Source organism: Lepisosteus platostomus, chromosome 4, assembly GCF_059453375.1.
Source record: "Lepisosteus platostomus isolate fLepPlt1 chromosome 4, fLepPlt1.hap1, whole genome shotgun sequence".
Taxonomy (NCBI): domain Eukaryota; kingdom Metazoa; phylum Chordata; class Actinopteri; order Semionotiformes; family Lepisosteidae; genus Lepisosteus; species Lepisosteus platostomus.
In genome coordinates, this window is record NC_142614.1 from 73,368,431 (window position 1) to 73,490,326 (window position 121,896).

At 38.7% G+C, this 121,896-nt stretch overlaps 1 protein-coding gene and 1 long non-coding RNA gene across 4 annotated transcripts; one reads left to right on the top strand and one right to left on the bottom strand.

The window, feature by feature from the left end:
• Positions 1-63,461: 63,461 nt before the first annotated feature.
• On the bottom strand, positions 63,462-67,243 carry LOC148673801 (uncharacterized). The gene is made up of 2 exons (XR_015936113.1): positions 66,074-67,243; positions 63,462-65,602 (listed from the first exon to the last, which is right to left on the bottom strand). It is a non-coding gene; the product is annotated as an uncharacterized LOC148673801 (long non-coding RNA).
• Positions 67,244-67,519: 276 nt separating this feature from the next.
• tmem161b (transmembrane protein 161B) lies at positions 67,520-120,638 on the top strand. Of its 3 annotated transcripts, XR_015936114.1 has the most exons (13): positions 77,441-77,460; positions 84,809-84,912; positions 87,767-87,850; positions 92,758-92,855; positions 94,715-94,871; positions 101,969-102,120; positions 104,217-104,277; positions 104,378-104,518; positions 107,686-107,799; positions 108,862-109,036; positions 109,790-109,886; positions 112,435-113,749; positions 115,927-120,638. XR_015936114.1 is itself a non-coding variant. In XM_088630650.1 (12 exons), exons 1-12 carry the CDS (start codon positions 67,761-67,763, stop codon positions 112,710-112,712), a joined length of 1,464 nt encoding a protein of 487 aa, XP_088486776.1. In that variant the 5' UTR covers positions 67,520-67,760; the 3' UTR covers positions 112,713-120,638. The 3 variants fall into 3 exon arrangements, 2 of the variants coding, with proteins under 2 accessions (XP_088486776.1, XP_088486775.1); XM_088630650.1 differs by lacking the exon at positions 77,441-77,460 and adding an exon at positions 67,520-67,763 and having other exon boundaries at positions 112,435-120,638; XM_088630649.1 differs by having other exon boundaries at positions 112,435-120,638.
• Positions 120,639-121,896: the final 1,258 nt, after the last annotated feature.

The window sequence follows — 121,896 nt, forward strand, 5'->3', positions numbered from 1 at the left end:
TCCGGAAGAATTTTTTGTAGGAATGGAGCATGTGAGATGTATTCAGGAGACCTAGGCCTTTGCATTCGTGTATAAATCATGTGTTCTTAAAGGAAACACATTCTTCTAATACACCAGTTCTGGGTTAAAAAAATGTAGATTTTTATCACAGTTTTCTAGGTTGAAACCAACCTTTGACCCCTACACACAAAAACAGAATGCTCCCACAGGGGTGTTCAAGTACAGTTGAGTTCAGAAAACTCCTTAGATATGATACTGTGCATTAAATCATTTGTACGGGACTGACCTTTCTGCATTCTGTGTGTTTTCTTTGGGTTTTTTCCAGACGTAATTTGTTGTTTTGAAGGTGAGAAGGGATTTTCTATTTTTGTCTTGTTTTGCCAAAGCCTAAGAATCAGAGGCTTGCATTCCAGGGAAGAGCATGCACACAAAAAATGCTTTCCTCGTACTACTTCTGCGTAAAAGTGAGAGTAAAAAGAAAATGTTCCGTACAAGAAAATGATCAGCAGAATGATCTGTACTAAATTCAACATTTTCAAAATTAAATCAAGGTAAAAGGCTTGTCCTGCTGGCAGTGTCTCAAGGAGACTACCGAAATGTGGCTCAATAACATTATTTGGCACATGGCAGGTATTGTTCAGTCTGGTGAAGCCACATTGATACAACATTGAGCCACACATACAGTATACACACTGGAACAGAAGTAGAACAAAATAAGCTTTTACATCAATTTACTCATTTAAGTTACTGTAAATATTTATACTGAGAGGTATTGAAAACACAACATGCCTTTTTATCGAAATACTTATTTGTTACATCTTTAAGGCTAAATTCATACTACTTAAACTTGATATTAGCCTATATTACATGTATTACAATTTAAATTAATATCTATATTACCTATATTAATGTCCTTTAAGCTATAGTACATTACTGAATGTTCTGATGCGTTTGTGTATAAAAGAAAAGACATGAAAGAAAAGAAATACCACATTTTGTAAAAGCAGAAGTAAACAGTAGTTCTGTTTAAACATTGACAGAGTTAACCTTGACATGGTCCTTGTGTGCACAGTGGGCCAGAAAAAATGGAGCATAATTATCACTATTTAAAACATAATAAAATTAATGCATTAAAAACAGAACGGGTATATTTTCAAAGGATTTCAATGACTGGTGCTGCAACATTGTTCTCTGTGTTCCTTTGTATTCTCTGTGTGTTGCAACATTGTCCTGTTTTCTTTCGATTTCATTTTTAATCTGATATGATGCATTGAAAACTAAAAGAGTATTCAATAAATACTTTTGATAAATATACATATTGTGGAATTAAACATTTCTGTGGAGTACCTCTAGTCTGAATGCAGTGCAGATTTTTTTTATCTGAAGTTTTATCATGTTCACAAAATTTATGTCACTGGTTTAATCTGATGATAGCGACTATTCCTGCAAAGTAAATTTAACAATTTATGAAAATAATCAATCAAAATGTTTTGTTTCAATTAAGCATGTACCACTACGACACTCAAGATGTGAAAGAACTAAATTCTTTCTGTTTTTTTGTACATCATTTTTTTTCCAAATGATTATTCATCCTCTTTTTTAATAACCAGTTAATTTATATTCCTTCAATGGAATGGCTTCAAAATCAAGAATGAACATGATTGTTCTGAGTTGAACAGCAATAATTGCCTCCCTTTTTGACAAAAATCTTTTAAAAAATCAACACATTGAGAACTCCAGGGCAGAGCTCTAATTAGCTGTATTTTATTTTAATGACATATTCAGTCCATGATGGAAGTGCTAATATCATGTGGTTTATAGAACAAAACTAACCCTCACGTGTCACACAACAGTTGTTTGCAAAGTGCAGGTAATCGGGGTTATTATAGACAATGAAGAAGACATTGTCTCCCCAATGTAGAAAAAGTTAGACATTTTGTTTTTTAAATAACACTTTTAAAAAACAAATACCCGAGTACAAGTTTGTTACCTGTATGTGCCAGATCAGATGATAAGTCAGATAATTTAGATATTTTAAAATATTTTTGTACATATATAAATAAACTAAAGACAAAATCTAATTCGAGCAATCCTGAAATTGTCACATAACAATTTGTCAAAATTTCATAAAATATGTAATACATTTAGAAATATCCATGTATGTATTCTTAGAATAATTCAAGTTGCTGAAGCATAATTCTGATATTCGGCTTTATTTCAACACACCTGAGAAGGAATAAGTCCTCTTTTAAAGATAATTCATTTTTTAATCTTCTTGTTCACGACTTCTTGTGCAAGTCCTGATACAGTATGTAGAATACATCACTGAATAAACTTACATTTATTTTAAGATATGTTAAATATAATTATTTTTTGCAGATACTTTAGTGACAAATTTAAAATTTAATTGCAAATTATCTCATACTGAAGAAAACCTACCTTTTTTTAAGCATTTGAAGATAATTTAAAGGTATCTAACTTCATGTCCGTTTAGCAATATCTAAAACCAGCATTTGAAATATTTTTTTAGATAATTTTAGTCAGATTTCACAGAAAGATAATTTAGACTAGAAAGTAATTTTCACACATCCCAATAGATGACACTTATTCTGAGAACCTAAAATGAATTTGAGATGTTTTAAAATGGAAATAAAATCACATTTACTTCAACTAATACACATAACTTCACATTAAATCTTCCATACAGTCACACCCACTTTTAAACATTATTCCTGACATAAGACATGATATCATGAGGACTGTGGTATAGTGGTGATATAGTTGGAAGTCTGTTATTTTATTTATTATTTATATAATCAAGGTATAGTTATATAAAATATAAAATTTTAAAATGTTCAGTTTCTTTATTTAAAAGTCAAACATTTTATATTAAAACCATTAAGGTTTTAATTTATTATACTTATAATTTAAAACTTTTACAAAATAATTATTTTCTTTCTATGGCCAACAGCCATGTCACCCTGCAACTCAGCAGGTGTGAGACTGGTCAGTACCTGGATGGGAGACCTCCTGGGAAAAACTAAGGTTGCTGCTGGAAGAGGTGTTAGTGGGGCCAGCAGGGGGTGCTCACCCTGCGCTCTGTGTGGGTTCTAATGCCCCAGTATAGTGACGGGGACACTATACTGTAAAAAGATGCCGTCCTTCGGATGAGACGTAAAACCGAGGTCCTGACTCTCTGTGGCCATTAAAAATCCCAGGGTGTTTCTCGAAAAGAGTAGGGGTGTAACCCTGGTCCTGGTCAAATTTGCCCATTGGCCCTTACCAATCATGGCCTCCTAATAATCCCCATTGATGAATTGGCTTCATTACTCTGCTCTCCTCCCCACTGATAGCTGATGTGTGGTGAGCGTTCTGGCGCACTATGGCTGCCATCGCACCATCCAGATGGGGCTGCACACTGGTGGTGGTGGAGGGGATTCCCATTACCTGTAAAACACTTTGTTTCTGGAGTGGAGTGTCCAGAAAAGCGCTATATAAGTGCAAGCAATTATTATTATAATTATTTTCTTTCTCTTATGTTACATATTTGGAAGTAAATTCACATGATTTATGTGACAAAAAAAAGTCAAATTTCCTTCATGCCACTGTATGCTTCCTTAGTGATTTCTGTCACTGATTTCAGAGTTTGAACTAGGGTGGATCACCAATCTTGACTCCTAACTACATCCTAGTCAGAATAAATCAACACAGAACAACAGGGACACAACACACCACTTGAGTAGCCTTCTAGCAATACATTTTCATTAGCGGAAGATCTGGATGTTTTTCTTATTATGCCACTACTTCATGTGTGTTTTAGGATTATCATTAAACATTATGGAATAATCTAATCTTAGTTCCTAATGAATAATAAATTACTACCCAAGAATTAAATGTATTTTAAATTGTTTATTGAGTGCTTAGGTATAGTGAGATTTGACTTAACCAATTTGACTAAGGCCATTAGACAGGAGGGCTGAGACTCCCATACAGACTGAAGAGTTAATTTAGGGGGAGCTGCAAAGATGGAGAAGAAAAGAGAGGTTCACTTGCAGCTTTTGAAAAATGATGTCAGAAATGATTATGACTTGAGCAGCTGGGGTAAAAGTGGCTTGGCTGCCGTCATTTCTTCCGGACTTCAGTTAAGAGATTCCATTAGTCCTATTTTTGTCTGTAGCTTAGACACATTGATTGAATTACTGCTATAGTTGTTCAAGTACCTTCAACCTAACCAGACTCTAAATAAAAGCTCCAATTGGCAAAACCATTAAGAACTTCCTTTTAATCACGTGTACAAACAAATAACGGTTTCTCCTGTCCAATGTTCTCCTGCCCACTTTTCTGTAACTCGGCTTTTTTCTGTTTATGACATGGAAAGAACTTAATCATCTCCACCCTGTGGCTGACATCTCAGTCCACTGGTCCATTTGAGCTGGTAAAGTTTTAGTTTCAATGATGTTTCACTCACTGCTGCAAAATGGTTTTGGATAAGTTCATGCTGTGGCTGCTGTAGTTAACTTTGATGCGTCTGAGAATAATAAAAATATGTCAACATTTTTTTGCAATTTAGTGAGCAAAGTTTCAAAATGGCATGGCCTAGTTTTCAAAAAGCAAAACAAAATCCCTTTTCACACCAAATTTAATGACTGGATAATGTAATGAACTGGAAGTTCTTATCATTAATCTTAAAGTATTATATAATTCTCTATATTATAATTTAAATATTAGAGTATTTCTATACCACTTTTAATACCAAAGGATCCCAAATCTCTGTAGATATACAGTACAATATTTCAGGTCCTTATACAGCTTTCACATTTTGTTCCTTTAAGGCCTGTAGTCAAGACATTTCAAAGAAGCACATACAATTTTTCAAATACTGTACATCACCTACGCCACAAAACTAATAAAAAATTAAAAGACGTAAATAATTAAATATTAAAAGGAAACATTATATTAAATACATAAGAAATATGTATTAAGCCTCTTTGCTCTGACAAACCTATATTAATGTAGGCGCAGAAAATAACCTTCATAAGCCACATAATTAGCTGAGCAGCCTCTGTGAACAATAATAGCAGTTCTCATGACTTCAGAATAAAGCACCCTTCTCTGTAATGACCCTTGTCTCCACCTAGGTCATACTGTGTCCAGTATGAGGACTAAAGAGTTTTAAAGTAAAAAATAACATAATTGAAAAGCTCAGATCAAGAGAAGGGTACAAATGATCTCAAAGTTTCTGAATGTCCCTGTGAGCACAGTCCACTCAATGATCAGGAAATGGAAGGCGATTTGTACCACCCAGGCACTCTCAGATCACTCCATCCTTCCAAGCTGAGCAGACAGGCAAGGCGGAAACTGGTGAGGGAGACCACTGTGAAGCCAATGAGCTACAGAGTTCAGTGACTGAGATGGGAGACAATGTGCATCAGCCAACAATATCCCAATCACTTTGCAAAAATGAGCAGTGTGGCAGAGCAAAAAAAGCCAACTCCTATCTAGCAAGAAGTTTGCACCAAAGTACCTCAGTGATCCTGCATAACTGTGTCACAAGGTGTTAAAAGGTCTTAGTGCCAAGTGTTTGCACCTTTGGTGCAGACCCAATATGGCACATCTCCCAGTCAAAACCATCAAATGTCCACTGAAACCTTCAAAACCTAAACGCTCAAACTGATGACTTCTAAGTGTAGTATAAATTAGAGTAAATGTAAAAAAAAATAAGGAGGAAAACAACTAAAATATGTTGACTGCACAAGTATTCAGACTCATGAACAGTATTTGCTGGCAACATGTTTGGTGGTAATTCTGTACACCTGTTTGATGCACCCATTCTTCCTGGTAGATTTGCTGAAGCTCTCTCAGGTTGCTTGGGGATTGCTTATGGACAGCAGTCTTCAAGTCCTTCCCTAGATTTCCAATAGAATTCTCAACAGGAATTTGACTTTAGCCAGTCAGGCACATTATCTTTCTTCTTTTTAAGCACTCCAGTGTAGTTTCTGGTGTTTGGATTATTGTCCTGCTGAAAGGGGAATTTTCACCCCGGTTGTAAATCTTAATAAAACACTTACTGTACAGTATGTATGTTTGTCAATGAAAACTGCTGTATAAATGGAAGTAATACTTAGGCATTCTTAGCGCTGCCTGTCCCTTAAAACCATATATTGATGTTTGTCCTTGATGAAAAAGCTCTATCTGAAAATCTTTGAAAAATAATGAAAAATGAATTGAGGTATAACTGCGAATATAATTTCATCATAATGAATATAATGAACAATTTTTTGGAATATATTTGTTCTTGGAAAACTATAAATATGTCAGTTGCACTTTGACAAACACATTTGCATACGTGCTATTGTATACCTGAAATACAGTATTTATATAGGAATGGCTAGTTTTCAATTAATTTTATTTTTTACACATTTATTCTAATGCTTTTGTAATGCAGGTTTTGAATTGGAGACACTGTAATGAAATATGAATGCCATCTTAAGATTGTAACACTGCAGTAAGACCTAATTTTGAAAAATTGTGGTCCCCACATTAGATACCGTTGCTCTGGAATCAGTCCTGAAAAGAGTAACCATATATATATATATTCAGAAGAATGTCCTAGACTTACAGGCTGAAGGATCTGGACAGAAAAGACTATGATGGTTCAAGCACAGCATTCAAAATCCTCCAAGGCACTGACACAGTCAGCCCAGTGGACTTCATCAGAATCAAGAGCTAAGCACGAACCAAAGGACATAAACAGAAACGAAGGGAATTCAAAGACGACAGGAAACATGTTTTTACACAAAGGGCTGAGGGAGTGTTGAACAAGCTACCCAGCCATGTTATTGAAACCGATTCCCTGGCTTCCTTCAAGAAGCAGCTTGATATGAACCTTGGATTCATGAGCTAGTAACTACAAAATGGGCTAGAGTGCCTGAATTTCCTCGTTGTAGTGTTCCTTACATTCTTAAAAGGTGTTTTGTCATGCCGTTTTCTTCTGTATGATAGCATTCCAACCCGAAATGCTTAAAAAAAGGAGCTCTGTGTTGTACAAGATGCCGGTCCATTCACACAAACACCGGGGGCGATTTAGAGACACCAGGTAAAATCATATTTCCATATCTAGCTCCATATCTTTATAAGGTGGGAAGAAACTGGGATGCTCAGTGAAAACCCATACAGACATGGGGAGAACCTGCACATTTTCAGTTTGTACAGGAACCAAAATTATTGATTGCACTGGCTTCTGTCTTGGTTTGGCGCTTGCACGTTACAACATGACAGCATCAGCCTGTGGAACAGACAGCACACTGTATCTTCACACCAACAAATGAAACTCATTTCCAGTGACTGGCAAATTAGTGGAGCAACATTGAAGGCTTGTAACATGTATCTTTTCAGTGGTATATAATTAAAGCAGGTCAATATACCACCATGCATACGATTATGAGTACATCACGACAGCTAATTTAAACTAATTTTGAAAAAATATATGTATATTAACAGAACTGTAGTATGTCTATGGTCCACTTAAAATGCATGAAGCTTGTTTCTAGCGCTTATTCACAATAAGATACCTCTGCTCCAGCTGCTATTTTTACATGGAAAGCAGCTGTGCTGAAGGGCCGATGATGAGCCAGTCTCTCATCTGTGACAGGACCCGAGGCTGACGGGGTCTCCTGCCCCCCGCCGAGGACCGCCAGAGGTGGGAACGGCAGGGCACTGATAGCAGCTTTTGCTTTTCATCTGTGTCAGCGCTACCTGACATCTCCCGCGGAAAGCGCGGAGGCAGCGGCGCGCCGCCCGTGTCTCGCGCCGCGCTCGTCTTGTCAGCGGGAGTCCAGGCCGGGTCAGGGTGTGCCGCGGGGATGCTGCGATGTCAACAGGGCCACGCACAAATAACAAACTTTGCATCACCAGAAAACACCTGCAGCCGGCGGTCCTATTTTCAGGGGGGGGGTCTTTTGTGTTATGTTATGTGAGGAGACGGAGCGTCATCCTACTGATTTCTCTGTGTGTTTTTAAAACTAGTTTTATTTGAAGAAACACACTGTTGCTCAAACTCATCACTGTTGATTGCTCTGCAGTGGCTCCATAGGCTCCAAACATTCAGTCTTCTTTTTTTGCAAGAAAATATAAATAAGGAACCTAAGGGGGTCTTGTCGTCTTTCTTGGTGATATAGAAGTGTAATTTTATTTATATTCTCATACAGTTATCTTAATGTCTTCCTGTAGTCCTTAACTACAATTCAGCGCACGAAATGCGTTCCAGCCGCTTGAGCATATTTTACACTTGTACACGTGTACTTGCACCCATGTACACGTATATTACACTTCACATGGCAGATGAACCTTTTTTTTCGATATAAATTAATTTTCATTGAAGTCAAAGGCTAACAAATAAATTCCCTCAAGAGTCCTTGGAGGGATCGTTTCAGACGGCTAGTTTGAACAGATGTGTCAGATATTTTCTAAATAAAAAGTAACATTTTTGCATTCCGTTCCTAACATTACTTCCAGATCACAATCACACTATTTATTAATCACATCCCTTTCAATAACCGCTTAAACAATTCAGGGTCACAGTGGCCCAGAGTCTATCTCAGAAAGCATTGGACGCAATTGGGAAGCATCCTTGATTGGATGCCAGTCCTGTGAAGGGTACTCACACACACAAACACACACACACGCTCCAGTCTGTTTTGGACTGTGGGCAGAAACCCATCTGAACACAGAGTGAACATGCAAACTCCATGCAGATAGCATCCCAGGAGCTGAACGCAAAGCCCTACCACTGCGTGGCAGTAATGCTAACCACTGTGCCATTATGCCACCCATACTATTTATATTCCAATCAAATAACAAGCAAGAATGAAGTATTAATCTTCATTTTTTGCCATCTCCAAGCTTTTTTTTTTCTTTTTAGCGTCCGATCACATTTCAAACTCTCACCAACTGCCAATGTCACAGAAGAATATATTCATTGAAAATGAAAGGAATGCAGTTGCTATTTAATCACAAAGTATCACTGTTCATTTTAATGTGCTTGCACCTTGTTTGCAGAGTCAATGTACAGGATCTATACATATCCAAAGTGTCAGCAATCCTAAATCTCAAACTAACTGGGCATTGTAAGACAAACTGACAGGCAAGTAAAAACCCCAGGATCTTTCACATTTCTCTCTTCCTCCCTCACACGCTCACTGAATGGGTAGAGTTTTCATACATTTAACTTCAGTCTGTGTTACTGTAGCGTGGTCAAATCGTAATTAAGGCAGAGAAGACGTGTGATTCAAATCACAAGCTTTATTATGGTAACTGACCTGGCTGAGGAAAGCCACAGCCCACCTGTGAGGACAGGGCTGTCAGAAACAACAACACTCCTTTACTTGAGGAATGAGCCAGGGAGCTGCTGCAGGGGAGAAGATGGGGCTGGAGGGAGGAATGCGAAAATGAAACACAAGCGAATAAGCAAGAGTGGGACATCATTACTTAGGCAGCCAGACGTTGGCAAGATTTGGGTTTGACCTTCTGCAAATATTTTGATGCGAACCCCATTTAATAAAAACTAATTATAGGTAATAGTTAAAAATTCATCTGTTGCCCAGTGGCTTGGACATTATCGGTTCCAATAATTTTTGGATTTAATTTTTGCTATGTGTATACTATTCCTCACTTTCTGATCATGCACGGAGGCATGGACGTCAGTGATAAATAAGCCCGTTACTGTCCATCAGCAACTCCAGTATATGGGTGCTTTCAAGATTGGGTGGGGTCAGTGAGCTTGCTATCTATACCCAGATTATCATTTGGCATTCCTCCATTTCTTTTTCTGTATCATAATGAAGTGTATGACAAAGACTTGCACACGTCTTCTGAGTTTTGCCTTAGAAGCTATGGCAGTACACTGAAACATGCTGTATTGTGAGTCAAGTGAAATGCTGTTTTTGAAAACTGAAAGTTATCAATACGACTTCTTATGGATCGTTCAAAACCTGATTTTCTCAAGTTCAAAACTTTTTGGTGGGCCTGCTCTTTTATTGTCAACGAATGGTCTTCAAGAATAATTTATTTTCCTGTGTTACAGGAAACAAACAGTATCAAAGGTTGATAACTCCTTCAGAAAAAACTGGAAGGAGAGCAAAGAAAATGCCAGACAACAAAGGGGACTGGTGTTTGCAATATGCCAACATCTGTGACATGGAGACTTATTATAATTCATCAGTGTCAGGAGGACACAGGGACATTACAGAGACCCCCAAGGCCAAGACTCAGGAAGTGACAGGTAGATCTGGATGTCTTCTGCATAGCAGCACAAACAAGAGCATACTGTCAGATAATTGACCCTACTGACAGCATAAAGACACCACTGGGGAAAGAGGCTGAAAAGCACTTGCCCTGCTCTGCTGAGATGCCTTCAAAGTGATGCGAACTTTTCCTCTGTTAAACACAGGAATAGAAGAGGCTAGCTTTGCTCTTTGTTATGGCTTTATTCCAAAAGTTGTTTTGATGAGCAGCTCAGGTTATAGCAGGCTTTTAAAATATATGCTACGTGGAGAACATCGCTGTTAGACACTGCTCTAAATTAAAAGCATTATTGGCTTTAAAGAGGACTAACCTTATTGAATAATGCAATTTCCTCCCCTCTGGCTGTAACAGAACATTTTCAAATGAAGTGGCTTCAAGTCAGGTTCCTCTCTCCATCAATTGTTAACTGTTTCAGAACCAGCTACATTATGCCAACAGTTTATCATTATTCTGCTGTTAAAATGTACTTATTGGTCATGTCAAACGTACTAAAGGTCAATTATGGGATTTTTATTGCCGAATATTAGCATTTGACTTGCTTTAGTTAGGAAGATGTTGTATAATTTGAGTACAAAATGTAACTGAAAGAGAAAACCCAGATCTAACCTAACATTGCATCCAATAATAAAAGAAATAAAACACTAGAAATTATAAACAATCAGCTGAGGCTCAAAGAGGAATTGTGCGCGTTCTTGCTTCTTACACACTATCCCATTTATTGTGCAGTGTTTGATTCAGGGATTCAGGTTATTTTTCTGCGCTTTTCATTCTGCCACAGCATTGATAATCTTTATTTTCCACTGCACCTTTCAAAGCAATCGTCTCAAAGCACATCATGCAGTAAAATAAAATTAAGGAAGTTTACAAAGCCGAGCAAAGAAAGCAAATACGGAAGAGAATACAAAAAAGCTAACAAAGTAAGTTTTAGGCCCAACTTCGAAACAGACAATGTGTTTAAGTCCCTGATACGTTGTTCGTGACGCAGCTCTGGGTCACAGAATGTGGGCACACATAATAAATCAGAGTCCCATGCGATTGTATGATTGTTAGTAAACACGCAACATACTATCAAAATACTGTGGAAACAAGCAGTGTGGAGCCCTGAAAGGAGGCAGGGTGTTACAAGTCCTCTCAAAACCTGAGAGGAAGCCAGTACTCGACTCCAAGACAGTAGTGATGACTGTGTGTGATCTAGTCAAGATGTACTAATAAGTAAGAGGTTAATTCCATGCTGAAAGGAGGAGAAAGAGAACACAATGTTTCTGTTGTGGAGCCTTCTTTTGGTGTTGTTTTTTTTTACCTTTACCCTCCAGAAGATGTACTAATAGTCAACGCATGAACAGATTGTACCTTGTGAAGTCTAAGTTTATTAACAAATACATTCAATTGTTGTTTCCACTGAAGATACAGACAGCATGGGATGCTGTCTGGCAATATTTCTTAATATTCTGCACACGAGGTCCAAAAGTCCATCTAAAATGAAGGCTCGCTCCAAATTCTTTCATTTGAACTGATTCTCAAGCAATCAAAAATGCAAAATCTTTCCGATTTTGGATTTTCAGAAATCTTTCAGAAATTTACTGTTAAAAATAGAGAGACACAAACAGCTACCTTTCAGATCAGATTCAGTTTTACATTTGGCTATTATCTGAATTGAAATGGCACTTCAAACTACACAGTCATGGTATGTGACCAAGAGTAAACATACAAATTTGAAATAGCAGTACTGAGCCCGTGAAACACAGATGTAAACTTAGCTGCACCTCTACTAAATGTAAATGAACAGCAAATTAAAATTTAAACCATTTAAGGGCAGTACCAAAGATGCCTAAACGTACTCTCCAACCAAGAAGTAATAATGCCATGATTTACAGCATCAAATTACAATAAGATAAAAATGCTGAGTTATTAATTAAAGGAGGTTTGTACAGCTCGGTCTGCTGCCATGAGATTCTCCAAATGCAAGGATTGGACTTGTAAAGACAATATATGAAACTCACTGGTGGAAAAACGCAAGGCTAGAAAATGTCTGTTGTACACTCCCCCGAAACCATCTGGGACATTGTCATACTTATTCGCTGCTTTATGTTTTTACAAAGCAATTTCTGCAGGAGTACAGTGTAGCATGGTAACAAGCAGTCAGAAACAACACCAAGGTATAAATTGAAACAGAATAATAAACTAAAAAGATATGGTGTTGAATAACCAAAAACTGATTAATTAATTAGGACCACAAAAGTCACAAAATGATTGTTTGTCCCCTCATGGAACTATAACTTAAGTTATAGTAGAAATTCAGGAGGAATGTTAGATCCTAATCATGCACACATTTGGTTGCCAACACATATAAGTCTTTTTATACTTTAGACATAATTGCCTAGTATTGCATTCATTAGGATCTAACCAAATTACTGAAACACTTTTTGGCATCTTTTATGTGAGAGTTACATGCTGTGTTGGGGAGAGGTCACAAATAATGAATGACCACTCCTGGTTCTAAGTGTCCAGTGGTGCACCGTCAGTATGGATTCTCGGGTTCAGCTCCAATCATACCGGGTTGCTAATCTTGTCTTACGGACCATCAGAGAGCTCTGCTTTGGCCTTTGTGCTTCCACTGTTTGGAAGGGGATTATCAGATGGGATTGAAACACTCATAACAGCAGGGTAATAATCCACTGACCAGACACCCAGCTGGGCCAGGTAAGGACCAGCAAAGCTGGACACCAGCAGCTTGGATGTATTAGCTGGGCTTTCCATCCACAGACGGGCGTGTTGATGGGTCGAGTGAGATCACCGATCACCCACTGCCTCTGAAGCTTTTGAGATTGAACTGTCTTAAATCTTAAAAAACGCTTTCTTCATTTTAATAATAGTTAACAGAGCCACTTCTCTTAGATGGGATTTTACTTATTTCCCATATACTGTACGTACTTACTGTATATTTGGTTTTTGGAACTATGTGTTGGATTTTGCCACTGCTCCGTTTTCTTCTCCTTGTGTGACAGGCTGCAGATATCTGTATATGATCTGTATATACATGCATACACTGAGCATTGTCCTGAGTGTGCTTTTGTGGCCTTAATACAAAATTGTTTGTTTGTTGTTTTGTGCTTTTGCAAATAACATAGTTTAATAAAATGTTATGTCCCAGGTGAGTGTACTATTTATGACTATTATAAGCAGTAGTAACATTTCCAATTGATTTTGCAAAGTTATTTATTGACTGTGTAATTGATTTATTGATTCTGCCACCACGTAGTATTGCTAATGAGAGGCAGATCACAGCCTTCTTAAAAAAACATCTTAGCAGCACTAACGAGTTACTAATTCAAGACTTTATTTAAAACCAGTCTTGTATGTTGTTCGCAAGGAGCCAGATGCGTCTTCAGCAGGATCAAAAAGGCCACTTCTTGTCGCTGCCTCAAGAAAAGCACTTCATTTCTGTTCCAAAGCTTCAGGTGTGTGCTGGTGATTTTCCATCCCTAACTGATAGATAAGTGAAAGGGTGAGGAAACATGCTCAGATTGCGGAGCACTAGACAGGCTGTCAATCAGCGTCTCAGTTGGGATAGTGTGATGGAGCGATCCCAAGTAACAGTTTCAGCTAATCCGGCAGCTAATAAGTTCATAGCAGCGCCATATGGTTCTGCGCCGTTCAGCAGGGGCAGTGGCACTGGCCTGCTGCTTTCTCAGGTACACCCCCACCGACAATGGCCTTTGTTCTGGGGGATCAACCGAACTCCACATGGAGAATGAGTGAATTGATTAGCCCAGAACGAATAATTGTTCACAAATCCTGTAGAATCATTTCCCACCCATTTGGAAAGGACAAAGCCTTTGGGTTGGGCCCTTGTGCCTCCATTCCCCACCTCAGAAAAATCCCCTCTAGCCTCTCTCCTGCTGCCAGGCTGGACCGAGATGAAAGGTGCCAGCAGGTGGATGTGGTATAATCCTGTGGACTCTAGAAGACAGTACCATGTTGATATCAACAAAACATCAGTCTGGAGGCTGGATACTGCAAAGCCAAAGTCAAAGAGGAGCTCTGATCTTATTGGATGGAGGAGTCCTATTAGTACAAGGTCTCTTAAGATCCTCACAATAAGTTGGAGCCTGGGTTGCGTCTAGAATACATTTGTAGTCACCGTTGATGATAAAAGCAAAAGAGCACAGTCCGATTTGTTGGAGGTGTATTATTTGAGCATTCCATTTTCTTCTGCAAAATTCAGTAACTTTTTAAATTGTTGTCAGATTTATAATAAGTCTTTAGCTTCGAACACGGGAAGGTTGAAGGACCTCTTCTTTGTATTTGAAAACAAAAAAAACTTCCTCTTGCTTGTGGTCAGTGAAAGGAGAACTGAATAATAATATTCCACTAGTGTTTTGTTTTGGTTTTGAATGTCTTGTCTATGATATGGTTTGGTCACTGTCTTAGTAAATAAAAGCAAGAAAAATCCATGTCCAAAAAACAGGTTTTCACTTTACCAAGCACTGTGTTAATGGTTGAACAGTAAGTACATTCAGACCAGGAGCTCAAACTGCCATCTCAGCTGAAGCTACTAATGCCTGAAAGATGAAACGTTCTAAACAAACATCTCATCTCTCACCCCCAAAACACTGGGCCGATGCCACGGGGGACAGCAGAAAATAGGTTTACTGTGAAATATAGAACAGTATAGAAAAATAGCACATACTGAATAAAATTCATCACATTGCCTCATAATGAAATTAAAGACAAAACAGGCATAACAGTCATGCTGTGTGTTTTTAATAAAATATAAGAAAACATGTAACATGAGTTTTACCTTGACTTCTTGAAAATGCAGACCCTAAGCAGCAGTCATTGTATGTCATTTCTAATCTTTCATGCTGCAAAGGAAAACTGTTTTTGTCTCTTAATTTATTACCATTTCCTATAAAAATGAAAGAGGTGCCAATTTTATTACAAATGAATAATTTCCTAAATACCCTTTGTTTTAAAATACAAAAGTGGACGATTTTCATTTGAATCGAATGCATTTCATGCATGTCAGAGACTTCAGGGAGCTTAACATTCCATGTAAGTATTTAACGCTGTAATTTGTTTTGAAAGATGTGCAGACCGCAGTCAAATTTCAATTATGGCTAAAGACCCTTTTGACACCAGCCATTTAACCCCTGACCCCTTTAACCCCTGGGGCGGCCAGGCAGCTGCCTGGCTGGAGGAGTGCAACACCCACATTATAATCCAGCAGGTCTGAGTGGAACAACACAACCGGGTGGTGGACCAGCCGATAGATGATCAGCCACCTCTGTACTCCACCTCGTGAGAGTGAAAGCTCACAAGACTAAATTCTGCCTTCCTTCCTGTTGTGCTTTGTCTTTGTTCCTTACTGCGTATGGGCTCAAATGAGGACATTTGTTTTGCTTCACTTTTCAGTACATCGTCATTTATATGTGGAAAAACTTGCAATTTCTGCAAGGGAAATTTTCCAACACAATGATTAAAACAACCAGCGGATCATATGCATGAACATGTATAGGTATATACTGCATCTTTTTGTCTTTTGTACATGAATCTTCTGTAAGCCAATGCATATTTTTACATACCCTATAAAAATAACAACAACAAAAGATGGTAGAGGTTTGTTATTTCACATTTTGAAAAGGCAGAAGCGAGAGCTCGCAGTGCCCTGTAAGAAGTGTACTTCGTCAAGGCCAGTGTCACTATTACACTGCTGTGACACAGAGACGTGCAGGGAGTGCAATTCACTCAGGAGGGTGAAAACAAGCCCCACACTCAGGAAACACAGACACACAATCCCCCAACACCAGCTGACACATGTGTGTCACTCTGCATCACATAGATGAGGTACAAAACAATTACATTTCCCTATATCTATTTATCCAACATTGGCCACTCTGGCAGGGCACCAGCAGAGCGGTCGCACTTACTCTGTGTCCTAGATTACACCCACGTCTAGAAAAGCAGTTGCCTTTTCTCACATTTAGAATGTGGGATGATGTAGAGAATTAGAATTCCGAAGCTGAGGAGAATGAAAATGGATTTTGAAAATGTGAATAATCATAAGAAGAATCTAGTTAGATGTACCCCTACACAACTAAGCGCAGGTATACGAATAGGCGATGCACACGATGTATTTGCAGGAGAGATGAGGGATTTATATAAAGTGCTTGTTTTGTTTTATTTCTGTGATACAGAGTTAGCTTTGGGATTTTTCCAAATAGGTGAAAAGTCTTACAATAGTCTTCTAGATCTGGTCCTTACAGTGCACATACACCTTTAATAAAGTGCATCTAAAGTACTTGATAATGTGACGTTTCCATGCATATTGATTATTTTTTCAATCAATAATAAATTATAAATAACATTATCATAATAAGAACTTTTATTTTAAGTATTTAATTTAATTAAGATATGGAATGCTGTTCTCTCGCAAATGTAGTGATAATAATGGTGAAACCCAACCAATCTTGTTACAATCACCCCTGATGAAGTAAAATACGACATGACAGAAATAATTAATTTTATTCCATGACAACTTTATGAATCTTCTCTGACATTAAAAAAGACAGTGCTGTGGAGCACTGAAGAGAACCCACCCATGTAACACATTGTTGTTGAGGAGGTACAGTACTTCCAAACCTTGAGGAAATTTTAACCATCCTTTTATTTTACTAGTAGGAGCATCTTTTATCTCAAAATATTTACAAGGAATTATCTCATAAACAGCACTGAATATTGAAGCTGCCCACTTTTTGAGCCATCAAGGTAAAGCTACAGTGTCCCAGTTCATCCTTTGAGAAACCAGACATATAAGACATGAAGAGACATGTCAGCCCCTGCTCTTAATGAGGTTCTCAAAAATCACTACAAAACTACTACGTTGTTAAATCCTCCTTGTGATGAGGCCCGGACAGAGCTGGAATATAAAGGTTTGACCACAAAACCTGTGGAACTGGCAGCCGTGACTGGGTTTCAAGACAAGGCTCTATGACAGAATGTCTTGAAAGGCGAATGTGGGCTCTGACAAGGTGCTTCACCTATGTCTCAAAAACTAGTGAGTGGTGTGTGCAAGAACCCTAAACCTCGGACCAGAATGAACTGAGTAATTGGGTGCCCATGCAGGCAAATGATTGCTGGTACTGTTAAACAATATGTTAATTCAACAATATAGTACTTCATTTCTTTTTTGCATTTTGGTTTTTGCAGCAAACTCTTTTAAGTTTTCATGAGCACGGCTTACAAGGACTGTATTTCCTTCCCATTGGCCACAAATTTTATAATGATGTACATTATAAAGTATATAAAATACAAGCTGAACATATTAGTATGAGAGGGGCTATAATTCTAAGCACAATAGCATAAGGGAATCTATTTGGTGTTTTGTATACATTTAGAAAACGGGAGTTTTCTTTTCCAGTTCTGATTCAAGTTTCAACAGTTTCTGTTGATCCATAAAACATACCTGCTTTCTTAAGACAATACTAATGCCATCATGATATAGTTCTCACATGTGATAATGCGTGAACCTTTATTTACCCTTAAGGTTGTGAAATTTTTATATATAGGTACAACTGAAAATAATCAAACCAAGTCAGCCAAATAGAAAGCAAGAAAGAGAAATAAATGTATACTCTTTGTAGACGGGTCTACATAAAGGTAGCTGTGAACTTTTGTTTTCTAACCCACGTATGTATGACATTAGCCCTCTCTTTTTAGCTCTTGACCAAGTATTCTATGGTTCAGCACTTGATGATCTACCCCTGACGAGTTGCAAGGCACAACCTTTTCAGAGACTGTGAAAAAGGCCTTTCTGACATGAAATGAGCTGATAGGCCAGATGGGACACAGATTGTTAGCAGTCCCTCACCAAACAGACCAGCCATTGTGAGGGTGAAACTGGATGTACCTACATCTATGTAATAATCTGTTACCTTAACCTATTCTGACCTTAACTCACTGTGAAAGAGTTAAAGTACATGCGGTTTGATAGCTGTAAGTGATTGAAAGATGTCTTTGATTTTTGTTCAGTTTCCATTATTTGTGATTTCACAGCTGAAGGTCGCACTGTGCAACCCATTTTGTCTGACACTATTCAAGCAAAATAAAACACTTTTTTTTTTCTTAAAATGGCTGCACCCTATTGCTGTGCAGATGCTCAATTTAAGGTTTTGCAAATAAATAGGGGATTATATATATATAAATGAGGGTTTTATGTACAAATTGTGAACAGGCTGGAAACCGAGAACATTTGCTTTTACTTTTTTATCCTAAAGCATGTACAATTTTAAATGTATTGGTCTTGAAGGTCTTACATAGTCATTGTGCTTTTCTTTGGTTTTCAAGAAATATAATGTAGGCGTTAGAGTGAAACACTGGTTAATGTTCCCAGTGGATACTGATAACCATCCGTCAGGTTTTAAATTGTACCAGAGCGCTATGTAGGTTTGAAGAGGCCAGTGCGCTGCACGAGACAGAGGTCAGAGGTGGCCACAGAAGAGAATACTGAGCTAAGACTTCCATGTAGTGGTCATTCTGACCTCCCACCCCAACACATACTTAAACATTCAAATAAGCATCACTTGACCTGCATTGTTTCCATATGGGTGGTAATTAAGTCAATTGTTAAAAACCTTTCTTAGGTCAGAAGGTGATTGACTGTTTACAACAAAATAAAACTTGTAAATGTTCTCATTGTGCTGTTGCCTCCTCCTGCACATTAAAGACTTTTCAAGGGAAACGCTCTTGGAAATACGTTTAAAACGGAAAAGGGGAAACATGCTGTCGTTTTTTGTCGGGAAACTACCCGTTTTTAATATTTATTGTACCCTCGGTTTGTTTTTATCCGATTAAGCATGTAAACATGCAAATAGTATGTAAACTTTGCCTTCCACACTAAAGCAAATTGATTACTTGTTTTTACTCAAAGCATGAAAGAAAATAAAAATAAAAATCAGAATAAAAAAGAAAGAATACAAAAACCACATGCTGTATTTATTACCAGTGGTGCCCTGAATATCTAGATAAACTGTAGACACTGTTTACCAGCAATTTTTATTCTTTTCTTTGAGCCCATTTCAAACAGGGCACATATTCCATTGAAAGACAATTATGAATAAAATGTCTTTATTCACTTCAGGTAAGGAAGATAAAGGAAGAGTTATTGTGCGTGGTGTGCTTAACTTTACTGCCCACCTTGGGGAAATGCAAATTATTTTTATGCTTCCTCTCACATTACTTGTATGTACAATAGACATTAACAGAAATCACCTCTGTTCTCCTGAATATGGACCTCCTTAAAAGGCAACGAGATATTTTTGTTAGTCAAAAAAGAATGCCTTATTTTTTTAAATGCTGCATTCTCTCATGGTCTTTGTAAGATGGTAAAAGGCAACTCTGTCTCTATAATGAATGGTGATGGGAAAAACTCTCGCTGCTATATATTAAAATGTGTGGTCTTGTCCTGAGACACAGGCAGTTCAAAAAAAGTCTGTCTGAACCAGACAGCAGCCCAACCGTTTCATATGGGTTATGAATATAGTTATAGAGAACAGGCTTTGTTTTACTAACTCCTGTTTACATAAAGACCCTTCATAGGCTGACCCTGGGGGCCAAGAGGTGCTCTGCTGGTCTCAGGGAGCTGTCTGACGATTTTTTCCCACGTACCACAAACCCATTGTCCCCTCACAGAGAGCCCCCATTAACGTTTGGCCCTTTAAGTTACTATGGTTCGAGTCTCAGTGGCAGGGCGTCTGCCCGGTATGTAAAATAACTCAATGAATGGATCCCTTGGAAACAGCAATAACAAGACCTGGCTGAGCTAACTGTGACAGCGTGTGGTAATTTTCCGGCTTGCTGCTTTTGTAAAGAGTTCTGGAACACAGGACTCGGACTGAAAGGACACAGACTGAGTGTTTGTGAGCGAGTGTTGTGCAGGCGAGTAGGGGGCGTTCAGCGAAGGAGGAGGTGGTGGTGGTGGGGGGGGGGGCTTATAGTTTGAATAACCACAAACAAGTATTCATCTGAAATATCTAGTGCTAGTATGAATTGGATTTGATGGGTGAGGGCATGGCCAAAGTTAACCATTTACCATCACTGCCCAGAATCTTACATGCCTTAATCCCATCCTGCAAGAGCCGGGACATGGAGAGGTGTCTCTTATCACAACTGGGCTGCAATGGGATGTCTAAGGGCAAATGAAAGCCGAAAAGAAAGAGCACTGTTAATTTCTGTTTCAATGTTGGAAAAGAAATAGCTGCTAAGCAACAAAGCTCAGCTGTATTCATTCCAGAATGGGCAGCACATGAAGCCACACAGTGACAATGCTGTGATAGAATCTCTTATAAAAAATGGAAAGCTGGAGACACACTTCCATGCACACCTACATAATGTACACTATGCACTGTACTAAAACCCAGTAATATGCTGTAACACAGGGGCTCCCAGGCCTAGTCCTGGAGGCTCAGACAACTGAGCCCTTAATTGACTTAATGATACGATTAATTTGAACTCTTTGAATATTTTCAGCTCTTAAACATGTAAGTAATGAAAACATTTTGAGCAAAAAATAAACACGCGCATTTTCCAAAACAATAACTCGTCAGTTCAATCAAGACTTCAGTGAAGTAAAGAGCTTAGCTGGAATTAGTTTGGGAACTCCTGCCATACCTGAAAGATATAAATATACTGTGCCTGATCTTATTTGGAAAATAAAATAGTAAAAACTTAGATGCTTTATTGATGTTATAGATTCTACATACATTGAGGGAAGTACAAAAATGATCTGAGATAGAAAATAAAAGATGCAATTATCAATTCCTACTCTAAAATATACAGTACTAAAGCCAGGTTTTGCACAGAGAATCCACTGAATGTGTACATCAACATTTTTCTTATACATATCTTTTCAGTCTGAAACTCCAGTCTCAGTTCTGTGCAATTATATTTTCTGCGTCTGCAGATACATCTTAAGAAAAGGCTGTGGCTGGACACCAGGGTTTTATTTTCCCCTGGTGAGAAAAAGATACTGCCGCTTTCACTGGGTGCTAAATGAGCGCTTTAAAAAGTAACAGCGAAGCCAACAAAAATGGTGATAAATGTGGGATCAGGACAAAAAGAGAAAAGATTCAAGCACTCTTTGGAATTCTGCCTTGCAATTAAGAAAACAAAGTACAGGAAGCGTCCTTTCGAAATCAGTTTTGAAAAGATTATAGTAGTCTTTGTTTCGATTGCATACAATTTTTAAAGATTTGTTGCTTCTTTGAAGAAGGCACAATGTGTATCACAGAGCCATGTTTAAAGTGCCCATTGTACCATTTAATTCCATGTTGGTTGTAGCTTGAGGGTTAATTGCACCAGGAGACTGTGTTAACTGTGAATGGGATGCATTGCTTCGTATCAGGGCAATATTCTTGCATTTTATGCAACTACCAAAAAAACACAGTTTCCACACTTTTTTAGAGGTTTCTAAAATCATGTCTCACACCACTGATCCTATTATTTCGGCTGAATGGGGCACATGTCTTCTCTGGGCAGGGACAGAATGTTCCTTACTGTATCTCACTTGTGGTCCAAATAAATAAAATAATAAGTAAATGAAAAACTACCTTCTTGTAATTATTAGGACATTGACTATTGACTTAAATGTTGACTGTTGATATGTAACCTTAGTTCACCCACGTTTTTAAACACCATCAATAACAATAGTAGTTCAGGTGGGTAGCTGCGTCAGCATGCATAGGCTGCAAAGGAACAAGTAATAGGTTTATTCCATGCTGAAAAGAGAAGAAATAAAAACACAACGTTTCGGCCGTGGAGGTGTGAGCATCAATAAAAATATACTGGGTTTAACTTAAATTTCCACATGCAAAACGGTGTGATACTTCTTAGATGATTTGTATTAGAATACATTTTCACTGTACTCTGCTGTATATAATATAATGATGTCAATATAATTCCCAGAAACAGAATTTTCCATAATGTGCATATTTGAATCATAATTTACAGTACACTGTCTGTAGTTACAGGACATAATATGATGTTTCAAAATGTAGGCAGCTTTCTGAGCCATTGCATAAATGAATAAAGATCAACAAATATTTTTTTTTTCATGGCAATACTTATTTATGCTGTCTGCACATAAAATATAAACTGTTTCACATATAATGAGGTCATATGTTTTTAATGTAGTCATTCCTTTCAGTTCTCTGACGGGCTTTCACAGCTCTGCACCTTGTAGCACAAAGAGCATGACTGCAGCTTTGTTGATCTGAAGATGAGAATGCACCCTGTAGCACTACAGAATGACAGGAACACAGACATTTTTTTCAGAAATATAACATAAGGGGAGTTTAAAGGTATTAGCTATAATTTTCCATTGGCCTGTAAAAACTGAAGTTTCCTACCCATATAACCTTTACCTGCAGTGTTGGACATGCTTGGGCTTTAATGAAATAAGGAGTCTTTTGTCTGATGCAGCAGGTATAAATGAGTGTGTTGGGAGCCAGCAGAGACTCCACAAGGCAAAGAAAAACATTTTCCGCACAGACTAACGCAAGTAGAACTACGGTACATAAAGGCAGCAGTGCCATTATCACGCGAATTTCTCAGCGTAATATAATATATGCTTTTTTAGAATTGTGCAGATTTAACGCATAAGATAGGGTCATTGTGCAAAAAGAGGAATAGAGCTTCTGAGAAGCATCTGCTACAAAACATGTTTTTTTCATTCTGTGCTACTGTGGCCCCTTTCCTTTCTAGTGCTGTCATTTTTTAAAGTAGCCTTCTAAGAGGCGTCAGGTTAATTTAGTGACAGAGTAGTTCAGTACTGTGCTTCACTGCATTGTTCTCTAGAGCTCACAGTACTTGATGTTCCTGTTTGAAGAAGAGTATGAAGCTCATTGGAACGTGGCTCTCTTTCTTCCTCATATGTTACAGTTCTCGTTGTTTGGAAAGTCAGCAGACACTCAATTATTTGGTATATACGGTATTTGTCTTGCTAGATCTTACCAAGGTGCTGCTTCAAAACATTATTTCTCAGGTGCACAGGTTAAAAATCTTTGACGTATAGCTGGATTGAAAGTCATTCAGGATAAAGGAAGATGTGAGAAGCCATCGTCATAAATGGTGAACCAGAACAACAATGGTTCAATAGATGGTAGATTGTTCTCTGAAAGATCATTTTCCCAATTAGATGTGCATATTGAACTTGATTAGGCACATCTGATAATCCACTTGTATCTACAAAATTATTTTTAAAAACATATACAACATGTATATACTACAATTTGACTATTCCAGTATGATTTTAAGTTATGCAGAGTACAACACAGTTATGCATATGACCGAATTCTTTTAAACAAGCAGAGTAACCAGCACACAATTAAACACCATTAAAGTGTTTATTATTGCATGTAAAGTTTAAAGTAGAAGCAAAAACACTTAATAACATCTCAGTTTTCCGAAAGCTGCAAGTTTCTCAAGATACAGTATAGACGTGACAGTCTGGAAGTGCATGAACTGCTATCAGTTCACAAAGGCTGGAAGTGTCTAATGCTGAAAAAGACACACTGGGAGAAACCAGTGAGACAGGCAAGGTGCTCCACATGAATATAACATTTTTTTACCTTTGTTACCATTACCTGCCTCCAGCAGACTTAAGATTTACCTCATGTTACTTTCCATTTGGCTCAGAAACACAGATGGACACAGACAGGATGAACATGCTAAAGCAATTACACAAACAGGGAACTTTTTATACAGCTGGATTTCTAGAAGGAATCGAATTAGATGCCTGCCGTCATCCACTTGAAGCAGCTCGAGCAGAGATGCAGTTTTATTTAATGCGATACAAAATCAATTAGAAATGCTAATTAATAGTCAAAACATTCACACCCCGAAAACAAGCAAATAAAAATCGCACAATGCTGAAGTGTGGAATCATAAGTTTGTGCATTTCTGACTCTCAGTATCTGGATATTTATATGATGTTACCTAACAGTACTTTGAAACAACAATGGCAACCACCACATGGATAGCTTTAAATGTCCGAGCCACTGAAATCTGTTTAGGCACGAGTTTTAAAACTCCTGGTATCAGAGCACAGTCATGTCGCGGGCCAAGCAGGGATACTCCTGCATTCTATTGAGACTCCACTGTCTCTTATTTTTCACACTGCTGCTAAAAAGAATGCATTGCCAGCAGAAATCCACCCCAGGAGTTGTTTTAGTTAAGACTTGATCTTTATCAGTCCTGGATCAGCATTTGGCCAATAACATAGTAAACACACTGCCTCAGTTAAAAAGATTCACTAATTGGAAGTCATATTACACAAACTACAAATGTACTACATTCTGCTCACTGCATAATAGCTATTTGACAATATTTCTGCACCAGTCTATGCTCTGCAAAGCTTTACTTTGGTTTCATTATTTAAAAAATCTTACCACTGATTATGCAGTCCAAATGGCCTATAATTAATGACAGCTAACAACTTGTAAAATACCACTCAGTTTTAAATGATTTCAGCACAATTGAAGATGATGTGGTAAATGGACTAAGCCAATTTAAACAAATCGCCAGGACCTGATGGCATTTATCCACGTTTATTGAAAAAAGATGAGGGGAGTTATTCATAGACCAATCACTAAGATATTTTGGATAACTCGTAGGGCAGAAGTCAGGCCTGCTGTTTGGAAAATTGCAAATGCAATACCCATTTGTAAAATGTAGACAATAACTAGAAAGGGAATTACAGCCCAATCTGTCTTACCTCAGTTATATGTAATGTTATGGAAAAAAAACAGAAGAGCATCTAAATGACACAGTGTTCCTGCAGACAGACAGTAAGAGAAGAAGTTTGGACTTGCCTTTGAGCCTAACTTCTTTGAGCTCCAGCAATGGAAAACCTTAAGTAGATGACACACATGAAAGACGGATCAGCAGATGAAAAGCCAGAGGAATCCAAGATCGTGTAAATGTGGCACATGGAGCTCAGCCCAGGTGTGGATTCACTATGGCTGCTCAGTGTCACTGTTGTGCTCGGACAGCGAAGACTTCCACAACGCCTCAAAGACCCAGGTCTCCTGCCATGGGAGAAGCTACAGAATGATGCACATGTAGAGGAGCTAGTTTGGGCACGGTGAGCTCCCTGCGCCTAGCAGGGTCCTCAGCCGCCTGGGCTGGGGGAGGTCTCCTTTAGCTCACTCGGCTGGTTCCCTGTGGCGTTACGCCGGAGACCCGGGTTCGCGCCCAGGTGTTGCGGGACGGACCAGCGGGGTGGAGAGGCGAGGGCACAAGCCCGCGCGGAACCGCAACTGTCACACACACACACGTTCTAAACTTACTATCGTATTCAAAACCTGAATGCTAACTGAAGACTTCTAAGGGTAATAAGATGAGTTACAGTAAATGTCGACAAAACCTCAGAAGCAGAACTGAAATATGTTGATTGCATTAGTATTCAGACATCTGAACTTAGTATCTAGTGGAACTTAGTATCTAGAACTTAGTATCTAGCAGCAAGTACAGACAAGATGTTTTATACTATGGGAATTACAGAAATTGTTTTTGATCATTTTATTATTAGTTCCAGAAAAGCTGTGACTATTATGTGATAAAACAATAATCTTGAATTGTTTATGATGGGCATTTACTTTTATCATTATAGGCAGAAAACATATTTATAAGCCTTAAAATGCGAGGACACATGGAAAATTATTGTGATTAACCACCTGCCCTGGAAAATTCTCTGTGACTGACGAATTAAATCAAACTTTCTGTGGAACTGTTGAACATGGATGCAATGCACCTATTTAAAAAAAAAAGCATTGATGATTCTAAATACCACAATTCAGCGTATAACAGCACTGTAAATTTAGTTCAGGTTCTTTCTCTGTGTGCTTATACTCCACACTCGGGAGCTATTACTTGTGATCTAATGTAAAAGATAAATTATAAATGAATCAGTTACCGCAACTCAAACCATCAAAGAGGACACATTCCTGGGATACTAACTATGCAAACATGCTGGATTTCTTTAAGTTTGATTTCTATATTTACCTTAACTAAACAGTCATATCCTGAAAACTAGTGGCTTAAAATTTGCTGCACCTGGACATACAAAGAAAATGAAGTGAAACTAGCAATTAGAACCAAGCGAAAGTGTATTTAGCCTTCAGGATAACTCTGATTAACACCACTGAAGTAGGTATCACAGTTGGGTGTCATCTTTGACACCTGAAGTTCTCCAGACATTCATTCCAGCTGCTGAAGCCTTGGATGTTCTTTGTAAAGCAACACATAATTGCAGCCATGCTTTCAATCACATTGGTATTGGGTGTCAGATTTTTTTTTTTATCAGGCACTCTTATGTCCCTGTAAGTCCCCTTGCAAGTCATGTTAAACACCAGATAATGTGCATTAATTACAGCGGGACTGAAGTGAGACTGAGCAATACTGATGTTCCATTGCTCATCCACCTCTCCCCCTCTCTTCAACAGCTGGCCACATAGAAGCACAGCTGCGAACAGGACTGATGGGGCAGGTGCAATAACAATAATAATAACTTTAATTATTTTAAATGTGGCTTCTCAAAGTGCTTTAAAGAATACCAAAAACAATAAACAATTAAATAAAAATACAACAAATGCACAATGAGAATACACAGTGTGAGGATACAGTGGATGGTGGTGCTGAATACAGTAGGAGCAGAGGGGTAAAGAACAGAACCAGTTACTGTAAGTAAAGACTCTTCTAAAGAAGAAGGTTTTGAGTCTGGAGTTGAAGGAGTTTAGAGAAGGTGACTCTCTGATATCTTTGGGGAGAAAGTTCCAGAGCACTGGGGCAGAACAGGAGAAAGCCCTGTCACCCATAGTGTAGACAGGCTCTAGTAACAGTAACGCAAAAGCATGACACAGGCAGGATTCAAAGCCTTTGACAAGACATTGACAGGAAACATTTTGGGTAGCAGAATGTCTCCTGTCTCCTGTTTTTGTAGACAAATCACATTTAAAGTCTTTAGTGAATTTTGATCCCCTGTTTTTAAATTAATGCAAATGTTAAATGAAACACAGTGTATCTTGTCAATTTGTCTGCACAGCAACCATTTTTACATCTGAGTTACACAGTAAGTGAATGTCTAGCATTTGAAATGGCAATAAGGTTTAAGTAGTAAATTTCTAGAAAATTACTAAACGTTATTTTGGGGCTTGTTTTTTTTTTCTTTAAAACTTTCATTTTCATGTGCGTTTATTCAATATCAAATATTTCTAAAACTCATGTAACTGCAACACCACGTAAGTGGGGTGTGATGTATTCTAATTCCCTGTCCTGCTGGCGTTTAGCTAACAGGATGTAAACAGCCCACAGTGCAGGTGTCCTGGGGGCAGTGCCATTCTCTCATTAACTTTATCTTGTGTCCTTCCCTTCGATAGGCCTACACGGCCATTACCCCTGCATCAACAGGAAACTGGAGCACTTCTTTTCTAATTGGATTTCCGCTTAGTGTTTTAAATACATCTGACTCTCGCTTGAAACCAGTGGCAAAAAACACAAAGTTCGTAATTCAATTGATTATTAAGATTGCGTAGGATCTCAGACTATGAAATCCCATTTAAGACTAGAACAATATGAGAAAGGGCACAAATGAGAAAAAAAAGCCACTTGGATTATTTTATTGTTGCCAGCAGTTTAATAATCCATGGAGTCCTTCTGATCCTTCGTTTCTTAAGGATCTTACATTCTCTGGGTAAAGTAGTGTCTCCTGTGTTCTGCCCTGAAAGCTCCTAGGCGTACTTTCCAGTTGTGTTCTTGGGTGCCTTCATTGTTGTTGATCTTGAATTGACTTGACCAATGCCTTCCAAGAGTTTTAGGTCCCCACGAAATTTGTCTCTGTTCCAGACTATAAAGATTCAGTTCCCTTTATGAGAATGTATTTCCTTTATAAAACATAGTCACCTCCTTCCTATTAGTCCAGGAGTTAGTATGGTTCTTCTTTGCTGTATGATCTAAAGAACTACATCTTTCGAGCAGCATGATAGCCCAAACTGAATAAATACATTTCAAATGTTAATATTATTTTCCTGGATTTAATTTATATTCTTAATAATATATCCTAGCATTATTTATCCGTATTGCTTACCAACACTGTGCAGATTAGAAAGTGGTGAGTTAACATAAAAGCATAAAATGTGATCTATATCACACATTATTTCTTTTAATTCAATGCCACTCACTATATATAATTGTATGTATTGTATTTATATTGTATATAAATGTATGTTCTTGCATCCTGTTTGCAATACCTCTCACAGTTTTAATTGTGCTCATGTTTTCTCACCTCAAAACTAACTTGTTTTAAACGTTCCTCAATTTTTATTTTTTTATTCTTTCTTTCCATTTAATCTGTTTATTACACATGCATAATATATTGTATTATATTAATCTCTTTTTGTCTGCTTACTATGTATATTTAATGTGACGTGCCTTGAGAATGCTCTGGATTGTAAGAATAAAATCAATTGATTGATGTCTTATCGATCAGGAGTATCACCAGCTCCACCCAACTTTGTCTCATCTGCATCTGTGATTGGTTTACTAACTATACTAGAGTCTGGATCACGTTCGGGGCATTTATCTGTATAATCACTTTTTTATTATTATTATTATTATTATTATTATTATTATTATTATTATTATTATTATTATTAACTGTATTTCGGATGTGTTTTTTTAGACTAATTTAAACAATCCCTCCATTTTTGTCAAATTCAGACTCTGAGTGGGGACTCTCACCTATTGGTTCCAGTCTACTGCTAGTTTTAATATGCTATGATTTAAAGCCTCTGATCATATTTTCCAGTTGGTGTGTCATTCACTGACAGCACTGATGCCAGCTCTTGTGTGAGCTCACGTTTTTCAGTGAAACCTTGAACTACAGAATACTCCACAACTGAGTTGAGACTTTGACATCACAGCTTTCATGAGGAATTATTTACCTTACCTTTCAACTACATGTCCAGGTTCCGAGAGTTGCGCGCGACACGATTCACAGTGCTTTGTCTTGAGAAGCAGATGTTCTTGAACTGCTTTTTCTTGTTTGGGCGCCAATCTGAAGCAGAGTCTCAAAAAAAAAAGTAAGTATACTTTTATGTGCCTTTATAAATTCCTCCTGAGTTTGGTGCCCTGCTCCTAGTGATTTCATGCACAAACACATAGATCATTCTCATAATTCCAATCTGTGCAGCTGATAGTTTTCTGAAAGATTTTTGTTCCTTTTGCACTGCAGCAAACATCTCATCTGTTTTCTTTGTTTTTTCTTCAGCAGATAAGATATATATAGTCGGATGCATATTTGCTCTCAGAATACCAATACCAATATTTTCTATACAATACTGCACTTCCTTTGTAATCTAAGACAAGAAATTTCGACCCTCATTGATAAAAATATTTGAAGTCTATTTTCTCCTGAATATTTTGTTTGTTGCCTTCTTGTTTGAGGAGCTCATTTCAGAATTTATGCTCACAGTTCTCTGGTGATATAAATAGCACAGATCACGCAACAAAACTGCACTCTAATGTCTAACTGTCACATGCATAGCAACATAGTTACTGTATATCAGAATCAGAAAGCACGCAAATCATGCACAAATACTGCAACTGAGAAAGGTACATTTTTATTCTTCTTAGCAGTCATTTCTAGACTCTGAGGTGAGCTAGATAAAATCAGCGTTTTCACCCAGGTTTTAAAAATCGGAAAATAAGTTTCTAGTATCTCTAAGTATAGAGTTTCAGAGCTTTGGAGCAGATCTTTACAAAGAATGAGCTCAAAAACCACAGTCTAAAGAAAAGGCATCCAGAGAAGGTCACCTTCAGTCTGCTATTTGAAACATTACTATGAATTGGTTCAATGTGGTAAAGAGGTACCAGTCTTGGTAAAGCCATGAAAGCAGAACTTTTTATTCTTAGGCATAAATTGGACTGATGTGATTATCAATCATAGCACTTCTTAACATCCTGGCTGCTGTTAGAGTAAAGGTAGGGACAGTTTGATTCAGTGGCATTGCAGAGACCAATCCTTTAAGTCAGGAAAGGATGGATTAAAACTTCCACAGCAGTTTTGAACTGAGGACGGCACATGTGCACATTGTTTCTAGAATGGAGAGACTGGTTATATGATTATAGATTGATTGGACAACTATATGCAGAAAAAAGTTGAAAAGGTATACCTGAAATCTTTATCACTGTACTGATATTGAAACAGCAGTCACCACAAGTAATATTTTTCTGAAGAAGGGACAACAGATTTTTTCAGGAATGAACAAACAAAATCTCTTGTTTACGTTCAGTGATAAAGATTGGACTTCAGCTTTCTAAAAGCTAAAAGCTATGCTGCTACTGAGCTATGAAGATCAGATTGCCCCACCGTTCCCTTAAAAATCACATCTTTCATGTCTTGTAAATAGTTGTGAGATTTATAATTCCCCCTCCCCATTCCCAAAAGTGTCTGATGTCAGCACTCTTGGTCTGAACTGGACGTATTAATAACAGTGGCTTTCACAAAGGTGACCTTCAGCACTGTTGCTGCTCAACACGCTATCCATAAACTCCATTTACCCTGTGACTAAGTCAACACATACAAGTAAAATTTGTGAATCAATTTCTTGAAATTGTAATGAGCAAGCACCCTCCTTCCATAAGCTCTACCTTTGCATATCTGGCTTTCGCCCAGAGTCTTTTCCTGTTCTCATTCTGTCACCTAAATCTTAAACACAAGTGTTAACACAGGGAAATAAGGGGACTTGTGCATGACAACTTGTGTTCACGTTTGGCTTTGTATCAGAGAACCAGATTTTATTCTTCACCAGCTTCAAAGGAAATAAACTGAATGCCTAAAAGGAATCTAAGACGTCTTTCTTTACTTGAGCAAGTGTGTGATTATTGGTGATTTTTTATGACATAAGCATTATTTTTCCATTACTATACTATTGTCTTACACACGTTGAGCTCACCAAAGCACTCTACTCAATGATGTGTAGTATACGTAATTCAAAAGTAATTTTAGGTTCAAAATGTAATGGATTAATCACCAGACTTTTCAAAAAGGATATTCAGCAGTTTATTGAACTCCCTTTGTGGCATATCATCGATTAGGTGTTGTGAGAGCAGAGGAACCACAACAGGCTTCGGAAACAAAATTCCAAATATGAGTCGTTTGTTTGAAAGATACAAAGTAATATCTACAAGGCAGGGCATTGAAATGATCACTTCACTAATAGTTTGCATTCTCTACAAATTATGCAGAGATGTACATTAGCATATGAATTTTGTTAATAAGAAATAATATTATTTGTGATATCGAGAGATTCCATCTTAACAGATTTATAAATTAATTGAGTTAAAGCCTAATATAGAGTTGAAACCCCCTCTTAGACACAAATGCATGCTAACATTAACTTTAACATAAGCACACAAGCTTTTTCAGGTAACTCCTATAAGGAAGTCTTTACTTGAGCTGGGAAAGTATTCAGATATTATTAATTTCGATGCATGCTTCTCTAATTTACATTTCCTTTATTAATTAACTTAATTCTTGATAACTTAAGCCCATGCCATTGTCCTTTAAGTGTCATACAGAAAAAGTCACATCTAGATTTGAAAATATATACCAAGGTCTAATGTGTTGTAAAGAAAAAAATCCTAATTATCATGGCTTACACTATACTTGAACTTGACAGTTTTCTTTCCTTACTCGCCCTGACTGGCTTTGCTGTCCTGCAATTTAATGAGCCCAAACATACCCATTAAAACTAGACGAGCACGCACACACACAGACACTTTGCTTCAAAAGCCTCCCTCCCTTCATTTCTTCTAAAGTCACATTCAGTCTCTGTCTGTCCTATTCAGGCTATGACTGGTACACAAGTTGAGAAAGGGCTTTTTTGTGAAGAGCCTCTGGACCTCCCAGCTTGCTCCCCAAAACCTCTACGTTCCCTCACATAAACTGTTGAGATGATAGTTTAATTTCCCCTCTAAATATAAATTAATAGCTGCAAGCTTTATTGTGTCCACAAAAGAACACCGATGGTGTCTGAAGGAATGGGAAGGTCACTATGAGGTTGCCCAGATTGATGCTTCTATTCAGTGTGACCTGGTTGTGAACTTTGCCTAAGCTTTAGTGTTTCTCTGCCCTTCCCACACAAAGCCCTGTCTTGATTGTGAGGATGGTAGAATTGCGCAAGTGAAACATTCTGGACTGAGGACAGATGTTCCTGACAACAGACAAGTCACAGGTCCAGGATCAGCTCCTCAGTGAGAAAATGTTTTTCCACTATTTAACCATTAAGTGTCTAAGTGAGTTCAATGGGTCACAGTCAGGGCAGAGTGTAACACAGCAAGAACAGATACATTTAAAATAAAGGTTTACCACTTGAACTTGATCTCTGGTGTGATTTTGCTATAACATTTAAATGTCAAGATATTTTTTCTACCAAACTTGTAAACTCTTTAGATATTTCTTTTATTTTTTGCTAAAAAGGTTTGATTGCATTTTTTTCTGGTACAGAGTAGTTACCTTTTTAAATTCAGGATCTTACAGTTTGTTTGATAAAGATGGTTAATTCTTTCTTCCGGGGCGGATAATCTAGGCTCTGCTTTAGGGTACAGTTCTCTATGTTGAGACTGGTCAAGGCTCTGCACTGTACCCAATAGCAAAACAGAGGGTAAAAATAATCAGAATAAAAATATTCACATGAAAGGAAATGTTTATTTCTTTGGTTTTATTCTTCTCATGATAACAAATACTAATTAATTTCTTCCTGGTCCTAAAATGAAAAACCCAATATTTGTGCAATTAAAAAAATTACAACAGTCTCATGATCCTGCAGGACTCCCTTACAAATGCCATTGTAAAGGCAAAGAACAAGGGATGTGAAAAGTAATTTTCCCAAGGACATCTGCAGAGACAGAAGTGTGTAGTTTAACAGTCTATTTTATTTGAACCACTGTCAAAAGATGAAAATGTAAGGAATCAGTACTGGAAAAAGTATTGTCTCTGTTGATCTATCACACCTGTATTAATTCTGTAGATCACTGTGCTCATTAGTTGGACACCAAGTTATATTTTAATCAGGAAATCTAGCAGCAGTCCTTAATACTTATCAGGCATAAAGACTAAAAGAAACATATTGCTAATGTGCACTCTGAAAAGGACTTTGTAATGACACGATCATGATCACCTCAGGATTTCTGACGTACAATAAGACTTGAAATCCAGTCATGCAGGAGAATTATTGGAAAAGGTGTAATGCAAGGATTTAAATTGGGCTTTTTGTGTTTTCAAAAGTGAACTAATTTAAATTACAGAGATGCAAATGTGATGCATTATTTGTGAACTGAGCTACTGTCTGTTCTGGAAACTCTTGGCTACTTTGACAAATGTGTTACAGAAAAGGGCATTTGAACTCCATAACACCAAAAACAAAACCTGCAGTTCGGCTAGCTGTACACTCACAGATAACACAGTAGGCTGAGATAAGTAGGCTGGTACCTAAAATTGAAAGGACTACTCTGGAAAAAAAACATGGGGATGGTTAGACTTTGCAAAGTAACAGCACAGTCTTATTGATTGCATGGTGGATGATATCAGCATTCTCGAGTTTAGGACAGCTTTCCTATAGGATCTGTAATACCTGGCCTCCGAAAGTCGAAAAAGGTACAACATTGTATTCCAAAAAGTGAACTCCTTCTTCTGCTTTTCCTTTTAAAGCCAAGATGTGAAGATTACATCTGTTGGTTTTTTTTAGATAATTACATGTTCTGACACATCTACAGGAAGTCATTTAGGCCATGTTAACTATATTATTATCCACCGTGCAAAGTGTCACATGTACTTCTGGCACCTGTTGCACTAAGAATTGCACTTCTTTGAAATCAAGTGCATTTAAAACTGAGAACTGGAGACACTTGTTGGCCCAGGGAGTTTAGGAGGGAGGCTGAGATCCTTGATTCAATTTAGCAAGTAGTCACTATATGTGCTACTGGTAGACTGGCAAACTGGCCTCTTCCCAGCTAAAATCTTTTATATCCTTTTGAGGTCTGCAGAATGTGCCTTAGAACATCGCCACTGGCTTCAAAACCTTAATGCCCAACTACATATCACATTTCAAAGGCCTCGAATTCAACCATGATCATGAATCTTTTAGCCTCTTATTTGTGTAACTGCAACTAGGAGTAAAAGACCACTTTATAGGAGCACTATGCTGTACCCTTGACACATCTCATAAGCTAAGCAAGGTTGGCCTGCGACTATTCCTGGGATGGAAAACCAGAGAGCTGCTATAAGCGGTTTCCAAAGCAACGCCCCGGTTCGGTGACAGGGACACTTTCAGATAAGATGTTAAAACAAGGTCCTGACTTCTTGGTCGTGAAAGATGCGATGGCACTGCCCCAAAGCACCAGATTTGACATCACTAAACTCTGGTGTCCTCACTAAATTACTATGGGCATGAACAATCTTTCATGCCTTCCCCCAACATCTCCTTAATTCAACTGGTGAAGGTTTTTTTATTTTTTTACTTCTTCACCTAATTTACCCTGTACTGGGGTTGCTGGGTCCACTGTCGCTCACATGGGGCTACACTTCAGTGGTGGATGAAGTGGGTCCCCTCCTACAGTATATGATGATCTCTTTGCATTCATTTCAAATGCAAAGAGATGTATACATCCAGTTAATCTCCTATAATAGTCCTAATCATGTTTTCAGCATTCATGAAAGAAAGACGTTTCTGCGCGACATCAAAATTTTAATAGTCAACTGCATGTCACATTTCAAAGGCCATGACTTGAACATGAATCTATTAACCTCTTATTTGTGTAACAGCTACTAGGAGTAAAGGCTACTTGCTTTTAACAAGTAGTAGAGACAGTAAGCAGTGCATTTCAGCTCATAGAAATGGGGGCAGGATGCAGGAATCATAGATACGGTCTGGAAAGATAGATTTCAGAAGGTAAAGATGGTGCAGTTCTGACTCCAAATGCAGATGTGCTGGACGGGAACACAAGCAGGAGAGAAACAAGATCAAAGAAATGATTGGATTGTACCACGTACAGTACTTCTTACTTTCACATGTCATGGTTTTGGGCCTCAACAGGCAACCCAGACTAAAACAATTCTCAAACCTCTCGAAACTAAAACGCACCTCATACAGCAACAGAAGCTAAGCATCACAAACAAATACAGGAAATACTGACTTTTAGGCTTTTCAGCTTTGGTTGTTTTTTTCCCCTTTTCTGATGTGAACTGTACTGACTGTATTACTGTATCCTCAGCATATGCCTTACAGTTAAATTCCCCCTGGTATCTGCTTTGTGAGGCTGAAGTGGGTGCATCTGTGTTTACTGACAGCTCCTCAGGCAACCAGTGTCCTAAGCTCTCAAGGGGAACTAGACTGTGATTTGTTAGTCAACCTGGCTCTGCCACTACCTTCAATTAGCACAAAACGAGGACAAATTGGAACAGTTCTGCTGGCAAACATGATTCTTCTAAGGAACTGGTTGGGCAACACTGGCTTCTTGAATCTATTCTGCAGTACTGACTTTCCTCCTCAAACAGTGATTATCAAATATTTTATTGAGCAATAATTCAATAATTAATTAGGTACTAATACACTTTTATTCACCCTAGTCTATTTCAAAACATTGCAACCTCCCATTTTTTTTCACCATGAGGTGGGAAATCTAAATTTGTGTTATCTGAACACAGTTGTGTCTCTGACATTTAATACAGGGATGTGATGACTGAGCTACAGTATGCAATACATTCACAGCAAGAGTGCCATTCATACCTAACAAAAATTAGACAACTATTAATGATTCTTCTTATGTCTTTATGAGGTAATAAGCACATTTCCTCAAAATATGCTGAGAAACATGTATAGTACCTATGCGTGTGTTTAACTGATATGAAATGGCAAGAGATAATTAATATTCATTCCCATAATCCATTGAGAGGCAAAATCATAATTTTATTTTTTATGTCTAATTTTAAATGTTATACATACAGTATGAGGTTAAAACTAGAAACCATAGGCATCTACTTTCTCTTCGTAGAGTACATTAGTGTGATACAGCTAAATCTGACCACAGAAATGGAGAATATACTGTACATGAGTAATATAAACAAACAAAAATGAACTAATCAGTGAGAAATGAGAACGGTCTTGTCCTTTGCATCTTCGTTCTTCTTTTGTATTGTTTTTTTTAGGAAATGAAAACCCGCAGTTGGAACATAAAAAAGTACACTGAATCCATGAAGATTTCTCTTTTGACACAAGCTGTCAGAAGAGAAAGATTTATTTATTAAATCTGTGAAATAAACTATTACATTTTCCATGCCCTTTTGTCCTTGTTCCAGTAGAACGGATCTACCTCAAGTTGTGATATCTCTCCCTACACAAACCATATAACCCTGCCATATCATGCTGATTTGTTAATAGTGCCTGTGTACCAGCAGAGGAACTAAAATCAGAAAACAGCAAAAACTGCAGGTTTTCAGGATAACATAAGGGAAAATATACTCACTTTTGACAAAACTGAAAACTTTTTCAAGGTTTTCAAGGTACATAAACTCTTCCAACCTTCGATTGTACAACAAACCCTGACCATTTGAGCGAAGTCGACAAATTCTGCTTTGCCTCCTTAAAGAAGACATTCGGTTCATTAACCAACTTGACTCCTTCCTCTCTGGCACATGTCTAAAATGACACGAGCTTCAGCAGCAGCCTTCATGATTGTCTGAGATGTTAATCCTTTATATGCCTTCAAGTCTTTCAGCTGTTTCTTTGATTTTCTGGAGCACTTTGCCTCTGGCAAGCCATAAGGCGAGACCAGGAGTGAATCTGAAAAGCAGTTACTAATGTGTGCTATTACTACACCCTGTATAGTTTCATTAGTCTTTCTTTCAAGACAACGTCTCTGTTGCTCATTTTAAAAATAGTCTAATAACGGTAGGCGCTTCAAGGTAAGTTAAAATTGTATATGGGTAGTAGCTAAACTGTTGAATGCATTAGTTAAATGGCACATGAATAACAAAACATACTGATTTATAATTTTATGTCATAATTATTCATATATAATTACATACATGTAATAAATGACTTTGATGCACAAGACTAACAATATTTTACATATAATTTAATGTATTTAACAAAATGATTAAAGTGCCAACAGCCAAATGGAACAAGAGATGTAACTGTAAAAACAAATGAAGTACAACCTCATGAAATGCGACACTCTCAAAAGTAAAACCACGTTAAAATTGGTAAACTCAAATCAAGCTCTGGGGGTAGCATCAGGTCAGCACAATCACATCAATATCTGGTGTCTAATCTGTTGTGAAACATCAAAATTAAGCTCAGCCTAGCCAGGGTGTACAAGTACCGCTCAACAGACCTGTGAAAAGATGGTCTAATCGCAATCGGCCTCATTCTGAGGTGGTAAGTACTGTAGGTAATCAGGCAGACAGAGATACTTCACTGTCTACAATTCACTCCCTCACCTGAACAGATTAATGTCTCTGAAAAGCTATATCCTAATCCCCTAATCCTGCAATTTTACCCTCGGTTCCCCTCCGGATCCCAGGAGTCTTTATTAAGAGTCTGAGGTGAAAGTTTTTCCGGGGGGTGGCAGGTGGACCCTGCCCAGGGGAGAGGGATTCTCATAAACAACAGATGGTGGGCGGTTCGATGAAGAGCATCCAGCAACTCAGGCTGTACTATAATCAGGTTTGAGAAAGGCAATGTGATAGGTTAATCACATCGATCATTAAAGTTGGAGACCAGGACGATTTCTAGGGCATGGCATGAAGCTGACGGTCGTGGGGACTGGAGACTGATCTACAATAGCGTTCACTCCCCAGCTTGCCTAGATACTAATCCATCTGAGTAACTAACCACAGATGAAAAGCACTAGAAGTGTTGTCACAGCCCCACAACTCGAACGAGCCTCGTCAGGAGAAGCTAGACTGACCCTACTTGTCTTCTCAGCCCTGTGTTAAGGTTATAAAAGATTAGAGTAAACAGTTTGGTGGCATTTGAGGTAAAGGGGGTGCACGGCTGCGACAACATTTTTCTTTTTTTTTTCTTTGTAGTATAATCAGGAAGAATTATGTTGCAGATGAAGAAAAATGTATTTGCTCTTCTTGGTGTAGCGCCCCCTGAAGGGGATCTTAGGTGCAGACAGGACTCTCCACTGAATCAGAGATATGTTACCATATGGCTCAGTATTCAATGGGAAAAATCACAGCAAGACATGTATTTTACCCAGAAAGTGTCCCATTCTGGTACATGTGCAACCTTTTTTTAAGTTGAAGCTTTTTAAAGTTACGTTTTTAATTTTTATCAAGTTTTATTTCTTTTGAATCTACACTGGTAGATAAAATACATGCAGTGCCTTGGACAAGTATAGAAATACATATTGGTTTGTACATTTACACACATAATCTTACTAGAATGCAACTGAAAATGGATGAATTAGAAAAAATGATTTTTATTTACAATTTAGTGTCTTTCTCAAAAGAAACGCCTACAGGGGACATCTTTGTTTTAATTTTAATACAAGCATTTCTCAAAACCTGAATGCTTAAGCTAAAGACCTTTCTACAACTTTATCTCTGACATTGACCTGTCAATGTATTTTGTGCACCTGAAATTTCTGTGCAATTTATTCTGACATTTAACTTCTTTTGACCAGAACAAAATTCAGTTTTGATTAGAATATTAACTTTAAAACACGAAAATACATAAATTACAGTTCAACAAAAGTGGACATCATAGGAAATAGATGAATACTTTTGCAAGGCACTGTATGTTACAAAAAAAATATTTAATTGCTTTGTAATCAGTCCACAGAAGAAAGACCTGGTACTTTCCCTGGACACAGCAAAGTCCTACACTGACTCGCTAAGAGAACTGAATCTTTGTGCTCCGGAGTGGAGAACACTACAAGGATATTTCCAATTGAAAATCCTCATAGGTATTAATAAAGTCAATTCAATGAACTCCTTCTGTCTTTTTCTGTTTTTCTTTTGAAAAGCCGGTGACCGCACACCGTGACCCTGTGACTGCACACAGGAGAGACTGGGGAAGTGTAGGCAGACCCATCTTCTGGCCACTTGTCTTTTAACACCTCACTGGCACTGCCGTCCCATACCGAAGGTTCGGCCCCAGCTGCGGGACAAGCACATTTCGCCATAACATCACTGCTGGCTGTGGAATCCCAGTCGCAGCTGACGGGTGTCATGATCCAGGTTCGAAACAGTGACAATACAGCTCTTCCTTCACCCAAATGAGTGTCAAGAAACAGCTGGATAAGAACGTTATAATCTTAAGAGAGGATACAAAGGAGATGACATTCAGCCAGCTATCCAGTTTAGTTGATAGTAGATAATTGATCCAAGGACCTCTTCCATGTGTGTCTTGCAGCAGAACTTGTACGTTGCAGGACTTCAGCAACCTGGCTGATTAGATTCAACATCTTCCCAAATGTTCTTTTGTGAAATAACACCAGTGTATTGCAGCAGCACAGCACAAACTAACAGAGTCTCCCTCAGTAAACAATGTTTTGCAAAAGCGCATTACTAGAATGGTAGTAGAATCTCTCTTTGGCCAAAAGTAAGAGTAATTTTATTAAATTGCTTTAAATACGGCAGGCTGCCCTTCTGTGGTGTGGCTAGTAGCTTAGACTGGAATCTGTTGAGCTTCCTTTCAAACAGAATCTGTAAGTGAGCACAGCAGACCCACCCATCAAGGAGAGGAACTAATGAGACACTTTACCTTGAAAACAGGGCAAGGCCTGTTGGGCCCAAGCTGATAGGGAGGATCAGATACAGCTTGCAGCCTCTTTGACAGAAGATTCAACAGAACTGAGAGTGTTGGAGCATGTGGCTGTAGGTTAGGTAGTGTAGTGAACAGCTGTCCGTACAGTATATGGTGGTATTCTGAGGCACAAAGACTGACCCACTTCTACTGTCGGCTAGGCCTGGTGGAATTAATAAGAAACAAATGCACAGGGGTCTGTTGGAAATAGACGACAATTAGATTGGATTGTAGGCTGTGTGGAGGACAAGCCAAAAGAACAGGTACACTTGACAGTTTGAGGTCTCTGTAAAATATTTTCTCCCAGTGAGATATCAGCTATGATGAAAGAAGCTGAATATTCAGTCCAAGGGGTTCTTCTTTAATCAGACATCCTGAGAGACTCTGGATGAGTCGGTGGGTTCAGCGCAGTAGCTAGTTACTGATATGCTAATTAATATCACTGGGGGTGGGAATTTGGGGGTTATCTGGTTAGTGGAATGCTAATTAATGCATACAGCAGGGTGTGACTCACTGGCTCTGGGGTTAGCTTTATTCTAATTAATGTAACTGGAAACAAGAATTTAACAGGTGGAGCCCTGCTGCTTGTGTGTGTACCTCATGCATTGTGTTGTAGGTGGTAAATAGTCAATGATTAGATTGAGGAACAATTTGTGAAACTCCTGTGACACATCCTGGATACACGAAATTTCTGGATTATGGCATCATTAGGAATTAATGTTTTTACATGAGCAAATTGCCCCCTGTGCTGTTCACTATTACATGAATTATATTATTGTCAAACAATAACAGACCGTTCTCCAGATTTCCACTTTGCAACTTAATCACAAGGCATGCTTATTTCCAGAAGTCAAGAGGGTTCAATTTTCAAATATCGTAACATCTGGTAACTCAATTCACTTCGATTCAAGATGCTTTATTGGCATGACCAATGAGTAAAAACAGTGTTGTCAAACCAAACAAATATAATTAACATAAAACAAAAATCTACAGACATTTACAATAAAGACACAATCATAAGATATTTACAGATAAACATATGGAGCATATTTGGGATACAGGCTCACTGTTCCTCAGGCTGTGGCAGGAGGAACACATCCTCCTCATAGCTCACTGTGAGGCTTTGAGTTTACTGCCTGCACCACAGTTTAACAGCTGAATTAGGTTTATGGGGAACCGTTTGGTATATTTGCAGATTTGCTCTGTGCTAGTTGTTCTGGCTTGCTTACTATTGTTTTCCTGTAACTCAGAAGTATTTTGTGTAAAGATCCCCTGAAAATGGTGTACTATTATTTCTCATAGCCCCAGGTGAGCGGCACACTCCCTTCCTGATGGTGGGGAGACAGTTCAAATTCTGGGCACTGGACCCTTCTCCAAACACCACAGGGCACCTTTTGCAGAGTATAACAAGCCAAGCTTCATACATGATGACAGAAATTTACAGCTATATTGATGCTCATCTGTAAGGGCCTTTTACGTAGATCTTTCTCCTTATTCATATCTGCACTGTGTCAGACAGTGAAGCTGCTTTCCTGTTGTTCTTCAACTGAACACATTTTTGTTTATTACGTCAGACCCACAGAATCACCTATGCTACAGCCACCATTACACAATCTAAAGATTTTACAGTATTATCATGCTTCTCCATTTAGCCTCATTCGGATTTGACAGAAACATTTCCAGGCAGGAAATAGTGCATGTAGCACAGCACATTTAAAATACCTTCTTCATAAACTTCATAATTTCAACATTACGACCCATCATAAATCTATTCCCATTCCTGTTAACATCAGTAAGCAGTGCAAGTTTAAGTGACTGCAGCAGATAACTGGTATTTCGACAATGTTAAGACTCTGCATTGTTTCTGATCTCCCATGCCTCAAAGTTTTTTGAACAACTCGGGGCTGAACTATAAGCTTTACTGTAAAAAACTACTCAGTAACTTAATCACTAAAGCATGCGCTGAGTGCAGGTTGAACTGCTGACATCTCTGGGTTGAGTCTGGAGTAAGTCATTAGCTAAATACTAGCATTATCCAAGAGGTGGCATACAGCTGACCAAGCACAGCTGGAGTTGTATAGATATCTTCAGCCAGCCATGGAGAATTCAGCGCAGAGACATTGGGAAACTGAATGATTTGATAAATTGATGATTCCAAATTTCTGGAGATGCACAGATAAATTTCACAATGACAGAATAGCATTTCAGTCTAGTAGCTCCTTTAGTGCATCACAATAAAACCAAAAACTCGATGTGGAGCTGTTTTGAACTGTTACATATTTTTCTTTCATTTTCATCTTAAGCAAAACACTGTTTATACTATCGTAATGTTGTTCACAAATGAGACTAAGAAATATTAATATAATTTTATAGTGCTCAATGCAAAAAAATGATCAGGAGACCATTCCTATATGTTAGCATGTTAACATTAAATAGAAAAGTAGATTGTTTTTTGGGGGAGGGAGGTGGGTTTTTAAATCTAATTTTACTCCTTCAATAAAGATTTGGTGATCTGTTCCGTTTTCCTTTTTATATAAGCGCTATGAACAGTACAGAAAAGCATTGTGAACTGAAATGTATTTGAATTGCAGGGACTCTTGATAAAACGTAAAGGTCTAACGTCTTATAAATTCATTAAACATTAATCCCAATCTTGAAAAAAGACTCAGATGTTGGATTTATATTGCTCTTGTTTAGAGATGCTGCTTGAACAGTCTGGAGACTGTTCTTTTCTTCTCAGAAAATGATGCAACAGTGTCCACCGTGAGAAAAGTTGTGTTTTTTTTTTTTTTTTTTTTTTTTTTGTGTGATTGTTTGGCTCCATTCTTTTGGTTACAATTTCCAAAAACTGGTAATAAGGAGGAAGGTACTGTATATCGGACAATGTGAGAGCCATTGTCTGGAGATCAGCACAAGGTACTGTAGGTGTGATCCTCTCTCTTTCTCAAAGGCCACAAGCAGAGTTTGAGCCACTCTGGTCCTTATCTACAGAAATATCAGGCACAGCAAACTCAAAATGAAGCCAGTGTGCTGAAGCATTTGTAACAAATTAAGCATCAGGAAAGAAACAGCAATCAGTCATAAATCTAATTATTTTTTTTTTTTTCAATTTAATCAGAGGGGGTACTATAGTACGCAGTTCTCTGATGAGGCATTTGTTTTAGGTCAATATATATTTTATCCCTTCCTCTTTTATCAAATCAAACAAGAAACACAACCCTTAAAAGGGTTTTACTGAGCAGTTGTCAATACATACTGTACCTAATGACCTGGGAGAGCATTTTCTGACATAGATGACACATAAAAAAATCAATACAACATGGCTAAATAGAAGGTTATACACTATGTGTAAAGAACACACTGTTTATGCAACAATTATATTTAATGAATTGAGAGACCTGAGAGAATGTAACTAATTCCCTATTTCTACTACCACAAAAGTAAAGTGGACCGAGAAATTTGTTGTGAAAGTGTTTTAAAGATCCCGTTGAAAAAGATGCATTTCTTTCATTTTTACTCATAACTGAAGTCCTATTGAAATTATATTTTCTTATAAAGATAATGAAACTAAGCTGTGCTAAGTTGCTAAAGAACTGAATATAACTGGTGATTAAACAAAATTCACAATGATAAGACTAATGCTTTATTGATCATTTGTAAATATTACTGACTCCTAATTACGTCCTTTTTAAAGATGTTGAAGATTTCTTTCCATTTTTAGAACTCTGAAATTGTAATTCAACCCTGCCCTGTGGATTCATATTTGCAATGACGAAACAAAGGATGTAAAAATAAACAATGACAAATTTATATTACAAATATACATACAGTTTTGCATTACAAAAATTAAACACTAAAAGCTTTAAATATGCCTCCTTTCTTTTATAGACTTGAACTACATTGAACAATACGCGTGAAGAGGGATCCACGGCCGAAACGTTGTGTTTTCTTTCTTCTCTTTTCAGCATGGAATAAACCTATTACTTGTTCCTTAATATCTAAATACGACAAGAATGAAAAGAATGGGACTACGCTCTGAGAACAAAGGAATTCTGTGTGGAGCTGTTTCTTTTGTTAATTCCAACAAAAATCTATAGAATCTCTAACCTAGTTACTCCAACTGTAGACAGTTACAGTTTTTACAGTAGCTGAACTATGGAGAATTGTAATGTTAATTTTGGGAATACGGAGCAGTGTTGTAGCAGTGTTACAAGATGTTACACTCTTACATTTCAAAAACTGCTTTTAAATAAAATTAAAATTTGAATTGGTTGTTTTACATAATGCAGCCTTTTATAAAAAAATGTTTTGGGGGGGGTAGTTTTTTAATGTTTTTCTAATCGTTTTCATGTTTTTTTTTCATTGGCTTACTGCTATGGAAAGTGCTCAATGCAAGTAATTTTTTGTTCAAAGAAAAACAATATTGTTTTCACGTAAGTATGGATGTAGCCCATGTGTATCTATCTTAAAACACTGTAAATGTCATTTTGTATATTTAGTATGTGAAATATAAAAATGTGAATCTCAATGCTAGTCAATCTTTTCATTCACCTACATTTTTCTAAAGTAACAGGGGATAAAGAACACCTATTTTCCCAGCACACATAATGCCAATTAATAATTCGTATGCTATGAGGTCAAACTGAAACATTTCTTTCGAAAGTGGTTAAATTACATAGTGCAAGAGAAAAGCCCGTTCCTGTGCCAGAACACTTCGAATAATGTGACCAATATATTCACTCAAGATGGAAATCCCACGCTGCTTAGAAGAACAATTGTGTGCATTTGCATGATAAAAGGCTTTGCAAATGCTTTCACCCTTTAACCTGATGTCTGTCTTGGCCCACAAAACAGAACAACAAGCTCGCAGCATTCAGACTGTGGGTTCAATTGTCCATCTCTACCACTCTGTCTTCCCGTCCATACCTGAACTTGGACTTGGACTTGTGATGATTAATTATTCGACTTATAATCACATGATATCAGTTTGCTAATGGCTAAGTCCCATAGTGCTTGAAAAGTCAGAAAGGTCCATTTTAAGTCGATAAAGTATTCCCATTTACTGTTGCATTCCCATAAAACGTCTTATTGTTTTACACGTGTAGCACCTTAAACACAACTCAGTTTTATTCTTTGTTGTTTTTCAAGGTTCATTGTAATTTGGTAACTTAAAACCAACGTAAACCTTGAACCAGGTAACTTAAACCAGGGCTTTAACATTTTTAACAGTAAGACTGAAGCTGTCGAATAGCACACAGTCAGATTTTTTATATTTTCAGATAGAAACAAAGGAACATTTTGGCCAATTTATTAATGAAGATTGCTTTATAGCTCTGATTATATTGACCAGATTACCTCAAAATTCAGAATGTATTGAGTTTTGTACATTAACTAAAATCCTGTGGTATTTCTGCTCATTTATGATCCCAACTATTTTGCAAAAGAGCCAATAAAAACATCTTTAAAAGTCCCATGCCTTTAATGTTTTCAACTGATGGTGCTTCTTTATTTTAACTGTGAAAATATGTTGCACATGCAGCATTATGAAGCAATAAAATCAGAAAATCAAGCCTTCCAGTTTTGACCATTTTGCAGGTTGTGCTTTAATTTAATTTAGAAAAGAAAAGCCCAACGCAATGTGGAATAAGTGAACTGAAATAGATGAAACAACAACAAAGTATTAGTGCTTACAAGGATCCCAAAAGAGTGAATTTATTTACCGGAGCAATGAGTTACATCATTTCTTGTTGGGCACTTTCTGTTTGTTCCCCTGTATATCATTAAAATTATTTTTATTCCTCTGAGAAGAATTTGGCTCCACATTTCCAGCATCGTTCAAGGACCCTACAACTTTTATTTAAAAAAAAACTCCAAATGTTGCTTGAGTGACAGGTTTTAAAATAAGGGTTGACATGCAGAGCTATTTCACATCTCCTCTAATTGCATTGCCTCAAACATCCTTACATTAGTTTATACTGGAGTGCATAAGCTATTTTTGGTAGAAGGACAGCCTGTTGATTATAAATCCAGAACATTATCAAAGGTGAAAATACAGTAAGACTGCATTAAAAACATGTTTGACAAAGAGAGAACAGGGAATACAACAAGGCTTTATACCATGGTAAATCTGAGACATACAGGCACATAAAAAGGAGTCGACTACACTATATTAAAGTATGCACTGCAGAGCAAAAATAATGTGTGTATACAGAAGTTCAAAGACTTCACGTACTGTACTTAACCTGTCTGTTTTGCAATCATCCTTAGCTTACCGAAAGGTTCACTAATGATACGAAAAAATGTGAATACAGCTACAAATGTAAATGTATTCCACAAGAGTGGCTTATTTTAACAAAACAGTAAAGAAACAATAATTATTTTGTTATCAAAATGTACATGCTCACAAATATATCACTTTTGGTCCCACGAATAAGAAATGACATTGTCAGTGCTTTTAATTGGAGGTTGTGGTTTTAAAAATATTAGTGCACAGCCTAATTCAGATACTGATCATTAGCATCAAGAAAACGTATGAATAATTGTGCAGGTACAGAAAGGTAAACAATCGAGTCAATTAATAAAACTAACATTTAGCTCTGACTGACAGAGCAACACAAGAGTCACATGAGAGAAATGAAACAATAAGAACAATATAGACAGTGTGGATGCAGAGCAGTTATGTAAACACCCTGTTGTTATATAAAACATCCACCCATCCATTTTCTAACCTCTTTATCTTATCTTTTTATTTGTCATTATGTGATTTAACAAATAACTTGCTTTTACAGTATGGTATGAGGTGCTTATTACCTTATTCGTATAAGGGAGAGTTTCCTTAAAATATTCATTAGTACCTCATAAAAATATCCCATTTAAACGGATGGTTTGTCCACTTAAATGGGATATTTTGAGGAAACTCTCCCTTATACGAACAAGGTAATAAATACCTCATACCGTACTATCAGAGCAAGGATCCTTTTGTTATATAATAGACAGAAAAACCTCTGTTGTGGCCACAAGACCATAGTTGATTCATTCTGTTGTTGAAATATAACATCACAAAAAGGTTATAAAAGAGATGGGGACATCTTTCTCATTTAACATCTCTTTTTGGTGCTAATTGATCCAAGGATCGTACTAAATCTCTGTCAAAGATGCCAGGGTATCAGCTTCAACAAGAGGGAAAGTCAACTTGTTCCAGACTGTAACAGAATTAAAAAAAGCAGGAAGGAAAAAACCTATGAAGGTTCTGGGGTGTGGGCTTAATCTTTTCTCCAATTATACAGGAGACACAGAGCTCACCCCTGTCCTGGAGTAAACTGTTACCCTCCAGCACTGCTTCATGAATGACACGTTCGTGAAATAAATGTGTGTCCTGGCGTTTATGAGAAATAAAAGACCTTGTCATAAAATTTTGTTATTTTATAGAAATGTGACTTTGTACATTAATTTTGAGTAGATTTTTAATTCAATATACCCATTTTATAGAATTGTATATTTTATATATGGTTTATTTCATTCAGCAGTTCCTCAATACAAATTTCCATTTTCCAAAGAAAAATAATGTAAAGAAAAGAAAAGGTTCATGTATTTAACTTGAATCATCTGAAGATATGTCAGTTTAATCTGATACAGTTTGAAACTCTCTTTTTGTACCACCTCTTTTAGTTGTGTGGACTACAGTATCAAAATCCGTTCTCCAAGAATCGCTTTCGTGTGTATTAACACCTGCATTGCTCCTACGATAACACCAAACAAATGTCAGACGCTCTGGGATTTGAAAATGAAAAAGGCGGCATCTGGAAGAGAAAGTGGCACACTTTGAAATGTGGCAGGTACATGCCACATTCCCATTTATTGTGTGCTTTAAAATCCCCCGAAAATAGGAAATCCGAAACCTCAGAAACACATCCCTAAAAAAAGCTGGCACGGTTTTAATTAAATAGTTGCTAGGTTACGTATAGCAAGGGGGGGTGGGGGGGGTGGCTGGCTTCAACAATGCATGCATATCCTTTTCATGCTAAATATAAAAAAAAAAGTATTGACATAAAATACAGTGTGATGGGCTGAGTATATTTTTTTGTCTTATTTGTGCAGAGATCAGAAGAGGAAACCCTTTTATCTCAGTGACAGCATTTTACTTCCAGTTGTGACTTACTGAGAACATTGCTGGGCCAGCACCCTGGGATGCCAGACGAGCGAAGATACTTTCGGTCTCCGTACCCCGGCAACTGTCCCTGGAGGCAGACTCTCACCAGCCGCACAGCAGCTGCAGCCCTGCTCCGGCAATGGCCACACATAAACCTCTGACAACCTTGTGATGTATTGGGCTGGATAAAATAACTAAGCCCTTGATGTTTGGAATAAGTCTGACAGGCCTACTGGAAGGTCTTGGCCTACTCTTTCCCAGCTCCTGTGTTCAGTGTAGCTTTTTTTCTTTCTTCCCATGGGTCTAGAGATAATGTCATAATTTACAGTCATGTATTGTGCAGGATGAGTGATGGAGGCTTTTTAGACTTAATAAGCAGTACCCTTTAACGGATAATAGTCTTTCGGTACCATGCAGTCAGGAGGGGAAAGCAAAAAACACCTTCAAAAGGAATTTTCCTTTTTAGTTCATATTGCTCAAGTAATGGGGAAAACTTGAATGCAATTATGCTCACTCATGAACTGCCAGATTGATATTGATCAAAGATCCTTTTTTTTTCCCCCACCTGTGCTGTTTTTCCTAAAAAAAGTTTTTCTCAGATTTGTCCTTCAATAAAGTTAAAGTATCTACAAACGTGGGCAGGAAAACCCGTTCTGTCTTCTGAGCTCATGGGCAAATCAGCTCCTCCATTAGAAGAACTCGGAAGATGTTTCGGCTATAAACCAGGGCCCGGAAGATGTGATTAGTAATCCCCACTGAGCTACAAACTTGCATATCACACTGGGTCTGCCCTAAAACGAAATTTTGATGCGCCTTGTATCGTAAAAATCAATTTCGTACAGGCTGGAAATATTGATTCAGAATGAAGAAATTAATGTCTCAGATGTTGCAATAAAAGTAGTCCTCAGTATCAGACCTCTAGAAAAAAACAGAAAACACTCCAGCAACAAACTGGCCCCCTGGGAACAGGGCATTGATTGACTAATGATCTACTGCCCTTACAAATTTGTCAGCTTACAGTTAACTGGTTAAACAGGAAATGTTAAGACCTTCAACAAGGTTTGTTTTTCTTCCCTTATGCTGACAACACTGAGATGACACCCATATCTCAAATATCAAACACAATGTTTACCAGACTGTATGTCCTTTAGGTATATTGAGTTAAAGAGCACAAAAGACAGAGTAGTTAAATTCACAGACGACCAGCTGTAAATCTTTAGGAATTCATTCATTGAATCCATTTGAAATTCTAAACTAAGCACGATTAAATAAAAACACACACAAAACTGGGAAGATGGTGATGGTTGTAGTTACTAAGAATTGTTAGTAATGAATCACCTGCTCCTGCTTCAATTTTGCAGATCATTTCCAAATTTTAACAGCCCGGTGACTTTACAGCAATACGTCTGTCTTGTTATCTAGGACATTGCCTTTCGTGAATGTGTCCAGAAGATGAAACACAGTCAAGTTAGAAATCTGGAAAATGTTTCCTAGAGAAATATTGCCGATAGGGCAGCAAGAGACGTTCTAAAAAAGTTGTTTTATAGAAACAGAAGGGGGGCTTCTGTCTTGAGCTCTTGAGTTACTCAGGGTGCCAAGGGAAGTTCCTGATATGCAGGATGAGATCCGTCTTCGCAGGTTAAAAGACACGTGAGTGGTGGGTCAGAGGACTCTGCAGACACTGCTTCACACTCTGGGTGTGCTCAAATGTTCGTAGCTCCAGAGATGCGAGACGTGAAAAACACATATTCGGGTTTTTCCAAATCGGAGGGTGTAACACATAAAAACTGGCTATTTTAAATTTCGATTAAAAAAATACACTGACCTTATAAGGTGTGAAGCAAGAAGTCAGATTCAGTTGGGAAAATATTACTGTTAATCTAATTAATCAGGTTTCTCCACTTGGATTTCTGAAACATAATCAGAATAAAACCTGCAACATGTTGGCCTGCTAACTTTCTCCCTGCTTCACCTCAGAGGCTGCCTATTAAATTCAGAATTTGTTTTTAAAATTTAAGGACAATACTGATATATACTGTAAATAGATCTCTCTGCACAGTTGAACAACTCTGACACTCCCTCGAGTCTCAAATCCCTGTGTGTCTGTTTATACCACTGAAGGCAAAGGCAGTGTGTTCTCTGACACATACTTATCAATAAATCTACAAATATTATTTCACTGTAGTGCCCTTCGCAACAGTTTTTGCCACAGAGTGGAAACACTAAATACTCCATAATTAGGAACTGGTTTCTTGTGGGAGTGAAGCTCCACTCCTGAAATAACCCTTTTTATTATTAAAGGCAGGCCAATATACTGTAAATCTCCTGTTTTGTGTTTTCTGTATTTCCAAAAACCCTTGCAGAGCTATATGTATCTTATACAGGCCCAGCCAGTCCTGGTAAAAGTTTGGGAATATAGATGTTTTTACATCTACACAGTTTACCATGGATGTTCATTAGATCTGAAGATAATGACACCGATAATCCTGTGTTTAAAATTGTTACGATTATCTTCTTGCAGTGCAAAGCAATACTCAGATGAGGACCCTGGTGAGATTATTTATTTCCCCTCTGCCTCCATGCATTTTCACAGCCTTAACAGTTTCTAAATTGTGTTTAAAAAAAATGTACATTCAATCTACCTGAAAATAATTCCATAGTTTTCAAGCTCTTAGTGGCCAGATTAATTAGACAATGGATTTGCTTTATTAATGAGGTAAATTGTGCTGGCAGTTACAAGTCAGTTTAATAAGAAAGACATGAGCAGGGATCTCTTGAATATGAAAATAAGGCCTGTTTGTTTGTGCAATATGGGTGTTGTATTAAACCATTATAAATAACGTACTTCTGAGGCTCACAACGAATTTATTTACAATAATTCGCCATATTAAAATGTGCATTTCAATTTGAAGCTAAACGACCACGCTTTTTTTTCTGTGTAACAATTTCATCTTGTTGCTATCCTTTTTCTGGGTTAAAGGGGCATTTGTCCTAAAATAAATCAACAAATATATCTTCTAAAAACTGGTTCAGTTTTTATTATGATGATGAATAATATTAACGATGGAGCCACATGAAAAGAATATTCCAGTATGGATACAAAACGACCATATAAGGAGAATAAGAATGCTTCTAGGCTGCCTGCATTGTAAAACTCAGACCAGCATCACTGCCAATCGCTTCACCGAAGAACAATATCAGGCATGCATGTGCATTGGTTATCTAGCCTAATCAAAAAGGTGAAGGGACATGCTATTTACATGTTGCTCGCAATTGGACAGCTCTGAAAAGCTGAGGCGTCTGACTCACCACATCAGCTGATCGTCTGTGCTCTTTCCCACTCCCACACTGTAACACACTGAACCACGCAGTTCCACACTGTAACAGCAGGGGGCAGTAAATCCCATTTATTTTTCTCCGAAGAATCCAAGCACAGTGTTAAATATTTCATTCTTGGCAGATTGAACCATGACAGTTTTTCCAGACAACAGTGCTTAAGTCATTCTCTTTTCTTAAAGGGTATTCCTATTATTAGTGGCATTTAATAAGAACAAAATGTAGCTCAAATGTGGCTCTCACTTTTATTTGACCATTTTATCAGACAGTCCTGAGAAAAAGCTAGTTAATGGTCCAGAAATCCAGAAATCCATAAATAGAATGATTTCAAATGTTGGACAGATGATTTTAGGTGAATTCATAAAGAATTTCAACTGGAGAATAAATGATTTGTGATGATGTGTCTCAGTTGTTAGTAATTAAATGTTCAAGCCTCAAAGAATTAGATTATTCAGAATTACTAAAAGCACTTCAAACGCATTTCTCTGTGATGTGTTGTTTCTGTAGTGTAACAAAACCCTACTACCCAATCCTAAAGATAAGTGTGTGTTATGGAAAAGCTCTGCCATGGCCAGACACTCTTTCTATGGTTCATGCCAAGATGATTCAGATTTCAACTAGATGCAAGTATTTTCAGGACATTGTTTTTCACAGTCTCCATGTAAAACATTTACCACGAATTCCTCTTAGCTTCGTTAATTGATTATAATTAGAAAAATACATGTGAATGGCATTTACACAGAAGCCAATGGAATATTTGTGTAGACCCTGGCATCAAAATCTTAAAAACAGACAGCACAGTAATATAATATCTTTGATATTTATGCATGGCTCATTAAAAAGATTTGCTATTCAAATTGAGGTCAGTTAACTGTATGGGATTTAGTGTATAATATACACAGAATTGAAAGCACGTACATATTTGTTTAGTCTTTGTAATTTTGCCAATGTGCTATGAAAATTCATTTTTTCATGTTTAGATTTAGTCAAACATAAAATCCCTATTGTATTATTAACATGCTAATAATTCAGATAATGCATGTTATATAGCTTAATGTTCTTAATCTAAATTTAAAAGTGCAGTTTTAAAAATAGAACTGGGGATATTCCACACGTATTTTAGATGCGGAATAAATTTCACTCATGCAGAAAAGAAGTGCATTTTTCGGCATTATAATTTACAAGCATTTTTTAAAAATGCAACAAGGGAAATGATTTTTTTCTACCAAAATCAATTTAACAACAGATAAATTTAACATATTCCATCTCAGCTTTTTTTTTTTAGTTTATGGGGTGCCCAGCCGAAATCTGTTCCATCCATCACAGATCCCTTGTCACCTCCTTTGTTTTAAGTAAAGGGAAATGTCTGTCGAAAACGCAGCAATTAGGGACTGGCAAGAAGCCATTACGTTGTCCTTAAAGGAGAGATTCGCATTTAAATGTGAATTAAGGAAAAATCGCAGCTAATTACCCTGGGCTCAAATGGATGTCTCCCTTTTTTGTAGGGGGAAGGCAGTGGCACATCCGAATTCTTGCGCTTTGTGCTTAAATTATTCTTTTTCTCTTGTAAAAAGGCAAGTCACTTTGACTGCCTCTTTCACAACCACTGACAAACGAAAGCTAAATTAACTGGCATTTCCACACCCCCTGCTACATCTATAGGGGGCAAATATACAAGCCTCCTAATGTACAGCTAAGAGCTGGTTTAATCAAATATAAATATTCAGAATCATTACCAAGGTCTGTATTCTTCTTAAGACCACATCCAGCCTTTATGATTTTAAAAACCTCAGTCTGATTTCACAACAAAAGCACCCTACTTTGTGCTTAATTTCTTCTGTTTGTTTACAAGGATGCACACAGTGCAATGAAAAGGTGTTGACTAAGGAATTACATTAGATGTGAGTGCCTCATTTGTTTTGTTTTTTAATGTAAGCATTCAGAAACAGAATAATCCATCAATTATTTGCGGTTCAATCCCAGTATTTTAGACACTTTATTTTTAGAAAACGAATTCAAAATTGTTGCTAATAAAAAATAGTAATCCTTCAGAGTCGACTGCTTTTAAATAATCGTATTTGCATTGTAGTATGAATATAAAAAATTGGTAGTATGTATTCAAGTGACAACATACCCTTCCTCGTTGAGCATTTTTAGCAAAACATATACCTGTAGTCACTGTGGGAACTCCAATGTTTAAGAGCACAAAGATAATGATATAAATAATATAGTTCCATACAGGATTAACAAAATATTTCACTGAAATCTGAGATTCTTTGAGAAATATCTATTTTCCTTCACTTCTAACTGGGTCTGGCCATCGACACGGTGTGCAAAGACAACCACCGCAGCTACTAGAAACAATCCGGGGGAAGTGTTTTCGTAATGATCCTTCTTCTTTTTGCACAACAAGTATTAAACAAAGCAAAAGCACATGATTCGTGTCTAACCTTGTTCAGAAAAAAATACTGCAACTATCTTATTAATGATAGCGGTTATCAATTATACTAAGAGAAGTGATACCTGATGAAAAGAAAATTGTTATTTTTTTACTCATAATTGAATAGGTTTTGAATCAATCCAAAGGTATCAGGCAGACAAAGATAAAATATTTATTAAAAGTGCAGGATAGGGACTATTGTACAAAAGATAAATTACAGTTTATTATTATTTTTGCTAACACAGTTATCCAATTAGACATACAGTTAATTGAGTCTCATTGAATCAGCTTGCTTGTTTGGATTGTTTTTTTAACCCAGGATTTCAAACAACTCACGCATTACTGGCAATATGTTACAGTTTTTTTAATGTTTAGCATAAGCTCAATATTCATGTCAATACAAAAAAAACTATGTTACGGCTTGAGATTTTTCAATCCAGTAGATCGCAGTATGCAAAACTCAATTCAAGCTGTTCAAACAAAATTAATACAAAAGCAGTGCAGTGGTGCCACAAGGATGCATTATCTTACCAGTCCTGTTAATTCCATATACAAATGACTGCAAGCCATTGCTTGCATTTCTGTGTTATAATACTTGCTGATGATGCAGCTTCAGTGCACCTTCTGACAGATACGGAGCAAGATCACAGACCTGAGATAGCGTTTTAGACAGTGGGGCTCAGAAAATTGCTTGATGTTAAATGCAAAGAAAAGTAAGATGAATTCTGACTTCTGAACAACAAAGATGGGTCTGTTAACTGCATTTTTAATGCAGATAATACAGCAATTGTCAGAGAGCACAAATACAAACCACTATCATCAATAAATTAAACTGGACGGCAAATGCTAATTTACTTTAAAAATCTCATGTGCAAGTGAAGATAATTCAATGTATATACCACACTTGTATTATTGTTCTAAGGAAATTCGCATTCAAAGCATTTTGACATTTTCTATTCAGTAGTGGAGAGTGAGGCTTCAACAAAAATAAACTGAATAAAATTGTCAAACCTAGTACTAAAATCACCGGAGTGGCTTTCCGTAGTATTTCCGTACCTTCTGAAACACAAGCAATAAAATTTAGCATCCAGAATTAAAAGAGAGGTTTTTATATATTTCATACAGGGAACAAACTGTACTCCATTACCTTAAAGAAACGTTTTCAAAGTCATGAGTGAGCTCAAGAGTGGCTTTAAACGTTTTTAGCCTTAAGCATTTAATTTGTATACGAAAGGTAATAAAGTAGCTGACTGATTGATGGGATAGTGTAGCAAAATGCAGGATATGGTACAAACCCAACTTAATAAGTCACTCAGTGAGCCTACATGGCAGAACAGGATACACTGTAAGATGCAGTATTTACATGTGCCGATGGCAACACTGAAGGAAGCAAGTTGGAGTCCAAGAGCATGTGGAACATGATCTTATGGTGCTCAGGCCCAATTCGTTTTTGAGAAGCTGCTGAATTTGGGGCCAACTGCATCGGACAGTAGGTAGAAACTACAGGGGAACTACAGTAGTGCTGCATGGAAGTCCCACCTACCAGCTTCAAAATATCTCAGACCAGCAGCTGGGTATAGCAGATCAAGAAGGACGTGTGGAGCATACACATGTAAAGTAGAAAGACATGTCAAGGGTGAGCCCAGGAATGAATGTGCTAGGAATCGAAACAGGAGGGATTTGGAAACACTAACAATTACAAAGGTTATTGGCAGGGAGAGGGCACGCAAATCACCAGAAACACAGTAACAGCAGGGCTTATTAAAGAGAGGAACAAATGCAAAATAACTCAGATTTGATGTGATGCGAGTGCATCCAGGAGTTGACTGAGAGACTGTCAAACACCTTTGAAAAAATGACAGAGTTAAAGGAGGGGAGGAGAGGGAGATCTGTACATTGCTGGCACAGAAGCAAAAGGAAGAGGCCCGGGAGCAACCAAGGAGCCCAGAGAGCTGATATACGAGGAGAAAAAAGTTTTCAGCACAGGCTTTTGATGAACACGTTTCGAAAGGAAGTGTAGGAGAAGTGAGGAAACGACGTTCTAAAACCCAGAAAAAGCTTCTGGGGAAACAGGAATAAAAAAATCTAAAGCATGCTTCACATCCCAAGGTCAGAGAAAATTTTCACAACATCTGGGCCCAAAGAGAAAAGCTGGGGACCGATGGCGGTTCATGGAGACGACGGTGAATAAGCAATTAGAAACTATGCTGGACGGAAAAGCAGCGAGTTGGAGGATGCTTGGACACCGGAGCCATGAGTAGGATGTTTGTGATTAGGGGACAGAAATGTGACTGGCCTTGATGTCAGGGGCTGATGACAGAAGGCGTGGCCAGGGACATGCCACAGGGATAGGATTGTAGATATTGGGATGGATAAATCACTGATTTAACAAGATTTAGATTTAGATAAGGACAGAAGAAACAGGTGTTAGCAAAGTTTTACAAGGACAGTAACATGGTAGGCAGTTAGCTGGCTGTAGGATGCCAGGCACTAAGGACATGATAGCACACCTGTGAATGTTGTCAGGGACTGTGGAGCAAGCACTGGAGTTAATAGGGAGATATTAAAGCTGGCAAACCTTGGATTCTCAGCTGTGCTGTTGAATGCTAGAGGCCAGGTAGAATACTGATTGAAAGTTGGACGCCTGATGCTAGGGCCCCATGTCGGATGCACTGCACACGAAAAGGAAGAACTGCCAGCCGTGGTTTGGACATCTGTTATTAGGTGCTACATGCTCAGGTACATGACTATGTTAGTTACCCACAAATTAAGAACTTGATTTTATATGCTAATTATTGTCTGTATAGCTCCCACTGGTTCTTTTTAAAATTAATACATCTCTAAGAAGACAGGGATTGGAGTAATTCTGTCATGATCGTAATCCCTCCTCTTAAGGCGCTCCGGCTCTTTCTTATTTAGCTGATTTCACGCACTCTCGCTATTCCTGGCTCAGCATTGGGAGACGGACGCCCAGAAGCCCGCCTACCAGCAGGTCCAGGAGAGACCCGACATCATCGGCTTCATCACGGCGTCCTGACCATCTGAGTCCGGGGCTCAGAGCACCTGGCCTCGTCATCCTGTTTTTATTCCCCGTCCCTGTACCGGATCCCGTTCCGGTTTTTAACCTTGTCTTGTTTCGTCTTGAATGGATCACCCGGTTCTGGACCTTGGACTTCACCCCAGATTTCGCCCCAGATTTCCCCCCTGGACTCCTTGGACTTCCCCCCGAGGACCAGTTCACTGTCGTCACACCCTGATCCTCGTCGTCTCTGCCCCGTTGTCCTACTACACTTTCTTTTGGATTATACCGTCTGCATAGGGTCCTGAACTGCGCCTCACGGGAGCCTGGACCGGCTCCTGTCACAAATTCCTGTCGAATTCATTTGGGCCAGAAAAAAAAGTGTTTTTCAAGGGGGCAAAACTGGAAATTTCCAGCTTGGACCCTCATGAGAACTAAAGCAGAGACTTTAGAATCAAATGGACAGTAACATACTAAAGCAGTCAGCTCTCAACAATCAACAGAGAAGGAAAAGGTGGTAGAGGATCAATAATATACAGTAGTTTGCAAAGGAATCTGGCACAAACAGAGCTTTGTATTATTCATTGTGCTGATAAATAGAGAAACAAAATATTTTGAACAAAATCTCTAAAAAGAAATACCCTCATTGAGCAATTGTAGTACAATTGTCCATGTCCAATGTACTGTGCTTGTTGATGTACAAGCAGAGATCGTGTTTGAGTTTGTCTGAAAGTTGAATATGTGCAACAAGACAACAGACATGCAGTGCATCTAAAGTGTCAGCTGGAGGGCATCAGAGGGCATCAGAAATAGCAGAATCGATGTGGGACCAGGCGATAGTGTCCTGTGGGTAGAAGCATGGTGAGTGTAGGGCCAGCAGCACAGTACAACACTGTAGCAAATGCTGAGAAAGCTGTGCTTTTTACCTATAATTATTTATTCTTAGTTGTGGCAGATTGAGGTTTTTGTGCTATCGCTCTAAAACTTGTTCAAAGCACTACATGAACTAAAAAGCAAACATGCCCTAGCTTTGTTACATTCTTTTGATTTAGTTTTTCAGTTTATCTTTTAATTCTTTGATGATAATCTGCTTTGCACCTATTGACTATAGTACTGGTCTGCATAGCTGCTGTCCCATGCAATGTTACATATTTTATACTGGTATTTTATATTCGTTATTTTTTTATTCACTCTTGTCTCCTGTAAACTACTGAACATGTAATAACACACCCATTACTAAATTATATTCTCTATTTATAGTATTATTTTTGCTTTGTAAAGCTGTTATAAGTTATAAGTAACTCTTGTAGAGTCAATACCATTAAAGTTAGTCTTTTAAGAACAAAATACCTCACTAACATTTCCTAATGAGCATAAGCAACTAAGCAGGTCTCCTTTAGAGTTCTAGTAAAAGAACAGCACAAAGGTACAGGTACACTATTTGCATATTATGCATACAAAAACATCTTTATTTGTTTTAGTGATATTTTGCCAGTGTTTTATAAAGTCTTTCATATGTAAGAACATTAGAAAGGTTACAAACAGGAGGAGGCCATTGTTAGATTGCTACCAATTTGGCCCGTTTGGTAGCTTGTAGATTTTTTTGAAAGAAACCAAGGTATTGGCTTCAACAACATGGCTGAGTACCTTGTTCCAGACCCCCACAACCCTTTGGGTAAAGACATGCCTCCTGTTTCCAGTGATGAATACAATTCAATGTAGTTACAACTGGTTCTCCCTGTTTCATGTTTTACTGCTCTACTGGGCTAATTCGGCACCATGAGGATTTTAAATACTTGCATCAGTTCCCTGAAAAAGTCTTCTCTTTCCAGTGCTATAAGATTTCAGCCTGTCAGTGTAGAGCATTCCTTCAAGCCCCTGGGTATGTTTGGTTACTGTCTTCTGAACTGATTCCAGATCAGCAAGATCATCTTAGAAACATTGCGACTAAACTTGTACAATAATTTCTAAACGAGGTCTTATCAGTGCATTGCACAAAATTAACATAAAATCCCTTAATTTCAGTTCTACACTTTTAACTATACAGCCACACGTTTTATGTGCGTTTGTTTGCTTCCCGGGCTTGTCTGGAAGATGGAAATAAAGTGTCAAAGTCAACATCTAAATCATAAGCCCTTTCAATCTCAACATATCAACACGTCAACGTTGTTTTTGTTGAAATAAATGGGTGTCTCCCCAGTGAAGAATCTTCTAAATTCAGTATCTAAATCTTTTTCAAATTTTTGCACTGCTTCAATAGTTTTTGCTAATCCTCCTATTTTGGTATTATCTTCACTAGTCTTCACTTCACACTTCACTAGTTAACTAATTAAGCCATCTGATCATTGATATAAATCGGGAAAAGCAGTTATCCAAATACATACATATCTCTGTTGTACTCCAGTAATTACATCACCCCACTGTGAGCATTCACCCCTTATTTGTAATCTTCCCATCTTGTCTAAAGAGACTAAAACTCAAGAGAAAATATCAATATCTGGTGGAAGCAGATTTGGCAGCAATAACACCTGCAGGTCTTTATGGTCAAGTCTCTATCAACATCGCACACAGGCTTGGTGCAATGCAACAGCAGCCAAGGTCAAACCGAGGAACAACCTGATCTCCCAATGTGCCGGTACAACATGGGGCACTGCCACTACCACTCTCCAGACCTTAGCCCTTGCACTATCTTCCACAGTAGCAAAATACTGTGCCCGTGTCTGGTCAACATCATCAAACACTCACAGAGCAGGCCAGGATCTTGCAGCTCCCTTTGTTCCTCTGTGACAGAGCAAACTATACAGCCCATCCTAGAGGCCTGCCCAATCCACAGTCTCAGTGGAGGACTACACACCCTCCACACAGCCGGGCCAGGAGTTTCTTCCATCGCCAGCACTGAGCTCACCAAGTCCTTCGAAGTGGCTGCTGGCCTCATGGTGGCATCCCTAACCAGCGTCCTCCTTGCCCGGCTGCCCAGTTTGGAGGGCCAGCCTGATCGGTTCTACTTCCTGATGTTTGACTTCACCACAGCAGCACCTTTTCTATTTCCAAAGGGATATTAAAGGTCTTTAAAATTCTTTCATGTTCTGCTCTTGATCTGTGCATTTAGAGAACTCCATCCAAGTAGTTCTAAAACCCTGTTAGTCTTCATGGTTGCATCTTTGCTTAAAATACACTACCCGATCAAGGGGCTTCTCAGACAGGTGTTTTTACATACTGTACAGCTGCTTTTACTTCACGCAGACAGAAACCATTGAATTGAAATTTATTTAGCTTTGCCAGAGCAAAAAGGTTTCAACACTTAAACAATCGCTTTTCCATTTTTTTCACATTGTGTTTACCTCTTTTTTGTTTTGTTTTGTTTTGTTTTTTTTGCTTTGAATGTGTGGAGTAGCTTGCATACATAACAAATATCATTGCTACTGCAACTTTTCATGACTGCATGTTTTAAAGCAACGAAATATGAAAACTGCAAGAGTCTGAATACTTTTCCAAGGCACTGCATGGGGAGCCCAGTGTGATGAAAAGTAATAATGAAAGTACTGTAGTTCTGCACTCCACCTTTACAGCTTCACCCACATAGTTATATCAGACGTGCCTTATCAGCTGCAGGAAAATTATACTCACCCCAAAAGAAAGCCAGAAATTTAAATTGGAGTTAGCAGTTGAGGATTTAAATGCCATCACAAATTTATAAATAATTCAAAGGTCTTTGAATCGCATTAAAAAAACAATACACAGATTTTGATAACTTGAAACCATTGTCTTTGTTTTGGTACACAAAGGGTGTTATGTTGACGTCCTCACAGCTAGGAGGCACATCTGCAGACTTCACAATCTGCTTGATCAACATAAGAAAGTCACCAACTTCACCAGCTTTACAGAACAAAACAATTGAAAAAAAGCTGTCATTAAATATAACAAGCAATGCCTCGAAATGAAGGTGTTGTATCGACTTCTCAGAAATAACACTGTGATCAATATGTGTTCGTATAGAAGGTCAAGAGTTGAGGCATAGGTAAAACTGAAAAAACGTTTAATAGTTTCTGAAATATTCACCGATACAAATTTATACTAAATAGGAAAGTGCTACATATGAACCACTGTGGCAAATTGTTTCATAAATTCCAACAATTGTTTTTACTGTTATATGGGAGGATACATTTTGTCACGGTTTTTTTCAAATCAGAGTGCCAGTATTTAAAACTGGCAGTCACCTCCAAAGCATACCATGTTCATAAAGCAAAGAAACAAAACCCATGTATTCAGTTTCAATAGTGTTATAGCCTTTTCTTCCCTTCCCTTAATTAAAAAAATTAAAACCTCTCAATTCTACATTTACCTCTCTCCTATATTTAACACAACAAACTTACTTTATATATAAGAATATGTATGTGAAATCGACACTGGTATTTAATAATGTCTATCCGTGAGAAATTACTTTACCTAAGAGAGCTGACGTGCCGAAAGGCTACATTTTTAAATAGACCGGAGAGTCAATATAAAGTATTCAGATGAGCTGTCTTTCAGCCTCCTGCTGTTCGCACCACTCCGAATGTGCCACACAGCCCTAGTGAGATGAATCCCTCCTGTGGCACCATGAAGGTTTGTGAAAGCAAAGCAGTGCTTTTCTTTAGAAAGACAATGACAGAGGAGGACCTGGACAGACGTCTTTCTTGTCTTTAGATGTGTGCAAGAGAGACTTAATCACATATGATGCTATGGATCTGGTTTTCTATTTAACAGTTTCACTCTACTTCTAAAGGGGGAGGTGGCACAAACCCAGATACTGTACATGTGAATTCACACGATGAAATAATTTGCACAATAATTTTGGTAGTCTCACCTAAATCCTTCACTGTGAGACGAATGCTTGCAATGGCGCAGTAAATTATGCCAACAGAGGGAAATTTATATTCAGATATGTTCTATATTTAACAATACCCTTATTTATGAACCAGAATGAAATGAAATGTGAATGCTCTCCCAAATTGTGTAGTTTCAATGCTGCATTTATATATACAAAATATCTAAAAACAGAAAAATTCAACAGGAATAAACTTGTCTGAAAGAGTCTGAGCAAAACACTCACAAGGTTGATAAGCAAATAATTGTAAAATTAGAAGAGAAAGGATAAGTTTTAGACTAAAGCCTAAAAACGAGCAGAATTTTGGTGGCAGCGGCCATCTTCTATGCTGTTGTGTGCTGAGGCAGCAGCATCATGACAAGAGATGCAAATAGGCTCAATAAACTTATCAAGAAGGCTGGCTCTGTGTTTAAGTTGAGCCTTGACCCCCTGGAGGTGGTGGCTGAGAGGAGAATGCTGACCAAGCTCACAGCCATCATGAACAACAACTCTCATCCACTTCATGGGACTGTTACTGGGCAGCGGAGCACTTTTAGCAACAGACTGCTCCAGCTTCGGTGTTCAAGGGAACGTTTCCGCAGGTCTTTCCTCCCGGCGGCTGTCAGGGTGTATAACGCTGCCCTAGGCTAGGACTGTTAGCCCTTCATTTGCTCGTCTATGGACAGCATGTTTGCTCCATTGTACTTTTTGGACAATCAGTCTGTATAAACCTATGCACATTTTGTATTGTTTTACAGTGACTATGATCATCACATTTTGCACACACCTATGTATTTATTTTTTATTTATATTTATTTTGTTGTCTTTTGTTTTATAACTATTCTGATGTCTGTTTTTGCTTGTCTTGGGCCGGACTGCTGTAACACATCAATTTCCCTTTGGGATTAATAAAGTATTATCTATCTATATAAGTACAAGCAAGAAATAAATCACTGGTGAGAATACATAACCTCCTATAGCACTGGATTCTTAAGCTCAGCAAATTAAAGACTGCATCTGTTTTTTGAAGAATAAAGCAAGCTAATGTCAAGCTAAAGTGAGCACTGTAGCCAGTTTTACTAATGTATAATAAAGGCACCATACAAGAAAAAGTCCTGCTCTTGAAATACAGAAAGAACTTGAGTGTACGATTGTAGGTACAACCAGGTGAATGCCGTCACCAACGAAAGAAAAAGATCTGTGGTCAGTCTGGCTACCGGAATCTGTGATGAACACACTAATCAACAGAAAACTGTGTCTTCTGAACTGGAAACACAAAATAAAGAGCACACATGTCCTTAACTGGAACAGCGACACTAGTTTTAAAAAAGCACACCTTCACTTCAATTTTAAGATAATGATATGGACTATGAAGTTCTCTGATTCACAGAATTCCAATGTCAGATCAATGCAATTCAATCACACAATGAAACCTTATGTGGAGTTGGCATTCTTATGTATTAACAGAAACAATAGCAGTAAAGGACAGAGCACAGAAAAATGATTTTAATCTTTATTGAACTCAACAATTAATAATATGGTAGAAATGTGAAAAGGCGTGTTTCTATTATTGTACAGGAATATACAGTAGTATACATTTTAAAGGCCTCCTACCTTAATTTAACAGGCCTCAAAAGAATCATGATCTAGCCATGGTATGTGCAAAATACAGCTGTGCAGTCTTAAATTTTTGCATCCTCAGTATTGTCTGCCTAACCTAAATAACATAATGTAACACTTAAAATACTTCATTCATCCCCAACGGGGCAATTTAAGATAGGTGCATCACTGTTTGATATGGAAACAAAATGTGTTTTTGTATAGGCTGGAAAAATCTAAATAAATCCAGTTCAGCATCACTGCGTTATTGCTTTAACCCCTTTCTTAACCAGAAGATTTGTCATTTTCTTTTATTTTGCAAAGAATAATTAAAACATGGAAGGCCTTGCAGCTGTGGAGAAGCGGGTGCACAGAACGAGCTGCTGTACCAGGATTTCGGGTGCAGAGTCTCCTTTTCCTTTGGAAAATGGTTTGATGTGGTTCCTAGACTACTTGCCCTTCACCAACTTACTTTTCCTCTTCCAGCACAAGCGGACCGACTTTCCCAACAGATCATGTAAATATCACGTTTAAACATTTGAAATAGTGATTTCGATGACAGATAATGCATTTTTTTCTAAAATAAATTATTACAATATTTTAAGCATTTAAAATTAGGGTTGGGTACCACCTCTGGAAAACATACTGCGGTGTACCGCAGTACAAATACATGTGCCACAAACTTTTTTGCACATTTATATATGGAAACTCTCATAGTTTCATTTCACGATTAGTAAAAGATATTGAGTTGCATACAAAATAAAGTAATGAAAATTTGTATTTTTATTCTATTGACTTAAACGGCTTAAGACAATCTTACTTGCAAAAAAGAAACAAAATCAAATCATGTCTAATGGTAGTAATGGAATTAAAAACATGACCAAGACTAGACTTCCTTCCCGACTAGAGTTACAGTAGAATCAGAAAAACTAGAAAAAACAGCATATGCACATACAAAATAAGTATGTGACATGTACCATTAACAATGTCAATGGTAAACAACCCTTAAGAATACAACAGCCGTACCCCATGGGTTTGTAAAGGAGTATTTGATGATCATTTCCTCTGATTCTCTGTAAAAATATATGGATACTCCTAGGAATTAGAATTGCCTCAGCAAGACAACTCAGAGGAATAACCATATGTTTGTCAGGAGAAATAAGAAAAATAATCCCGGTGTTATCATCAAATACTCCTTTCCGCGTGATTTCTGAAATCACGTCATATTTCTAAATGTGCTAGCCAATGATATGCGGGAAATACCTTTAGTGTGACTTTTTTTACACACCCTTTTAAAGCTTACGATGTTTGTATTGCAGTCATTTTGTTCTTTGAATCAAATGTGATTTTATGAATGTAAACCATAGAAACAGTAGTTTTTTAATGGATAGCAGGGAATATGTTTTTACACAAACACGAAGTAGCACTAGTGTTGTGTAAAGCAATGCTCTTAGTCTGAATCCTAGATTTCTGGGGACAGTCTAGCCAAAAACTGGTCACTTTACCGAAGAGAGGGAAAAACTGTACAAAATTAATAATTCCTTACACTTATATAGTGCTTTTCTGGACACTCCACTGAAAGTGGAAAGTAATGAGGACTCCGCTCCACCACCATCAGTGTGCACCTCCACCTGGCAATCCTAGTGCACCAGTTCTCTCACCACACACCAGCTATCAGAGGGGAGGAGAACAGATTCATAGATGGGGATTATTAGGAGCAAAAGCCAGGGGAAAATATGGACAGGGCACTGGGGTAACACCCTTACTGTTTTTGAGAAATGCCCTGGGATTTTTAATGACCACAGAGTCCGGAGCTCCATTTTACGTCTCATCCGAAGAACGGCACCTTTTTGCAGTATAGTGTCCCCGTCACTATACTGAGGCATTAGGACCCACACAGACCACAGGTAGAGTACCTGGCCCCACTACCACCTCTTCCAGCAGCAATCTTAGCTTGCCCAGGAGGTCTCCCATCCAGCTACTGGTTGAGTTGCAGGGTGATATAGCTGGCAAGGGAGTATCTTTCCACTATCCAAATGACCTATTTTTTCTAGTCATGTTATTAATGAATAATAAAGGATAAAGGCATCTGCTGAGCCAATAAATAAAACTTGTAATTGTCAATCTGACGATTTATACGATTGCAAATGTCCAAAATAAGCATAAGTTTTCATCAAGATCTGAGTCATTGTTGGTAATCTTTGTTGTTAAACAAGCATTTTTTACACTCCAATGCAGGTCTTTGCAGTACAATGTATGATTATTCTATGTTCTGCTCAAATATAGGTATAAATGCACACACTCTTTTGTTGCAAACACAATAAAATGCACACAAGGTGTCATTTTTAATTTTTGGTCAAAGGCCATTAATGTATATTATGCTTTTAACACTCTCACCCACCAAATTAGTTTAAGTCTTAATGAGCTTAAACAACAGACCCTCAACACTGTCAGCACAGTTACCAAACTTCCAAGACATAGGTTGGCAAATTCAGCAGAATCAGCACTGCACATCTGTAAGCAGTACGGCAGACGTCCTGGCTAGGCCACAGCATCACTTGGGCGGAGCGGTGGCTCTGTGGCTCAGGATCTGTGCCTCAAGCTGGAAGGTTGCCAGTTTGTATCCTGTGGCCGGCAGAGGAATCCTACTCTGTTGGGCCCCTGAGCAAGGCCCTTAACCCCAGCTGCTCCAGGGGCGCTGTACAATGGCTGACCCTGTACTCTGACCCCCAGCTTCTCTCCCTGTCTGTGTGTCTCATGGAGAGCAAGTTGGGGTATGCGAAAAGACAAATTCCTAATACAAGACATTGTATATGGCCAATAGAGTGATCTTAAACGAAGGATCCTGTATGTCCCAGGGCACTCGTCACCCCAGATTCGTCCAGGCTGAACGCCGTAAGAATGAGCTTCAAAACACGTCTTCAGCCTTACAGAACAAAACGCATCTGTACATGGCCAAGACCTATCACCACGACAGTGGTCTGAGTAATACTGATGCATGAGTGTAATACTGATACATGCCGCCAAATGTTGACGTTTCACAGTTAAGAACAGTCTCACTGACCAACAGATACTGCCATTCATTTGCCAAATATACAATTAAAATCATTTAGTCAGAAAAAAATATGGATTAAAAGAAACATTAACCATACTCACGTGGCTTAAGAATGAATATTGCAGCTAGAACAATCCCATTACTAGCACAAAGGCAGTCTCAACTCATACGGTAGAAATATTTCGTACATCCGCCGACACGAATTTTCACATTTCAAATAGCAATATTACATACAGACAAAAGCTTTGTTTAAGGCAATGGCAGATAAATCAAACGAACAGATGTATGCAGTACGTAAGAGACAAAGTTTTGCTGTTTTGCATTCCGTTTCGAGCAACTTTTTATCAGTACACTGCAGAGCGCCAGCAATAACAACAGTACAATGTTTCATAGCAGTAGGTATTTACAGCTTTCTCCGCTTAGACACACCATAGAGCGCAGGTTAAGAACAGCACATATATTTTGCATACTCTGTAAGAATAATTCCATTCACTATTTTCCCTGTTATAAGATTATAACAAAAAAAAACCCGATAAAATATTCAAAGCATATTTCATTACGTCCTGGTGATAGGTACAACACTACTCCACTCACACTGCGTCCTCAAACTACTCACGACTGCAACGAAGTCACGTGTGCGTGTTCAACTCGTCCGGAAGGCAGGGTCCTTTCATTTTCCCAGTGTGTCTCACAAAATGCCTGAGAACAGAAAATTAAAGAAAACGAAAATAGCATTGCTGCCCTGAGGAGTTCTAGTTACTGGCATAGAGAAAAAATAAATAAATATTGTTATAAAAATTAAGTGATTCCAAACTGGTTGACCTCAATATTTATAAAAGAATGAATGACCGGTGTCCTTCATTCTGAACAGGCGAGTGCATTGGTCTACCTGGTGCTAAGGGTCTTAGCGTGACCTCTACAGCAGTTGAAAACAGTAAGGAGCTGGGCTGGATTGAATCAATTGTGGTTACTGATGTAGGAATTTAATAATTGCGGCAGGGGGGGTATTTATTTAAATTCTTTATTGTTTTTAAGCACCAGCAACAACAGGGAGACTTTATGTGCACTGAGCCGCTGGATTTCCGACTTGGGGTGTTTAGTGAGACAGCCGGTGTTAAACAGTTCAGTCCTGCTCTGCAACAACATGGTGAGTGTGTAGAGTACATATACCTAGTTCAGGTAGCTTGGGGGGGTCGTATAACTGTTTTCTGAAATGTGAACATATATACATATACGTATTGATATATACGTTGTGTCGACCTGGGTTCTTAATTTAAACTCAAGTTTATAAAATGATTGCCTTTATGTGTAATTGTAAAAAGCTTGAATCTCTAATCACCACTGTGGTCGACCTGTTAGATCAATGAACGTTGTGAGTCTGTGGGTTTACCTATCGGCTGTGTAGGAACAGCTTACAATTTATAGTAAGCCCTTGTTTTTCTTGAGAGAGTCTTAAATCACAAGTCTGCATTCTGTGGGTGATCAGAGAGAAAGGTGTCAGAGTTCATCCTCACCTGTGGCATGGCTGACTGTGACCTCAGTGTGCCCTACAGAGTGCTTCTGCGTTGCTGTGCTTTATATCTCTGTTTTTTTTTATACGTTTGGCATTCTTGGTTAATCACTAAAAGCAAATGTTTCCATTTCACAGGCCAGCAAATAAGTTACTACAGTTCCCATAATAGCTATGCTGTGTTGTTTTTCTTTGCTGAAAACAGAGGTTAATGAGATTTGAGGAAAGGAATGAGTGATTTTGCCATAGTGGTAAACTGTAAAAGAAAATCACAGTTTCTTTCATGCCATTGTCTCTCTGTGCTTGGACCACAGCGATGATGTTCCTAGTTTAGATTCTGTTTCTAGGGGTTAAATTAAGTGAAAAGCTAACACTATATTTAAATATGGTGTAGAAGAAAATGTATTTTTAGAGTTAAAAGCTGAGAATGTTTTGTACTTGTACCTGACCTGTTGCCATTCATTGGTTTGTGTTAACCTGTTCATTCTGAAGACATCCAGTGTGTTGACTTTGTCGTGTAACCGAGAGTATGTGAAGGTGACTTGTAAGAGAAAGCGATAACCCACTGCTTTCAGTTCCCTTGCGGTGCTTTTGCACATCGGTAGTACCAGAGGTTCAACAGATACCATAGTCCTCATCTCACCTGGAGGTACTTTTCTGGTCAAACTACAAGGGTGTTTTTACGGTTTCCTCTCACAGTTTAAAAAAGAAAACATGCCAGTAGGTTCATTGGCTTCTGTAAAAATTGGCCCTGGTGTGAGTGTGTGCAAGCCTGTGTGCCTGCCCTGCTATGGACAGGCTTCCCACCCAGGATGTGTTCTGCCAGAAGAAGTAGTAAGCAAATAAATGAATTTGAATGGAACACCTTACTCGGGGAGTACAACTCACAGTTTGCGTTTTATGTTGTGTATTCTTTTTATTTATTGTTGTTGTCATTCTGTAAAGTGCTTTGAGAATCCACCTTTAAAGGCTCTATTTAAATAAAGTTTATTATTATATTACAACGAAAGCATCCCACCTGGGATTTGACCCTCCGCCTGTAGTTTAGAGCCCTAACCACAACTCCACACTCTGATATGCTGTAGAGCTGGATTCCAGAACTGGTCAGTCTGTGAATGAAAATATTTTGGTTATGGAGGATTCATAAAAGCTTCTTGACTATCTGTGTGCTGCCTTGACTCTTTCAACAGAATCTAAAATGATCTAAGTTATTGCTCTTTCTTAAAAGTCACATAAGTGTCTGAAGGATGTACAGTTCAAGTGATTTAATTACTTCTACTTGCACAAACTCCTAGGTAGGGGTCTGAAGATGAAATGTGCAGCAGTAGTCTGCTGGGACTGCCTCATTCAAGCTTCTAAGCTGGTTATAAGCAGGAAGTGAAAAAATATAAAATGCTGTAGATAAGGCTTGCATTTTGCCCTTCAGCTCACCTTTTAATGTGTTTAGACTTACTGTAGGCTTAGGATATGCAAACTGCACGCGTGCGTGATGGATGTACAACAAAATGTTTAACAAAGAATCTGTGATATAAAGCCCATCACCAACGACCTAAGACATAGACATGGAATTTGTGAAAGAAGCTACTTTAGTTAAGAAAAAATAACCAGGAACTATATGGTACATCAGTTCTGCATTACAGTTTATTAAGTTTACTGCCTTTACAAAATATCAGCTTCACAAACAAGAAACATTGCATGAATAGTATAGAAAGAAAAAATGCTATTGAAGTAGCTCTTCTAGGTTTGACACACCAGTACTGACTTTGCCAGGTTAGGGGATGTCTCCTCCCTCCTTAAAACAATAAAAACAAGAGCAAACCAGGATTTCGAGAAACCATGGTGAAATACAAGTGGTTTCCCATTTTATACATACACATATATATATGTTTAACCTCTAAAAATATGTACCTAACTCATTCTGTAGTATTTTGGGACATCTTTGTGTTCTGACTGCCCTGCTTTGTTTAGTAAGCAGAACATGGTGGACTGTTTAGGGTGGGTGGTGATAGGGGTATATAAGAAAAATCGAAGTTCCCAAAAGAACACTGTAAGATTCTTGATATTCAAAAGAGAAGAAACAGCATTACACAACCTTTCATTCACTACCTCGAGGTGTCACTGAGAAATGTGGTCTCTGAGCTGATGTGCTTTCAAGGTATTTTGCACAGGGAAATCCATCCTCACACTTTGCTAAATCAATTTTTAGTTTTACCCTTGGATCTATGATTGTGTCAACTCACCAGAAATACGTGGTTTTATGCTGTGTTAGGTCTTTCTTTGAAACAAAAAATCACTTACAGTAAGTCACAGTTGCAAAAAAGCAATTGCTTGTTTCCTGTTTTGAACAAAAACAGATCTGTTAGATTGGTGTGTGTTTATAGCCATCACAGCTACTGTTGCACTGTTTAACATAATGCCCAAACCCATTTTCCAAAAATAGCAGTTCGGCAACATGAAGATGTACATTCTCTAAGTATTTCTTAACAGAGACTGGACTACCTGTTGAATATATTTGGCTTTGGGTAGCAAAAAATACTCGAGACTGTATTTTATAATGCATAGTATTTTCATGACTGTTTGGTGTCCCTGGGGATTGTCTAATTCTGACCCCATTTTCTGTGAGCTTGCAGAGGTGAAGGTGACCCAGTGTTTGAGTCAAATGATATGCAAGGCCAGCGCTGTTATCTCAATTAAGTTACATCAAGATTGATCCTATCTTTCTGGAAAGTTACTGTAGTCCTGGAAGTATGAAGGTCTTAAGATTTGCATGAACCATGTTATTTTAAATATGGACCAACTCTTAAACTTTCCTGGTTATGAAGCTGTTGTGTTTTAACCATGCCGAGGGTTGTATTTATTCTAACACATGTATTAAAATAATAATTTTCATAAAACCAATTGTAAAATTAAAGTATTTAATGGAGAATAATTGTTTCTGATGATCCATGTTCTATAACTAAATGTACTTTAAAAATTGCACATTCGAGCTACAAATGAAAGGGGGCTGTTTGGTCCATTTAGCCCATTTACTAGCTAATTGATCCAGGGATCAATTCTCCTCTACTATCCTATTCTCCTCCCCACATGTGCGGATGGCGCCCGGGCTGGGCACCATCTGAGCTGGATGCTGCATCATTGCCATGGATCCAAGAGGGACATCGTGGATATAGCTATCGTTTAGGAGGATTTTGCTGGTCTACAGATGGATGGATTAATACCTTAATTCATTTTTTTATTATTGTATAATGTTAGCATGCCCAAAGAGGTTGGGCAGCCAGTTGGATCCCTAGAAGTTTTTTTTCTCTTTACTAAGGATTTTGTGGTTCCTCTCCTCCGTTGTCTTCTGGTCTTTTCTGTTCTGTATTCACAACATGCATGGTCACTTGCTTTGTTAAGCACCTTGGGGCAGCCTTGTTGTGAAAGGCGCTTTATAAAAATAAGTTGAATTGAATTGAGTCTTGCCACCCATTTCTTAAAATAAGCCAAAGTGTCAGCTTAGACAGCATGGCTCTGTTCCCACACCTCTGGAAAGAAGTGACTCCTGTTCGCTGGTATGTTTATGATTCCGAAGGTGTTCAATGTACGAGCTTTCTTAGTGCCTTGGAGGATTTCGAATACTCATGTCGGGTCCCCTTATAGTCTCTCTGTTCGAGACTAAAAAGAGTGCACTCTTTCAGCCTGTCACTGGAGGACAGCTTGACATTCAAGTCCAGGAATGTTTCTGTTTGCATCTAGACTGATTCCCTAGCAGCAATATACATTTTCTTGATTTGTAATTGATATGATTTTAATATTTTATGATTGAAATTCAAACACTTTTAACGATATATCCTATAATTTTGTTTTATCGTGGATGCTAATCTGCTAGAAATGCCTCGGCCTCCTGCTGACCTCATTTGCCCCCTGCGCAGGTAGGGTCATAGTGACTGAGTTAGACAAGTGAACTCTTGCTACTATACCTGCTCTACCCTCTGGACACTCTTACAGCCGTTTGCACCCCCAGCCAAGTTCACTCCTCGAGTCACATGGAACTGAAATTAACGTTGGCTATAAAAAATCAGAAGGTGCACAGTTAGAGACCTGCGAGTTTCACACAGGTGGTATATGCTGTGTGCATATGTTTGTTTTTTTAACATCTCCATAAACGTGCCGGGTTGGATCTTCAACAACCTTGGCTTTTTTGTCTTTGAAGAATTAAAAAAATAACTACTGTATATCTAACCCTACTGTGTTTTGAGCAATCTGCTTGAGTTCTAAACCCCCGAGATAAACCATGCATTCCAGGCGCTACAGTACCTCTAAACAACACACTTTACAAATCTCTCTAATGCGGAGTATTTTGGTGGGGGGAAAATTAGTGTTTTTTCCCACATTGCCTTGAGTATTATACTCAGAAAATATAGCCTTCAGTGTAGTAATGCTGTGTCAGCACTGACAGAAGACAAAATTAGGTAATAAAAATGCACGGCCAAGAGAAATAGTAAAATACCTACCTTTTCACCTGCATTTCCTCTTCTGCACTGCATGTTTTTATGACCTTATTTCTTTTACACTATAACTATTTCTGTCCTTGATAATAAAGTTTGGATAGGTAGTCATACCAGAGGAAAAGCACAACCGTACAGATGATGCTTATTAATGTATTCCAAAATGTCTAGCCAGGTTAGTTGACTGGGGTGATGGATCGGAAGGGGATATGGCATTACCAGCACAGCAAGAGGTAATTATGACACATTCGATGCACCATTATGCACTACAGTTCTCTTTAAAAAAAAAAAACATACATACTCTTTGCATCATTTTTTTAAGGAGACTTTTTTCTCCCCAGAAGTGTAAATGGGAGAGGCTGGATCTGGCGGTACCAAGTTTTGAAAGTGGACACATTTTTGTATTTCTTGCCTCTCATTTTAAAATGGCTGATTTGTGCAGAAAACATTGAAAGGCTATTGGAAGTGGCTCAGGATCTAAAAACAATGGAAAGAAGAATCAAAAGGAATCCTCTGGTTTATCCTAACCAACTCCCTAGTAAATCATTAAGAGTCTTCATTAGAGGGAAACCCAGGATAAAATACAGGTAGGCAGAAGCAGGGGAGATACACACACACACACACACACACACACACACACACACACGTCTATGCTGTTGTGTGTTGTTTAGTTTGTGTCATTGTTAATAAATGTTTGTTTACCCTAGCTTGCCAATCATTTATTACTTCTTTGCCAGAGCAGTGCCAGAAAACTAGGAACTCGGGTGCCTTTAACTATACCAGCTGCTCTCAGGTATTTTCTTGGAATATATCTTTAAAAAAATAGGGGTTGTGGTTATATACTGTAATTATTGATTATCCCGCACGGTGTGCTATTTGTACCATTCTTGAAATATTGTTTTTCTATTAATTGTTAACTGTCTGATTCCAAGCTGTATTGGGTGTCTGCCTTGGAAATTCAAATCAATGGCAGGCTCCTGAAGATGTGGGTGGCTAAATATGTAGAATGAAGGTCCAGATTTACATTTGAAAGACTGACGAGATTTAGGAAAAGTGAACTATTGTTCTCTCTCCTAGTAAAGCTGTAAGAAAAGAGTTTCTTCTAAAGCATGCGTAAACGTGTCCTAGAGATTCCTGATAGCAGGCAGCAGTTGTTACTATGTGTTACGTGCCTAGGCGTGCAGGCTGATATAAATTTTAGATCCCTAGGTTAAATAAAAAAAATTGGCTGGCTGGTCTAGGTGGCTCAGGCAAGTTGCACTACCCGTGTACGCTACACTTCCCATAATCCCACTAAGTAACTTCCTGTAGTGTTTCTGTGCAGTGAGTCACTTAGCTGCCTGTTCAGTCGTGACATCCTGCGGGTCCAGCCCTGGTCTGATGCTTTCCATTAAATTACCTCTGAAAGGTGCATTCTGTAACCTGAAGGCTGTTGGATTAAAACGGACCAGTTGGCCGTGTTGGGGCTCCTCTACCTTGAACAGCTGGTACCTGACCTTCGAGTACAACGTGCCCTGCTCAAAGCCTCCAGAGCCTCCTCAGTGCGTGGCAGTGGATAGACATCCTTCATGATCTTGCCTTTCAACTGACTGTTGTTCATGCATAGATGGAGGCACCTGTCCCTTTTCTGCACCTTAACCTCTGGGGAGGCATACAGTCTTTTGCCAGAAGTGGTGCTTCAGGATCTCCTGGTAGTGGGCAGGTGGGATCTGGTGGTAAGGATGCAGAAATGGTTTACTGCCGGTAAGTGGGATTTCATGCTCATGGGTGGAAGGGCGCCCAAGATCCAGGTCATGCTTGGAGGACATGTCATCATACTTGTTCAGTTCCTGCACATTCTTCTTCTTTCTACTTGTTCATGTGTTGCTCATCAGTCGCTGCTGTCTCTGTCAGGTCCGTCTGTGTTACAGGGTTCCTGTCCCAGGGGCCTCTTTCCAACTACCTGCTCCAGCTTTGAAATCCAGTCTTAGCTGGCCGGCACCTTCTATGGGTCCGGGCGAGGTGACATGCAGTTTTGTATAGATGGACGATAGTCTTCATTCCTTTGGTATCGGCCATTGTTCATAGGTGATTGGCCACCTCTCTCGACCTCGCACCACTTGATTGGCCACTCTGCCTCTCTCCTGCTCCCGTCTCCTCCTCTCTCCTGGCCTTTGTTTTTCCCATGCTATATTATCTTTGCTGACTGCCTTATCTTAAATAGCCTGTTTTGCAGTGTGTAATCAGTTGATCTGAGGATCTCATCAAGCTCTTTCTTTAAAGAAGCCTTTAAAGAAGTTCTTGGCTTCAACAACTAGGCTGGGTAGCTTGTTCCTTACTCACACAACAGTTTGGACAAAGAAAACCCTTACTTTCTCAGTTGTAAATGAGGACGTCTCTCTGGAGGTCCTCTGGGACACAGATCTGCAGGGTGGATTTGGCCAAAGCCTTTGAGGAGTTTTCATACTCGTTACAAGTTCCCTTGTAGTTTTCTCTGTTCATAACTAAAAAAGTTCAGTTTCTTCAGCCTGTCAGTGTCATTCCCTTTGGACCCAGAATGTATCTGGTTGTTCTTCTATGGACAGATTTTAGAGCAACGATATCTTTTCTAGAACACGGTGAAAAGAATGACTCTAAATATTCTAAATGAGACCATGCTAGTGTGTTATACAATTTAATGAGCTCCTTTGATTTAATTATATGCTTTTAAATAATCATCTGCATTTTGTTTGGCTCTTTCTTTCCCATGCTGGAAATGTAAAGAATGTATCACTGTAAACAAGTGAGTCTTTTTCATAAGTCTTTTCTAGTTCAGTGTTTCCCATTTTGTATTTATAGTTAATGTTTTTATGACCAGTATGCACTTGTCTACATTAAATGTCATCTTCTAGGTGTTGAATTTTATTTCGTCCACTGCTTCTACAGTATTAGCTAATCCTCCTATTTTCTATTATCTTTTATAAACTCTGATCTATGCACCTCTCACTTAAAAGGCAGTAAAACAACACTTGAGGTCTCATCTTGAAACGGAGCTGAAGCTGGTATATAGTGATAGTCTTGTATGGAAATTGAGATTGCACAAATTATTAATTCCAGCTTCAACTCTATATATGAAGACAATTACTCAGAAGAGCTGCATACTACCAGCATACTAACTAAACATGCTATAATAATGTTTTAGACAGGAATGCTTTGTTACAAGGTGAACTGAAATGTCTGAGAAACAACTTGATGTGCTTGTATAAGTATATTATGATTTTTAACTGCTTTTATATTTGTTTGCTTATTTAAAGTCACATGTTTTCTAAGTGATAATGTCATACTAGCTGTCTCAGGGGTTGCTAAAGTAGGTAATAAGCTGCATTAAGGCAATATTAATGAAAGTCAGCTGGACACATTAAAATGAAAACTTTGTAAAGCTCCTTACATTATGACCAGTAAAAACTGTTTTGTATGGAAAATGCACTTCACCACCACTGTTGTAAAGAAACGTTTAGACCAGTCGGTAAGTTTTACCAGAAGATATAAAATCTTAAATCAAGACAATCATTTGCTTTAATTACACCTTAGGCAGTCTTCTATTCTTTTCATCCCTCTTGCAAAATCTGTATTAATTAATGTCTCTACCGAAGGTTTCGTATGCTCCAGCACAATTTCTCAGTGGGACAGAATCTCTTTAATGTGCTTCCAGGCATCTGATTTCTGAAGTTCATGTGAATTCGAGCACTTCTGTTTAAATTCATTGTTCTCGCTCTTTCTTCATTATGCATGTTACCATTGTTGGCATTTTGATTTTTAATGCACAACTAAATTGACAGTGTGTGCTGCAACTGTGTGGCCTTTAAGGCTAAAGTAACCTGACAAGAAGCCCATCCTCTGCTTAAATATGCATGGACATTGTGTAGAATTGGGCTGTCATCCAGCTTGGCCACAGTGTCCCTTAGTGTCTCATGAAGGGAGGGAACATCTTCCAAGTAGTCCTTTGCAGCAGACACAGTTGGAATTTCATGCTGTCTTTCCTGCATGTAAATTGTTAATCCATGCCAGGCTATCTTGCTCATCACAAGATACGCCCACATTTCGAGGTCATTGAACCCAATAAAAATGCAGCATAGGTGTGATTTCAGTTTGGTACAGCATAGTGTCACCTTGATTGCACTGCAGTCTGCTCATGCCTACCAGCTGCAGAGAACATTTAGAAGTAAGTGGGTACCTTGACACAAGTGACACAAATAGCACCTCTGGCAGGAGAGTTCCTATGAGTGTCAGGACTCGTGTATCCCGTGCAGTGTTGGTGTGGTCTCGAATTTAAAGAAATTTTGCGTTAAATAGGAGAATCCACCATGCAAATACCGGCATTTATAGATTGCCCCTCTTGACAAGAACAGATAATATTATTCATGAGCATTAATATTATGAGTTTGCAACAGAAAATGATGCTTCAAGAGCCTCCTTTGGAAGTGTTAGCCAGTGGAAGGTTGCTTGGCCTTTTAGCAGAATATTCCGAGGGGTAGGCAAATCAGCGCTGGAATCCCGGCTCTAATACAGTACCTGCAGACCACCAATCTCTTCTAAATCTAAATGGGTTTAATTCCTGGTGTCTTTATCACCACATGGGTGAAAATTGTATGGTGGCTCTTTTAGATTTTCTGAAGTCTCCAGATTTTGTAATGAATCCAAAATGAACTTGTTCCTCTTATTCTGATGTGCAAAACATTTTGTGAACGCCGCTTTTCTCCAGTATGAGTTTCCACATACAGACTGCACCTGTGCCAGGACAGCAGTGCCTCCAGCTGGAAACTGAGCCCATCATTCTTTGCTTAGGAGGTCAGAGCCTGAACCACTGCTCCATACTGCACCACACAAGTGTAAGTACAACTACAATTAGGAGTTACAATGGAAGTATGCTAGGAGTATCTTTATAGTTCCTTCAAGTTAAAAAGCTAGTATTGGTTTTACATGATGCATATTTGGATAAACTGTTAGTTTAAAGCAATAGCTACATGTACAGTGGAGGATAACACATGGTTGTTTCTACACAATGAAGGAGAAATAATAGAACAATGCAAAACAGCAGTGCAGCAGTGTCTATAAAATACATTATTTATTTCTAATGTGGTGTGTACGGTCTCCAGTGCCCAGTGAAGGATTGATCAGTATCTGAATCAATTAGAAATGCATCTGTGTTTTTCTCATTTATATTTCCAGCTACAGTGGCTTTACTGTGTTACGGTCTCCTTGAAGTAACACATTTTTGTCATCCTTGCCTATACCTTTCACTATTTTATTTCATTTACTTTTTGGTTGAGTGTTGCTGTAAGATATGAGCTGTGGCTGCTTTGAGCTTTGTGTCCTGGTTTCTCCAGTGCAGAAGGGTGTGATTTACTGTAATACTGGACATTTTCCCATCTACCTCCCAGGGGCTTTATCAGCAGGGCAGATGTATCAGTGGAGTTCCTAGTCTATTTTCCAGGACTCTGATAAGCTGTACTTAGTTTGCCATCTTGTCCTTGGAACTCCAGTTCTGAAACAGCCCCCAGGAGGCCAGGGGATTCATGGTAAAACATGTGGGTTGTCGGCTTGCTGCAAACTTACTACCTTCCCAGAAAGGAACAGTAATTCCCATGCCCTCTAAAAGAAAAGTCAATGAGTGATAAGTGCAATATAATATCCACTTTATTTTTGAGTAATTCCATTTGATCATGTTTGAACAAAAGCAAACTTTGTGTTCAGAGCAGTGATTTCACGTAACTGTTAGTACTGGGACCCATTCACATGATCAGTTTCTTGGTGGGGTCTTCTAACTTCACTGTTTTACTTCTTCTTCTCGACTGTATTGACATCTTGAGATTGACTTTCCCAGTCAAACTAATTCCCTTCCATGTTGAGGCTTGTGCTTTGTGTCTCTTGTGTTGAGTATGCCTTCCTGTCTGAATCTGAATAGTGCTCGAAGCTTTCAGAACATGGGCTAATTCAAGACAGCCACGCGGTTGAGCTGTTCTTTTTAAAAGGGGGAGCATCAGAGGGACTAAAGAAGGAAGGTACAAAAACAGGCTGTCGTGGATCCAGGGATGGAGGCCCAGTGTAGTGAGTATGCAGTCTGTATAATTATTCCCCATCAGATGGAAGGAAATAAGGAAAGTCAGTGTTTAACTTGAGTGTTTAACAGACTGCAGCCAGCAAACACAAACCTACAAACAGAAACGACTGATTTATTGTTAGAAGTCCAAGGGTGACTATTTCCTCGCCACCATTCAGTTTGCTACTGCTGTCAAAAATGTGCAGCGTGCCTAACGCCATTAAAGGAAACATTAATGTGAAAACTGGGAGCACCTCTCTTAGCGTGCTAGAGCAAATCTTAGCTCATCCAGGACACCTAGGATAGGCACTTAACGTAGAAAGGTGAGCCACAGGTTCGGAAATTGATGTGGTTTGCTTCCCAGTTTCCTTTCGTTAACCCCACGCTTGTCCCTAGATGATTACTGGAAGTGAAAAGCAGATCGCATCCAGGTGGGCCTCAGTTTGACAGAAAGAGTGCCCTGAGTATGTGCTGCTGTTATGGTTAATGGAAGAATATGGGGGTGTTTCAGTAAATAAGGTAACAAGGGCTCTTATGGTAATTTAGACTTGCTCCTGATGGAATTTTGAATGCTCTTTTTTTTTCTGCAGCCTAGCTCCAGAAGGTGACTCACCTGGTTTTGACGTTGACTGTTGAATCAGTAGGAAGTGAACAGTAATAACAAGCGAGTGAGACCGATGATTTTCTTTAATTGCCTCAGCCTGGAGAGCAGATACAGCATTTCCAAAAAGCATTAGCGTGTATATTCCCACTTACTGAACATTTTTCCTTACAGGTCTGTTTTCATTGTTCCTTTTTAATTAAAAAAAAAGCCACTCCTTTGATGCAAAAGAATAGTTAAGCCTGTCGGTTGTTTAAATGGCTGTTCTGTGTTTATTTGTGTACCATACAGTAAGTCCTTCACTTGTATGAATGTTTAATATGTTTTATTGTCATTTAATTGTAAACCATCAATACATTCTTTCCTTCCTTAATTGCTGCCATTTATGATCAATTTTAGTTGTAAACCATGTCTATTCCAGGCTGGAGCCATGTTCAAAACTGTGTGCAGAATTCAAGCTGGAATAGTTAAACAGACCTACTGACACAATCTGCGTGTAGCCATGGAAGTGATAACATCCTAGTCATCACTGTTCCACGGTCTCCAAATCTGTTCAGGCGACCAGGCGTTGCTTCAGTTTCTCTCATGAGTATCTCTGTGCTTCTCCAGTTCCCCATGAACAGCGTCGTGCATGGTACAGAGGGGAGTTTTGAGTTTCCTGACAATGTCCGCAGTTTTCATAGGTCTGCCGCCCATGATGATCCCTCTTTAGAGCAGACTTTCTCATCCATGGGGGTGCTTAGATGTCTGGGTTTGTGTTTCTCTTCAAAATCAGTCTTGCCATTATTGAAGGCACCAGATCCACATCTTTCTGTGACGTGACACGGCGTCTTGACATTAGTTTGGATCACTGTTTTGCCCATTGTTCAAACTAGGATTCTTTCTCCAGCGTTTGATTATGTTTAAATAAGTTCCATCTTTAAACTGATCCATGTTTAACAGGTGGTCAGATCCTGTGGTCTTATAATGAAGTAGATGCTGTTGTGCCTCTCTTCATATTCAGGGCTTGCACAAGTATCTCTTTTTTAGGATCCTGATCTTATTTGTTGAAAGGCCCTGTGTTTTTTAAAAAAAAGATTAATGTAAATATTGATTTTCCTGTAAATTTAAATGTGTGTTTAAGTATATGCTAAGTGAAAACCCACAAAGTAAAGGATATTAATTTAAAGGATTAATTTCTATTTATGTGGAGTGTTGCTGCAACAGCACATAACTTAGAATCTTCATTCTCTGATTTATTCTGTTGCTTTCACTGAGTAACACACTGTTTTGAGGGAATTACAAGCTAGCAAGAATGACACTTACAAGGTTTATCATCTGACAACAGTTCCCATAAGTGTTCGACTGCTCTGGAAGTGCCAATAAAACAGATGGACTCTTTTGTTATTGCAGTTGTAGATCATATTTCTATATTCGCTTTGGACACTGCTATTTTCTGGTCATGAGGAGTGTTCAAACAGACCAAATGATATTGGTTTTAGAAGTATAGGTGTGTCTTTGAGCCTTTGTCTAAATATAATACCAGTGATTGTGCTGTATGGCTTTGCAAGACAATGGACAATTGTCAAAAAAAGCCTAATTCCTGCCTCATTGGAATCCTAGCACTGTAAAATGTTTATGGGGTTTAAAGTAATTGCTTGCCTACATATTTCTCTATGATCTATTTAGCTTGGATTTCATGCACCCTTATATCAAATTAGTTTCCTTTCTCAGCTTTGGCAGTGGTGTATATAGTCTTGTGACTCTTAAAATTGGTTTGGAAATGGTGATTTATTAATCCTTTTCAAAAATACATAACTAACCATTATGTACAATAATCAAAAACAAAATAGTCTTCCTAAGCATACTGTATGTGCTGTATGCTATTGTTTTTCCTTTATTTCAGCCTCCTCTTTTTGTGGGAAGGCTTTAAAGAGAATATACTTTGATTCCTGTAATGTTCATCAACAATATGACAGTTGTGTGTTTTCGGCAGACTCTGGTTAAAAGAGGACCTACCGTAGCAAATCCTTGCTTATAAGATGTTTTATTATTTTTAAATACTCTTGGTGTGTAGAAAGACTGTGTAAATTCTCAGTAAACAGAAAATCTAAAATTTTTGTTGATTCAGAGGTTTATTACCCATCTTTCATGATTTGTGCAGTATTCAAAAGTTTCTCCTAAAAGGTAGCCCTTTTTTTCTGGAATACTATTCCTCCTAAAATGTCTGTCTGGAGAAGACTCATTTATTTTATGGAGCTGGCATAAATCTTAGTGTTGTGTATATTTGCTTACTAAGAGTAGAACATTTTGGTAGGTTTTAGAGCCATAATTATACTGTATCCTACAGTACATGTTCATGCTGTAATTGCTTTTTTTTTACATATCCTATCTTTTCCCTAGTCTGCCTCTACCCTAGTCTCAGAGACCCATGTATAAACTGTACTTAATATATTTTGTGTATTAAACATTATAAGAAATGTTTGAAGAATGTAAAACATTTTTTGTTTGGTTTTATAATTTGCATTCAGCTTGTGAGTAACTTGAAGTCCTTGTTAGAAAAAAAATAAGAGATCAATGATCCATGAACTAAAATGTTTGCGTTTTGAATACAAATAAAGACTACATTATCCGACATTATCTAAAATACAAATATGTTGCTGTAAATGGAAATGTCTATATAAAGGATACATTTTTAATACTTCTGACTTCAGCTGATTATTTCATGGAGCTGTTTTAGATACAGCAAAAAAACAGTAGTGCAAATAATACATATATACGTGCATACTATGATTCGCTGCCTTCAACTCTTTGGTGTTTTTGCATACCACTAGAAGATTAGAAGATGTGTTTAGCTATTAACCTTAAGTGCCTACCGTGTGTGAGATAAACCATCAACCTGATTGTAATATATAGATTTTCTTCATCCTAATAAACCTTTCAGGGTTTTCTGTGAAGCAGAGGTTAGCGTATTGGTCTGTTCACTGGAAGTTTGTGGGTTGCTTTAATCATAGGTGGAGCATACAAGGTACAGCTCTCTTTTTGTTTCATTAAAATTCTCAACTGTGTAAATGGTTGCAAATATAGGTTGTTTGGATAAAACTGTTACTCAAACAGCAAACACTGGAAGAAGTTCAAGTAGGGAGCTGCATCATGTGTAGACTGCAAAGGAACAAGTAAAGGTTTATTGCACGCTAAAAAGAGAAGGAGACACCATGTTTCAGCTGTGGAGCCTTCTTCAGCCACACACCTGAAGATGGCTGTACAGCTGAAACGTTACATCTTTTCTTTTCAGCATGGAATGCACCTTTACTTGTTCAGATGTGTGTTCCTTAAGTTGACTCCTGTCACAAGGATTTCTTCTATCCATTATTGATATCACACATGTACTGGAACAGAGAGAGAAGCTTAAGATAGAGATTTTTTGTGCCTGATAACATCTTGCATAAAGGTGTAAAAAGCGCATAAAACTCCCAGTAAAGGTAATTACTGTGTTAATAAAATGTTAAATGGTTGAATATTGAGGTCATGGAACCCATGGTTATTCAATTTATCTTTCCAATCTCCGTGTGCTGCTATTGAAAGGTGTTCTAAAAAAGAACGATCTGTTGTTTCAGAAGTAATACGGGTATGGGTGGAATAGTAAATATCTGCTGTATATCGCCCCCACTTAGGCAGATCCGCATACATCTAAAAAATATGAATATGAGCTGAAGAGTATTTCTGTGTGGCTCAGGATTCGTAATGCAGTCAGTTTCTGCCATTTCAGATGATCTGAATGTTTCCACTTCATAGAAACAGAGAAATGTAGGCTTGCTAATTCTAAATGTTCTTTAAATTGGTGGAAAGGTTTTTCTGTGAAAGCTACAGTCCAATCTCCCCATCTTGTTCGTTCTCCTGAGCTGTGAACCCCAGGTCATAGACTAAATGACTCAGAGCTTGGCAGGGAACTGGCCTGCTCTTGTTTGTAGCCTTTCCTTTCTTATACTGTAGACAGTCAGAAGATCCTCTTTACATGCTCTCTCTACCGTATATGCTGTAAAGACAATTATTGATGGGTATTTTGTCTTAAAGTGCTGAAGTTAAATCTCATATGCCGATCTATTGATATGTTGTGTACTTCCCAGTATGTATTAGTGCGTATAGGTATCATATGTGCAAGTCAAGACAGGACAGCTGCTGCTTTAGCATTTTTAAAGTTTGCTATTAAATAATAACGCTTATACTTATACACTTTTCCGGACACTCCTCTTCGAAACACCGCCAGCGTTTCGCCCCCACCTGGGAGACGCAACGACAGCCAGAGTCGGTACACTCACATCAGCTATCAGCTTTAAGTCTCATCCAAAGTGCCTTTTTACAGTATGATGTCCCCGACTCTATCTTGCGGCATTAGGACCCACACAGACCGCAGGGTGAGCGCTCCCTACTGGTCCCAATAACGCCTCTTCCAGCAGCAACCTTAGCTTTTCCCAGGAGTCTCCCAGCCAGGTACTGAGCAGGCTCACACTGCTGAGCTTTAGTGGGCTGTCAGTGGTGAGTTGCAGTATGATAGAGCTGCTGGTGACTATTATAAGTTAAGTTTCTAGTTTGTAACTTGGTATTATTGGTCATATGAATCACATGAATGGCAGCTCTTTTCTTGGAGTTCTGCCTTGGTCTCTTACATTAGTAGGCCACACAGTGCAGCAAATACCTTATGTGAGAGAATCTTCCCTCTTTAGTATCTTCTGTCTGCACAGAATAGCTCTGCTTGAAAGGTAGCTGCTTGTGTGTTCTTACCCAGAGCAGCTTAGACACTGATACTTTACTTCCTGACTGGCAGTGTGATGACACAAGGTGAGCTTGGAGAAACAGCCCCGGTGCTGGAAACAGACAGCACCTTGTGCTCAACACCATGTCAGGCAGCTTCACAAGACAATGAGGTGGGAGAATGGAGCCTGGATATAAACAAGGATGAAACTGAGTTGATATGGTAACAGGAAGTGATGCAGCAAATGGTCACATGACCACTCCCAGGAGGCTGGTGACAACTGATGTTTTTTTTTGTTGTGGATTTGTGTGTGACAATTCAAAAGGGATGCAAATGAAAGTTTTTGGTCACGTGGAATCAATCTAATTTCTATGGCTCCACAACTGTGCACAACATCGAACGTGGCCCATTATGGCAGGCCAAGATCTAGAGATGAAGGAATGTGTTACTGTGCAATTTTGTGTTCTTGCTCTGAATGGTGCTGGTGTAGTTTGCAAGAAGAATTTGCTTTTTCCTGTTCCATTGATCTTTCATAGTTTCTGATTTTCTGAAGTTTGGACAGGTACAACAATTGACTTATTTGCTACCTTTGTGCTGCAGGTTCGTGTTTGAATATCGAGGTCATGTCTGACTTTGAGTTCATTTACCTCACCTATGTGTACCTTAAGGGAAAAAATGTCAAATGTTTCCTATTTTTTAAAACTCTTTCAGCATGTCACCATAAAATCATGGGCCATTACCATATGTTACATTATAACAGATGTCTCAGACGTCACTAACTATTTTCTTGACTCCTTCTACTAGGGCATAATTGGCGTGCAGCTGGTGGTTACCATGGTAATGGCCAGCGTCATTCAGAAAATAATACCTCACTATTCCTTCGCCCGGTGGCTTCTTTGCAGTGGAAGGTAAGTCCAATAGAAGCAAATACTTGGCCAAAATCGTACCATTGCTGAATGCAGGGTTTGAAACTTGTAGTTAGTGTTTCTTTGATGCAGATGAGTGCAGCATATGTACCTTGTGCACATTTATATACAGGTGTGTATCCGCTATATAAGCGTTTCCAAAAAACAAATAGATTTTGTTTTTTGTTTTATAGCTTAATACTATTGAAATATAGACTCTGTGTTACCACAGAGTCTTCACAACAAGAGTCCAGTTAGCTCTTCGTTCAGAGCTTAGAGCTCATGCTCCTTCATGACAGACACTGAAGTTGGGGGGGAGGAGAATGATCTGAAATCTGTTTAGTGTATTAAGCCCTTGGGCACCAGTAGGCAGGCTCCTCACTGTCGCCAGCTTAATACCTTTGTTTCCTTCAACAGGTTTCTGCTGTTCTTTTAATATAAGATAAGAGATAAGATCACTTTATTGGCCATATACAATTTCTTGTATTAGGAATTTGTCTTTTCGCATACCTCAGCTTGCTCTCCATGAGACACACAGACAGGGAGAGAAGCTGGGGGTCAGAGCGCAGGGTCAGCCATTTATACGGCGCCCCTGGAGCAGTTGGGGTTAAGGGCCTTGCTCAGGGGCCCAACGGAGTAGGATTCCTCTGCCGGCTGCGGGATACGAACCGGCAACCTTCCAGCCACAGGCGCAGATCCTGAGCCACAGAGCCACTGCACTGCCCCTGCATATGCACTATAATATCATTACATCACAAGAAGAGCTACTATTACCAAGTCTCACTATTGCCGGCTTAGTTAATACCTTTGTTTCCTTCAACAGCTTTCTGCTGTTCTTTTTAGTGTACAGTAGACATTGATGACCAAATTGTGTAAATCAGACTGCCGCCAAACATCTCCTCTTTTAGTCGAAACGTTGTATGGCTTGGACTGCTGCACAGGTTGGAGTGTGAGAATAGTAATTGTTTTGCCTCAGCATTTACTTCAATTATTGTAAAGGACTAGAGCCCTTACGCCCAACGAGAATGAGCACAGTACCTTACTGGTGAATCTCATTCACTCCTATCCCTCGATTACCGCGCTCGTGCCTGTATTTCTGAACAGCTACAGTGTGTCCATAGGTTTCTGGTTTGTGCTTCTCCTGTTGAGAGAGATGTACACCTGGCCAGCGTCTCTGCTGCCACACAGATCATGTTAAGATATGCGTTTGGTCTGCTCCTAATTTCTTCTTACATTTTGGGAGGTATTGCACTTACAGAAATCAGAAGAGAAAATACATTTGGTTTGGAGAGGATATTATTTAATGTAATGCCTAAGAGGTAACTTGTTTACAACATGCTCTCCCCCATTATACAGCTTGGTAAAAGGAGGATCTATTGAGCTGCTGTCACATTAATAAGACACTAGTCCTCATCACTGTTGTCACTTTCTGTAAACCAGTTTTACCTATAATTGCGGTACTTTGTAAAAAGTGTATCTGGGTGTTAATGTGAAGAACAGTGTAGATTATTGTTCTTTGTCCCAGACTTTCTGTACATACTGGATCCAATCCTTTGAACAATACTGGACATGAGATGAATCCATGTATATTGACTAGTTCAACAGCCTTAACCTGCTCCCTGATGTAAACAAGCTTGACTTCAGTGGCAGAGTGACTGGATTTTAATACTTTTCTCAATTTAAATAGGTTACTGGGTAAATTAAACATAACAATTTTGTATAGATGAAACTAGCTATTCTGTATATACTGCTTTTATTTATATTAATCAAATAAGCAATATAATGTTTGTTTTTTGATTTTTATTTTCTTGTTTCACTGGGGGTATGAACTAATCTGGAAAGTATTGTAAGCATGCTGATGCAGTGTGCTGTGTTTGTGCACTATCAAGAAGATTGAGTAAAGAAAAGACCTGCTGATATTTTACACAGCATGTCCAGCCTTGCCATTTTGACATTTGTTAATATAACTTGTAACACTGCAGAAACAGAAATTTGCCAGAATTTCTAAAATGAGGAGTATCTAAACATTTGACATAACTCCAAAGCAAAATGCAGCATCCTTGTGCAGTAATATCTTAGTTTAAAGAAGCAAGCTGAGTAATGAATCTGTATTTAAAGTGGCACCACAAGATTTACGAAACTAAACAAACTATTCTCTACAAGAGCGATAACGTTTCTGCTTAATATATTGCATTGCATTTCTTATAATGCATCAGTATTCCATGGCAAAGCCTTAGCTATTTTATATTTTTTCCATTTATTTTAAGATTGGTGGTCCTGGCTGAGGCTGTTAAACCTGTGATTAGAATAAAGCAGTTTTAAGAAATTCCAAGAACCGGCTCTTCTAGCACAGTTCAAGAGACATTTACTTCATAGACTCTTCCTCCGTGCTGTTTTGGAGTATCGCCAATATTTTGCTCACTGTATCTTCTGATACTACACATATCTTATGTGACTAATTTGTATATGATAGGTACTTTTTTGTCAATTTACTGCAAAATGTTCTCTATTGCAGTGCGTCAAGTAGAACCTAGTCCTATAGTTGTGAAAGTTTTCCAGGATAGATGAAGTTTTTGTCAATTTGAGAACAGAGTGTCTGTGTACCTTTAAAGCCTGGCATGGAATGGAGCATTGCAGTCACACATTATAGCCAGTATACTAGAAAAAAACGTTTTCTGCACTTCTTTGGTTAATTTGTCAAACAAGTTGAAAATATTTTAAATCAAGCATAGAAAGCACCTCTGCTCTTTGTAAAGCTCTTCATAAAGACCTTTTAAAAATATTGTAGCATTCTGTTCTTTTAAATATTGTGCGTTGCATATGCATATCATGTTTTCTGTTGTGTGCTGTTGTGTAGTCTGAGGTGGTATCAACATCCTACAGAAGATGAGCTTCGAAGCCTTGCAGGAAAACAGCAGAAAGGAAAAAACAAAAAAGACCGGTAAGTTGTGCAAGTGTAGATACGTTTTCTTTCATTATGCTGTACAGAAGGGTGTCCCTATATTCTTCTGTGTGGCACGTCATTGCAATGACATTACTGTTTTAAGTATATTCACTTGCCTTCCAACACATCTTGTGTGAGCTCTAAATGATTAATCTTTCATATCTATTCATCCATCCATCCATTTTCTAAACCATTTTATCCAGTACAGGGTGGCGGGGCAGCTGGAGCCTGTCCCAGCAAGGAGTGGGCACAAGACAGGATACACCCTGGACGGGACTCCAGTCCATTGCAGGACACACACACACACCAGGGTCATTTTTCCCAGAAGTGAATGAACATACCTAGTACGTCTTTGGACATAGCGCTGTGGTAACCCAATTAATAATGTCACCCCAGCTGAAGCTTTCAATTCTTATCTGTGCTCTCTTATTCCTAACCATTGCTCAGTCTAAAATCCATGCATGAAGCTTAATATGTACAGCCATGAGATAAAGAGTGACTGGAGGCACACACAGGGGGCTCCAACACAAATGTGGGGAGCACATATAGACTTCAGACAACTAGCATCCCAGGAATTTAACCCAGGGCTCCAGTGCTTTGAGGCAGCCACGCTAGCCAGTATGCTACTGTGCCACCCAATGCTTTCATATAAAAAGCGCTGGGATTCCGGTGCCACATTGCCACTGCCATTGCTGAAATGAAAGATGGGCATGGGTGAGCTTGTACTCTCATTAATTACAGTTCTGTTTTAGATTTATACAGTATATACCTTAATTATTTTGAGCTTGATAATGCTACATAGTTCTAATTCATCATGGTTTATTATTTTACTATAGGAAAATGTAATTCTGCACAGTCCACCACAAAGACATTAAAAAAAGTAATGGATTTAAACTTTTTTTTGTTTTGCTGTTTTAATGGAAGTTTGTGAATTATATTAAACAGACACATTGTCTCTAACTATTTACTTACAGCAACCTGTAATGTTACTGTAATGCGGAGTCTAAGACAGATTCTTTTGATTTCTAACATTACCCTTTAATGCACCTGTAATTTGCTGGGGATTCATGGAGGGTTAGGTGATTAACACTCAGCTAAGCATTAGAATATATCAGTGTCTATTATATTAATTCATTTAGCAGACATTTTCATCCAAAGCAGCTTACAATTGCTATTCAGTCAAGATGCAAAGGATGTGTATAACAGCAGCATAGAACAATACCACAAAAAATACAAACACGCTTCTGAACTTCTCACTAACTTCCCATTCGTTTAATAAAAGAACCAAGACTCCTTTGGAGTCTCAGAATTATGATGTAAGCACTGAGCTCTGCACAGCTTGGGTCAGTCAGCTATAGCATACACTTCTGCAGCCTTCTTTCATTTCTTTCAGATTTCTTTCAATCAGAATAGGGTTAAAGAAACCACAAAAGAGCAGTTCATGTAAATCGAGAACTGAGTATATGACATTTAGTTTCTTGATTCTTTTAATATTCATCCAGTTTTAAATAATCACAAGGTTACCCGTGTATATTTTAAGAGGTTCCCTTGTAATTGCATCCCTGTTTAAAAAGATTCCGATTCTTTTTTAAAAGTGTTCCCGGCTCCTTGGTGTGGAGTGTCATACAGAGGCTTTCTAATGAGAGGCCCTGCTCACCAGTGCCCATGGGGTGAGCAAACAGCACAGAGGGCTGGATAAAGGTTTGAAAGTTCCACAGACAGCTGGCTCTCAGCTGTGGGCACCACAGGCATAGCATGAGACTGGCATGATCCTCAACTCCTGATGATACTTTTTCTCCACTTGCCCGCTGATCCAGACATTCGCAACATTTATTAGCCACTTTGAATGACTTTTTTTTGTTTCCCCGGAGAAAATCTGTTGCTTCTTTTTTTTTAAGTGTGCTTTGTATCTTCTTAACTCTGAGGCCCAAGAGAAATGAAGAAGCTTAACTTTTGGAGCTTAAGCGGGTGTAAAAAAAAAAGAAAATGTATGCTTAGAAACAAAAAGGGAAACGGCAGTGTCATCGATGTTGGCTGCCACACGCTGTCATCACAAGGCAAGCCTGTTCCTTGCCTTGCCTGGACATCATTACAAGGTGAAGCCCAGTGTTTTTCACACTGAATGATTTTTACTCCGAGAACGAAGTATAGTCCAGCCAGCCTCAAAATGTCATTGTTGCGCGTGCTTTCTTCTTGTTCATGTATGCCTGATACATGCAAGATAAATAGAGCCATTTTAAATATTTAACGATCATAAAAACAGTTGAGCACAAGTGTTTAATGCTTTATTTCATGCTAAGTAATACGTGCCCCTGTGGTGTAGCTTTGGACTTCAGCAGTTGGGGCCTTTCCTCCTACTGATTTTGCAGTTCTAGGGGTGGCACTAATGAGCTCGTATTACACTCATATGTGAAACTAAATTGATTTCATGGCGGTTTCTGGCAGGTTATTACAGTTGCCAAAGGAAATATGCTTTAATACTTATTGCAGCATATGTCTGCTCTAAAGTGACACCTTTACCCTTTAGAGCAAATCCAATTCAGAAGCCAGGTCCTCCTATGGGTTAACCTATGGGTTTTTATTTATCTTTTTTTTCCTTTTTCATTTTATTGTTGTACACGATAATGATCATTTAGATCTCACGTGTCAGCTGCATATAAATAAATAAAAGCCTTCAGAGTTTGAAGGTGGCCAGGCCATGGCCGTTATGATGGTTTTTTTGTTGCGTCACACATGAGTATTGTCGTGCTATTCCAACAAAAAAGACACTGCTTTCTTTGGACAGGCGGCCACTGGCACAGTCGGTGAGAAAACCCATTCAGTGAGTCTTGATCTATTAGATAGAAGGTACAATATTTTTGAAAGACAGGGCCCTGTTCAGTGTCAGAAAGATTTCCTCAACCGGCACTAAAAAAAATACACAAATTAACTTATTTGCTGTTGACTCCCCAGCAGAGTTTGTACTAGGAATGGTGGGCTTGTGCTACAGACTGGGATCGCTGTTCTCAGCAACACAGTGCATGTGAATTCGGGTATCCTGCTAAAGGTAAAGGGCAGATTAAACAAACCCTAGTCATATTTTTCCAAGTATAAACATTTTTTCAGGGTTGGCGGCAGAGGAGGGGGAGTCTGTTTCCCCTTTTCAATTGGGGATCGCCCATCGTCTCTTTTTTTTTTCCCATCTGCACACGTTTGGAAATGCCGGTTGTTAATGGACCGGCCCCGCTCGCTGCCTCGTACCTGCACGCACACCTCTGACGCGCCTTCAGGTCAGCCGCGCGTCATTTCGTCCTGCTGCAAGCAGCACAGGGCCTTGCAAGAGAGTGAGCACTGACTGCAGGGAGAGCCCGATTCTTACCAGCCTCGCTTCGGGCCTGCAGGGGCTAGGCAGACCCGATTCGAACCCGTTCCACCCGCAGTCGCTCTGTCAGCAAGGTCGCCATGGGTGTCTCATCTCTCATGTCAAGTCTGATGGAACAGGGAAGAAAAATAGGATTCCCTTCTTGTTGCAATTTGCAATTGCCAACCGCAGGATCGCCAGGTGTGCTTCTACCTCCCGTTCTCTCAACTGGGATATAGACGTTTCGATTTGCTTTAACAGGACAGGTTATGAATTTCGTTATCATTGATCATCTTTACAGATTAAAGCTCTTTTTTTAAATGCAACTTCCAGTGCTTTAAATAAAGCAAAGCTAAAACTTCAGAAAACAAGAAAGCGCACATATAGCTGTGTTACCACAAACCTGAATGCTCCAGACCAAGCTGACTGTTTCTGAAAGCACTTGTTGGCCAATCAATCATGGGCACTTGTTTAGCTTACGTTCTGCTGATTCTGCTTACATTCTTAACTGATATGGAAGCAGTAAGAGAGCACCGGCAGACAAGGCTACACAGTTTTGGGTTATTTTGTTTTTGTTTAATAAATAATGACAAAGTAAAATTTGTGTGTGTTACCCTTCACATGAGGTTAGATTTATCTACTATTAGGACTTGGTGAGGACCCTATGAAGGTCAGATAGGTCTTAATATGTAAAGCCATAGAATCGGAAGGGGGGCGGACTTTCTTTTTCATATCACTGTAGATACTTCTGTTTGCTCCTTTACCGTGGAGGCAAAGTTGAAGGTATAGTTTTGTGAGGGTTTCTGAAATAATTCACAATAATGATCTTAATAGTCCTTAGAGTTTGTGGGAGGTAATTGTGCAAACCGTGGCACCAAGGTATTGTGGGATATCAGTGACCATGATGCTCCCTCATGTCTGCCATTATTCATGTGGACAATGAGCATGTGCAAGAGCCAGAAGGATAAGCAGAGGACCTGCTTATTTATATCCTTTTCTTCAGAATCCTGTTTTACAAATGAGCGAAGGCCATTTGGCCCATCTAGTTCTCTGTGCTGTGATAAATTTGTCCCCATGTCTCCTTGAGACGGGTAGATGAAGTGGTTTTTCATCATAGCCTCCTTGTTCTTACAAAGCATGCATAAGGCATTTGCTACAGATTAAGCTCTGAATTAAAGCTGCATGTATGTGAAGAATAGGGATGTTTCTAGATCTTTGAACAAAAAAACATTTTTCAAACATTTATTATAAGCACACCAGAGTTTAAAGCAGCCAATTAACTAGTCAGAGGTTTAATTGCCTCCTTTTATATTAAATATTTTTTTCCAGCAGACAGAATACAACTACAGAAGTAAAATTTCAAGTGTTTTGTAAGTGCTTCTCATCTCAAAATAATCCTTTAATTATTTAGGTAAGTCGGTTGAGAACAAACCCTTTAAGGACCAGGCTAAGAGGCTCAGTCCAGTGTTGCTGAGACGACAAAGCCGTGACAGAGAGAACAAGCCTAAAAAGAACACGAAGAAAAACGCAAATCTTTTACAGTGCTTTTTTTTGTCTGGTTCAGGAAGTACAATGGGCATATAGAAAATAAGCCAATGACCGTTCCTAAAGACATTGATCTACAGTTGGAGACGAAGTCAATCGCTGAAGTGGACACACTAGGTAAGATTATTGAAATCTTCGGAATACTGAGACATTTGTAAGGGGGTATGAAATCCTGTCCTAAGACCTGTTGTGTGTCTCATGGGAACATTGTCTTTGTAGCCACGCATGCAGTAAACGGTTATTTTCATTTAAAGATTTTTAAATAAGTGTCTTTAATCTAGGCTACCCTTTGAAACACTACTTAGATATCCTTTTACTTCTCTCCAGATGCTGGTTGTATTTTATCTTTTCACATTCTGTATCTTAAATTTTAACAATCCAGAAATAAGCAGCAAGAGTCTCATCCTACATCGACATTTCTGCGGTTAGCTGGGAAGTAATTTTATGGTATAGTGCATGTTGCAGTTGCAGAAATGTTGATACAGAAACGTATTGGTGCAGATGAAGGGTTGGTAACGTGTGCCATTATTGGCACCTAAAGTGGTTTATAACGACACGTACAATAAAAATCTAAAAAGCCACAAAGAAATTAAAAACTGCACTTTACTGTTCTATAATTCTCTCCAGCATGCTAGACAATGAAAGCTCTTTAGAAAAAAAAACGACTCCCTTGGTTTATTTACTGCATTGTTTTTAGTGGGGCTTTCCTATTATTTTCACAGGAAAGCTCACAGTCCGTGCCATTGATAACATTTTTCTCACTGAACTATTAAGTCAGACATTTTAGACAAACAGTCACTTGCTGAGAGAGGAAAGTTTAGGGGTTCACTCATTTCAGCCCTATGGGAAAGATGAATATGGATTTGTTCAACATAAAGACCAAGCTGTTTATGCTCTTGAGTGTGCCGTTGTTAGCCATTCTTGAGATACTGTGACTCGGATGGAATTGGAGAAGAGCTATGCTGCCTAAAACCCATGCGTGGCACGACCATAGGGTAAGACACAACTAAGATGTCGATTAATCATTTTGAAAGAGGAAATTACATCAAGAAAATATTTTCTGTGACGACCGATGGTGCCCATGCTTTGGTTAAAAAACGGAAGGTTTTGCGGGTCATTGGTCACCCCACTGTAAATTTTCATTTAATTATTCACCAGAAAAATCTTTGTACCAAGAATTCAAATTGTGAGCTTGATAATGTGAAGACTACAGTGGTACCCAGGCAGATTCAAACTCTGCTACAAGCCTGAGATTGGAGAACTCGGCAAGGGCAAGGATGACACTGGGTGGTAATCTGTGCCTACTAACTTATTCATGTTAGATATTTTATTATTAATTTTTATTAATCAAAATGTAAGTAGGGCTATCATTAGTGGCACACAAATCCATAAGAACAAGCAGAGAGAGCTACAGGTGGGATGTCGTGTGGAACGGCGTCATCTTGAAATCGTCTAACTCTACCACGTGGCACTCCCCTTCTGAAAGGTTGCCAATCTCTATTGTAGATATTCAACCTAAATCAAAACCACAATACTCTTTTTCCAATTTTTTTAACCCTTCATGTTTTACAGAAGGGATAGAAAAGCTCAGTGCTCAAAACATATCTTTAACCATGACCCACTTCATGACCCTCAATGACTACTAGCTTCTGCAGTTTAGTTTTAAATAAATCCATTTTTTTTTCCTCCAAAATCACTCTGGCTTAAAGCAGAGTGTTTGTTACCGAAGATTGTTAATAAGGGTCTTATTCTTCTTCGTTCCGTCTTGCTGCTATTTAATGGATGCATTCTTACTAAAGCTGTAAATGCTCATAGATTGTCTCCACCACAGCAATTAGATTTAAAGGTTGATTACATAACGGCACTGCACAGAGTTACTTGTTGAAAACCTCAAATTTGGTCGCGATTGTTGGTGTGAATTCCAATACCGAGAAGGAACTGACATCAATTTCAAAACTTTCCTCTTTGCTTTTCAGCTTTGCATTACTTCCCTGAGTACCAGTGGCTGGTGGACTTCACAGTTGCGGCCACGATAGTGTATCTCATTACGGAGTTCTACTACAGCTTGATGAAGCCCTCCAGTGAGATGAACATCAGTGTGATCTGGTGCCTGCTTGTCCTAGCCTTTGTGATGTATCCTTTATGAAAGTGTCAAGGCTTTTATTGTATGCACTGTTTTTAATCTTTCTGTTAACGATGTAACTCTGTTTGCAAGTAACAGTTTCTTTAAAGCACACTTCGTTTTGAAAACCATATACTAGCTGTTTTCAACATGGGTTTTCAAAAACAATATCAACAAACCCTGGATTTTCTGTTCCCTCAAATTGGTTTTGTGCTTAAATAGCGTTTGTATCCTGCGCTAATTTGCTCAGCAGTCTTTCACTGTGTTTTTTAAAGTGAAATTTAATGGGATGCACTTAGGATAACTTTTCATACAGCATTTCTTCTAAAAGGTGCATGAATTTAGCTCCCATTATTGTGAGGAATAAATAAATTAGGAATTCCAGTTTAATATCTAGTAATTTTGTCATTAAATTAAATGGAGCACACTCTTGTGGTCTCAGCTAAAAAAGAGTAATAAACGTCCTGCTGGGTTTGTAATCCTTTTCGTGCTCCATCACTTCTGACAATTATTTCATTGATGGATTGTCTTTCAAGCTTTTAGTAAGTTGCTTTTTACAACCCAAGTGAAAAGTGAAAGAGGAAAAAAACACTACCTACTTCAAAATAAGGACAAAGAGTGGTATAGCTCAAATAAGATTCTCTGTATAGGTTCTTTCCTTAGATTATTATTAGGTATTAAAAAAGGCGTGAATGAAAAAGCCAAAAATGGTACTAAGCAGTCAGAGTTTTCAGACGTGCTTTTAACTGCTCAGTAAAGTTAAACAGGCTGCCTGAAATCTGTAATGAATATAATTTCCTTTCGCATTGGGCAGCTTGATTTTCAGGTTGGTGCAACTGCACGAGTTTCTGCTTCTGATGTTAAAATAATATAGTGCCTCCTCAGATCTGGCAGCTAGCATTTGTACAGTGTCAGGCTTAGAAGTAGAAAATAACTTCACCTAAAATACTCTTTTTACTTTGCCTCTGCAGCATGTTGAAAGGTGTTTGTAAAACTAAAAATCCTCATCTAAAAAGGACGTTCCCTCTCAAGTTCACTTAACAGAGTGAAATCAGGAAAACATGACCACTGAATTCAGACTTTTGCCTTTTTGTCATTCCATGGTTTTCTTGATATAAACCCATAAGCAGTGAATTAGTGAATGCATAGAAGCTACAAGCCCTTCAGGAATCAATGTGAGAAGCTACAATCCATTTAGGGATAAGACATTTGCCATGTGTCTAGTATTTACTATTTTTTCATACAGTATAAAACTATAGTTGCGTTTGTACATTTAAAAAAGCCATGCTGTTTCTCATCAACCAAAAATAATGTTGAAAGCAAAGACCATGAAAAGTCCCACATATGGGGAGGTATGTGCCCCCAAATTATGCAACATGAAGTAAGTAACCGAGAGAAGCTGGTTGTCAAAGAAAGTAAAATACAGCAGCCCATTCCAACAACCCCACACCATGATAGAGATCACATCAACAGATTGATTCTACTCCAAGCCTGGCAACGGTCATCCGAGCTCAGGACACCATTATCACAGATCCCGAAGAGCCTCAGTTTCCAGCATGGCCAGTGCCACCAAAAGCTAAAAAGGAGAAGTAGTGGAGGTGGGAGACTCTATTCCCAAAACACTGCGGTTCCGATGGTACACTGCTGGTGATTCAGAGTCCTTGATGCGTGTCTCCCTGGAGTTTGGTTGCCTGGCATTGTCCACAGAGTAGACAGGCCCTTAGCAAAATGCAAGTAAAAACCAATTGCTCATGTCAAGACAAGGGACATTGAATTTAAGTGTGGAGAGGGTGCTGTTCATGCCAAACTGAATGGGGGACAAAAATAAGAACACCTCTAAACCAGTGTTGAAGAATCTTTCTACGCAGCTAGCAAAGTTAATCTGTAAGCGTAACGCATGGCCAAGGATGAGGTGTGCTGAGGAAAATCGTAGAGCTCCATTACAATACTACAGGTCGGTGTCCAGCCTCCTGTGATGTATTTACTATGATTTGAAATGTATTGGACCTTCTGTCTATAAAAGTTATACTCGAAGAATTTGAAGTACGCTACAACTCTGTGTTTGCCTCGATTCCTGTGTTTTGATGATTGCAGGTTAATGCTTCTTCTTGACTTCACATGGCGGCAAAAGCAGAAAGTAGGAAGAAAAATCTTGTTGTACTGCAGCTGTAGGCAAAGTGCATGTTATGTCTGAAAGTTGTTTTTTTTTTGTCTGCTGGGATTTGCAACCTTAGTAGGAAGAGATTGCATGTGGCGTATTGAATTTATCCTGTACCTTTTGGTGATGGGAAAATTTAGCCCTCAACTAGAAATGTAGTGCTAGAAAATTGTAACTAATGTTTTTTTTTTCCTCACTAACTAGTCACCAAATCATAAGAATCAGTCCTGCCACAGTCTGAAGGTTAAATCTCACTTGTTAAAAGTTCACTGCTGTGGAGGTGTTCAGTACCGTTGCATTGCTTGCTGCAGAAAATTGAAGACCCAATTTTTCTGGCACACCAAGCTGATTTCCTTGAAAAGCTCGAGAGATGATGATATAGCTGCATGTACTATGAGCAGCCTACTCAATTTCAGCTTCATCTGCCTCTCTGCAAGAAAAACTTCCCCCCAGCTTCTGATAAGTGTATCTGGTCTCCTATATTTATATATGTGAAATAAGCCTAAGAGCCTGCTTCTGGAATGTATTTTTGGATCAGATTCTACTCTGGGTGGTCAGCTACTTTGCCTCAGAACCTAATAAACAGCCCTGCTGCTCAGCAATTAGTGTACAAGGCAAACAGAATCGCAATTTATAAAGTCAGTAAGCCCAAAGTATATGTATAGAATATTTATTTGTTGTGGTTGTCTTTTTGTGACTCGGGTTCCTTCTGATGAAATGTGGTAGACGGATGTGGGAATAGTGTAGTGAACTTCGTGTCCTACAAACTGAAAGAAGCTTTTCTTACTACGAATAGGTCTGATTTCTAATCAGTTGATAGTTGCTCATTTTATGAATAGAATGCCGGGTCCAGAGTAGTGTTTCAGTGCTTCTGCTTCATTGTCAAAGTGTGTTGCGTGACATTGTAGTTTGTCTGCCTAAGCTACAAGCATTTGTATACAGTACTAGATAGCATAAATTGAAAATGCAGCTGACCGATTTCCTGTTGGCATGCAGGATGCATTCATTTCATTAAAGCAATGATTTTGACAGGAGATGGAAACACTACTTCGCTTCCCTAATTTCCTGCATTTGAAGACGAAAACCTTTCAGCGATTTTTTTTTTTTGGATCATGTTAGTAAAAATAACTTTTTTTTGCCCGTGTACTTCACAAATTTTTGAACAGACTGTAACAGGTTGCCTGAGGGTTGATTTGCAATAGCAAATTCAGCAGTCACAGGGTCTGAGATTGTGATAGAAAGTGGCAAGGTTTTCCAGAGGCTAGGGGCAGAAGAGCGAAATGCTCTTTCACCCACAGTACACATCTTATCCCCAGGGAGCTGAAGCAGTCCTGCACTGTGTTCAGTGCCTGTATGATCTATCCAGGGGATAACATGCTATTAAATGTTCTTGTTGACACAGCGGAGTGGTAAAAGGCCCTTTAATGAGCCCTATCCTCTTTACTTGTAATGGAAATGATGAGGGCAGTGTGTCTGTGCAGTAAACATGTTTATAGACCCTTGTAAAATTTAGTTGTCTCCAGGAGTGTTTTGCAGCTAAAAATCTCTTTGCGCAAAAACGCGGATTTTGGTTTGCACTCTGAAGATCCATCCTGGAAACGAACAGGATCAAATAAAATGCACAAGAGACTTTAAAGACCTCTCCTTCGCTTTATGCACATAAGACCGTTTTAGGATTACATTCTTTAACAGCAAGCTATCATTTTGCTTAAGAAAAGTAGTGTCTTGTGTGAGGTGTGACAAATAATTTTTTATTTTATTTTAAAACATACATTTACGTAACAGACAGGATTCAAAAAGGCTTATGTGGTGCGATATTTTGAAACAAAGTAGTAACTTGGAGATTTGAAGGGGGTGGGTGATTCTTCATGTTAGACTGACTCGGTACAGTAAAGAACCAAACCAAAGATGACCAAAAGGGCAAAGTTTTCATTCCTGGGAGGATTGTGGTTATGGCACTTGTTCTGGATCTCTGGTATTCTTGTTTTGGGAGCACCTCTGTTTCTGCCACCAAAACAATTAAGGGCTGCACCCTTGATCACTGATGTGTAGAATTGTTCTGCTTGTTTGTTAAGACTTTTCTTAACTCTGTCCTTGGTTTAAAACAAAAACAGTAATAAAGTAAACCAGCATGTTGCTCATTGACAGCTTTGACTTAACAGCATTCATCTCATGAGATATGTCAGATGAAAGTACAGTACTCGCTCCTTGTCTGCGTGGTTTATCAGCAGACACTGATAAGTCATGGGATCGATGACAGCCACAATGAAAAGCGTGGACGGTCTTGTGGACCTGCAATTCAGAAAATGCCCTGCTGTTGCTAATTACACTGGGCTTCAGTCTGCAAAAGATGACGTTCCTGCTTTTTTTAAAATCGGTACCGTAGCTGTTCAAGGACTTGCAGCTTCCATGTTTTGCCGTGTTTCACACGTTGTCCACACGAATGCTCCGTGCTGTCAGGATCCACGCCCTCTGGGGTCGCTCCATTTCCCCTGAAGCTCTTGGTGTCGCCGGGTTCTCACTGCGCTTTCTTCTCGGTATCGCACTTCTTGCTCGTCACGTACAGCAGATCTCACCAGGCGATCTTCACTGTGAGGAGCGTGCGACATCCAGCCGCCGGTTTCTGTTTTAGGACGTACAACACGTTTTAAAGTAAATAAAAGAACGTGCTACTATTTTTTTTTCTCTCTCATTTCTCTGATTGTCCGTCTTTCCAATGAAGTTCAGATCCTAAACTACTATATTACTTCTTAGACTGCACTTGTTGCTGAGGTAAAAAAGTTCTGAACGTAATGGAGTTATGTTGAAAAGGTAAATGCTATAGTGAATGCCCAGTTGTACACAATATTTTTGGTGATTGCCTTAAATAAGATAAGATCACTTTATTGGCCATATACAATTTCTTGCATTAGGAATTTGTCTTTTCGCATACCCCAACTTGCTCTCCATGAGACACACAGACAGGGAGAGAAGCTGGGGGTCAGAGCGCAGGGTCAGCCATTTACAAGCAGTTGGGGCTAAGGGCCTTGCTCAGGGGCCCTCCGGAGTAGGATTCCTCTGCAGGCTGCTGGATTTGAACCGGCAACCTTCCAGCCACAGGCGCAGATCCTGAGCCACAGAGCCACCGCTCCGCCCTGCACTGCAATGTCACAGCCTTAGTAACGTAACAGCAATGAATTTCGTTCTCCGATCTACCTTTGCACACAGACTCTTTCAATTGTTTCTCCAGTGTAGCTCTGTTACGTAATTGAACTATTCCTCATTAAAGATTTTGAATTGAGTTTGTCTGTCTAACAGTTACAGAGTTCAGGTTGCTTGTTTCAACTACTGCCTTCTACAAGGAGTCAGTGCTTTGTGTGATGAAGGTCTTTTCACACTGGCAGGGCAGGGTGGCATTGTGGAGCTGATGGGTATTGAACCCCCTACCCTTGCATTACTGTGTTCTGCCAATGGAGCTGTCCAGCCCACTGTAAAAAATGAGAACTTAATCTCAAAACAAAAAACAAATGTTTAATTAATGGTTTTAAGGAAACCATTTGCTGATTTAAGGAACTCAGATTTTGTAGTGAGATTAAATTGCATTTTCCAAACTCCATGGTAGGTACGTTAGTCCTTCTTATGTTCAGTTTCCCAAATTATTTCAGGCGGGCGTTGGTGCATGTGAAGGAAATTATCGTTCTCCAAGGGTACGCTGATTGATTTGAAGAACATTATGACCCAGCAGCAGCTAAGCACAGAGCAGCACTAGTGGCAGTTATCTAAATATGAAAGAGCAAACCCAGCCAGATCCTTCTATGTTAAAGCATCGAGAGTTTTAAGTTAAAAACAGAAATGTGAAATGCTACTTCCAAATTTTTTTTTTTAATCTCCAAAAATTGTAGCTTTATAGTGGCTGATTTAGCCATGACAGTGCTATAGGGTTGATTTGCTCTTACCCTTAGGTGGAAATGTCTCCATGTGTGTGACAGGGGAGATCTGTACTGTGTAAGGAAACAAAAACTGAAATTCGCCCTTGAGCATATGCTCTGAACAGCACAGAAAAAAACTGTCAGTATCTGAAATGTTGAACTCAAAATGGAAGTAATCATTTTGTGGACGAATCTTAAGCAGCTGTATGCACGTTGAACAGGGAAGAAAATGTGATTTTCAGTTTTAGGGTCAGAGAACACATTTTGACAAAGAAAAACCAGTTTTGACAAATTGACTTTGAGTTTGTATTTTTAAGCACTGCTGTTTGTATTGCAATTCCAAAACACAGAACAGTTTGAAAAGTGGAAGGTTTATTAGAATGCATTTTCATTTTTCTGATGGTACTCGGATCCATGGGTCAAAATGAATGTAAATGGTTTCCTGAATCTTATAAAAATGGCCAAAGTGTCTCTTCTGTGTAATGGCAATGGGGGTGTTTTTTGAAGTTTGGTTCTTGGAATGGTCACAGTGTGCATTCTGCTTCAGCAGATATCTAGAAATGTTCTGCACATAGAAATGCTTGGATGTCACCACATTTGTCATTAAAAAAGAAAATGGTGTAGAATTTGTATAAAAAAATGGGCTTTCTTTGCTTTGTATATGCAGGTAGGATTGTGATCTGTTTTCCCAAAAAACAAAGAATTTGATGTTCATTCTCCAATGTTGTTAGTCTTATTGGCTTTAAATGTGGGTTAGAGAGGAGCCCCAGCCGGCATTTAATCCATTATATTTTGGAGATGTCTGATATTTTGTATGTATGCTTCAAGAACAAACGGGAGTATAAAAAAGTTTTTCTCGATAATTGGTCAGAAAGAGCCCTAATTTTAAGAAAACGGGTCATATTTTACTAGTTAATGCATGCTTTTGAGTTAGCCGAAGCCTTGCATCTTGTATCGGTTTCTGTGAACGTTCTTGTTCTCTCTTAGAAGAATGTTGTTCTGACGGATTGTGCCTGATGTCCTTAACATTTCCGTTTCCCAGAAAGGTCCTCTTCTCACTGACCGCTCACTACTTCAGGGTAGAAGAAGGTGGGGAGCGCTCAGTCTGCATCACATTTGCATTCTTCTTTTTTGTCAAAGCCATGGCGATTCTGATTGTGACGGAGAATTACTTGGAGTTTGGGCTTGAAACAGGTACTATCAGCATTTCGGATAGACAAATAATCATGCGTATCAGTAGGGCAGCTCTGCCTTTAAAAACCTGTGGTTAAAATCCAAGCAGGGTAATGCTTTTTCATTAAATAAAACCAAGCTTTTTTTTCAAATTATGGTAATCTAACATTTCCTTATAAAAGCAAAGATAGGCTTCTGGAATGGGTGTTAATCAAACGTTTATGAATGGAAGTGATTAAAGAGCAAACTTTAATTAGCCCATTAAGCGACAAAGTTTCCCGAAGATGTCATGTTCTCGATCTGCCAGAGATCATTGCTCTGGCACAGTAACTTGAAGATCTCACAGAGGTGTTGAGGAATCCCATAGTCCTCTCTTTAAATGGGCTCACTCAAGTCTCTTTGAAAATAGTTGCTCTCATCTAACTCTGCAGGAGGCATTGGTGCAGTGAAACAGATGCTGGTCAAACTGCTCTAGTTAAGTTTTATTTAAGTACCAGATTACAAAAGCACAGGTAGCAGCAGTAAAGATCTAATTGCTTGTTGCTTCAAGAACATCTGTATGATGACCTGCAGTCTCTTCAGCTGGTCTGTGCTGTTCCATTTTTGATGGAAGCAGTTACCATAATGATGATGCTGGAACATTTCCTTTTATGTTGTAAAATGTTTATAATTCAAAATATATATATGACACTTTACTTGCTATATTTGTAGCCAATATCCTTAAGGAATTAGCATTCCTCTATTGTTTAGACTTTGGAAAGGGGGCAAGGGGACATGATTTAAAAAATGCAACATTTTTGTCTCTGATGAGCTGGGAAGACTGGTGTCTGGACAGCTAACACCAGTGGTAAAGGAAAGTGAACTGTATCACATATATTGACAAAGAAGCCGAGCTGGAGAAAATGTGTTCAAAGCAATTAGTGGGCACCATGTGGCTTCAGATCTGCTCATGGCTTTTGGATCGATAGTTTGTGTAGAGCTTTGCACAACAAGATATTTCAAAGCCAATTTACTTTGTTCAAAATCACATGTAATGAGCAAGAACATCTGTGTGAAGCACTGAGTTAAAATGCATTAATTGACCTATAAGTCAAATACGTGATATTTGATTTAAATCATTTTACTTTTATTATCTCTTTCCTATTTGAAGTAGGGATGCAACAGTAGAAACATATTTTATTTGTTACGTACACCACCAATTCAAATGGGGAGCTGTGTCAGTGTGCATTGGCTGCAGTTCACAACTGAAGGTTAATTCCAATGAAAAGTAGAAAGAAGAAACAAATGTTACAGTAGCTACAGCAGTGCAAGTACAGTCATAGCATCTCTCAAGATCTCCAAGGCTGATACTGGATTCAAGGCTGTGACCCAGAATCCTTTGAGGTGGTCTATTTCTGGGCTGCCACTGTACAGCGTATTGCTTTTTATGCAAAAAATGTATTGACTTCCAGAAATACGGCTCTGTTTTAGCTGTAATATTGTTGTCTCTGCCTCCTTTTTCTGCATGTACTTCTTTAATTCAGCAGTTGTTTTATTTATTACATCCACCTGATTTGAAATTGGCAGCTATGTGTTTTAAAAAACTCAGTTACTAACCCTGTGACCGCACACGGGGAAGAGTAAGAAAATGCGGGCAGACTCCTCCTCCCCGCCCACTTGTCATCTGCTCATCTTTTAATGGCATGACCCAGGCATGAATTTGTGAGCACAGTTTTCAACTTGTGCTCAGGTGAGCACCCTTTTACCTGTTGAGCCACCTTGGGAAGCCCAAGCATTTACTTTTTATGATAAAGGTAGAGAACTGGGACAGTGTCAATGCAGACTTTTAGGATTTTGCATGGTGCTGCATTGATCTAACATCCTTTCTCAGAAAAAAGAGGACATGGTGGGCTGTTCTCTGTTTTCTGTCAAGGACTAGAACTTGTAAAGAACAGACTGTATCGTATTTTAATGAGGTGACAAGCAAACTTTATCGTCTTCCCCCTCAGTCCTCCTCTTTATTGGGTTATACTTCTGGAATTTCACTTTAGGTCGGTGTGTAAATGTGTAAAACTTCAACTGCATATTCCTATGTATCATCCTTTTTACTGAACTACAATGTTCATCTTTTTCTCTAGGGTTTGCCAATTTTTCTGAAAGTGCTGTGCAGTTTCTTGAAAAGCAGGGTCTGGAGTCCCAGTAAGTTATCTGATTATCATTGCAGCCGTTCAGTGTGATACTGAGTGCAGAGTATGAGATGTGTTCATGACATATTAAATGTTATCTGTTTATCTTGTAGGGGCCCGATATCCAAGCTAACATTCAAGCTGTTCCTGGCTTTGCTGTGTTCCGTCATCGGTGCTTTCCTAACATTTCCTGGCTTGCGTTTAGCTCAGATGCACCTGGATGCGTTGAACTTGGCAACAGCAAAAGTAACACAGTAAGTGGCAGTGTTATCAGTCCTACGGCAGAATGCTGTGGTGGGAATTACTAATTCGGAAAGACTACTAAATTAGAAATTGGTATAATCTACTAATATGATCACTTTAATGGAATGAGGCCACAGAACCAAGCTCTGCTCACATAGATTTTCTGCCATTTACCTTTCAAATACACTAAGGTGTTTTAAAAGTTATATCTCTGCCAAAAGGTTCAGGAACAGAAACACAGTTCCTGTTTATTTTATAGTGAGAACTCTTTATTTAACCTGTTGGTACAGAAGCCCGGTTTATTTCTCTAGGGAATTAGTATTAAGTGTGATGGTGTTAGATAAAATTAAAGGAAGGACCAAGAAGCATACCAAGCTAAACATAGAAGAGGAGTCCATTGAGCCCATCTATCCTGTTTGATAGTTAGAAGACCTACGGGTTTCAGCCAGCCATGTTTTGAAGGGAGACAGGGTATGTCAAGCAGACAGCTTGTTCTACCACTCCCACAACCATTTGGATAAGTTCTGTTGTCAGATTTAAATGCACTTCCATGTAGTTTCCACTGGTCAGAAGTGTGCTGGTTTGCCTTTGTCAATGTCTCTGAGGATTTTGACCACATTTGTATGGGAGAATATATCTTCTGGATAAGTAATATCTTTTCTCTACTGTGTTGGTCGCAATGGTGCGCAAATGAGTCTCAGTGAGTCATTAGCACACTATATTAAAATATAGTGTGCTAATGACTATAGACTTGTTCCTATATTTTAATATGACAGGCTTATATGATTTGACTGTGACCTATGATGAGTAGAAAATAACAGATTGTTTGCTAAACAGTCTGTTTTCAGAAATGTTTTGGATTTGACCATTCATATTATGATGAAGTACAAGATTTATAGGTATTCCTCATTGGATTAAGAAATACACTCTTGGCATTGTTTGTGAGGTCTTGTTTTTCCTCTGATTTTCATTTTTTTTTCCCAGGCAGCTCTTAATTGTCTGTCACTGAACTTGTAAACTTTTGCACAGCTCTATTCTCTACTTATCTACTATTTGTTGTCTAGGGTTCATTTTCTGATGTGTTGCATATTGTGGAAATTGGACTGTATTTCACAGCAGTTGTCTTTTCTCTAAATAGTACGTTTGACTTGCTGGTGGGAATGACCATTGTTTTCTCCAGACAGAAAAGGGAAAGCTCACGCGTTTTATATTGTAGAAAACAGCGTTCAACTGAAAACAGAAGAAAACAAGATTTTGAGGAAGGTCACGTTGTGCAAAACGATGAGAGGATTTTTTTTTTAAATCCACACCCGCACAGTCGTTTGGCCTGTACCTTACATGAACCGTTCTTGGTGCTCCCATCAAAATAGGATATTAAGCTGTACAGAGCAGTTGATTATTTTTCAGCTGGAACTGGTTTCCATTTCACCTCGCGTCAGGTGGTGTAAATAAGATGCATGACTTGGTAGCAGCTGGAGAGATAATCCACTTTGTGATGGCAGGCTTCCATAACCTGTTCACCTTTGGGTTGGTGTTTTACAAGGCCTGGAGTCGCTGGGCTTCTTCAGCGAGGGATTATTTTTCACAATCCCTTGCTCGCTCAGATCTATGGGTTGGTCTTCCCTCGAAACCCCTGATATTGATGTTGGTTGTGCCTCTTCTGCCAGAATTGACTGTACATTTTTGTGCCCTATTTCTGTTGTGATTTGTTCTTCCAGCAGCTGCAATAGTGATTGTAACTGATTGCTTTGCCTTTAGTTCCTTTTTTGTACGTAAGAACTTTCACGATCTGTAATGGATTGAATAGTTACGCAGTGCACCTTAAGCTTAACATTTCCTAAGCTTGTTGTGCAGGTTGATTGCTAAACTGACAGGTAATACAAATGAATGCCTTAAATCTCTTCTTACTACTTCCAACCCAACTAGTTTTCACATGGGGGAGCTCTTTGTAGTAAGCAGTCCCTAGAGATTCTAAACCACTTTCTTCTTTTAAGAGACCACAGATTTACAGGTTCATTAACTCCTTGTTACTGAAATTCAATACATCGGATTCTATGCTTACAAAGAACTGAGTATGTTCCTGCTGTAGTCTAGGTTACTGATCTGCACCAAGACAAATCAAAATGCTTTTGCCCTTAAACTGCATATTAATCTCCTGCTGTTTTTGTCCTGTGGGGGATTAAAAGCAAATGGTTATTGTACAGGTGCCCATATCATGTAACCAAGCATGTTATACACTTTATTTAATATCTTAAGTTATACCTAACAATATGTAAAGGCTACTATATTAGTTGGAGATATACATGTGTTTTGGCTTTAATAACACTTTATAGTAAAAAAAAACAACAAATGAAATTCACAATAAAAAAAATTTAAATATTGGTGATGCTTTTGGTAATTGGTTTTCATTGGGCATCTATGTTACCAGCTGCAGCCGTGCAATTTCAGTCAAAGTATAGGTGAAAGCACTGCTGCTTCGGTTATCTGGGTTCTTTAAAACTTGGGTCTTAAGAGATACTGGCAGTGTGCTCCATGGTCTGGCCAGCCCATCAATTACAGCTTCCTTCCACCACTGGGTTCAGCAGAGCCCAGAAGCCGCAGGGAAGACCAGGCAAAAGTGCTTGATAACGTTTCAGTCGCAGTCCTCTCCACCAGCTTCTCATTTTTCTGGCAGGGGTACGGTCACTCAGGGAGGTCTTCTGCTGTATAAATTAGCGCTTTTCAGATCAAGAAGCCAAAACGTCAGACCCGCTCAGTACGCATCTGGCTTGAGGATTAAGTTTTAACATTCCTTTTGGGCATGTTGTCAGGGTACGAAGAAATGCGAACGTTGTATATTTAGAAACATTATTTTTTCTAATTACGTGGTTATTAATTTGCTTTTTTTTTGCAATTTTGCAGCACGTTTAAATTCTGAATCTTGATTTACACCTACATTTCCTTGTTCATTTTAGCTGCGTGATTCCTGAACCTTCACTAACAGCAGTATACTTGGTGCTTACTGCACTTATTTGTGTTTACTCGTATAATCCTTTTTTGGGCTTTACAAAATAATGATGAATTATGTCAGTATTAACGGGGGCCACAAAATGTAGATCAGATAATGACGGTGAATTATGGCAGCCTGTTACAATCACTGAATAGCCTTGAAACTAATTTTGCTTCTTTGCCTTTGTAGGACTTTGCTACATATCAACTTCCTGGCGCCTCTAATTATGGTACTTCTGTGGGTGAAGCCTATAACCAAGGACTACATAATGAACCCAACGCTGGGTAAAGAGAGTGTGCCTTTGTGAGTGTTATTGCTGCGCCTTTCTGTTGTGCATTCAAAAGATGTTTTTTTCTTTATGGAAATCGTAAAATATTTGACTGTGCAGCCATATTGCCGATACTGGCGATCCTTTAAGACTGGACTTCACTCTTACCCAGCTTAGTAACGTTGTGCATTACAGTACTTTAATAAATTTAATAAAAGTTCTCCTTCACCACATTCTTGGTTGCTCAGGGCCGAGTGGTTTTATTTCCAGAGCAAACACAGTTTTGTGTTTGAGACTCAAAATGTGAAATGGAGAAGGAAGCCTTACGCACCGTGCAGTGTAACGAGGGCACAAAAAAACCAACAACTGTTTTGTCAATAAAGGATAAATATGATACAGCACAAGAGAACGGTTCAGAGCTGGTGCTAGAATACAAAACTGGCATCGATGCTATCAAAACTCACAATTGAAAAACTCTTTGTGTATTCCCCAAAGACACTAACAGCAGTGTTACTTCCAGTGTCCAGATAATCAGGAAATTGAAGCTGCATTCTGTGCATGATGCTGTATATCACATCCCTCGAGGTTGTAGTAATGGAGCTTTTCTGTAAGGTTCTGCGTCCTAATTTCAGACATACACAGAAACATTTAATATTCATAACTGTTTGCTTCCAATCCGTTTCACAATGTTTTTGGAGCTGTATTTCCTGCTTTGCTGTCTTTTATGATGATTTCATATGCTGTACAAGATTGCATTAATTAACAGATTTTTTAAGGGAGGTTATAGACCAGTCACAATTCCACAGCAACACAAAGGGCTGTTCCTGGTTAGTGCTGCTCTGCAGTAACTCCTCTGTATACTTTCCAGCATTTCATAGTTAACGCTTCTTGTCACTGCATTGGTCATACTGCCTTGAAGAAATTGTTAATTGCATTTTGAAAATCTTGTTTAAAAGTTAATGAGGTTTTGTAATTACGTGACTCAGATTATTTGAACTACCATATTTTTAGGTGAACCTTTGTAACTTTTAGTTACTATGTTGAAGGCTGTTAACCTCATACTAGAATATCAGACTCTAGTCTGTTTCATTCCCCAGAATGACAGAGACCACCTATGACACTCTGCGGTTGTGGGTCATCATCCTCCTCTGTGTGCTAAGGCTGGCGATGATCCGTCACCACTTGCAGGCCTATCTGAACCTGGCCCAGAAGTGTGTGGACCAGATGAAGAAGGAGGCAGGAAGGATCAGCACCGTGGAGCTGCAGAAAATGGTGAGGAAGCTGCAGTATGGGCTGTGGTTTGAACCGTGTGGGTATCTAGATCGGTTGTAAACCCCCCCCTTGCAATTTGCGGAGTACCTGCTGTCCTTCAGATTGCCCGTAATGCAAATGAAGGAGGATGTAGAACTAAAATTCAGCCAGGGTTTCATCTCCCTAGCAGACCATCTCAAAGTACGTGTGTGGCAGTGCTTTGTGACGATTATGGACAGCCCCCACAAGGCTAATCTCGCTTCAGAGTACAGGCTAAGTCAACTCCTGCCACAAATGAAAACCTCAGCATTCAAACCAACATTACGTTTCTTAATGTTATATTTCAGAAATATGGCACTTGGCATGCACTTTGTACAAAGCCTGCCTCTGATAACTCCAAGACAAAGTACAGGAGTATAGGAGAATAGTTACCAGTGCCTTCACATATTTTAAGGTAACCTATTTTTAATCTGTTTAACCTCCGTAGAGTGATGTTAAATTTTTTTCAGCTCGTCATACCGTTAATTAGTTTTTCTTTCCTATGATTGACTTCAACTGTGGTTTTTTTGTGTGAAAGGATTTTTTTCCACATCTTATGACATGAAGTGCTTTTTCAGGATTTGAGTGTTCCTTTGCACTTCTTCAAGATCACGGGTTTAGCAGGTTCTCAGTTGAAATTTGGAGCTCGCTGTTGCTTGCGCTCCCTGTAGATTAGTGCTCCTGTGCTGTGCTTGGAGCATCTGACTATCTTAACGCTGGTTGTGTTGTCCTCAGGTTGCTCGGGTCTTCTATTACCTGTGTGTGATAGCACTGCAGTATGTGGCACCTCTGGTGATGCTGCTTCACACAACATTGCTTCTAAAAACCTTAGGTGAGTGGAGTGCTGGGGCCGATTTCATTAAAAGCAGGGACTGGGTGGTACACGGAATTGCCATTTTTCTATTTTTCAGTTCAGTCTTGATTGGAGACCATGTTCTTAGACTTAAATAATTTTTGTTATAGGGATATGTAAAGGAAAAAAAATAGCCAATGCATAGCTCAAAAAGTTAAGTTTCTGATGTGGTTGTATAGTCCCGTGAGCGATACTGTCTTTAGATGTTGAAAATCTCTCTTCCCTTCCATTGATGTTCAACTGAAATATGTTTCTGAAAGAAGAAATCAAACCCATATCTGATATTCTATTATTGGAAGTTTTTTTCCCCCTTTTTGTCATGAGTAACCTATTTCACACAAATATATTATGCCATTGTTCATTCAATGCTGTTAATATCTGGGGAATAACCTTGTAGACAGTGATCACATGCATGTATTTCTAAAACACCCAATATAATAAACGCCCTTCTTCGTATACACACTGCAGGTTTTTCATTCCAGCCCTGTTTGTAACCCAATTCCTCCTTATTGGCCCAGATGCATCAATTAACCAGCTTGTCCCCTGCTCTTCAGGTGCTACAGTCAGATAATACACATAATGGTCACCAGAGCCATTGTGACCAGAATACCATGTGCATTCTGTTATCAAAATAATTGCTCACATATAATGTTAAATTAAGTGAAGGCAGAATAGTTAATTCTGCATTTTTATTTGACCATCACAGTCTAAGAGATGTCACACATGAAATCCACCATAATGCACTTAATGCACATTATCCGAGAAAGTGGTGCTTTACTATATGTAAAACTCTTTGCGATCCTATGTTCATATTAAAGGAAGTATTCATTAAGTGTTTGTTACAGTTATTTCAAGATATCATAATCATTTTATAACATTGCATTTACAGCTTAAATATGTATAATGTTAAAAAATGGGATCAGACTTATAAACAAACATCGATAAAAGTGCTCATAATAAAGATTCTGCAATTCCTTTTTTAAGTCACCCTTTGTAAGATATCAGCAAAGCAAATGAAAAATAATATTTGTATTTTATATATAAGAAATCTAATATGCTAGGTGTAGATATATATTGGTTTGTCCTCGCATCAAGCCATAAAGGTGTAAAGCCATTTTTTAAAGTATTTACAGTCCTTTTACTGCTTGATTTACACGTTGTTTGATTAATAATCAAAATCAACAATTATCGTAAAAATATTGCTATTGAAGTTGTCTACTCCTTATTGTTACATTTCAGTAGAACTGAGATTCTGTCCCTGGTAGCAATAAAGTGTTTAATGTGGGTTTGACCTGGTGCACGATGGTGCTATGATTTGATTGGGGAGAGTAAGGCTCTAGCTTTGCAAGGGAGTGTTTATTTCCCCTCTGTGTTCAGCTGTGCTACAGTAGGTATGATCTCCATTCCTGTGAGCCTGGCACATCTCCAAGTGCCAATTCCCTTTTAAGGAGGAAAATGAAAACATTGCTGAGAATCCATAAAAGTTTTCCTATTTAAGCCTTCAGTGCACTCCCTCTGTGCACTACTTTATGAATAAAAAGGTCACGTATTGCTTTTAGGTCACCTGGGTTTTTTAATTGACATTGAAAGTAACTGCAGCGTGGAGCATATTTCAGTTCTGTCTGCTGTAAAATGTATAAAAAATGTTTTCTCTGTGGACGTTCATTTTAAACATAATTGCAGGGAGATCAGTAAAGTTGACTCAAGACACTGATGCACCTAGCAGAAGATCAGATTGAAACTAAGACTTTTCTTGCAGTGTAAACACTCAGGTATCTCTCTAATCTAAAAATAAGATCAAGGCTGAATCCCACTATATTGGATATCATATCTTCTTTTGATGGATTTGTAGTTACTACCCATTCTGTGTATCAACCTGTTCAGACAAGAATTTTACTATCTATTTGTAACATTTTTAAATGTGATGTACACAGAGCACAATTACACCCACTTGAACAGCAAGTGATTTTTTTTCTTCACTAGATTATGGCTTTGACACTTCCCTGTTTTTTGTATCCCTGTTATGTTATTATCTCCAAATAATAAAATAGATCCAGTTAGTTAGTCTTTTTAAGGTAGGAACGTTTGTTGGTCTGGAAAGTTCTTCCCAATTTAGTTGTTGTTTTTTTTGCTCACATTAGAGCAGTGTTGTCCTTGAAAGGGAATGTCAAAGCATCCTTGTTTGCAGCATTCAGCCTGGGCATTGGTCATTGTCAGGCACAGTGACGGGGTTTCGCCAACACTCTTGTTTTGGTTTTGGCCAATGTGCCTGTGTGGTGTACTTTTTCTAAATGCGAAGGCTCTCCACCTTTGAGTCGACCAGACAGGCAGTAAGAAGCCAGTCGTCGAGAAGTGAAAAGTGTGATGAAAGTTAAAATGTGTGAGGTTTGCCATGAATAAAAAATGTTCAGGCCTATGATTTTGGTTGAAATGGTGTTCTACCCTGACCTAATGCCTGTGTTTTAACTGTAGTGTCCATCTGCCCCAAGCTTTCCTGGTAACAAGGCTATAAACCTCTTTCCCACAGGTGGTCACTCCTGGGGTGTCTACTCTGAACCTGAAGTGCCCTCGACGTTACTGACCGGCTTGGACCCCGCAGCTGCTGCCTCTGAGCCTCTGGCTCCCCCAGAGAAGGCCAAGGTCTCCATGGCCCAAATCACTGTTGCGCTGGGGGGTCTCAGGAACGTTTTCACTCCTCTGCTTTTCCGCGGCCTTCTCTCCTTCCTCACCTGGTGGATCGCTGCATGCTTGTTTTCTACCAGCCTTTTTGGGCTTTTCTACCACCAGTATCTCACTGCTGCATAGGGGCCACAGCCATGGGACCTTCCCAGACAGCATGAACGGCGAGGCAGGCAAACACTTGGCGAGACCGAATGACACCAACAGCCCTTTGGTTGCAAGCATATCAGCAGAGTACCTTTTTACTTCGATGCTTCCTGTGAGATCTTTTCAGGGTGCACAAACAAATCTTAACTATTACATATAGTCTTAAGCAGAATTGCAGGGATGACCTCATCTCTGTAGTCTGAGGAGGAGGTAACAAAGGGACTTCTGATTTACGTGAACAAATGGTCATTGCAGTTGAGCCCTTTGGGGTTGAAGCTGCAGGGGGCAGCTGGACCTTCAAGTGTTTGATCACTCAAGACTGTTAGGATCTCTTTAGACACCTTGGGTGTATATTCGTGGAATGCAAACAATGGTTTTAATGCAACACCTTGATTTTACATTTTTGTTTCAGTAGAAACTGAGCCATATTTAACAAAGTTAGTATATATATATATTTCTGCTGTAATGAAAACATTTCATTCCCTTCAGCTTTGTGAGGGAAATTTTCAACAGGACTGGAGTGTAATGCTACTGTATATTACAGTAAAGAAGGGATGGCTGGAGACTAAAGAAATGATGGTATGTGTGACTAAGTATATCTTTCATGTGATTGTATGCAGGCATGAGTGCTGCCAGTTATATCAGTGTTGAAGAGTAAAAACAAAAGGGTATTTTCACCACGGAATCGCAACCATGTGGAGCTGAGTACATCATCAGAATGGCACCGAAAGGATCTTTATTTTTCACATCCCCCAGTTTGTTTTCTTCAGGCGCCGGAGGTGACGTTCAACCTCGCTTAATGCGCTACTGGGAAAAGCAGCGCTGAATTCCCACACTGAAACGTAGGAGGAGAATTGAAGACGCAACGTTGTGGCTGCGAAGCCTCCCTCAGGTGCGCGCGGAAGAGAGGGGCGGCGCAGGAATGAGGAGGGGAGCTGGGGTGGAGGAAGATGAAGGAGACGGATGTGAGACGGGCTGGTGGTGAATTAAAAGCAGGAGTGGGACAAGTGGCACGTGTGAGTGTCAGCAAGCTGGTCGCTGAGAATGTGCGAGCCCCTGTCTTGCTGTGATTGAGACCCTATTGCACACGACTCAAGTCAGACTCCCTGTGAAAGGACATAGATGTGTGTAATGATTGTGCAAACATAAATAGTGGACTGTAGCCCTGCATGGGTCTGTCTTTTATCCTCACTGGCCCTTTTATACAAGGCTCCAGCCAGACTCGCTTTGTGTTACATTTTCCTCCACTTCTCCTTGTTTCTTTTAACTCCTGAAGAGTTAAAGAAGTGAAACAACTTCTGCTTGACACAGCTCCCTGCTCTGAATGAGATTTTGTTTTATGTAGAGGGGCAGTTTCAGAATTTTTCTGAGGTGCCAAGTTCAGGATGATCCCCCTCTTGCTTTGAGTAATAATGTTGCTAGATCTGTAGCTATTGCCATGGTTCTTACCTGAGTCTTGAGATATTTATTTTCATTTTACCTCTAATCTGTTAGGTTTTACTCAAGTCTGACAAATTGCAGCTCCAGAGTTACTCTTTTTTTCTGCTTATATTAAACACCCTTTTACAACAACATCTGAAATTTCAGACCTGAAACAGAGCTGTCAACAGGATTTACTCTGAGGACATTTTTTCAGCTTTTGTAGAAACTGGCCATAAATAGTTTGGGGTTTGTCTTTTAATATGCTTTGTAGATTGTGATTGATGATTCCAAAAATACTCTTTTATAGACAGTCAGACAGTAGTCAGTGCAGTTGTAACAGTCAGGCCTGTTTAAGAATATTTGGAGGTTTTGTGGAATATTCCCTGTTGGGTTTTGCAAGATAAAAATTGTATGATCAAGCAAATGTTATCAATTTACAATACTCTTTTTTTTCTCAGAAATAATCTTAACAGTTCGACTGGCTACATAAATGAATGTACTCCTCGCTGCATAAGTGATAATCTATATCCTGCCCTATACTGGCAATTATATTTCAAGATCTGAAATTGTTCAGCAAGCAAGGTTTGCAACAACATTCCAAACTCTTTCAAGCCAATCTAATTGTGCATTACAGTGGCCAGTCTTCTTTTCAGCTAGAGCACTCAAGTTGCAGTCACATCCTCAGAAAACAGGTGATACACATTTGCATGTTGGTCCGCTTCAAGTCAGTTGAGAGTCAAGTGGTTCTAAAATTATTTGCACAGCACTTCATCAAGCCCTTCAGATGCTAAAAAATACCATCTAGTGTTTTCCTGGCCTACAGGTTTAGTCAAGTGAAAACACCTTCACACAGTAGGAATTTACACATTAAACTCCAGATCACATTGTTTTGGCTTCACTCTTCACAGAGATGTCAGCCATAGGGTATATACACCTTACAAAAGGCTTTCTTCTCTTAGGTATGTATGTAACCGCTAATATATTGTAGCCTCTAGAAATATGAGTAAAGAGAAGCAGGATATGTGTTCTCAAGTATTTGAATCTCAAAGATTCTTCATCCTATTAAAGTCAAATCATTTGTACATAAGAGTAATAGTTGTAATATTCCATCTTTATTTATAACATTTAGAAATTCATTGATCATGAAGAAGCACCAGGCACGCTTTGGAAGGTTGTCGGTACAACGGTTGTGATGTTGCGCGTCAACAATCCATTAAAGGCTTTGCCTCTCTGCTCCGGATTCCTTGACACTTGTTCCAAACACAAGGCTTTTTTTTTTTATGTGGTTCCTTGTATGAACAGGGCTTCACGTAATTTAAATCTTTAGGTTGTCAAGTAGGTAGCGACAAGGAGTCTTTGCCAACAGTAAAAAGTGCTGAGCTGTGCCTGGTGTCAGCATGGTGAGCAACAGCAGAGTGGGATGGAGGGCACTGTGCCACTCAAGTCAGCACATCACATCGTCACTTTGCTTTGTTCATAATCCACACTGCCGCACTGCTTTGCTTCCCAGACAGTGTACGTGGTTTATATTGCCTTTGTCCTTTCCTTTGCTGCCTTCTTCGTCTTCAGCTTCGGCAGATGACAAAACCAGAATAAGAAAGGTTATAGACAAGGAGCCTGTTCGACCCATCTGCCCTGTGGTGGCTAGTAGCTAATCAATCCTTATGCAGTTCATCATTCTGTAGGATCTCTTCTAGGTTCATATTTTTTCAGAGCAGTAGCCCACATGCGGACCAGAATGCCACTTATGTAAATCTCTTTTTTTTTACAGCTAGTCGAGTGGACTAGCATGCAGCCGTTTCCCTGCCAGTCTGCGTCCTGAACAAAAATAGAACAAAAGCTTTTCCTGTGTCTGGGTCTCGTGGTCTTGTGTGTGTTTGTGAAGGGGAGTTCTATCAATCCACGCCTGATGATAACTTGTGATGCTCCCTGTCATGTTGTAATGAGCTGATGACATGATCAGATGCGTGCAGTACAGTCAGCAGTGCACAGTAAAACTTTGGATGCTTAAAGTCCATAGAGCCACTTTATCTTCAACTATCATAGTCCCATAATTGTGAAGAGGCAAAATAAAACTGTTAACAGTATATAATATTAACACTATATTGTTTTGTTAATCAGTTTTGTGCTTATGGTATTGATTTTTGTTGCATATAGCTCCTTTGTCCCTGCTCTTTATAAAGCTTTATGGCTTAATTTTTTGGGGGGATGTCCAAAGAATTGATTAAACTGTCAGACGATGGCCATTTTTATTTTTTTCTTTGAAATAGATTAACTTGCAATATAGACATGGACAAACATTGTAAAAGCCTTTGCAGGTAAAATTCAGAAATATATCAAATGATATTCCCATTCACGCAAAAAGTCTGGTAAAAGGTTTCAAAGTTCTGTGTGCTTAAATGTTTCTGGTGCACTATTGCTGGCAGTGGTCACCAGTCTTAAAACTGGCCAAGATGTGCCAAGAAGTTAACCTGCTGAGAGAACCTTTGTGTTAGTACTGTTAAAATAAAAGCATGTGAAAAACAGGAGTGTGTTAAATTAATGGACGTTCTTTACCTCTGAAATCACATTGTTGGCAGGTGAACGCTGAGAATACCGCTAGTAAGAGATGGAAAATCTGACATGACCTGTTCAGGTTAGAGAAAATCCTGAATACCCAGGGGATCTTCATCTGCTGTCTGGCAGGAGGCCACAGTCTTTGCAGGAGCAATTTGTCGTTGGGTTTTATCAACCAGTAATGGTTTCAGTTTGGCTGGCGGGGTACTGTTGTGGGTAGTGCTTCCTCCCATGTCCAGAACGCTCCACACTGTGTGGGGTTTGCATGTTCTCTGTGTGTTGCTCTGGAGTTTTTTTTTGGTTTGGACCCTCTGGTTTCCTTCCCTCCTCCCAAAGACTTGCTGGCTAAGCGTTTTTCAAGTTGCCTCATTTCTACAATGTCCCGTGACGGATTGGCTGCCTGCAATGTTCCGTCCAAAAGAATTTCAAGCCTTTGTCACTGCGCAAGGTTAGTGTGGTAACTCTTTAAAAAATGGTTCATTCCGTGCTGAAAAGAGAAGAGAGAAAACGCAACGTTTTGGCTGTGGTGAAGAAGGCTTTTCTCTTTTCAGCATGGAATAAGCCTATTAGTTGTTCCTATGTAGACTATGCTTGCTGCTGGAGCTACCCACCTGAACTACGTCTTTAACGAATATCACCATCTGAGAAGGGAAACAATGGCCTTTTCTTAAATAGTAGAGGCAGGTTGAGTTTTGCATATTGTCTGTGCAGTATACAACTTCCTCTCAGTTCAGCCTAACGTGATCCTTCCTGCTGTATTTACAGTACTGATAAAAGACAATAAATTGAGTTATAAGATGTTGCTTTAAATCAGATTCGGTTTCACACTTTCACACTAAGGAAAAGCACACTTTAAATAAATATTATTTAAAGTGTGCTTTTCCTTAAAATGCCATTCCTAAATTAATTATAGCCTGCCCATTTGAGAAAATTAATAGGTTATGTTTTCTCTGTAAGTTGGTATGAACTTGATATGAATATCACAACTTGACTGCAATGTTGCAGCTTGATAATGACAGGCTATCATGAGATCAGTGACTTCATGGTGATCGTTCAGCTAGAGTAGTATCTCTGTATTCTGTCGACATTGTATGAAGTCCTTAATTGTGAAATATGGTTGGGTTATTGGATTTTGATTGTAACTGGTTTGATAATGTTAACTGTAATCTGTAAATGGTCATTGCTTGGCTTTAGATCGGGCAGTTTAATGCAGAGGGTTTGTAAAACAAACGTGATTAAAAAATTGAGATTTGTAAAAATATAAGGTATTCAAGGTGAGGGTGAGGAAAAGGCTTTATTTTATGGCTTCACTCTCCTCTTCAGTGTCCGAATCTGAAAATAAATCATAGATTTAGTTTGCCATTTACCTTCTTTTCCATGAAGTTGTAGACTTCCTCTTCATGGTTGATTTTTAGCTGCTCATGGAACTCTGTGCTTGGTCAGCTGTTTTATGACCCTGAAATGTGACCTCAGGTGAGCTTCCTGTAAAAAGTGAGAAATTCCTAGACCTTCAGGATTGCTTTGGCTGTTTGTCCTTGTTCCTGTGCTTCACACTGAACATGGTCCCTGTTTTGCTGGATGCAGGAAAGCTGGGATACCCACTCCCACCTTACCTGGTAAGAGGTAAGAGGCCAGACGAGTAGTCTATTGTTTATTAATACCATCAGGAAGGTCGTCCATGGTCATCATGTGGTTCTAACATGGTTTTATTAAAGGAAAGATTTTTCTATTTTGTTCTAATGGCGCAAGAGTACTGATCCTTTTCTAGAACAGTTCCTCTGCCAGCATTTTCCAATGGAGTATCAGTCATTTTCAACATGTTTTTAAATTCCGTAAGAGGTTTCATTATTTCAAGTACAGGTTACTTAAGGAAGGAGTGCTTTCACTTGTAGTGTAGACAGCTTGCAGTGAAGATTAGATTGAGTTTTGATTGCAGTCTTCAGATTCCAGAACACAATACTTGGAGCACAGCACACTGGGGAGACAGTGGATGAGGAAGTATTATTTGGGCAGATTCAGCAACAGAGAGGTGACTTCAGAGTAGGTGTTGTCACATACAGAAATGAAGCTGAGCCCAGTCCCATTATCTCATGTGTTATTTTAGTCTAGTCTCCTTGAGAAGGAAAGTCCTTAAATTATACAGATCAACAGAGGGGTTTCATTGCCTCCTCTTAGTCATAGGTTTGTGTTTATTTCTATTGACTGTTTATTTCCCCTTCTTCCTTGGTATTACTCCTAACTAGGTCTGTTGCAGAATTATCCTTCTTGAAGTATTTCTTGGCATACCAACTGTATTCAGTTTCTGGTATCAAGTGGTGAAGGAAACTGGAAATTGCTGTTAAATTGCAGATTGTAAAGCCAATTGGAAGCCTAGCTGCTAGTCAGTGTCACCCAGTTATTTTATGTATTTGTTTTAAAAGGGCCACTGTAAATAATAGTCAAAGTGACTTATATAACCAGAAGGGTTTTCAAATTGTGGACAGCTTTCTCTTGGAATGTTACCAATGATTGTCTCTCGCTGGGAGTTATTATGCAATGTTGTGGCAATGAAAACAACAATAATATGTACAGTATGTAACCCACCACCAAGCACAAACTGGACTGCAGACACAAACATGGCATATCAGGTAGCCTGGCAGACTCATTCTTTAGTTTTGCAGAAGAGCTGCATAGCTCCTTAACAGTTAGAGGATGCTCATCTCATGTGCCATGTGGCAGGGTATTCTGTAGTTATCTGAAGAAGATGGCACTTCTCAGATGACCGTAGTGGCTTTGTCACCAGTATGTTTTTTTCTTCCAAATCTTTTCTTAGTTTTTAATGGAAACTGTCAAACTAATAAAGAAGGTTGGGCAAAAAAGGGTGAAATGTTAATCTCTCGCAAATCTTTACAATTTTCAAGTTGGTGTGGCGTCTTAGGAAAGGTCATGTGACCAGCACGGAGGTGACCAGTGAAGTGTGCTTTGAACTGTCTTTCAGTTTAAACTGCATTTCTAGACCCCATGAGCATATTCATATGAAGTATTGACACCTAACTGAGCAGCATGTCCACTGCTTTTAATATGATTTTATTAATGGGATTTTATAATGATCAGTAATGCTGAAAAGTGTTCCTTGTTCTTTAACAGAACTGGACATTTGGCCATAATGTCAGCGTAAGCACGCTTTTCAGAGTTCTTCATCGTTACAGATGAACAATTCATAATTAATATCCCAGTTTCTTGAGACCAGTAGGTATCCTGATAAATAGGTATCAATACTTTATAGAAGCTCAAGTGCTTTTTTTTAAGCCCTTTGCTCTCCAGTGTTATTTTTTTAGTTTGCTTTTAAAGAAAACCTTGATTTGAAATTGTAGAGGGAAAGTGTATAATAAACTGTTTCTAACAGGGGCCTTGGGTCCTTGCTGTTGTGAAGTCATTATTGCACTCCATGGGCTTGTGGCCTTATGTTGATTTGAATCATGATTAATCTGAAGAGGACTTTCTGTACAGCTAATTTATTTATACTACATATATATTTAGCTTGGTTTTGCCTAATTATTTGTGAATTGTGATGTAACATTGATTAAAAAATAGAACTCAATAATTTTTAAATATTAAAACCAAAGATCGCTGCTTTTCCATTAGTACTTCACTGTCCCACCCCTACAAAACACAACTGCCCCACTTTCCCATTTTAAGTTCATCAGACTCCTTGTCGACAGCAGGTCCTACAGAAAAAATGTTCAGATATTCTAAAAACAAACTTTCTTTTTTTTAGCATGACGTATTATTGTGAATTGATTCTTGTTTCTGTTTTAAGTAAACGTGCTAACATGAATATTCCACTTTTTTGATTATTTTTATGGAACTCAAACCGATTTTTATACAATGCTGTCTGGAGTCTTTGAAACTGTAGATTCTAAAATAAAGTGGACTCTTTTGCAGTTTTGTCCTTGTCTGGTTTGGTTTCAATTGGTATCTTTTGTAAACATCTTTCAGCTCTCCCATTGAAATACATTGGACAGTTCTTGTGATCTTTATGCCTGTCAGAAATTATAGTATTTCACATTGTGGAAGTTCTTTAAATGTTTCAAAGAAATAGAAAGAGATAGAGAAAGAAAACATTTGTCAACATTTAAAAAGAAAATATCACTGGTTCTCTAGACAGTTTTACATAGACATAAACTGCTTACTGTTATAAATATTATTTTACATTTCCAAAACATGCTCATCTTAAATGCATCATTTGAATGTTTCTCATAAAATGTAGGAGTCATTTAGGGAGCTGAACACCTCCAATTTAGCTTAAAACCACATCAAAAAAACATTTTGTTTTGTACTGTGGTTTAAAACACCAGCAGGGGACATACAATGATTTATCACTTAAAATCTGCAAAACTTGATGTGATAATCCGATATGAGTGGTATTTCCATCTTATGTAAAAAAAGAAATGTAGATCTATGACATTTTGTGCTTGTGAGACAAACCCACTTCTGGAATACAATTTATGTTTAAGCAAAAAAGTAAATTCTTTATCAACCCCAAAAAAGACATTTGAAATTCCTTTGGAATACAATTAATACTTTCTTTTTTTTTCTCTGCAAAAGATTTCCTCATGATAGTATTTAGCAAAATTTAAAAACATCCCGTTGTTTTGAATGAGACTCCTGTATGTATTCGCCGCTAATCTAAACAGCCAAGACATTTAGCTTAGGAGAATTTAGCGTTCCAGAAAACACTAAACTATTTTAGCGGGAGATGGGCATCTGGAGTGCATGAAGGCCGTTGTAAAATCTAAATAAAGAGACATGTTACAGAGGCGAACTCCATAGTCTAATTCTTTTGAAGAGTGCCACTGTGCTACACATCCCAAACAAATACCGAAACAGAAATGGCCCTTTCCACTCCCCCAAACCATACAGGTGATGGGAACAGAGGGCAGCCCCTGGTGGGAGTCCCTTCTTCTGCTCCCCCTCCCCCTGTTACTCCATGAAGCTGACTCAGTTAGGACCCAAGACCTTAAATACTAGTGCTCCTCGCCCCAGAATCCAGCCACCAACCATCAGAATATTTGTCCTTCTGTGAACTTTAACTCGCATACATCAACAGGGTCTTCTTATGATTACATAGAGATAGTGGGATTATCCCCTCAGTGAATTTCCTCCTGCTTCCTGCACCACAGGGTCATTCCTTCAGCATGGAGGA

What these genes read in the sequence shown, in the direction of transcription:
- tmem161b (XM_088630650.1), top strand. An exon ending in CGCTGAAGTGGACACACTAG is followed by an intron (nt 92,856 to 94,714) that starts GTAAGATTATTG and finishes TTTGCTTTTCAG; the next exon opens with CTTTGCATTACTTCCCTGAG. An exon ending in GCAACAGCAAAAGTAACACA is followed by an intron (nt 104,519 to 107,685) that starts GTAAGTGGCAGT and finishes TTGCCTTTGTAG; the next exon opens with GACTTTGCTACATATCAACT.